This window comes from Castor canadensis, chromosome 6 (genome assembly GCF_047511655.1).
Source record: "Castor canadensis chromosome 6, mCasCan1.hap1v2, whole genome shotgun sequence".
Taxonomy (NCBI): Eukaryota; Metazoa; Chordata; class Mammalia; order Rodentia; family Castoridae; genus Castor; species Castor canadensis.
In genome coordinates this window covers 121,146,992-121,291,170 of record NC_133391.1, presented here as the reverse complement: position 1 = coordinate 121,291,170, position 144,179 = coordinate 121,146,992, and the positions used below count along the sequence as shown (strand labels likewise).

General features: G+C 39.7%; 1 long non-coding RNA gene across 2 annotated transcripts; it reads left to right on the top strand.

Moving 5' to 3' along the window:
- Nucleotides 1–68,142: 68,142 nt before the first annotated feature.
- On the top strand, nucleotides 68,143–117,028 carry LOC141423921 (uncharacterized). Of its 2 annotated transcripts, XR_012448683.1 has the most exons (5): nucleotides 68,143–69,493; nucleotides 86,249–86,350; nucleotides 87,434–87,535; nucleotides 109,597–109,682; nucleotides 115,634–117,028. It is a non-coding gene; the product is annotated as an uncharacterized lncRNA (long non-coding RNA). The 2 variants fall into 2 exon arrangements; XR_012448684.1 differs by lacking the exon at nucleotides 86,249–86,350.
- The last annotated feature ends 27,151 nt before the right edge of the window (nucleotides 117,029–144,179 follow it).

Here is a 144,179-nt window from a genome sequence, read left to right as displayed (position 1 = left end):
ATCCTGAAAACCATAGACATAAGAATGCACTCACAGAAAAGACCACTGATGTCTTGGGAAATCATCCCTGTGGTGGGGTGCAGCCTAGAAGGGGAGAGCAGCCACTGCAAGAAAGGCTTATGACTTTACCCAGATTCTTCCCTTATAGAATAAAAGCTTTAAAGTGCTGTGGGAGAGGAGGCCACAAACACTGATAGCCCATTGTAACTGGAGTAAGGAAAAAGCCCTCCTACTTCTGGGATAAAGAGAATCATAGCCTACCTGCTTAGCAAGCACAAGGCCCTGAGTTCAAACTCCAGTATCCGAAACAAAAAAAAGAAGATCATCATCACATAATGATAAAAGCGTTGGTATCCAAAAAGACAGCAATCTGAAATTTGAATGCACCCAACAGCAGAGCATCAAAATACTTGAATCAGAAACACACAGAAATAAAAAGAGAAATTGACCATTTAACCTGGAAACTTCAACACTTCTTAGTAATTAATACACAAGTAGGCAGAAAACTTGTAAGAATAAAGACTTGAAAAATACTATTCACCTACTTTACCTACTTGACACAGACTTCTGTACTTAATAAACTTAATAACAACAGAATACACATTATTTTCAAGCACACATGGACTTTTCGCCAAGACAAGCCATATTCTGGACCACAAAATAAACTATAACAAATTTAAAAGACAAGAAAGTCACACAAGGTACATTCTCTACCCATGACAGAATTGAACCAGAAATCAATTATAGAAAGATATCTTGGAAAATTCACAACTATTTGAAAATTAAGCAATGCACTTTTAAATTAACTAGTGCTCATAGAGAAATGCTCAAGAGAAATTAAAAGTATTTATAACAGTGAATTAAAGACAAATATATCAACATTTATGGAATACAACTGAATCAAAACTTAGAGGGAAATGTTTAGTACTAAGATGCTTATAGTAGGAAAAAAAAATTTCTAAAATCAGCACTCAAAGCTTCCACTTTAGGAAATTAGAACTGGAAGAACAAATTAAACCCAAAGCAAGAAGACAGCAAGAAATAATAGAGCAGAAGTCAATGAAGAGAAATAGAAGATTGTTTCCCCTCTTAATGTTTCATGTGATATATTGATTCTTTCATTCTAAAATACTTTAAAGAATTCAAAATTAATATGTCCTTAGAATGACCAGTAGATTCCAATGAAACCAAATCTTCTCCAGAAGTTGGCCAAGAAAGAACAGTCTAGTGTTGTTGTGCCCTCTGTGATGGCACCCAGGAGGGAAGAAGCTAACAGTGCAGGTCTCAACCAGGCAGCTGTAAGACCATGTCTGCAATAATTTCAACCCAAATGCCCTGGGTCCACAGGAAGCTACCACCCTGTCATGGGAGATAGGCAGACAATGTCATGATTAAGCTACAAGGTGCCATGTTTTAGCAGAGGGGCTGTGGGAATCAAGGGGAGGAGCCTCACAGGTGACCAGCAGACAAGGTACCCTTGGCCAGGGACAGTGTCTATTAAAACCTGAAGGTTAAGCAAGCATTAACATGGAAAGAAGAAAAAGGGCGCACCAAAAACAGGCATAATTACTTTCATGCTTAACACAGTAAGGGGAATTGACTGTCATAAAGGATTTTCAACTGAAAAATCTTTTGCTTTATATCAAATGCCCATTCCAAGTTCTTAAGTAGGATTTTTGTGTTATTGCTAGAGTTCTATACCTTAGAATTTTGTGAACGATGACTGTTTAGCTAGCAATTGCTACAAATCTATTGAATTTTTCTATTTTTTAATAATTGTATAAGAAAATAACAAGTATAAATAACTAACAAGAATTAGCCCTCTCTAAAGAAAGGGGCTGTTAAGGACATAAGGACTCAGAAGCCAAGTTAAGGTAGCAATTCATCTTGTTTCAGTACAATGATGAATGGATACCTGCATAATGGCATGCACACATTAATAAACAAAGAAGTTAAGCATCCTTACTAAAACTCAGTGCAAAGATGCCTAAAAACCTTAAAGAGTATCTTCTAGGCAGAACATACAAATATATATTCAGAGGCACACTTACACATACATGCCCTAAACCAATTTCTAGACACACTAAATGAATTAAAGTTCCAGAATATCCAAGATTCTTAATGTGAAATGCAGTTATATTTAGACTTAGCACCTGGATTCAAAGCCTTGTACAGAAATTGATGGTCAACTTTCCTAAAATCCAATGAAGGTCAACATTCTGTGTGTGTGTGTGTGTGTGTGTGTGTGTGTGTGTGTGTGTGTGTGTGTGTTTACATGGCCTATAAAGGATTCTCCAGGCAGATAATTTGCTCTCAATTAAAATGAAGGACAGTGATGAGAGGCAAGAACCAAGGGAACAAAAAACTTACCTCAGACTAATAAGAAAAGCCAAGAACCAAATGTGAAAAAGTCATCTGGAACATTCCTGAGGGAAGAATGTGTGAGGTGTAGTAGCTTATGGGAGAAAGAAGGAGGTCAGAACAGAGACTATGGTTCAAAAAGAAAGTTAAGCACCTTCTGGAAACTAGAGAACTGCCTACTCCATCTCTACCATATGTGCACGTTCAAGAAAGTTTTGTTTTTGCTTCAATTGAGCTGAATTCTTGTCTGTTGAAAAGAAAAGTTTGTTGCCCTTTGGTGAGCACCTAGCTTTCAGGCAAGGTAGCTTTTCTCCTGAGGTCTTTTAGGGTACAATCTAGCTCAGAGTTGCTGGCCTCTGTAGACAAAATAACAAACTCAAGAAAGGAAGTTAATCAAAGAATGGTGTGTGCATATTTCCTGAAGAGTCAGGGCACAGTCTCAATCCCAAGATTTATCTATTGGAAACTATCTCCCCATCTTTCACATTATTTCCAGAGCTTGGGGCCAGACACACATATTCTCAAGCACGTCCTCCCATGAGTCTGCTCTGTGGTACCATGAAAGCCATTGTATTACATGGGAAGTTCTCAGTGGGCAAATACTACATTGTTCTTCTCTATTCAACTAATACTTAGTGCGTATCTACCATGGGCCAAGAACCACTGGAGCTGGCTGAAGAGTAGTAACTAAGAGAAGCATTGCTCTGGTCCTCATGGAACTTTGGTAGGGAGAGTCAGATGCTGAACATCTATAATTAAACTATAATTAAATATTGACAATTGATTACAAAAAAAACACAAGAAAGTCTTCTGTACCCTAAGCATTTGGCCCAGCACAGCACAGAGGCAAATAAATATTTGTCATATGCACGTCTGCTGCTGAGTGGATTATTTGCCCAGGCAGTGATGTCCAAATTACTCTAGGGAGCTTCTAACCATGCAGGTTTGGGAAACCCTGGTTTTAAGCCTTTAATGCAGGTTTCTCTGGACTTTAACATGCTGATTTGGACTAGGACTGTAAGATAGCTCCATGGTGTACAGATCACAAACACTCCTCCCCAGCAGCACCAAAGGAAGGTCAATCATCATGGGCTGTTTGCAATCACATTCTAGATGTCTCTGGTGAAACTTCCACTCTTCCACCTGCAGAAGGGAAGGACCATGCTCTTATTCACAGCTGGTGACTGGGCCCTGGGAAGTCTGGCACTGACCTATGTTTTCTCTGGTAACACAATTCTGCTCCTTTTCCAGGTCATGTGCTCCCTGTGCCACCAGACATGAAGAACAAGAAGCAGTACACAGTTGTTTAAGGAAGATACTGTCATTGTAAAAATCACCTACTCAGGAAAGATAAAGGGGACTTGATGCATTCAGCGTCTAAAGGTACAGAAATGAGCATTGCAATCTGAGTGCCTGGTATCTTTGTTTGGCACAGCTGGCATTCAAGGTGAGGGCAAGGTCACAGACACCATGTCTGATGACTTACTGTCAGAGCTTTTGGCCACCAGCATACATGCTGGTAGGAATAGGAAATATTTGCTAGACTGTGTGAACTGCCATAAAATCTGGCAACAAAAGCTGGTTCCAGGAATTATCTACATTGAAAATGTAAACACATTGCTCCCACTTATACTGAAAAGTTATTTGTTGTTTATCTTTAATTCTAACTTAACTGTCTGACTTATATTTTTATTTGCTAAATCTGGCAACTCTACTTTGCTACCAGCTTGTTCCAGCTACTGTGAGTTCTGTCCATGGGGTGCTAGACTTAGAGTACAGGTGTTCAGAAGGCTTCACTGCAGGTGCCAGCCCAGCCAGGCTTGTAGCAGCTCAGTCCAGGCGCTGTGTGAATATGTAGTACAAACTTTGTTGGGAAGCATTCCTGTCTCATTTGCTAGGGGTTACTGCTGATAAATAGGTGGATTCCACACTTCTCACTTCAAAACCAGGAAAACATAGGCGTTCCATCAGTTTTCTTTAGAGCTGCAGAGTGGACTAAAGCAATGATTCTAACTGGGAGCAATTTAGAAATCTGGAGACCACTTTGGTTTTTGGTTACTACAACTCTGGGGGATGGGCAGTGTTCCTGGCAGCTTGTTGGCAGGTCAGCTCAGCCCCTACAGTGAAGATCACCTAGTCCAAAATGTCATTAATGCTGAGGATTAGAAACATGGACTAGAGGAAGCTTAGCCACATCCTAGAAGGCCCACACCCTAAGCAAATTTGCGAGGAGAAAGTTGTAGCCCTCTATTTCTACCTTATTTCCTTCTCTACAAGAGTCCAGCGTGTCTATGCTGTCTTTAGTTGAGGGAAACAGTACCTGCCTGGTGAATTCTTGCTTATATTACAGTAATAATGATATATGTGCTAACTTCCCAAAGCATGGTCCTGTTCAGGACATGACGTAGCAGACTATTTCCCTACTTCTGAGCCACTCTCTCCTCTTTGCTTGATAACAGAAGCCCCAGCTTTGCGCCAGGAAGCAATGTACCCAATGAAAACCAGTGGCCCTCTCAAACTGTCTCTCAGCTAGAAATGGATACAAGATGAAGCAGAAGGTTTGGGGAAGAAAATTGCTTGCCTAATAAAAACAGATAACCTTGGCTGGCACTGGGTTCTGTTGCTTTTGTTCTTTCTCCTCTTCATACCTGGAATGCAGATGTGACCGGTGAGGGGAACAGCTGCATGTTATAAGCCAAAACCCACCTACAAAAGGGTCCTGGATGAGACCTGGAAGGGTGTGGCTGAAGTTGGTACACCATTCTGCACTATAACCAGGTTTTTTGTTTGGAGTAAATAAATAAATAACTTGACTAAACCATTAAAATTGGATTTTCTGGTTGCACACAACCAAGCTCAGTGTTAACTAATGAAAGGACTGGGAAGAAAACTATTTAATCCAAACACTGGATCTTGTGAAACTCTAGGAGGATTAGATGTCCTCAGGAGTGATGAAATATTTAGGAACAGCTGATTTTCCCATTTTCCTTAGTTCACACAGCATGGGTTCTTTCTGTCCACATAAAAATGTCCACGTAATATGGTCCAAGGAACAGCATTAGATAAGTACCTGGCTGACTAGTAATTGTGTCAGTCATTGCTACAAATAAAAATTAAATAAAAGAAGATAAGTGATTATGGAAAGGGTACTTGGGAATCCCCCAGGAGACTCTGCACAAATAATGGTTGACCAAACTTCATTAGGACCATATCTCATCCCCATGAAGGACTGAGGAAGGTGCTTTTGACACTGACTTTTGAGACAACAGAGCCAGTATGGCTCTAAAAACACAGGATCTTGGGTTTATTTTGAAATTGACACAGGTATCTTTACTATCTATACATATAAGCACGAGGGAGGATTATGAAAAAGAAAGGCCATACTCAAAATTAATAGCCTGTTTGTAAAATGAAGAGAACTTGCCAAGCAGTCCAGCCTCATGGGAATGGAGCCCGTAAGGTGGAACCACTTCACCTTTATATTATGGACTTAATCAGAGAAATAGCTCCCCAGCTTTAATTCATAACCTCCTCCTCTCTCACCTCCCATTCCAAATAGGATTAATTAGGCTAACGAGAAGAGTGGGGTATGGTGACACCAAGGACAGCTTTGATGAGGCCAGCCCCACCTCTCCTATCTCTACATCCTCCCATTAGCACCCACCTTGAAGTTGCCCCTTAAAATGCTATGACCTTGGACTTGTGCTTTAAGCTTCTTCCTCAACATAAACTATGTCAATCACAGAACCTACCTCTTCAGGATCTTATGAGGATTAATGGGGAAAAATCCCCATAAAGAGCCTGGCCCTGGGCCAGACGCATGAGTGAGAAGTTCCTTTCAGTTAGTATTAGCTCTATTCCAGTTTCCTTGTGCAGCAAAGCAAGGAGGGGACTTCCCCTTTCCTCCATGTTTAAGAAGGCAGCTTGCTGTGTCTTCCCAAGGGAGGCAGGCAGAATCAGACAGTGTGTGATTACCTGACTATTACATTGGGCAGTCTGTAGAGAACATAACACAATCCTTCCCAACTCTCAAAGAGCTAGAGAGTCACACAGAGTGACCATGAAAGCAGCTACTTCCTTGGGGGAGGGAGGTGCTGCTCTGTATTGTCTGGTTTATGCTGCCCAGAGCTCCACCTCTCAGGCCTTGTGATGTGCTATGCTTGGTTAGCGCTGAGCCCTGAGGCTTGGAGTCACTTGAGAGTTCAGCCTGTGGCTCCAGAAGGAGGGCACAAAAAGTGGTTGGGAGGAGGAGAGGCAAGTCTCTGCACTCAAGTTTTAAGGCCTCTTGAAATTTGGCTGCTGCAGAGGATTGGGAGAAATACTCAGGTGTTCCATCAAATGGGATGTATAGTTTTAAATTGGAGGCCACAGTGCATGTAAACCATTAACAGGACTCCTGACAAGTTGACAATGATACAATATGTCCTTGTTCAGGAACCCTACCTGAATTATGCCTTTGTGTAATAGAACCTGTCCAAACTGCCTCTGGGCAAGAAGCCACTGTAGGCAGACTGGGTCTCACCCCAGGTTTTATCTTAAAAGCCTCACCTGAGAAACACAATAGCCCAGTTACCTGATGGTGCTATCTCTAAAAGGGGCGTGTGGGGTTAAGGGGAAAGGTAAAGGTAAAGGTAAAAGAAGCAAACTGTACCTTCCTACAATGTAAAATTCTCAGCAGCAAAGTTTGTAAAGGAATAAAGAAATGAGCAAAAAACCAGCCCTTAAAATCCCATGTGGATTGTGATTTAATCAAATACTGCTTTTCATGAGACAGTGTTCCTCACAGTTACAAATTGGGTGGTGATAGAGTAGGACATTTATCATTCCAGCAAGCATTACGTGCAACAGGAAAAGGTTCTGGGACATTTGCCCTTCCCAGAGAGAATAGGGTGCTCTTAAACACAGGCATACCTGTCTGCCAGCTCACCTTTCTCCAAGGATCCCCAAGAAATCCATATACATTACCTCATGTTTAACCGAGCTCATGCCCAGGGAAGTGGTTAAAGAACGATGGGAAAGAGCCAGCGAGGGATTCATCCTATCTGTGATCAGAGAATGGCCTTACACTCCTCACAAGCCTGAGCAGAATCCTACTGAAATATTTTTGGACATAGACTGCCTTCCCTTAGACATCTTAAGTCACAGTCAGCAACAGACACACTGAAGAACCTCCCTCAGGTGCCTTTGTGCATCTCCACCCATATGCTGGACTAAATATACCCTTCCCCCTTCTCTTAAAGTTTATTCCTTCATGACATTTTGTAGGTTATTGCAGAATAGTCTGACAACCAAGCCAAAAGAAAAGGCATGTATAGAACAAACTAATTGTCCATTAGTAGGATGCTTATTTAAGTAGAATATATTCTTACTTTAAAATACTATGCAACCATTTAAAAGAATAAGGCTATTCCATTAGGGAATGAACTCTGGAGTGGGTTTGGATAGAAGCCTTCAAAAAGATATGTCCATCTCCTAACAGTAGAACCTATGAATGTGACCTTATCTGAAAAAATAATTTTGGCAGATGTAATTAAGACCCTTGAGATGAGATTAAGTCTAAATTGGAGGACGGGATGCATGTAAACCATCAACAGGATTCTCAACAGCTTCTCTGAGGGGGTGATAAATTCAATGACAAATACCCTTATAAGAGACAGGAGAGAAGGCACTGAGGACACAGGGGAGGCCATGTGACTCAGAGACTGAGATGGGATGATGCAGCCAAAGCCCAGGAATACTTGGAGCAACCAGACCCTGGAAGAGGCAAGGAACAGACTAGTTACTGGGGCCTCTGGAGGAAGGGTGGCCCTGATGACACCTTGATTTTGTTCTTCTGCCTTCCAGAACCACAAGGGAATAAATTTCTGTAGTTTTAAGCACCCAGTTTGTAGTAATCTGTTATAGCAGCCTAGGGCACTAATATAATCTCCAAGATGGATTTAAGAATTTAAAAAAGGTACAAGACAATATATACAGTATATAGCACTATGTATGTATATATATATGCTACACAGAGACTATCTGTGTGTATATACACATTTGCATGTGCATAAGATATAAAGATATAAAAGACACAGGTGACAGTGTTGTCTCTTGGGAGAGGGTACTTGTATTCTGCCATGCATTACACTCAACTGGTTCTATTATGGGAATAATGCCTTCCTCCACAAGATGACCTAATCCCAGTCCCCAGAATATGTGAATATGGTAGGTTATATGGAAAAAAGGAATTACAGATGTACTTAAGCTTCTCATCAGCTAACCTAAGGCAGGGAGATTATCCTAGACTGTCTGGGTGGTTCCAATGGAATCACAGGGTCTTTAAAAGTAGAAGAGGGATTGATAGAACATTATTTGACAACTAAAAGAAATGGAGTACTAGTACAAGAGACAACATGGATGAATTTCAAAAACATGCCAAGTGGAAGAAGCTAGTCACAATGGACCATCCACTGCACTGTTCCATTTATATGGAACGTTCAGAAAAGGCGAATGTAGAGAGACAGATGGTAGATTAGTGACTGCTCAAGGTTGGGAAGATGCAGGACTTAGGGAGGGGGGCTGTGAGTATGGGGCTTCTTAGGAAAGTGATAAAAATGTCCTAAAATTATGATGAAGGAATAATTCTATGAATACAGAGTCCCCACCTTATCATTTTTTTAACTGATGACTTTTTTTTTTTGCAGTACTGAAGTTTGAACTCAGGGCTTCATAATTGTCAGACAGGCACTTTACTGCTTGACCCATACCTCCATCCCTTTTTGCTCTAGTTATTTTAGAGATAGGGTCTTGCTTTTTGCCCAGGCTGAATTAGACCTCCATCCTCTTATTTTACACTTCTCTCCATAGCTGAGATGACAAGTGTGCACTGCAACACCCTAATTTTTTCCCATTAGGATAGGGTCTCACTGGCCTGGAACTGTGATTCTTCTGATCTCAGCCCCCTGTGTAGCAGCTTGGACTGACAGGCATATACCACCTATTGGTTGAGATGGAGCCTGGCAAACTATTTGCTCTGGCTAGCCTTAAGTCTCAATCCTCCCAATCTCAGCCTCCCAAGTAGCTCAGATTATAAGTGTGAGCTTCAGGTGCCTGATTTAACTTACGAGTTTTGACTGTAGGATGATGTGAAAGTGATATGTAACCAGTAAAAACTCTACTTTGATTTTTGAATTGTGGCCTTTTCCCAGGCTAGTGATACATGGTGTGATATTCTCTGGTGATGCTGAGTATCAGCAGCCGCCTGCAGCTCCTAGTCAGCCCCACACTCATGAGAGCAAACAACTACAGTTACTCTATGGTGTGCAGTGTCGCTAAGCTATGGTGTTTGGTAAGTCAGCTGTATTAAATATATTTTTTGGCTTATAGTATTTTCAACCTATGATGGTTTTATTGAGACATAATCACACTGTAAATGAAGTAACAGCTGTACAGTGTACTGAAAGCCATTGGCTTGTTCACTGAATAGGTGAATTGTATGATAGGTGAACTATATCTCAATAAAGCTGTTTAAAGAATAAGCAAGAGAGAGCTAGAAGAGGATTCAGAATTAGCAAAAGAGAGGCGACAGAGGCCAGAGTAAATCGACCTATCACTGATGGCCTTAAAGATGGAAATGGATCACAAAGCAAGGAAAGTCAACCACCTCTAGAATGCAGGAAACAGCAAGGGAAATGAATTCCCTCCTAGAGCCTCCAGAAGAAGCACAGCCCTGCTGACACCTTAATTTTTGCCTCACATAGACTACTTTGGACTTCTAAACTCTAGAACTAGAAGAGAAGAAATCTGTATTGTTTTGAGCACTACACTTGTGATAACCAGTTACACCAACTATGGAAAATAGTTCCTTTTGAATTCTGTTCTGTGCCCATGTGTTACTTACTCAATTAAAAGAAAACCAACAGATATATGTTGTACATATATCGTGTATTTTTATGTACACATAGTATTGTGTATGTATTCACATGTAATATATATATATAGTTACAAAGAATAAGTTGCAAGTCAACACTTTAGGAATCACCACAGAGGTCACATCATTGTCAAGGCATCAGCAGCCATATCAAAGACCCTCTTTCAATATTAATCTTATATAGGACTTGGCTCCCTTTTATCAGGCACTTTTTTTTCCAAATTAGAGGGACTATATCACTATATGTTCTGTAAAACAAAGTTTTTCACTTCCCCAAGTTCACATCCTAATTTTACCCAATATCCAGGTAATAAAGAATTGTTAAAAGGCTTGAATATGTAGGAAAAAACATCAGTGAGGTAATATAAATTAAATACTAAATAGAAAGCAAGAGACTCATGAATGGATTTAAAAGAGAAATCCCAAAAGCTTGCAATGTTTCAGACTCTGGAGTCATCGTCACACTTGGCATTGGTCAGTATTATTACCTGCTGCTCCTCATCAGCAGACTGGGTTAAGTTCATTTGGAACTGCATAGCCCCATAGTCCTCAAAGGCCAAGAAAGGAGACTCTTCTAACTTGGGTCATTTACGCCTGCACTCCCAGCACAGTGGCTGTGTCAGGTGCACCATCCACTAGCTGTCTGCAGAGCTTGTCACTCAAAACAGCTCAATTCAGGAAGCCCATGTAAATGTGTTCCTTGGACTGGGCTGTGTGACTGAGGCCATCAGAGTATTCCCACCAAGCAAGGGTGATGACTTGGCAGAGAGTTTGGCCTGAGTCCCCAAAGGCTGTCATAATGTTTACACTTTATGTCCTCTTTTTCCTATAGCAGGTAACATTCAAAAGATTAGTGTGACATTCTTTTGCACTCTTCTTCTTTCTGCATTTTAACCCCCGCCCCCCACAATGTGTGGGAGGGGTATGTGGTGTATTGGGGAAATCCTTTGAAGCGAGCACTCAAGAGCAGGTTCTGGCTCTCATTCACACTTGCCCTGGTCCTATGTTTTAATTTCAAAATGACAGAGAAAATTGAAGAGATAGGAAATGTATTCACTGACAAATAGTATCCAGGGCCTCGAATGCCTCAGATGCCAGGGATACAAAGATGACAATGCTAGTTGAGGTGTATATTTGGTCATTTGGAATATTTTAAATCATTCAACTATCGAACATAGTGAAGAATAAGAAGTAAACTAATAAAGTAATTATAAGAAATAAACTGAAACTCAGAATATTTAAGAAATGCTTTCAATATTTTTAAAATAATGCCTTTGAAAATGTAACGTGTATATTGAAATATAAAGTGAACATTTACATAGAGTATGGATATCAACTGTTTACTAATACTGAATTTACTAATTTTAAAACACATCTGTGTTTCAAATACATATTACATAAGTTTATTAATTTAAAACAGTTTTTGCCTTACATTTTATTCAGACTTTATATATATATATATATATATTTTTTTTTTTGTTTGTCTGCTCTTTGAAGCAAGGTCTTCTTACATAGCCCAGGGTAGCCTCAAATTCTCCATCCTCCTGTTTCAGTCTCTGGAGAACTGGGATTACAGGCATATACCACCGTGCCCAGATTTATATTTGCTTTTATTTTTGGGGGACTGAGTCTTGATCTCGGGGTTTCATGCTTGCAAAGCAGGTATTCTGTCACTTGAATCACAACTCCATTTTGCTTTGGCTGTTTTGGAGATGGAGTCTTGTGAACTATTTGCCTGAACTGGCCTCAAACCAATATCCTCTTGATCTCAGCCTCCCAAGTAGCTGGATTACAGGCGTGAGCCACCGGCACACAGCAACATTTGCTTTTGATATCACTGATTTTGTTAGCATTTAGGTCCATTTGAATAATCTTGTATAGTTTCTGAAGTATGCCATACTCAATTCTGCTCAAACCATTTGAGGTAAGTGTATGACAGTGGCACTGGAAATTTTATCTCAAGTGGCAGGTACCCATCTATAATAGAGGAGTATCCTCCCCCTTTTAATCTGTGGACCTACCTACTACTTACTGTTTGACTTTTTAACATGATCTTTCAAATATTTACTTACAATGGCTATGGAGTCACATCCCAAGGACAACTAAAACTTTTAACTTTTTCATTACTTCTTTTTTTCACTGCCTTTATAGGGTAAATGACCTGTCAAAGCATCCTCAAACAAGCAAATATTGAATTTGTTTCAGACTTTTATGTCTTAGACAAATAGTAATAGAGTACTCCATTATAAAAAAGACTCAAATGTAGAGCCACTCCCTTTCTTCTGAAGTATAATTTTAGGGGAAAATAAATTCTTTTTATGTTCAAGCTTATATGCTACAGAGCAAGTCAAGATTGTATTTGGTAAACAGGACACATAATAGAGTCACATTGTTCTTGAAGCTGAAACACCTTCAAGTGACACATGAAGATTGAATGTTCTAAAGATGACTGCACCAATATTATCTATTCCTCCTGCTTTTCTTAGGCTGTGGTGGTACCACTCCCCCATTAAGAAGATAGGGGTTGCTCTTGTTTGGGTATGATTTAAGTGTGTCTTCAAGATTTCATGCATTGAAGTTTAATCCCCATTGTGAAGTGTTAAGAGGGTGGAAACTGAGTCTAACTATGATGTTTAGAGATAGGATATCAGGAGGTAAGTAAGTTTAGATAAAATTCTTAGGGTGGAGCCTCTACTACTGAATTGAATCCTTGTGAATTAATGAAAAGGGAGAGAGACTAGAATATATGCACATGATCCCCGTCCCTTAGCAGGTGACACCCTGTGTCACCTTGAGACTCTACCAATGAGAAGGCCATCACCATATGCAGCCCCTGGACCTTTGACTAGAACTGTGAGCACCATAAACCTCTTTTCCTTATAACTCACCTAGCTTGTGGCATTTTATTAATAACAGAAAACAGACTAATGCAGAGGTTTCTGGTTCCTTACCTGTGATCATGGCAGAAGGGGTACTACATGAGTGTTAAGGCTAAGTCATAAAGGTGAGAGATTTCCCAGCTGGGACACTTGTCCTTCCAACTCAACTATTGTTCTGGGAGGTCAGCAGAAAACCACATAGAGAGGTTACACGTAGTTGTTCTGACAACCCCAGCTAAACCCCTCCAACAGCCTACACCAACCCCGAGACATGTGACATGTAAGCCTGTAGGTGACTCTAGCCCCCAGATTTCAAGGTGATCCATGAGCTGAGTAAGGATGAGCTCTCTCCACCAACGCCTGCCCAAATTGCTGATTCATGAGCAGAATAAGTGTGAGTTTAGACCTCGAAATTTTCACCCAAAACATAGGGGTATTTTGTAATCTGCATATACCAAAATTATTTTTGCAAACTTAAAAGAAAGACTTTCACTTGGACATGCTTCTTAATTTACAATGGGGTTCTAACTAACAAACACATTGTAAGTTGAAAACATGATAAATAAAAAATGCACTGAACATACCTAACCTACAAAGCACCTTAGCTTAGCAACACAGTCTGCTATGGAGTGCGGGATTTCCCTGGTGATTGCTGACTGAGAACCCTGGCTCCTGGCCAGCATCACAAGAGAGTACCACACTGCATATTGCTGGCCTGAGAAAATATCCCACTTCACAAGTCCAAGTGTGGATTCCACCAACTGCATATCACTTTTGCATCATTGCAAGATTGCAAAATTGTAAGCCAGACCGTGGTAAGTCAAGAACTGCCTTAGATTTCTGTTAATGCTCTTCCTAGGAGTTTCAAGGTAGAATGTGAGATTTGGCAAATGTTTTGCTCTGCCACATATCTTTTCTTAGTTTGTGTTTTCGGTATATGTTAGTTACACATTTAGAAAGCTAGATAGGACTCAGACCCTACTAGCATAAGTACAAATTTGGGCACTCATCCTGGAAAACAAATTCCTACCCCCCCCAAAAAAAAGGGGGTAAAATGCATTTAAAATGTGCATTTCTTACGTCCAAGAAATTCTACTTCAGGAATTTACCTTAAGTAAATAATATGGTTATATGGAGGCTTATATTGTTTATATATTTAAAATATTGAAAACAATTTAAATATTAACAATATAGAATTGGTCAATAAATTAAGCAGTTTTATTTAACAAAAAAGATACAGACGATTAAGATTTACTGATACAGAAACAGGTTGAAAATATATTAAATGGAAAAAAAGATTGTTCAAGTATAAATCATAACCCATTTTCACAATACTAAAACACATATAAATATATTCACAGTACAAAGAAAACACCCAGAAGAATATGTACCAAGGTTCTTACAGGGGTTAACTTTAGTTGGTAGGATTATGGGTTTTGCTGTTTTGTTCCTGCCATCATTCCTTCCTTCTTCTCTCCCTTTCTGTTTTATTTATCCTTATTTTCCAAACATTTCAATACACATTGCTTTAATAATAAAAAGAAAATGGAAATAACTTCAGTTAAAAGGTTTTTTTGGGTTTTTTTTTGCAATCGTGTATTAGTAATGTTCTCCAGAAAAGCAGAACCAGTAGCATGTGTATTTGTGCATTCTAAGAGTCAGTGAGAGAAAGCACAAGGAAGTGGTTCACAGGAGTTCGGAAGCTGACAGTCCCACAGACGGCACAGTGAGTCCGCAAGCTGACCACCCAGCCATAGTGTTGTTCCAATACAAAGTCACAGCCTCGTGACCCAGGAAAAGCCGACCTCTCAGCCAGAAGACAGTCAAGCAGGAGGAATTCTCCATTACTGGTGTATGGGGGGAGGTGCAGGTTTTTTTGTTCTATTCAGGCCTTCAGCTAATTGCATACCACCCACTCACTTGAGGGAGGGTAATCTGCTTTGCTCAGTCTACAGATTTAAACATTAATCTCATCCAAAAACACTCATATAGAAATAGCCAAAATAACGTTTGACCAAATATCTGGGCACCTGTGGTTCAGTCAAGTTGTCCCAAAAGATTAGCTATCACAAGCAGGAAAAACAAATGGCTATAAACTGCGGTTTAAAAAAAAAAAATGAAGGAATCAAGAAACAAAGGGAGTTTCTTTTTTAGGCTGTCTTTTCTGAGCCTCTGAAGTCATTTGTCAAGTCACACTATTGTCAGGATGGGTACTGTTGTCTAGATGTGTTGGGGATGAGCAGAAGCTGGTGGAGTCTTCCCCTCCCCATTCTGACTATAATTCATTTTGAGGGTAGGGCCCTCAAAGTTCCAAGACACTGACTGGTCTTCAGTGCCAGGAGTGTACACCTTCAGGGACATTCCTGTAGCCCTGGGTGCTGACCTCAGTCACAGCCCTTGAGTTCATCAATCTGATTGATACTCAGCACAGAAGTTGAGCTCAATTAACATGTTGAATGGGAATAACACATGTTTTCATCCAAGACACTGATGAAAATGTTCAACCAGGCAAGGATGAGTACGGAGCCCTGTGGTGCCTCAGAAACACTTCCCTCAGATTTTACAGCTACTCTTTTCATCAGCTGCCTTTGAGAAGATTGTCCAGTTAGATAATGGACTCTTTCAAAGTTTTAAAGTATAAAATTGCTGACTATTATCATCATCGAGCTATCGACTTGCACTGAACTGCAGGGTCACAACTGATTAATAGGTTGTGAAATCAGTTGAGTGGGTTGTTAGCAACCTTAAAAAAATTGAATTGAAAATATCAGAGGGCCCCTCTGATTACATGTTAATTATAAGCAATATTTCAGGAAATTTATTTCAGAGATGTATAAGTACGTGTGAATTGAGTCACAATGTACAATTGTACTAATGTACTTCTTACGGCCAATGTTATAAAAACGTTTGAATATCATTGATCTAGCTTATATTTTTCATAGTAGACAGATGTCTTTCTCAAGTTAAGAAAAACCAGGGTCAGACCTGTTCAGTCAGTCCATTGCTGCAATTATACAGGCACTGCACTTGGAAGGGTTCATGAGTGATTTGATGGTCTGCTGTCACCACTGCAGAATTCTGAGTAAATCTATCTTTGACTATTTACAGGAGCAGGGAAGAGCTAATAAGCTGGAATTGAGCCCACACAATTGTGATCCAGCAGCAACAGTGCTGGGCAGAGTAAACTGCTTCCCCAGCAGCTGCCCTGGTCACCTAGTTCATATGAGTCTCCAGGCAGTCCAGGGTACCATCACCCTGAAGTTTGGCCAGGGCACAACCTGGGCCCACATGCATCTTGGCAACAGCAGAAGTGACTGTCCATGGTCACAGCCCCAGGAAAAAGGAGGGGCTCCATCTGGGGGCAGGGTCAAGACCCAAGGAGGGAGGCCAACTTGCCTGTCAGGCCAACTAGCCTGACCCTACACCACCTACACAAATATGAACTCTTTCACCTGATCTCTGAAACAGGAAGTGCCGGCACTGAGGCAGCAAACTTGAACAGTAAATTATTATGAAACAAGAGTGATCACAGGAACATCAGAAGAAAGCATATCTGAGAGTTATTAGAATTTGTCAGTATTTAGAATCTGCAGTTTTTGTTTTTTCTTACAGTTCTGAGGACCAAACCCAGGGCCTTGCACATATACTAGGCAAGTGCTCTACCACTGAGCTAAATCCCTAGCCTTTGGATTTTTGAGAGAGCGTTTCACTAAGTAGCCCAGGCTGCATAATGATCTAGAACTTGCAAGCCCCCTGCCTTTGCCTCCTGAGTCCTGGGATTACAGGCCTGCGCCACCAAACCCAGCAGAATCTCTAGTTTTGAAAATTGCTATCATATTGCAAATATCTGTCAGCTTAGAAATAGGAGTAGAAATATTGTAGTGTTGAATGGGAAAAAAACATTATTTTAAATGAACCAATTATTAATGAGGAAAACAATTTTAAATTAAAAATCCTCTTGTAATTGAAGACATGTCAGTAGAATGCATAAATATGTGCTTCAATGGTTCATATACAAATTATGAAGTCACTTATGGTTTCTTGTACGACCTGCACAAGGGTATAAGGAATGCAAAGGAAACATTAAAAGCCAGTGTGCAAATTTATATATCTAATTAAATTCAGACTTAACACAAAACTGAATTGAATGAAAAGTTAAATCTTTTTCAAAAGATTGTGCCACAAAATCATTAGTTCTAAATGTGCACCAAAAATTTATACTTTGAAATTATCAGAAATTTATCCTAATGTAATCATAAGCTATAAAATACTCTTAACTTCAGTAACAGTAAATCAACAGACTCTTTTCAAAATTAAAAATTATCAAAATTGCTAGGCACAGGTGCTCACACCTGTAATCCTAATAACTTGAGAGGTGGAGATCCAGAGGATCTCAGTTCAAGGCCAAACCTGGGCAAATTGTTTGCGAGACCCCCATCTCCAAAATAACTAGAGTAAAATGGACTAGGGGTGTGGTTCAGGCAGTACAGTGCCTGCACTGCAAGTGCAAAGCTCTGAGTCTCACCCAAAAAAAATTGTCAAAATTATTTAGAATTTTGTCAAGATAACTGACATTAATTTTAACATGCTTATGAAGTCACTTAATACATAAATAGATGACTTAATGAATTTTTAAGAAAATGAAGCAAAACTATCTTGTGAGCAATCAAGATATATTAATTTGAATTTGTTTTTGTATCAACTGTATAAACTTATGGCACCAATATAATTTTTTTGCAGTTTGTAAGTTTTTATTGTTACTTAGACATCACTTTTATTTCTAATATGTTTTATAAGTAATAAAATTTTTTAGGAAAAAAGTTTTACATTTTATACCTCTAATGGCTTGCTTTTCCTGGTTTTTTGAGCATGGGTCTCACGTTTTCATTTTTTAGTTAACCCTACAAATTGTAGAGCTGGCCTGTATACACAATTATAGTCAAGTCAACAAACGTACATTGACTTGTACATTTTACCAAGCAATATGAGGACTGACAAAGATGAGAAAGGCTGGAGATTTATTTTCAGTGGTCTTATGCTCTAGGATTCCATGTTAAAAAACATGGATAACATACAGCAGAATCTAAGTATCATATAAGGAATCACAAAAAATGTTATGGGAATATGCATAGGTATTATTGTAAAAATATTCCAATTTTGGATTACTAAAAAATCTAATTACAAAAATGATTCTTATTTATGGCTTTACAGGAGTATCAAGTAGCTCCAGGGGATAACACAAATGTTTACAACCTAAATTCAGCCTTTATCAGGAGTCTAAGGCCTGGGCCCCAGGGTTTAGCTTTGCAGTATTCCCAGTTTTCAGTCGTATGGTTTGTTGGGTCAGAAGGGACAATTTCCTCACTGAGCCCTTCTCCACGATTAGTAGAATAAGGAGAATTTATGGAGCAAGTCAAGATCTGGCTTATTCCATGCAGCTACACGTGAGTGAACAACACACTTACTCAGTGCCCTCCCATTTAATACCCTCCCCCGTCTAGTTCAGCATCACCCAGCTCTGTTTACTTGCTTTGGTTTCCAAATTGGATGGAGCTCTGTCCTTTGCTCATGGAGCCATGTCTCTGCCACCTCTGCCCCACTATAGACAAAACAGCCTCAGATTAGAGACTGCTCAGACCCTCAGACTGCTGAAAGGCACCACCCAGCTGCCCTTTACCGCAGTCCACACTCTTGGGCCTCTTGCTTGATGTCCCAAGACTTCTTTGTTGCTGCTGAAACATGGGATGCCTTGGGAACTGTGTGTCACCCATGTAAAAAAAAATCTTAAAAAATGCAGGTAAGCTAACACCCTTGGAGACAAACTTTGACCAATGGGGCCAGGGATTTGGCAGGTAAATTTTTCTTCCTTCCTTCCTTTGAATTGGCTGTTCAGAGACACAGGAGCTTTGAGTGGTTGCACTGAAGATGGGCTCCAGGACTAAGCAGTAGCTCTCTGGGGAGCCATGGGCAGCTTAGTAATGAGTTCCCTTAATTTTGCTTTTCTTCCTCTCCTTTCCTCTTTTCCCCCTGTCATTGCTGTATCCTTAGGATTTCACTCAGAAATAAAATGTTAACATACAGGCTTTTGATTCTGGATTAGTTTTCTAGGAAATGTAGGCTAAGCTATTAATAGGCTGTAGTTATATTTTTGACATGGATACTTCAGAAACAGCATAGATACTGGTTGAGACCCAGACTCCAGGCAGATTGCTGGAGGTTAAACCCCAGACTTTCTCTTAGCACCTGTGTGAGGGACTTGGGTCTCATTCAGTCACTGTGTTTTCATACCCTCTTGCAAAACTGGATAGTAAAAGTAGCTACTTGATACATTTTTTTGGGGGGGGGAGAAGGGGAATTCATTAATATTTATAATTACACAAGAAAAGGATTAAAAGTATTAAATAATTAAAGAGGAAAAAGCCCTAAAGACTATCATGGAATTTCTTTGCTAGAGAAACTTCCTAATCAACAAACAGACTCCAATGGCAAATTTTGCCTTCTGTCCAAATTGAAGTTTGGGACCAAACTTAGAGGCACATTGAAGGATGACACTTGTTACATGTTCAGAAAGTTTTAAAGGTGGCTGTGGGTAGTAGAGTGGCTAAATACAGTCAAAGTGCACATATGAAAATATCATAATGAAACCTACTATTGTGCACGATTAATATACACAAACAAGAATTAAGAGGAAAATCATTTTAAAAAGAGGAAAAAAAATTACCCTGGAAATTGGTAAATGCTGTAAAAGAGAGTTTTCTCTTTTTTTAAAAAAATCTGATTTTCAGTTACTACATGAAGAATAAGTAGAAAGATTTGTCAAGCTATAAACATTAGTATTAATATTTACTACCCAAAGTGCTTGATAACACCTTTGATCTCTGGACTATTTGGCTGCACCTAAATTGTGAACTCCTAATGCTTCTCTGGCTGCTTACAAAAAAAAAAAAACTTGTGATAGCAGGGGCTCACTAAGGAGTACATTATTCATGATCTCAGCTTCAAGCAACTGTGTGCTTTGGTTTGTGTCATAAGCTTTTCATCCTCAAATATGTATTAATTTTATTTCAATTCTTGTATTTGAGAATTAAGTATATAATTCTGAGGAATGTGAAGGAGACAATGAAGAGGTAATTAAAATCAAACAATAAAAAGATGCTGTGTTAGTTTATTTTCTGTTGCTAAAACAAAATATCTGAAGCTAGGTGATATACAAAGAAAAGAGGTTCACTTAGCCATAGTTTTAGAGCTGGAATTCTAAGATAGAGCAGCCCCACCTGTTTGACCTCTAGGTCATGGGAGGCAGCATCACGGTGGGAGCAGTATGAGAGGGGAGATCACATGGCAAGACAGAAAGCCAGAGCAAGATTCAGGGTGAGGTTCACTTTTTTATAACAACATATTTTTCACAGTAATTAACTCCTGTCCAGAGACCAAGCATTGATCCCTTCTGAGGGCAGCACTCGCAATGAACTAATTATTTTGCACTAAGCCCCACCTTTTAACATCCCCACACAGAGGACCAAGCTTGCAACACGTGAACCTTTTGGGGGAGACACTCAAGCCACAGCCAAACCACAACATATGTTGAATTCCAATGTGGCTGGAAACTTCAGCACTAAGACATTAGTGTTAAGTCAACTTCCTTCCTACCAGAACTCTATTGGGTTCCTTGCTATCTATCCCCATTCTAACTCCCATCACCAACTTTGTCCCTGCCTCTGTTCTACCTTGAGAACTATCTCCTCCAATATATGTGCTTCCTTGTTCCCTTACCAGACCCATTGCCAGACACCTTTTAATCCAAAGGTCTTTGTCCTTATATACCTTGGCAACGTTTTCGTAATTTCCAGAATCAGGAGGCAGCTCTCTTCTACATATTCTTATTGTAACCTCTACTCACTTTATCAGAGTTATTTCTCTATGAGAAAAGTCAGCTCACTTTTGGATCTCCCTTCTTAGGCTATATATTTCCTATTTATTTTTGAATCCCCACATTAATGTAGTTCTTGGTCCACAGTATCCACTAATTAAAACAGATTTGATTTTTAAGATAAAATATTTTTGAGAGAGCTTTTAGTTTCATAGAAACATTGAGTGCAAGATACAGAAATTTCCTACATACCTTTTGCTTTTACATACCCATAGCCTCCCTCTCTATGGAAATCCTATAGCCAGAGTGGTACCTCTGTTACAATAAATTAAATTATATTGACACATCAGTGTCACACAAAGTCCATAGTGTGCATCATAATCTACTCTTGGTATTGCATTTTTCTTTGGGTTTAGAGAAATGTATACTGATATACATGTACAATTATGTACATTATACATGAACGATAATGTTTTACTACTCAGTAAAACAAAGTAGTTTTACTGTCTGAAAAGTCCTCCATGACCCACCTCTTTGTCCTTCATTCCCACCCAACCTTGACAACCACTGATCCTTTCACTGTCTCCATAGTTTTGCTTTGTCATAAAGTTGGACTCATACAATATATGTCCTTTTCAGATTACCTTATTTCACTTAGTAATACACTTTTAAGATCCCTCCATGTTTTCTTTTCATGGCTTGATAACTCATTACTTTTCAGTCCTGAAAAATATCCCATTGCTTGGATATTATTTGCCTCTTCACCTTTGAAGAATACTTTGGTGTCTTCCAAAGTTTGGCAGTTATAAACAAAACAGCTATAAACATCCCTGGGTAGGTTTTTGTGTTGACCTAAGTTGCCACGGAGCACAATTTCTGGATCATATGGAAAGAGTCTTTTAAGAGACTGCCAAACTGTCTTCCAAAGTGGCTTGCAAAGTACCATTTTGGTTCCGGCCTGCAGTGGTGGAAGTTCGTGTTTCTCCACGTCCCTGACAGCACTTGGTGTTATTAATGTTTGGAGTTTGGTCATTCTAGTAAGTATGTGATTATTACAGCTTTCAGCTTTTTCTTGTCCCATAATTCCTAAAAGATAGTTTTGTTTTCATAGAAAACCTATTTTTCTACAGAACAGCTTACTAGTGTAAGTAGAAAATTTGCAAATGTATCATGAATACTTAGGAAATCTATAAGCCAATGTCTAACAAATGACATAGATATATGTACACACTATCACCAACATTAATCACTCGGGATTCTTCAACTAAAAGTCTTCATTTCTTAATAAAAAATGGAAGAGAGGGCCAAGGGATTGGTCCCATACAAGTACAGATGGATCTTCAGATATCAACATAAGGCTGGATTCACTCCATAGCAGAGTGGCCTCTAGAATCACTTATGCACTGTGGTGTTCTTTTCCCACCTATTTCAAGGGATAGTTCGTTCAAAATGTTTCTATATATGAAATAGCTATGCTTAGTGGAAATTTAATTCAAGCAAACAAAGCCTGGTGTAGCTCTGTGGCTTTGAAATGAGGAGTTAGTTATCAAAACAAGCTATATCAAAAAAGCAATCTTCAAATCTAAATTTTTGAAATTCAGAACTAAATGTATATATTTGCCCTAAGATTTTCTCTTCCTTGCTGGGTTTTTGTCTTTGGGTTTTATAACTTCCTGCTTCTCTCAATTCATACCCCTTCCTAGAATCTTCTCTACAACAGAAAGCTTCATCTTTCTCTGATGTCATAAAAAATCATCATCATTGTGCCCCCTTGGAATCTTGTCATCACAATTTTCGGCTGGATTTGGGATATGTTTGTCCTCATTATCTGTTTCTCATCAGAACATAAAAAAAAACCACAGCTTCCTTGATAGAGAAGAGCATTCAATATGGTCTAAGAAGGTAACTTTTTCAAAATTACAGTCATCAGTGTAATCCAGTTTATTTTATTTCCCTGCTTAAAATCCTCCAATTTTTAAGATAAAAATTACCAAAAGAATCCTACCTATGAATCTATATGGACTTAAGTAGATCCATAAACTGTCCCACTCTGTCAGTCACACTTTCTTTGCAATTTCTTAAACACACCAAGTTTGTCATTGCCTCAGGATGTTTGCAGTCACTGTCCTGTCTGGGAAGAGTGACCCAGTTGGCGCCTTCTGCTTATTTAGATCTCAGTTCAAATAAATCCTCTTTAATAAAGAGCTCTTCCATGGTGCCCAATAGAAATAGTGGCCACCTTTTTCCTTCGATAGCTCAGTTGCTGGAGCGGAAGACTGTAGGTGTTTCTAGAAATAGTGACCACCCATCCTCCTCACACTGCACTCTATCACAACACCCTGCTGCTTAAAAATAATACCACTTATCATTACCTGAATGCATCTTGTGCATTTACTTCTTTATTAGCTGTTTTCCCCCTTGCACAGATGGATTCTAAAAATCCATGCATAGTTTCCATCACAGCAGGATCTTGGTCTTTCTTGTTCCACATTCCCAGATGCAAGAACACACATAGGAGCAGAGAAAAAACAAATGAATGGCTCTATCCAGGTGGATCTAACCCCATAGTCCCCTATGTTTTCATAGCAACAGATGTAAAGGTAGCTTCACCAGGCCACAGGTTTGGTTTAGCAAAGGGCACACACACACAGAGACATTTCCAAGGGAACTTCTGTGTTCCAAAATGGGTCCTAGAAACATCTAACAATCTGAGATGATAAAGGCTCAAAGGAACAGAAAGCTTCCTTCCAAATACAGGGTAGCACCCTTGATTTGGGTTTGGAAAGTGTTCTTGGAAATCATATGTGAGGCAAAGATTCAGAATGTTCACCAATTCTCTTCATTTTCATGAATATTCTGTGCCGTTGACTGTTTTGCATATGAGCCCAAGAAATGTATGTAAGAATCAATCATCTCTCTTTAAAAGGGAGTTGTTCCCCACATTTCTTGGAAGGCAAGTTCAATTAAGATAAAGAGTAAGGAGGAGAAGGAGTAGGACATTTTTGACACCAAAAACACCTTTATCATATGACCATCTAATAAGCATAAGTAGCTCCATTTTGAAAATATTGAGAAGAAGGGCTATACAGAACTAGGCTTAAATTCCAGTTTCTCAACTGGATGGCCTTCAAGAGCTCCAGAACCTATTATTTTTTGCATGACAAAAGCCTCAGATGCATTGTAAATAGCAAAAATAAGGGCTCAAGAGAGGCACTTAGACATTCCACACACAATTAATCCCTTAGCTCTTTACCCAGTCCCAACAGATGCCATGTAGGTAATGTTTTAATAACTCCATTGCTATGACTTTATGGCACCATTTTATTTAATGAGCTTTGGGACCAAGTCTGGCACCTTGAAGTTTTGAAAGCTCTGTGAAGACTTGACTATTCATATCAACACAATCTTTATATAAGAATCCTTGTTTGGGCCTTCTTCTCTAATTTATGCTACTCCTAGTTGCATTTTAAAGTTTATGTGTACATATTCTCATATCACTATTCCTGTGTTTCTATAAGTTACCTCAGAGTTATTGTGAAAAAAGATCAAATATAAAGAAATAAATTATATAAGTAATATATATTTATTGTGGTAAGTTACAAAAACAGTGACAAACTTTCATGCCTTCTTATATTCATGGACTTTGCCATAGGACTTCCCAACTCCTCCCAGAAAGAGAGGAAAAATCTGGACTGGCTTGTCATGGTAAGTAGAACACTGAAGAAAAAACAGTATACAAGTTCTGAGTCTAGGTCTCAAGACCATGCCTGTTTTTCTTCCTTTTGGGCCCTTGAAACCACCATTTGGTTAAACCCAGACTGCCTTGTTTGGAGACTAGGAGTCCTAAAGACATTGATTCCAATGTTCCATGCAATAACCAACCAACCCTGGAAACAGAGATCATAAGTAATCTGTCACCAAGTGAAGATTCAGGAAAGAGCCCAACCAAAACCAGAAGAACCACTCAGCTGAGCCCAGCTTCAATTAGCTAAATAAATAGCTGTTTTCTTAAATAACTAAGTAAGCAATAGGTACCTGATGCACATCTTCATAATAGCTATGCATGTGCTAATACTGCAATAAGTGATTGACTTACATAATCGAAGCCTTTTTGAGTTTGACACTGCCTTTATTTTGTAGCTGACCCTTACAGAAGTTTAGTGACTGACCTTTCCTCTACATTTACAGTAAAGAAGACCACTCTACCAGCTTGGCTAGCATTCCTTAGCCATGAGTTTTACATTTTTATCACTAATGTACAATTAAACAGACTAAAAATATAAAAGCTTGAAAAGGTCTTTCTAAATTATTCTTCTTAGTTTGTTTAAAAGGGAAAAGAGAATGATAGAGCATCAGTAATATCACATAACCTAAGATGTGAAGGTAGAGGAAATAATGATGTGTATTGAAAGCTGTTGAAAAATGGGGGAGGGAGGTAAAGGAGTAAGGGAGAGTAATGGAAGGGGTTGAATGGACCAAAGTAAAGTGCACCCACAGTGGGCATACATTGAGACACTCCTTTGAACATCAATGTAAATATTAATAACAAAAACCAGGACTGTGAAATAGGTACAGTATACCTGGTGGGGAGGTAAAGGAAGGAGATCAAGGTGATGGTATGTGGACTTTATATACCTATATGAAACAAAACTAAGAAACCTCTTGCAATTGCTTTAAGTGGGGGTGGTGATGGGAATGAGGGGGAGAAATACTGGAGGCAGTGTAAATAATGTACAATATAAGTCTAGTCAGAATTGTCACTATGAATCCCCCATATAATGAACAAAGACAGACACTAGAAATTAGGCTACTGGTTCTAAGTTTTGCAAACTTGTTTTATGGTCCCTTTTAAAAATTTATTTATTTTATTATTTTTATGATTACTCACATGTGCATACATTGTTTGAGCCTCCTCCCTCCCCCATGGTCCCTTTTTAAAGAAAGAAAATATTGCCAGGATTTTCAGTATGAAGAAATGTTTTATCATTTACTTAATTACAAATTCTGAACAGGTACATATATATATATATTTGTAACACAGCTATAAATTTCAAATAAATGTATAAATTATAAAACTTTCTAAAATATGTAAATTTTCATTGATAAAAATAATTTGTTGAAAAGGAATAGTTTGTTTTACCTAAAACACAGTCATCTACATTGAATTTACTGATAGAAAGGTGTATCTGGAGGCTTTCAGTCTCTTTTGTGGACTCAGTTCTTTTGCTTTTGAGATAGTATTGTTTCAGTAATTGTTTTTATATTTTTTAAATAATTCATTTTCAATCATAAACTTATGGGGGTCGATGGGCCATTTAAAACTATCTACAAAAATGTCATCTCGTGGAACTAAACCATTAAATTCCATTTAATAAAAAGTTTTCCAAAGCAAGATGTTTTAGAAACCCTTACCTTGCATTGTTTCGAACTGCCCCATGTACTTAAGGGCAGACCTGGGAGCCCACCAACATGACTGCTAGCAAGTGGGTCATGGTGCCACTGCTGGGACTTAGTCCTTTGAGCCAGGCACACCTCAGCTGCCATTTGCTGAGGGTACTACATCTTGTCACTACTTTTCCCTATTTAAATTGTGAGTGATTCTTCCACAGAACATACAAGGATGCATTGTGGTCCTCAGTAGTGCTAAAGGATGGAAATACAAATGCGAAAGCAGACAAGGAAATGAATTGCTACTCAATTACAAGGTAGTCAGTGTTCAGAATTGCTTAAGGACATGTGAAAGCATGAAGCTTAAACTAACACAGAAATCCTGCACCTCAAAGAACGTAGCTGTGTTTGCCAAGCATCTTCCTAATTTCTTTATGCCTGGGACTATCTGGCCTAGATTTTATGTCTAAGAATTGTTATTAAAATAACTTTTAAGGACTTAGAAATGCAGTGCAGAAAACTCACTTTTCCAATGGGACTGGGGAGGAATGAGACTGGTAAAAGCATCATGGGATCATTGCAGATAATGCAATGTTTGCTGAGAAGTGCTTCTAATTGATATGCAGTTTTATGCCTTAGCTATTACATTTAATTTTTAGATTGTATCGATGAGATATGTTAACATTATTTATATATGTATATATAACACTTCATATATCTGTAAACCAGCATTCATAGACTACTTTCCTTCTAAGTTTACATGTTTCTATCATAAGACCAGAGCTTATTCCTTGTGATAGTTCAGTACTTCTGGGCAAAATAGATAAAAACTTTAAAAAGTTTTTAACTGTTTTATACAGAAAAAAGAATAAAATTGTGTGAAAATATTTTAAGTCTCTTTTGAAAAGTTAGCCTAAAAACCCCAAAGATGATTTTGATTTCTCTTGGGTGGAGATCATCATTCATGTTTTCCCATGAAGGAACCCAAAATTCTTTAGTAAGTATCTTATTTCATCCGGTGCTTCATTTACTTGTATGGGCAGATTTCCAGACTGTGCCTGCAATGTCCCACAGCCCCTCCAACACATATACACACTTTCCCCACACTTGCTATAAATTAAGTGTCAGTCTACATAGCCGACTTCTCTGTAAAAGGACATGCAGAGTTGGTAGCCCATGGGGCACTATGTCCTAGCACTGGTTGAAATAATTCTGGCAACTGGGACTCCAGCAATTTCACCACCCAAGTTTCTGGCTGATCAGCTGAAGGTCACCATCAACTCAATAGCTCAGAGGATTGCTGCAATCTTGGGTGAAACATTCCAGAACAAGTCATTACTATTTACAGAAAGAGCTTAAAAATGTTCCCAATACATTCCTTACTCTGTCAACTTGACTTAACATGCAATTATATTATGAAGATATCAGCAAATACAAATTTGCATGTTTGTGAACGTATCTGCGCAGTGTTTTGCACTTTTGGAGCAAACTTTTGGTTTGCATTTTTGGAACATAAACTCTTCATTCTACCAGGAAACCCCCTCAACACCCAACATCTATTTCTGGAATAGATCTTTGCGGCAGAGGCTGTCAGTGGTCCCCTGTTGTTTATTTTTACGTTTTCTAGTGAAACAACTTTCAGCAAGCTCATATGGCAGCTCTAAATGAAGGCCGTGTTACTATTATCCAGATTCCCTTGCAACTTAGTGTGATCAGATGACTAAGTTCTGTCCAATAAGAAGCAAACAAGATTTTATTGGCAGTACTGGGGCTTGCACTCAGGGCCTCATACTTGCTAGACAGGCATTGTACAACTTGAGCCACTCCTCCAGCAGAAGCAAGCAAGATTTTACAGCAGCTTATAAGAAAGAAATCTACTTTTGTAAAGCTATTTTGTTTAGGATCCTTTAAGTTTTGATTTTTCAGTTACTTGCACACAAACCTATGCAATTTGGTATGATGCAAATTGCTAAACTCCAGTCTTACAGCACTGATAAACATCATCACAGGAAGATATGCAAGTAAACAAAAAGAGGCATTATGTCTACCTATGCAGTCAAATGTTCTCCCCCTGAGCTACACCCCCATTGTGTCTACCTACAAATAAAGAATTTATGGCAGAGCACAGTGGTGCACACTAATAATTCCAGTTACTTAGAGGTAGAGGCAGGAGAATCTAAAGTTCAAGGCCAGCCCAGGCAAATGAAAGGGCTAGAGGCATAGCTCAAAAGTACTTGATGAATACGTGTGAAGTCCTGAGTTCAATCCCCAGCTCTGAAGGAAAAAATAGAATTTATGACATAAGTATATGACATATGTATATTAATTTAGAGAGAGAGAGAGAGAGAAAGCAGAGAATGGAAATATGGTCCAGACCTATATAAGGTAAGGTAAGGGAAGGTCATCAGCTCAAATGCATCCTTGAAGGTCAGTTTTTTAACATCTTGGTAGTTGAAAATGAGGCTATTCAGCCCCACAGCCTCTTGGGAATGAGCTTAGAGATTGACAGGGAAGAGTTTGGGAAGGTATGTGGATCAGACTCACAGCAACGCAGCTCACTTTCCATGAAGCCAACTCTGCCTGCCTTCTCCCCCAGCCTCTGACCTCTGTACAATCCCACATGGAGGAAAGCCCTGGCAACTGCACTGGTTGCTCCTTTAATACCCCTACTTCAAAAATAACCCCCAGCTGCTCCAGCAGTTTAGAGGCCATGGGGATGAGCCTGACCCCACTCAGAGTGCTGAGGGGAAAAGGCAACCCACTCAAGCAAGCATCTGAGGCTGAAGATTCCTCTTCGTTCTCTGAGTGTGGCAGCTGCAGAGAGAAAGAAACAGACCAAGATAATACTTGGTAAGCACTTAGGAATTGCAGCAGAGGAGGTAGCCATTCCTGGGCACCCAGGTTTCATGGGGGAGGGTGTGAAACAACAGGGTCACTAAGCTAAAAGAGTCAGGGAAAGCCCCCTTATGGACAAGCCGGGGTAAAGCTAGCTCCTGTCTCTCCCAGCATCAGCACCAGGAAGGGACAGCTGGTGTGACCTGGGCACGATAATAAACAAAACTGAAATAAGTGAAATAGGAAATGGAGCCCAAAAATGTCAATTAAGTGTGGAAAAGCTACATGATCCCAAGGGACACTAGGGTGGTGTGCAGATGGTACCAAGCCATGGTCCGGATAATCCAGGTGCTTAAAGTTCAGAGCTGTCAAGGTAAAAGGGGTTTACTTATAGTAGCTGATGTAGTCTCTTCCTTATCTTCCTAGGGGCTCAGACATACTCCTCTCTGGATGGATGACACATGTGCTCCAGTCTTCTTACTATGGAGACTGGAGACCCCCTGCTTCACTTTTGAAAACCATTATGCGATGAAGATAATGCTGTTTACATGGACATTTCTCCACTCATTAACCTGTTAACTGCTGTGAAAGTGACCAGAGCTTCTCATTCTGGCAGGCAGAGGACAAATCAAAAACAAATGGAGAGAGATGCAAGCTACCCTGCAAAGTGTTGGCAGAGTTCCTGATTCAGAGCACCTGTGTTGGCTTGATAAGACCTCTGAAGTGCCACACTATCACTGAAGAGTAGGGCTGGGTGAAGAGGTGGGGATGGCGCTGATGATGCAAAATGCTGTTAGCCTTGACTCATTCAGTGTTTAGATTAATTAGTTTGACTACCTAGAGGCTTGCTTTTCTTCTTGCTTCTTTTTGGTCAGATCATAGCTTTTAGTATTTTAGATTCTCTGTCTTGAAGAGAGCCTTCATTCCATACTATATAATATCAGGTCATTTCTGATCATTACAGTAATGTCTGCCCACTCCCTGTCCAAATTAAACTTTCAAATTTTCTGAAATTAAATCAACAAATATTTACTGAAGAAATTCCACAGGAATCACAAGTGTCTTAATATATCAACATGACCTCAGCTGTCCTCAAGTCTCAGATTCTATTTGGGAAGGACACACGAGTATGAGTTCACACAGGTGTGCACATGTGCACACACACACACAAGATCCTTGTTCAAAGCAGTAACTGAGGAAATACAATCAAGTTTCAGTTTGTTATTATTTTTCCAAGTGAATGGCCAAGTATGGCTGTTCTGTTTAAATTAAGGAGGAACCCTCAACATACAGTGCAGAAGAAGCTAAATGCTTTGAAAACCAAATAGGATTGTGATAGCCTAGTGTTATTTGTTGACTTATAAAGATTCATATGTTGACGTTCTAAGCCTCAGTACTCCAGAATGTGACCTTATTTGGTGAAGGGGTCTTTTTCAGAGGTAATCAAGTTAAAAATGAGGTCTTTAGGATGGCCCCTATTCCAATATGACTGGAAGAAGATGGGGAAATTTGCTGACATACACATTTGGAAGGAAAATGATATTAAAAGCTACAGAGAAAAGGAGGCCTTGAAAGATAAGCCTTGGACAGATCCTTCCCTTACAGGCCTTAAAAGATCAACCATTATTGATCTTAGACTTTCAGCCTCCAGAACTCTGAGACAATCAGCTTCTTTTGTTCAAGTTACCTGTCTGTGGCACTGTGTCACAGTAGCCTGAGGAAAGCAACACAGTCTGCTCAAGGGCAAAATGTGAGTGAGCACAGGAGGCAAGGAAAGCCTCACATGTCAGAGAAACAGAACCAAAAAATAAGCCAATCAGTACGGAACATATTCTGAGAAAAATCAATGCACCTGAAGCAAAGTGGTCCCTGGGAGACCAGGAGAGCATTCCTACTCAGATTAGGAGTCTTGGTGTCTGTGTGTACTGGGCCCATTCCAGGCTAAGGTATTTATAATGTGTTCTGAAGGTAGAAGGGGATTTTGGTGACATTTCATCAGGGCCCTATCATAACTGTGACAGTGTATTAGGAAAATATGGAGCAAGATGGATTGGGGAAAGGAGACCAGAAGAAGGTCTCTTGGTAATAAGAGAGGTTCTCAAAGTTGGCTACCTATTAGAGTAACCTGGTATGATAGGTTAGCAGTGGTCCTCAAGGATGGCTATCCATAGCTTAATCCTGGGAACCTGTGCATGTTTGAGTGACCAAAGAGGCTTTTTTTTTTTTTTCTGGTGTTCTTTAGGATCCTGAGATGGAGAGATTACCCTGTATTATCCAGATAAACCCTGAATGCAATCCAAAGTGCGAGGTGAGCAAGATTTAACTCAAAGAGAGTGGAGGCAATGTAACTAGGGAAGCAGGGAGAAAAAAGACCATGTGAGGTGGTCATTAACGAAGACAGGAATGGGACAGCTTCTGAATTATGGACAAGATACGGAGACGGCTTCTCTACCACAGCCTCCAGAAGGAGCAACATCTAAATTTCACCCCAGGGAAACCCATTTCAGACTTCTGGCCAATAGAACTGAAAGAGAGTAACTTTGTTGTTTTAGTCACCAAGTTAGTGGTAATTGTTAGAGCCACCAAAGGAAAGTAGTACACCTGTAGAACACTTACAAACATCTGGTGCCTGGGTCCCATTCCAGAGCAATTGATCCTGTTCTAAGCTCAAATCCAGGCATCTGTAGTATCTCCCAGGTGTGTTGCCAGGCTGAGGACCTCTGACAATAGGAGTAGAACAATAGAGGGGAAGAAAGGAACACAAAAGATATCGTGAAGAACAGAATACAGGAATCAATGACTGCTTGGCTACTTCATATAGGGAAGGAAGCAAGAGTCAAAAATGGTTCAGATTCTAATCCAGTGTCGGGGGAGCACCATCCTCTAGACACCAAGGAAGCAGGGGGTATGTCTGGTTATAGGTGTCTGCCTGGGATTGACCAGCACACAGTTGTAGACAAGATTGGGAGATATAAAAGGGGGGAGAAAATGTAGGGTTGAAGATTATATCTGGGAATCCTCAGCAGAGATGAAGTTGAAGCTGTGGTCATAAGTGAGATTTCTAAGGGAGTTTGGAACTGAAGAAATGAGAGTAAGGAAGAATAAAACCGGACTGATTGCTAAGAAATGAGAAGAACAAGGTTGGTGAGGCAGCTCAGTTGTAGACTACTTGACTAGCATCTTGCAAAGCCCTGGGTTCAATTCCCAGCACCACAAAAAACTGAGGAGAGTAAAGAGAAAAGGAGACAGATAATCAACAACAGGAAAGGGAGGAGCAGGATTACAATGTAAAAGCTCTGTGTGTGGTGGTGACAAGGAAGACACCTAGTCTTCCCATGCTGCAGAGAGGATAAAGGATGACTAAGAAAAGAAGACAGCTCAGAGGCCCTCACTGACCTTTCAGAAAGCAGTTTCAATGGCATTGAAGAGGTGGGGGACTGACATCAGATGACTGATCTGCGGGAGAGAGTAGGTGGGGAAGGTAGAGACACTAAAGGCTACCCTTTGGGGTTCCAGCAATGAAAGCAAGCCAAGAAAGGAAGAGACAGCCTAGCACACTAGACAGAGATAACAGCGAAATGGCATTTGGAGTCCCACCCACAGTTCCTGTACTACAGACACTGAACGAATTGTTTGACCTTGAATAGACTCATTTATAAAATAGGCATAATAATACTTTCACCAAAAAAAGTTGTGAGGATTCAGTGAAATGAAATAGGGAAATTGCCTATTTTAGTGCCTGGCACATCGTAAGTTCCCAAAATTCATATAGGAATGGATGGATAGATGGGCATAGATAACTGCAGAAGATATCTGGAATTCTACTTTTCTATAAAGTGGGTTGCTAGGTGAAATACAGGAGCCAGTTAAATTTTGACTTCAAAATAGAGGTAATTTTTAGTATATTTACATTCCAAACATTATATAAGCTAAACTTACACCAAAAATTCTGTTGTTTGTACTCTGTTGTTGACCTATTATACTTCTAGCCAATTAATACAAACTTAGTGACTTAACAAAAGTTAACTTATGGTCCTGTAGTTCAGAAGTCTGACATGGATCTCACTGAGCTAAAACCAAAGTGTCAACTGGGTTGCGGTTCTTTCTGGATGCTCTAGGAGAGAATTTGGTTTTTACCTTTTCCAGCCTCTGAGGCCACTTATGAGTAGCCCTTGATTCAGGGTCTCTCCCTCCATCTTCAAAGCCAGCAATGTTACATCTCTCTTGCTCTTCTTCCTCAGCCACCTCTTTCTCTCTGCGTACAGTTGGCAAAAGTTCTGCACTTGTAAGGACTCATTTAATTAGACTAGGCCTATTTACAAACTCCAGGCCACTGTCCCCTTAGTCCCTGCCCTTAATCACATCTGAAAGTCCCTTTTTCCAGGTAAGGTGGTACAGTTACGAGTTTCAGGGATTAGTTCATGAACATCTCTTGTGGGATATTATTTAGCCTACAGTATTACTTATTCAAAACTCAAATTTAGCTAGGCATTCTCTGATTGTTTGCTTACTAAATCTGGTGAGCCTACCTATAAGATTTCCTTTGGCTAATTGGAAGAAAAATGCTAATTTCCCCTGCCCCCAGAACCTCAACTGCACTTTCTATTACTTTTTTCCATTCTATGATTTCTCCATATGCATTGCCATCCATGCTGTGTTATGTATGTTCGTGTTTCAAATTTTAGAGAGTCGACTCATAGCTATTTGTAAAAAAGAAAATTGCTTGTGTGTGTGTGTGTGTAAGGAGAAATTCTACTTCATCTTGGCTTTCATTTTTTGTCTAAATCTCATTTAGACTTCATTAACATTAAGAAGGAGAAACAGAAACTATTCTAGGCGTTTCAAGCAGGAGAGGAATTTAATATAAGGAACTGGATAAATGCAAAAGTTCTAGAAGGGTTATGAGGAGTCAGGGAAAGAAGGAAGATCAGGAAAAGTTTGCTGCTCACTTTCAGATACTGGAAGTCTCAGGGACAGAAAAACTGCTGGCGTTGATCACATCTGCTTCTTGCCTTCCTGTGGATGATCCACAGAGACATGTCTAGGGTCAATACAAAATCTGGAATCTGCTGAAACCCACAGATCTTCCCTGTTCTGCAGAGAAGCAGTGATATGATTTCCACCTGTCTGGTCCCTTCTAAATTGCACATAAGCCCATCTGCAAAAGTACGTGTCAGCCCATGACTGGACCCCTGCTGGCAAGAATGCTGGGAGATATATTCCAGGCATCTAGCTCCCAACAGAAAGAGGGATGAGCACTCTAGACAAGCTGCATATATAGCTAAAGGAGGAAGCAACCCCAAAGGCTTGAAGGAAGAAAATTTTTGCCAAAAGGAAGAGGCATAATAATCAATAGTGCTGAGATTCCTGGTTATTCTAAATTACCCAAATTCCTAAATGTTCTGTACCCATTTGTAATTTTTCTTCAAAAACAATTCATTATTGGTTGGCTGTTTCTGGGTTTCGTCTGGCCCTAGGAGCATGTCACTGATTGTATACACACTTCTGACCATCAGAATTTTGTGTTTCCTGTTAAGGTAGCAGTGTGAAGAAAAGAGACAATTGATAAACATTTCCAGAGCTAATTCCTGAACCATAAGGTCCAACTGTTTTATTATCTATTGCTGTGAACCAAACTATACGCTAGAACTTAGTGGCATAAAATATTAATTCACTATTTGTCATGATCTGTGGGGTAGGTTGTAGGCAGGGCTCAGCTGGCTCTTGTGCTTCCCAGGAGTTGTGAGTGGCTGGTCAGAAGATCCAAGGAGGCTTCCTGCATGTGCATGGGGCCTTGGTGCTCCACTATTCATGTGACTAATGGAGGCTTCCATACGGTCTCATGTAGTTAGGCTCTTTGCCCTGTGTTACATGCATACATACATATACGATTCTCATGTGTTCCACTGTCAGTCAGTTATACATCAGGAAAGTCTAATGTCCTGTTTTTTAATAAGCATAAATCCAAACAGATTGTCTTAATTGCTTGTGCACACTCCATTGTGGTAATCAGTGATCTATTTGCTTGGTCTTGTCATTGCTTTCCTGGGTTTCTCATTTACCCTATACTCAAGTCCCTTCTACCTCTCCACAAGTTAACATCAAGGTCTTGCTCCCCTTTTTCATCCTCTTCCTGTTTCCTGGATATATTAAATATCTCATAGCTCTTGGTTTGTTCTACATTTCCCAGAAAGTACCTATGAAATATTTGTATAATATACTCAAGCCTGAGTATTGGGGAGTTTGGAGCTTGCAGTTTTACATTTAACTGCCCAAGTACATATAGCTTTTTTGAGTTTTTGAGCTGAAAGGTACAATTTGATTTCCAAGTACTTGTTAAGAAATTCTGAAACAAGCCATAGTTGTTTCTTTTTAATACAAAAGTAAAACTCAAATCATCACAGAAAATAATGGATAGAAGGTAAAACAGAAAAAATAGATTGGATATTGCAATTATAAGTGTTCTATTATTTTCACTGTGCATATACATTAAATTCCTTCTAATCTTTTTGAAAAAAATGTGTGTGGAAGTGTTGAAAATAGAAGGAGCCTTTTGAGGCACACTAAGGGCAGGAAGTTTTTTTTGTTTTGTTTTGTTTTGATGGGCCTAGGCTTTGAACCCAGGGCTTTGTGCTTGTGCTTTACCACTTGAGCTGTATTTCCAGTCCACATTTTGCTCTGATTATTTTGGAGATGGATCTTGCAAACTATTCCCCAGCGGGCTTCGGACCATAATTCTCTTGATCTCAGCTAGGATGACAGGCGTGAACCTCTAGCACCCAGCTAAAGGTAGAAAGATGTGAAGTGATCTGTAATCTCTGCCATGCACCCTGTCATCAGGATGGTCCCCACACAGGTCCCCGCAGAAAAGAAGGTAGAGAACCCAGCCACCTTTTTAATCCCATGCGTAGCTGCTGTCTAGACTGCCTGGAGGCTCTCATAGCTCAGGCTGAAGCAAGGGAGATGCTGCTAATGGGACAGGAACCTTGGGAAGTGTGTGAACTGTCCAGGGCCTCCCTTCTTTGCCATCCCTCAGGGGCTTGAGCAAAATCCTAGGAGGGCCTCTCCCTTTCCCTATCTTGTCAAATTTGACAGCTTCTGCCTGACTCCCGTCAGCTTCAAAAGGGAGACCGAAGACTTATCTCATCCTATGGGAAAGGGCAAGAGTCCTGTTGGAATTTTTCTGTCAGGGTTTTGAAATGATGAGGCAAATGCTGGGAAGTCTGGGGGGCCAGAAGGAACCTGTGCCCTGACTGGATGTTCCTTTCATCCCAGGCTCTTACTGTTTTTACCAAGCTTTGCCCCAAAACAACAGCTAGCACTGAATGGGTTCCATCACACAAATCAATCCAGGGCTGCAACATGGCAGAGGCCTTTCCCCTACTGAGCAGCCCCCAAATCACCTTACGGCTTCCTCTGGCCAGCAGGCTGCTGCTCTGCTGAAGGATTCTGCACAAGGTACTTGCTAGTGATCCTTATTGACACTTGAGGGAAAAATGGGGCCCTGCTAGGCAGCTTCAAGCCTTCCCGGCAGTCCTTTGCAGAGGAGACGTTTCTTTGAGATTTCCTGAAGCTCACTAAGCCAGGCCATCCTTCCAAGGTTCTGTACCTCAGGCCCTCCTCTGCGAGTGAAAACCCTGGCCTAAAGGGTCTCTCATATCCCCTGCAGCTCTCACTTTCTGTGATCCTGTGACCTCCTAATGACCAGGGGTCAAGCCCAGCAAAAGCCTGGAAACCCAACAGAATGAAAAAAAACCCAGATTCATTCTTTTTTCACCTGGGAAGATCTTTCCTTGAATTGGAATGTATGAGAACTGAGTCAAGAGATTTTCCCATGCCTCCACGCTGTTCCTGAAATCCAGAAAGTACATCTGCTCACCTTTCTAAAAAACACAATGGCAGCTTCCACATTGGCTGCTTCCCCCAAACCCCATGTCTATGTTGTTTTTCCACTAGTTAGCACTTTCTCTGGCTGGAAGAGTGTGGCTTGGTTTGAGAAACCTCTGTGCAGGGAAGTTCTGTAGTTCATCCTCAGCAGAAATTTCAAAGTGAACAGAAAGAGTGATAGCATCAACCAGGCTTTAAAAAACCAAGGGGATACATAAAAGACCACCATGCCATCTCTCATTTTGTACCTCTTTCAGACCAGTACAGGTAAGCTAGTTGTTATTGTGGCCATTTTATAGATGCAAATACTGAGTCTGGGAGATAACTGAGCTGCCCAAACTTTCAAGGGAACTTAAAGGAAGAATGGGCACAAGAAACCAAGTGCCCCATTCACACTGCTGTTTAATATATAGGTCATCTTTCTGGAGGAAATGACTGTTCCTTCACTGCTCATCAGATGGAGAGAGTGAAAGAGAAGATGAAGGGAAGGAAGTCAACTACAGAATTAAAACTCTTTTCAAATCATTTTGACTCATGCCTTGCTATGCCCCAAAGTGGCTTCTGTTTCCAGGTTTTGCCCAGAAACCCATAATCTCAAAACCAGCAGCAACTTTTGTCATGTGTAACTACTCAAAATATGTGAACAAGGTGGTTATCCAACCCAACAGTCAACTCTCCACTGTCAGAGACAAAGCAGCATCCCGGGTCATCCTGTGGGTGAGACCCCCGCTTGGAGGAGCATCATCCAATTGGCCATTTGCCTGCTGTGACCTTGGCCTTCAGTACATGCAGATATGTGTAAGCACTTGCTACTGACTAATGGGACTGGTTCATGTTTAATATGAAACAGAGAAACTAAGAAACTTAAACTAATTCAAATACGAGTTTGGAAAATGTTTAGATGTTTTCATTTATTCAGATTCAATACTGTAGACATAGGTTCAGTTCTGATTTTGCACAATTTACTGGTGGTTTTATGGGGGAGAGATCCATCTTGATTTGTTTCAAAATTCAGTTAAAAATATTGCTGACCAGTTTTATTTGGAGTTCATGTCAAGGTTTTTCTCCACAGTTTTGTTTTGTTGAGGCCCTGGGAAAAGCCCACGAGTATGCAGCAGTGTGAAGAGATCTGTTAGGGGAAAAGAAAGAAAAGAGAAAAAGTTCAGGAATGCTGCAATTTTCTGAAAAATACCAAACAATAGGCTTCTGATGATCATTACTGAACCAAGACAAACTGAAAGAATGGTTGCCAGTCCAAGTTGGATTGAAAAGTTCCAGATCCTTCTTTTTTAAGTTTTCTGAGTCATCTCCTTTACGATGTCTTTTAATACCCAAAGCATACCATTCTGTCCTCTGAAAACTTCTGAACTGACAAGAACTCTGAACTAACGTGGCCACAGCAGTGCCCGGTTCTGCTTGTGGAGGTTTTAATGTCACATTAAATAGTCTAAAACACCCATGGTATCTGAGTGACTGGGAGACACAGAGGCTGAAAAGCAATGTGCCAAGGGGAGTTCTGTGCTCACCCTTCACCAAACGATCATTTTAGCACACTTACCAGGTTGTATTACTTTGCCAAAAGCAGAGTGGTGGTTTTGAGTTGCTTTGTGTTACTAGTGGTTTTAGGCACCCTTCCTTCACTCAATTAAGCAGTTCTAACCCAGTGTTCCAAACCACAAGAGTTCAACCAAATATCTTAGTAAATGAACACGCCTCTTCCGTTCTCTCCTTTTTTCTTCACATTCACACACACACATTCACATACACTCACACACATCCACACACACTCATTAACACACATTCACACACACTGACGCACACATTCACACACATACACACACATTCACACACACTGATGCACACATTCACACACATACACACACTCACACACATCCACACACATACACACACATTCACACACACTCACACACCCTCACACACATTCACACACATACATTCACACACTCAGGCACACTCACACTCATTCACACACATACACACATCCACACACATTCACACACGTACACATTCACTCACACACGCACACATATTCACACACTCTCACACACATACACATTCACACACATAAACACACATTCACACGCACTCACACACATTCACACACATATTCACACACACCCTCACACACATTCACACACATTCACACACATTCACATACTCACATACATACACACACATACATTCACACACACATTCACGCACACACACTCACACACACACGCATTCCCATAATGGGAACTTTCCCTTTCTTTTTTTTTAGTTGATTTTTTTGTTACATAAAATAAATTATTTTATATTTCATTGTTATGACAAAGACATAAATAAAAACAGTCCTTCATCTAGAAGAACTCTTACAAATGGTAACTGCAGAGTATTCTGAGATTTACAAAATTAAGGAAACTTGTTATACATGAATCCATTTATATACTATAGAGCCTAGGTTCATATATATTTTTCTTTCTTATAGATCTGCAAATGATGTACAGTCTTCAAAGTGTTAGCAACAAATTATGCAATTAAAATTTTGTTCATTCATAATTAAATATCAAGAAATAAACAATTGGTGAAGCTCTGAGTTCAAGTACCAGGACCTCCAAAAAAAGAAGAAGAAATAAACAACTAGTTCTGGATAGAATGGCACCAATTAATTCACATAAAATTCTTCTAGAATTAAGAAAAGTAACTGTGTATCATCACATATGCATCATGACAGACATGTTAAGATAGGCTCAGTATGGAGTACATTTTCTAAATCCTATAACCAAATGTCATACAAGTTTGTTCTGAGCTATACGGGAGGTACATGCCTGTAATCCCAGCACTCATGAGGCTGAAGCACGAAGATGGGGAGTTCTAAGCCAGCCTGGGGTCCACATAGAGACCCTGTCTTTAAAACAAAACAAGAAAAAAAAAAGTTTGTTCTGTGTGCCAGCCAAAGACTATTAATCACTATCACTAAGAAACAACTACCTAGTCATCATGGCTTACCATGCCTGAGATCAAGGATAGATGTAAAGGACCTGCACTGGCACAGAGATGCTCCTGCTTGAGAGGAGAAAATCGTTCACAATTCTTTTTTTGTTGTTGTTAATAAGCTCATTCTTTTTTTTTGTTGTTGTTCATTTATTCACATGTGCATACATTGTTTGGGTCATTTTTCAACCCTGCCCCCCTCTCCACCCTTCCCCCCTTCCCCCGCTCAGGCAGGTCCTGTTTCTTTTTAGTCTTTATCCCAGTACAACAGTTATTTGGATATTACAAACTGAATTGTTAAATTTTTTGATGTGAATACTGAAGAAGTCTATTTATTAGGAGCCTATCAAAGTAACAAGTTTTAAATCAGATGATTTTCAGAAGCTTTTCTGCCTCAGTTTCTTTATCTTTTAAAAAAAATAGGTGCTGTAGGCCAGGCTTAGAGGTCCACACCTGTAATCAAACCCCAAGCTAATCAAGAGGCAGACATCAGAAGAATCACAGTTCAAGGCCAGCCCAGGTAAACCTGGTGAGATCCCACCCCCATCACAGCAAACAAGCCAGGCATACTAGTATACACTTTAATTCCAGCTACTTGGGGAGCATAGGTAAGAAGATCATGGTCTAAGGCTGGCCCAGGCAAAAATCAGGAAACCCTATCTGAAAAATAACTAAAGCAAAAAGGGCTGGAAGTGGGGGTCAAGTGGTAGAGTGTCTGCTTAACAAGTACAAAGCCCTGAGTTCAAACACCAGTACTGCCACACACACACACACACACACACACACACACACACACACACAATGGCACTGTAACAGAACCTCCCTGAAAGGAGGCTGAGAGAACTGCAACTGGAAGACACAGGCGAAGGCCTTAGCAAGTTTCGCACACACGGGACCATCCTGAATGCAGACATATCAGAGGGGACTCAAATGCATCCTTGGACAACTTGAGGAGGTGGGGAAACCTCAGCAGCCAGGTCTATGGTGAGTCCCAAAAGCTCTTGGGGAGACCGCACAGGCATGTTTTCTCTTTCAAATCAAGGAATGAAGAGGTGTCCCCAGCCCCCACTTCTCTGCCTGGCTCCCTAGCTCCCCAATCTTTGAGGCAAAATCTTTGAGGAGAAAACTTAAACTTCCTCCTTCACATCAATTTAAATTATTTGCATTCAAGTAGCAGACAAAAAGCAGGCTTTTCTCTTCACTTCTTAAATTAAAAATTTTTTGATAAAGTACCCATGACATAAAATGTTATCACTTTAACCATTTTTGAGTGTGTAGTCCATTAAATGTAGTAATACTGTTGTGCAAGGAAACTCCAGAAGTTTCTCATCTTGAAAAACTAAAACTCTGTACCCACTAAACAGTCATGTATTCTGCCTGCCTCCAGTCCCTGGCAACCGCCATTCTACTTTCTGTCTCTATGAGTTTGACTGTTCTTGACATCTTACATAAGTGGAACCATACAGTATTTGTCTTTTGGGGACTGTTTTATTTCACTTAGCGTAATATCCTCAAGGTTCATCCATGTTGTGTCATATATCAGAATTCCTTCCTTTTTAAAGGCTGGATAATATTCCATTGGGTATATACAGGACATTTTGCTTAACCATGAGTTTGTCAATGAATACTTTGGTTTGCATCCCCTTCTGTCTAGCGTGAATAATGCTGCAATGAATGTGGGTATACAAATATCTGCTCGAGTCCGTGCTTTCAATTCTTGTAGATATCTACCCAGAAGGGGAACCGCTGGCTCCTGTGGTAATTCTCTTAATTGTTGAGGAAGTGCCATTCTGTTTCCGAACAACAGAATGTTCCCTTTTATGTGGTGGCCACTCTTGGGCAAGGAGCGAGACGCACGGTAGGATTTGCACCTAGAATAGAATTTTATTAGCCTTGATTCATGGAGGTGCCCCGGACCAGCACCATTTTGCCAGGTGATGGGAGTCAGAAGCTCTGCCCTTTCCATTGTCATTGGAGAAGGAGGTGACAGAGGTGGCTCCCAGGTGTCCTGGAATGCCGTGTGTGCTTGATCCTGAGGAGTGATTTCTTATCTCTCCTTGTTCTTTCCTCACACCTAAGCTAAGGCTTCTCTGGCACACACCACCAGCAACCTCCTCCAGGATCTGCCTCCATACATGCCTTCAGAGCTGCTTTCTGGTTTTATTTCTTAGATCTGAAAGTGGTCTAGCCAAAGGTTCTTGGTTCTGTGTGCTCATGGCCTCACAACCACGCCAAATAAGACGAGAAAGTTCATTGCTGCCTCTCTCAGGAACTCAGAGGTGCCAGACCAACTTGAAATTGGGCCTCCTGAGATTAGGGCCACGCTTTCTCCACAGGCTTATCCAACCCACAACAAGTACCAGAACCTTCCTGAGATCCCAGCAAGGTAGGCCTAAACCAAGATCTACCACACAAGAGCTGTGATGTGCATCTGGATTTCACAGACGAATAAAGGAACTAAGCTTATCCCCCACCCTGTCACATTTCACCTGGAAAAAAAGTTCTCTTCTTACCCTAAGCCACAATGCTTGATGCTAGACAGGCAGTGCCTGGGTGTATTTTTTATCACCTGCTGGCTGCATGACTGTTAGCTCAGAACATCACCTCTCTGGCTTCAGTTTCCTCATCTACAAAAGGAGAGAGGAATTGTACAACCTTGAGGAGTTCCTGGCATCTTTACTGACAGGCAACAGGTAAACACTCAGACCAAAGAGACTTAATCATCTTAGCATACAGAGGAAGGAGCTTCCAAATTCAAAACTAGCTCAGTATTTAAGTTTATGGAAACTACTCCTTCTCTACTCTGCATATTTTTTCAGGCTGCTGGCCTTTGGTGGGTCTCTCCCATGGTTATCTCAGTCTCCTGCCTCTTTCTCACATGGAACTCCCCCTCTTCTACTGCGTGTCTGTTTGCAATGCTCGGCCTTACTTTTCATTTTTACTGCCTTCTCCTCTAAACTCAATCCAGAACGTTTTCTGTTGTCCTACCCACAAAGGCGAGCACATGCAGAGACAGGTGGCTGATGCCAGTTGAAGGATACAGAATGTCTAGACTAAGCCAACCTGCTCCCTTAGAAGCATTCACCCTTCCCAGCAAACTACCCAGCCTGAGTTTCAGCTAAGGCCCAGCTGTGTGGTTAGCAGATCCCTGGGCACAGGCCTGTGAAATCCAGGAAGCAGGCGTGCGCTGCGTGCAGAGGCATTCCAATAATAGTTTCAGATGGTGGGGGAGAATGGGTGAGTGCTGTGACTCACGTCCCCAGGGCATGTGCCTCTGTGTCTAGAGGCAGAGGGACGTGGGTGGAGACACTCACTCCTCTGCTGAGGGGGATTACCTGGAAAGACCAGGAAACAGGGCCTCAACACAAACTGGAGCTAGGCATGCACAAGGGCAGTCACCCTGACTCACACAGGAAGGCAAGAGGACGATGACCAAATATGAAAGCATCAAGTCGTCTAAGTCAGGGAAGCCCTAGAGAAACACGAAGCGTGATTAGCTGGTAGCAAGCTCAGAAAAGGAAAATTCATCTTGTCCCCTTGCCTTTGTTCTCTCTGAAGTTCATCAAGATGAGCGTCTGCTGAGCACAGCACTGTGGTTTTGAGTCACCCACCCACCTCCATGGGAGATGGAGGGTCACAGTCAGAGGGAGCAGCTCAGCTAGGGCCAGTAGAGGGCAAGAATCCTGAGGGAAGAGGGGAGGTCCCACCTTGCATGTAATTACTGTAGCTAACATCTATTGACTGAGAGCTTCAGCCTTTGGTTTTGTGGGTTGTACCTAGTGGAGGGATGGCCAAACTGAGGGGGGTACTCTGCTCCCCAGGATAGGAGACCAGGTACCAGCCTGAATCAGTCCAGGGGAATAGGGCATCTTTTTCTAGTGTGTGTACCTGTAAGAGGACATCTTTTTTAACTAGCACAAAGGCATCCTGTATGCTAGCTGCACCCCTGTTTACTGAACACTTACTATATTCCAGGCTCTGTATTAAGAATTTGGTACACATTGTCTCATTTAATTCTCACAACAATCCTGAGACAGGTTCTTTTATTATCCCTGTTTTACAGAAGAGGAAGTGGCAGCACATATGGGTAGTCTGCTACTTCTACACTATGTGTATCAGATTTGGAATTTGTGCATTGACCATACTACCTCCCAGTAAGATGGTTTTAAACCTAATTGATGATGATGATTTAAATCTTAGGTAGCTGAGGATACACTATATTCTTAGAGGTAGCTCAGACAGCCTAATGTGCCTCCAGGGTGACAAAGAACAGTAGAGTATTAGGGAATTCTTGGAGAGGTCGGCTCCAGCCTCATAGGGCCAGGCTGCCTAGAACCTGCATTCAGTCAAGGTGAGGTTTAAGTGTGTTCCCTGTCTGAGTGGTCTGGGTGAACAGGTCTGGGTGGGAGGTCCTCAAGCACCACAGGGCAAGGGGCCCTCTAGAGTGAATACGGATTTGCCACTACCCTCTTCCCTGTGTGTTAGCAGGCCACCCCTTCTCACTTATATGGGACCCTCTAAGTAATGAAAGGCAGGATCACTGGCCACTCAAATGGGCAGCAAGCTTTAGTCTAGAACTTCTCCAGTGTGCCTTTAAAGTCACATTGCTAGTGCAGGCATGCTAACAGGTTCCCCAGGTGATTCTGGTAGCAGGAGTTCTGAGAACCATTCTTCCTGAAATATCACTGTGGGCCTTTCATGCATGGGATGTAGGTCATTGTTCCCGCTGAATAAAATAAGGAAGGCTGACCCTGAAAGTCCTCTTGTCAAATGAAAGCTAACAATCCTGGTGTCTTGACTGACCACCACGTCTTTTAAAAATAGTTTTCTTTTGGAAAAAGAACTGAAAAGAGTTTGTTTGCAGCAGCCCAGATGGAGGTTCTGGGGTGGGGGAAGGAGCACCTGTGATGGAATGAATTGCCCTGAGGAAAAGCACAGAAAGAGGACATGTAAGTCTGATCCATATTTGTGGACCCAATGTTTCTGTAAAATCAAAGATTTACATATATATAAAAATTAAGATTGCAAAATGAGAGCAGTTTAGGATCTGTGTTTCATAAGGACAGCTTACATCTCCAAACTCAGCATGGAAGATTCCTGAGGGCAGGCTGTGAGGTGCTTCCTCTAATTTCTCATTCAGCTCCCTCCTTTTTACAAAAGCTGAAGGCATGAAGCCAGTTGCAGTGGCTCAAGCCTATAATCCTAGATACTTGGGAGGCAGAGCTCAGGGAGATCATAATTTGAGGCCAGGCAGGGAAAAATTTGGAATCTTAATCAACGCCTAGGCACAGTGGCACTCCTGTTATCCTGTCTATGCAGGAAGCACAAATAGGGAGATGGAGATCCAGGCTTGCCCAGTCATAAAACAAGACTCTATCTCAAAGAGTTGGTGGAGTGGCTCAAGTGGTACACTGCCTGCCTAGCAAGCATGAGGCCCTGAGTTCAACTCCCAGTACCACAAAAAAAAAAAAATGCAGACATGAGTTATCATTTGAAAAACATCACAAAGGTGTTTGACCCAGCAAAGTCTCTCTTCAATCTGGCTGACATTTCACCCTTCTATGACTTTCCTTTGGCTCTAGCAACATTGGGAACTGTGAGATTGTCCACCCGAAGCACTAAGGGAATACCTTCATCCCCTTGTCATGTCATCTGTCATCTTGGTAGAGATTGCTTACAAACCCTGGAAGCTAGCTAGGAGAACCAAGACAGTTGAGGAGGAATCTGAGGGCATAAGAGGTCAGACAGGACACTTAATTGGGGGCGGGCATGGTTTTCTTTCGCATTCCAAAGGCCAGCTCTGTCCACCCCCTTCATTCTTACAACTAGAGCTGGAACCCTTCCTGTCCTCCCCACCAAAATCCATGAACACCTTTGTCCCAACTTGCCCTGTTTTTTAGATTCTGATTAAGAGTCCAAAGAGCTGACCACATAACATGTTCTGACTTCTTCCTGTTTCAGAGGAATGGAGGGCTATATGTCTAGGAGAGATGTCGTGCTCTATGGCTACAGATTTCCTTCCCTTCATGAACCTGCTTGGGCTCCTGCTCAGCTTCCACCACTTTGGACAATCCCTGGAACTGCACAGAGAAAAGGCAGGGGGCTGGGAATCTCTTCCTCAAGGTGAGACATCTCTAAGGTGGTGGAAGTCACAGTCAATCATCCCCAGAAAGAGCTGCTTCCAGACAAGATGTTAAACCCAAACCTTGACTATGTTGAAGTTCCTTTCACTTCATTTATGGGACCACAATGGGCAAAAGTAAGAAGGGTGGGCTGGGTTTCTTCCCCTTTGCTCCTCTCTGTGACAGATACTGAGGCTCACAGAGCACTTTGGAAACAAAAATAGACAGTGAAGTTGGGCAAGGGGCAGCTTGTTTGGGCCTCAGTTTCCTCGAATGTAAAACAAATCACTTGGTCACAGAAGTTCCATCTGACTCTAAAGTTGTACAGTTCTATCAGATGTTCCCACTGTGAGTCTGGCACACATTTAGATGTGTATATGTGGAGGGACATCATATAGTTGTTTAACTTACATGAATTAGACTCTGTAAGTTCTGTCTCTTTTACATACTTAACAATAAAATAGTGTAAAGTTATATTTACTTGCACATACATGTTATAAATTTATGCAAACATAATACCAGACAGGGTCATAGGCCTCGAGCCTTGCATGACTGTACGTTGTAAGTGATTGTAGGGTTTTTCAAACTTAACCCTTGATTGCACCTGCCTTGAAACCTAAACCCACATAAGGTGACATTCCACCATAATTGGTGTTTCTAAAGAGGCAGTGGAATACAAGGAAAAGAATGTGGGTTTCAAAGAAAGATTTCCTGGATTTGAATCTCAGCTGTGTCAATCATTAATTGTGTGATCTTTAACAAGTTACTTAAACTCTTCAGTTTCTTCATCATTATATAAAAAGAATAATGCCCAGTTCACAGTAATTGTGAGGACTACTTGAGGTACTACATGGGCTCTTATGACAAGACCTGGGATAGTGTATTGCTCTGTGTCCGGTGTCCATTGATTAGCACGTACATGATATAGCCTGCAAACATGTATGTATCTGCCATTATTTATACAGTCAAATTAAACATCCAGTAGTCATTTAGGTAAAGCAGAAAATTTTTCTGATACATCTCTGAAGACACACAGCTTACACCTTCTTAAAATATGCTTCAAATTTATCAAGGGACAGTAGCCATATAAACTTAGAACATAGTACATGTTATATATTTCATAATATATTAACATGCTAAAGGGTCTAAGAAGCCCCTTGGCAGGGTGGGGGATGGGGAACACTTGCTAAACATGGTTTAACTCAGTTTTCTGATGCTTATTACTATCCCTAGGACCAGATCTTCGGGGCCCCAAGTTCACTTGGGGAAATCTTTTTAAAGATGCATAATTTAAGAGGTGAGGTTCCCCTGGCTGGTCAGATGGGATTGTGTGTAGATGTCAGGTATCAGCACAAGGAAGGTGAGTCACTTTGGGTGACACTAGCATCAGAATCACTTACGGCATTTTATAAAAATGCAGATCCCTTGGCTGTAGCCCAAAACTGTTGAATTAGAGAAGGGGGTCAGAACTGTGTGTTTTAAATAGGTATCAGAAGTATCAAACTAAAATTTTAGATGCATTGGGTAGAGGTTAGGAGTTAAATTCAAGCAAGTATAGAAAGAAGCTCTCACCTACTTATCCCTCCCAACGTTCAGGTCTCTCAAGCTGAGTTGAGAAGTGATTCGGGGAATAAGGAAACTATCCCTACTTCTGCCCTGGGATCCTCTAGTGGACGGCCATCAGTCGTTGCTAATGTGAATGCTCAGATTGGTTTTTTCTTACCAACTTGCTGAGGCCCTGGCTGTCCTGGATTGGGCGTCTTGATCTCTAAAGGAGCTACCAAAGGGTATCACTTGGGAAAACTACACTCTGAGCCCTGATTCCCACCACTGACACTATTACACAGAAATGCTCAGTAAAGGGTGGCACTGAAGGCAAAAAGCCATGCTGGACCATAGGTACCCTCAGGCCTGGAGGTGTGAAAAGAATCAGGATGGTCTTTTGTTATGGGAAGGACACACTGGAGATTGATTCTATGCTTAAGAGCTTCTGAAGTAGGAGTCTCTTTGAAAGCATAATGGACTTAAGTCCTCCCTGTAGCCTTTGGGAATGTGACTGGTCTCTCCAATAGCTGGATAAGTCCAGTTTTGCAATGCAGAGAATGCTCCAAGGTCATGGGCCTCATAATTCCTCAAAATGCTAACACGTGCCTCTGAGGTTAACCTGAAACCCTATCTCAAGATGTAGCTGTTTGTCTCCTGAGGAGATCAAAAATGTTTTCTTGTTATTTCTAAAGCATTTCTATGTAAACAATGGGAAATTTCATCCTGACTTTGTAGTCTCTTACTGGCTCCCTATTTGTGGGTGTTCTGTGTGTATGCTTAATAATAAATCCGATGTCTTTCCATGTTGATATAGAATGGTCTTCGCTTGTGGACTAGTTTAAATTCTCTGGCCATCAAAATGGCAGGTTGAACATCTACTGTCCCATTCCAGGCAATAATGTTAAGGGTGCTTCTATTATGAAGACAAGGTGAATTCCATCAATTTGCTGCAGCCAATGACAGCTTTCTAGAGGGTGTTGGGGAAGAAGGAGCATTTGAGCCTGAAGCACATTGAGCAAAAACGTTAAGAGCCATGGGGGGTGGGAAGAGCGAAGACCTTCCTGATGTTGTTTCACCTCCTCCCCACATTAAGGTGCTTCACCCAACTTCAATGAGTCTCTTTTCCATTAAGGCCCATGTCCATCTGTTCTTCAACCATTATCTCCTTTTTCTTCTTTCTGGAGAGAGGGTTGGGACAATGCAGGAAGTCCATACTAGTGAAGACCATAAGGGCCAGGATGGCACTCAGGGATAGCTTCCCTGAGAGAACACAGTGTATGTGGCCTGTCTTACTTCCTAGGATTAAACATCATCAAATTCAATGGTTCTGCCAACTGCCCTGAGGCTCCACTCTGTCCCCTTCTTCTGAATATTGCCCATTATGGTTCAGTATAGAAAAAAACTGTATGTTTAACAAATTCAGAAAGGTTATTGGTGATCCCCAGGATCTGATTCTTCTCAAGGGATTATCTGCTTTGTAAGATGCAGAGAGAAAGAGGCAGTATTGGTGGGTGTGGAGCCCTCAGACCACTCTCCTGCTCCTCACCTCTGGCCTCTTCCAATGCTTATCCAACAGAATGTCTGATTGGATCATATGGTTTTCATTGAAAACAGGAGGTTGATTAGTAGGAGAAATGGCAAGACAATTTTAAGATGCACAATTACATCAATCAAATATATTAAGAAGCCTTCCCTTTAAGAGTAATCATGGGAGCACCCTCCTCTCTATCCTAGCTCCACACATGCACACCAGCTAGTGTTCCTCCACTTGGCAGAACAAGGACAACTGGCCAGCTTTCCATATAAAGGATGGCCTTTTTTTCTTTTAGCTAACATTTCCCTTTAAGGAGCAGAAAGAGTCATTGGTGTCCCATGTCCCCCTGATCACTTTCCATTGGACACCCTGTGCACAGGCTAAGCAGAGCTCAAAGGAAACTTTCTGATCACCCTGGAGTTCCAGCTGTCCCCATCTAGATAGGTCTGTCTGGAGTTTCTTTCTGTTCCAAAGGCTTTCTTTGACATAGTGACCCATTTTACCTCTTTCTGTCCAGAAGTGGCTGTTCCTCAGGGGGAATGAATCACTTTGTATCCATAACAATACGGGCAATCCCCAAACATCAGACACTTTGCACTTGTTCAAAGTCCTTGAACTGGCTTTGAAGAAAACTTAACAAAGCAGTTACCCCTGGGTTAACACCTGGTGTGAGGCTGCACAGCCTGAAATATCACTTTACAAACCACTTCAAAGTTACTGGAGATACAGGTTTAGAACAGAAAGACCATTTCCTTCTAACTACTATGGCGTATTTCCTTCCAGCTGAGCAATAAGCTTCAGTGTACCAGCAGAATTCCAGTCTTCCTGAGTTAGCACAAAAGTCACATCTTGTCATGGCTCAATCCATCTCATTAGTTGCTGAATGTTCCCGTAGCTAATAAATCAGATATAGGCTGCTAGCCTCCTTAAAGAAAGAATTTGCCTTGATTTTCTACCACACACAAGCAAGCAGCAATTTATACACTGCCTGGAAACCAGCAGCACAAACACTGATAAGTAAATGTTTCACTGAAGCCAAACTCCCTCTACTATTCATAAAGAACTTGGAAGCCCGCTTGCAAGTGTCAATCATCTTGAATCATGCTGCTGTAGAATTTAGCTAATGTTTCTTTCTTTCCCCCAAAGTAGCATCTCCCATTAAGCTAAATGATGCCTTTGGGATCGTTATTCCTTAAGAATGTTGTACTGTATTTGAATAGAAAGTAACTTAAATGTGAAAAAAAATGTAAGTCTAGTTGTATAGCCAGGGTTAAGTAACTTATATCTCAAGTTACTATTTTTACTCAAAATGTATCCATTAATACAGCCTAAGGGAAACCACAATAAAAATCTTAAGCCAGAAATTTACTCACTGTAGTAGATAATTATCAAAATATAAATAAATAGTGTTTAGGAACAGGAAAGAAAGAAGTGACATGGCTAAAAGCTGTCAACTTTGCAGAGCAGAACTTTTTTCCCACAGCTCTTCTCTTCCACCTCCATCCCCGCTTCTTCCTCCCCACCTCAACTAGGAGCTTAATTGACTTCTGCAGGGCACTCCAGTTTTCTTTTCAGAAACTTGCCCATGGAAAAGGTCTGAAATTCATTTCCACTATGATGTAAATGATAACTTAAGGGTTACGTGTTTTCCGATTACTCATTTCTTTTAACATACTGGATAATGCATTCTTCTAAAGAAGGAAGCTCTGACAGGAATCTTAGCAGCCAGGCCATGAGTGAGGGATGGATTTTGTTAGTGAGCACGGGGCTCCTCAGGAGACATCCTACCAGCCCAAATGATGACATAGTAGCATAGAATTTTTGAAGCTATTAATGAAAATGTGTCATTCAACAGGAGATAAAGCTAAATGTTTGGCAAGTATCTTGATTTTTTTTTAAAAAAATTATTGTGTGCTAGGAATTTCAGTGGTGTCATTAAATGTCACTAATGCCATTTGGGAAGTGAGCAAGAATAAACACTGAGAAGATAGATACACATGCATTTTTAGAGCTTGTTATAGTTTTGCATTAAACAGTAACAAGAAAGAGCTCTGAGGTTCTTGAGGGGACCTGGAAACTAAAGGACCAGCAGACCCAAGGGCATTGCTCCCAGACATTTGGTAAGGAAAGGAAAAGGCTGAAATATTAGATAACTAGAAGACCATGGGTGACCTTTTGTGAAGATAATTCCAGAAGCTTTTGTTCTCCTGATAAAGACTCAAGGTTTTGGATAACTGGCTCATTCTAGCTCTCATCTCTCTCCACTACCTCCCACTCCCACCCTAGTTCTTCATGCTCCAGCTCAGGGTCTTTGCCCTTGGACCTTCCAATCTGCAAGATTCTTATACTCCCCTCCTCTCACCTTCTGTAGCTAACATGCTAATCCTTCAGACAGCAGGGAAATGGTAGCAGCTTTGAGATACCATCCTGACTCCTCTGACTACAAAAGGTTACCTGTTCCCATGGACCCTAAACTCTGCCCCAGAACTCACTGAGCCTAGTTTGTAATTACGTGTTCATAGGGCATTTGATATCTGTCTCCCCCACTGCTCTGCACGCACTGTACAGACAGGACTGCAGCTGACTCATGTATCTTTGTGTCCCACTGCCAAACACAATGTTTGGTACATAATATGTGGTCAATAAATATTGATTACGTGAATGAATGAATCATAACTCTCCTCATCAAGGAAGCTCAGGCTATAATAAATAAGTAGCACCAACAAGCTATTTATTTACCTTGAACCTAATTTGCATATGCAGAGTGGCCAAGTTATCTGCATATATCTAATATGGCATTAATAATAGCACCTATTTCTTAGGCTGTTTTAAGGATTAAATGAAATAATGCATGCATATCACCAAATACATATCTAGTATATAATGTGCTCAGTAAATGTTTTCTGTTATTACCGTGACTACTTACCTTTTCACACTAACTTTCTCATCTATAAATTGATGGTTTGGAAGGTTCCTTGTGGCTTTATACACGCTATCACTCCCACCTAATCCTAGAAGAAAAATTCTTTGTTCTCTGAATTTATCAACCTGACAATTTTAACAGTCAATATATTAACCTTTTTTCCAGTTAAAAAAAATTCTACAGGAACTAGCAATGATTCAGCAACTTGTAATAATATGCATGAATTTAAGCATGCCATAATTACTTTATGACTTGAATTTAGTGTACCAATGTCTTCATTTTTCTCAGAACATTATGGGAAATAGGAAAGAGGGCAATTTAGAATAATAAGCACTTTTTCATATGCAATCCTAAAGAAGGATGTAGTTTTCCCTTTTTATTTATTTTGTAATTTGTTTTATTAATTACTTTATTAATTTATTTATTTGAGATAGTGCTTTTTTATGTAGCCCAGGCTGGCTTGAATTCACTGTCCTCCTGCCTCAGCCTCCCGAGTATTGTGATTACAGGCATGTGCTACTATGCAGGGCGTGCATTGTTCTTTTGATGATCTCACAGGGTATATAGATGCATGCCCTCACTTGAAAGAGAAAAAAAACAGAAAGTCCAAAGTATGCTGTTCATATTATACAAACCAAAATATTAAACACAGACCAATTTTCTATGCTGTTCTCTGTAAACTCCATTATGTACTGTTCTGGATTTGAACACATGTGAAAGAAGTAATATTCATGACATAATAATTGTGAATAAACTATAAGAGACACTTCTCTTGGAATAAAAACTGTCATCTTCTGTGATCTTACAACATGTAATGGATATGTTTTATGTCCATTTTATACACAAGAAAGTTGAGACTTCATGCAGGAAGATAATTACCTAAAAGTCACCCAACTAGCCAGGCTCCCAAACTAATGCCAAGTAAGCCCAAAGGTTTGGGCCTCATAATCAAACCCCACTTTGCTTTGCCTACCTGCCAAATCCTGTAAGTGTGAACTATGCTTTGCATTTGTTTCCCATAAATACATCCTTATTGATAATGTCAATAAAAGTAAATTTCATCACCCACTTGGAATGACTCCGTCTTCATCCTGGCAGTGTTTTGCCTTCCAGAAGAACAGAACAATGCACCATAGTTTCCAAGTGCCTTTCACTTGTCACTGGGACCTTTGCTATTTGGATCACACTTCCTCATTCTCAGACCATAGCAAATAAAACATCTGAGTCCAAATAATTGTCTCTGTAAAAGAGGCAATTGCCATGGTAAGTAGCTTCTACCCAAATTCTTGTGGGTTTTTTTTTTTCAGTGTTTAATTTTAGGTTGACCCATATTGTCAAAAATATTTCCATGACATCTGGAGTTCGGGGTGTCAAAAAAAAGTGTGTTAAAACCAACAGCCAATATCTGTATAAAGCACTATAGCTTCAACTTTCCATCCTAGAAAGTTGTTGGACTTTCAGCAATGTGGAGAGAGGTAGCTAGTAGATCAGGTTTACTAGATTATTCCCAGAAAGGAAGCCCACCCAGATTTTTTTTTAATTGAAATCCTACACTAGAGTTAAAATACCACTTGGTTCCAGAGAACTTCTATTATGTTATTCTTAACCATGGAACACCAGAGGGGCATTCGCCTGAACGCTCATTCATCTGAGCAATCAGAGAAATCAGAATTAGAATTATCTGCCAAAACTCGCTTCAAATAAATTTACTTATTATTTTCTAGACATGATTCTGACAAGCTATTTTAAACACAATTGTACATCAGTAAAACTCCACAGAAACAATGAACACCCTATAGGCTTCTAACTGAGAAAACGAATTCAGAACAGACCTTGTTATGGTGTCAAAAATGAAACAATGCCTGGGCAAGTTCCATTACTGTTCCACAAACAAAATGACGGAAATGGGAGAAGAAAGAAGAAAAGTAAAGTCTATTTATGTGCTCAGGACTAGAGCTCAGGCAGGAAATTCTAAGTGAGAGCTCCCACCAGTGCCCTAGCACTTGACCTTGAGGTCATGAAGTCTTTGCATGACTATCACCAACCAGGTACATGGTTGCTATGTCTGTCCAGGGACTCCAAAGACAGAAAAGGCCTGTGCCTCACTCAGCTTTCCCATGTTCCCCAAACCTGGCCGCTTCCTCTATAGGGCAGGCTTCCTTCTTGTTCCCCTAAGCCTTGTGCACTGCCGGTTTAAAGCAGCCCTCACCTTTCACAACCTCACCCCAAACAAACCATTCACAGACCAAGCACTGCTTTAAGTAAGTGGTGCCTATTGACTGAAAATGAACAACTTGAAGAGACACACTGTGTGCCTGACACCCAACAGATGTTCCCAAACTTCTTTACATAAGAATTACTTGAGATGTTTGTGGACAAAGCAGATTTCCAGATCCTACCTCTCCAGGTTCTGATGTAGCAGGTTTGAGGTGGGGATCAAGATCTTAGATTTTAATCAAACACCCCAAGTGATTTTGATACAGAGGATATGGGCTCATATTTTGGAGAACACTATGGCGATTGCTAAATAATGAAAAGAATGGATGACCCATAGTATCAGGAAGGGTATCATTTGTTGAATACTGTTTCCCAAATTTGCCTTACCATGAGAATCATTGAGACACTGATTTAAATTGCCCAATTCCTAGGCCTATCCCAGACCTCATACTGGTAGTCTCCAAGGAAGGTACCCAGGAATCTAAATTATTCATCAAGTGTATCAAATGAGGCTTCTGATAAGGCTCTTTGGGGAACATTACCCTAGGCTGTAGTCTCTGTTCTTAGAAGCAGTAACTTGGGGTGACCACATCCAAGGAACTGCTCCTTTGATGTGGTCCTATTTTAGAGAAAATTTGAGCCATACTGAAGATGATACTTCTGATAAATAACCTGTAACTATGGATCCCAACTGTTTTTGATATAATCAGGTAAGCTTTCAAAATATTTAATAATCGATATTGCTTAAGCATCAACCAAAGAAAGCAGAAAAAACAGTATGGTGTAAATAACCGATATTGATTAACTAAAACTCAGACCCTCATATATTTTAAGTGATAGCTTTTCAATTGTATAAGCTAATGGGGCTTGGGAATATTCACATATTTCTTTGATTCCCATCCATTTTCTCTTTCCCACACTCACTATAAAAGCTTGAGATTGGTAAATATCTTCAAGGTAATATTTAGTAATTTTGCTGGAGTTTGGTTAATGTATCTTTCTTTCTTTAATTTGTTGCATGCTCCATGCCCTGACATCTTATTTCTTACCAGACCAGAAGTTTTTAAATGTGCAAGCCTATTGTGCCTGGGGAAAAATGTTGAACTTTTGCCTTTGTAATAAGATATGCTCCAATTACCAACTTTAGCAATTTAATATAGTTGAATAATAACTGAATGGGACACTTTGTCACTCAGTCATTATTCAGGCTCCTGCTGGGGGTAGAATGAGGAGCTGCTGGAGGTCAACCTATTCCTAGGGGAGCTCAGCCTCCCAAACCAACACTCTGAGAATCTTCTGAAAAACAATGTTACAAAAAAATTCAAAATTCCAGAAAATGCAGATCAGACTATAGATTTGTAAAATGCTACATGAGCTCAATTTCAGTTGTTTTTAAAGTGGTATAGTGTTGCGTGTTGTTTTTTTTTATCTGGAAGGTGTGGTTGACGGATAAAGCAATCATCTGGATAATTCAACCTAAGAAGTGTTTTGTGGATGGAGATGATCCAGACAGATGGGCTCATTTTCACATGGGCCAGAGGTATGTGAACATTTCCTCACCTTTTATTGCCTGTAGCCTCACTTTAAGAAATGCAGAAATGCTCCAGTATCCATTACAAGGTTTAAGCACCTATACCTTGCTTTGTTGTGTACAAGACACTTCTGCTAAGAGCTGCAAGGTCTCTTGTTTATATGCACGGCTAGAGGAAGCCAAGAGTTTTTGTTTTTCCTAGCCTCCAGTTTGTTTTTTGTTTGCTTTTCAGATATACTATAGGCCAACTATTTCCTGTATCTAGGACCGAGGTTCATTTGCCAATTAAGAGACTATCAAATGCAGACTTTCGATCTGTACACTTAGTATATGTACAAAATATATCCTAGAATCTTGTGAAAGTTAATCAAGGAAAACATTCATGTGGCCTGGTAACCTTAGGGAACTATTGTGTGGTCATTCAGGAAGGCTACCTGTCCCTCTAGAATGACAGTGTGGCTGAGCCACAGGATTTCAATCCAGTGATGCCCAACTCAGTGTCAGCATAATAGGTTGTTCTCAGGGAAGACGTGACTCAGGGTCACCTCGATCCTTGCAAACCCATGTTCTCATTTTATTTTCTGTGTGGCCATTATACCAATCAGCTGTAGAACTTCCTCACCTTATATTTCTACAACAAGGGAAAGACCATGTCTGCTGCCTAGACCAGGAGGGTTCTTCCTAGGGATACTTAGAAGACTCAAAAGAATTGAAGAAGTTCTGGAAGGAACAGGAGGCCCTCAGAGACAGGTACTCCATCAACAGAGACTTGAAGATCATTGTCATTCACCACCTCATCTTTCCCAGTCTACTTCATGCCATTCCCTAGGGTTTTATTTCTAAACCACAGACCAGATTAAGGGACCAACCATACATCAAGATAAACTTCGGGTATGGGAAGTTTATCTGGTCTTAAATTAACTTCAAGGGTTTTTATGGTTGTAGATATACTCTGACAGTGAGACCTGCTCCTGTTCATAGAAATTTTTATCCCTTGTAGGGTATGGTAGATACAAATGCTTGTAAACAAGGTACATGTTCAGTAAAGTAGATGTATTTCTTAGATACTAGTGTGCACCCAAAGAAATGCTCCCTAAAATTCACCATAGTACAGCTCTCTCCCATGGATTCAGATGTATATTAAAGAACACTTTATGTAAAGCATAGTTCTCTCATATCAGGACTCAGGTTAGATGCTAAATGGTAGGAACCTTCTTCCATGCCCTGGACAGAGATCTAGATTTGCCTCAGATTTCAGCTCAGAAGACAGCACTGCTTACTCAGACTTAGTGGTCCTGACCCAAAGAATATTCAGCTTTTGTTCCAGCAGAACCAATCTCCTTCTTCCATTGCCCCGGATATTGGAGAAAGCAGATAGAACACCCATAGTGGAGCTGCCAAGAGAAACACTATGGCAAATAGAAGGCTCTATCAGCACTATATGTCCCTTGGAATGCTTCTGAAATGAGCTTGTTTTCTTCATCTTCATCCAACCTATAACCTTACATGACTCCTTAACTTCATTCTGAGACCATCCCAAAGGTCACACTCTGCCTCAACAATCAGCAACAACCCAGGTTCCCTAATCTGACACATTCTATCTTGCCATTCCTAGGGCCTTTGTTTCTGATTTTACATACCCTAATTTTATGGTCTAGCCCACCATAGCAGATTATTCAGGCTGAACACATGTCTGCTAGTGCAACCCAGTCCCATGCCCATCAGGAAGGCCTAACCCTATCCTAGGCCCTTGTTCTGGCTCAGGGCCTCCAGCATCTGTTGCACAATTGGGCACCATGGGAAACACATGACTGCCATCCACAAAGACAAAGATGGAAAATATGAGCCATCCATTTGGCAACAATGTTGGCATCTTCCTCACTTCATACTGCCAAGCTCTGACCAGAAAGATCTTGGCCTGCTTAGTGCCCAATGCGGTCAGTCCAGACTCAGGGTGGCTCAGGTCATGGCCAGTAGAGCCAGTTATAATGAGATTTATCCATGCAAGTAAAGACAAAGAAGGGGCTCCACACTCCATATCAACTTGCGCCCCCAAGACTCAAGCTAGAAGGAAATCTAGAAAAACCTCATGAAATTAAACAATTTTTTTAAAATTTAGAAACCGTCTAAAAATAACTTTACATTCTGGTTTTCTTTTTAGTTGGTTTCAGAGGAAAAACTGACTTCTTTCTGTCCATACAAAGCACGTACCTTCATTTTCAATAAGGGAAACAGGAAAATAGGTAAAGAATTAAGTAAATGGAGAAATATTTATGTTATAACGTGGAGAAAGCTGTGTCATTGCTGCCTACACAACATTAATTTTGGGCTCAAATGAATTTGAAAGGCCCTTAAAGAAGTCAGGAAAAAATTTCAGCACTTGCATATGCATTTATCTCATTTTATCCTCCCCCACCCCAAAATCTTACAAGTTATATCTTTTCCCCACCTCGCAAATGAGGAAACTGAGGCAGCCTCAGAAAGGCTAAAGGACTGCTCAAGGTCACAAAACTGACAAGTGATTGAGTTAAGAGCTGATCAGAGTTCACCAGACACCAAAGCTCACGACTGTTAAAAGATTGCCATTGATTGAGGCAACTGTCTTCTCCCCAAAGTGTGTACCAAAAGAAGTTTAACAGCATTCCAAGACGATGTCATCAGGGAAAACATGGTCAAGTTACCATTGAAAGAATCCTTCCAGTCCATTTCCCAAAACTAAGAGTTGAAAGGTAAGTTTTGTAACTCGTTCACTTTTAATAGATGATTTATTTTAAGCTGCCCAGCCTGATGATGCAACAGGCAGGGGAGTGAACTTGGTTTGAAGACAGATATCTGATCTTCTGGGAAGTGTTTCTACTTTAATAAACTTTGATTCTCCAAGGAAATTCCTAAAGACAGTCAGTCATGACCCACTAAGATGCCAGCTATCTGCAAATACACACAAGGGTGTGTGCACACACATGTACAGGAACAGATAATTTTGTAGTTACTGCACTCAATGCTGCTTTGACAGTCAGCAGTTGGGGAGGGACTCTTAAGAGGAAAATTTCTTTTTCCAACTTGTAGCTGGTGACTGGGGGGTCCACAAATTAATTGACAATGGACAAATAAACAAGAGAAAGGTAAAGTTTACTTATGCACCCAGAATACTCAATGATCAGTAACTCATTCCCTAGCCAGAAATAAAAAGGTTTATATACCAAAATTAATGAGAAAGAGGAGGAGTTAGGGAAGTATGCAAGATGCTGTTGGGCTTTTCATGCTGATGAGAATGGGGAGTCTGTCTGCCTGGCACTCAGGAAACCCTTGAAGAAGAGCTAATGGCAGCCATATTTTCTGGGGGCTCTAGTTAGACAAAATATTTCACATGAGACTTCTTCATGAATATTCTTTAAGTTCAAATGTCCTAATTTAAAATTATTGTCATATCAAGTCTGGGAGTCCAAACTTCAAATAGAAACAATTCTACACACAAAGGCTAGGTTTATTGCTATGGAGGAAGATTGGTCTGAGTTAAGATATCTGCAAAGAGAAGGAAAAAGGAAAATTAAATTTGGTCAAAATGAACCCAATTTGTGAGTGCAAGGAGCACCCAATCAAGGAGATTTCTAGATGTTGGATTTGAAGCCCTCTGAGTAAAGATGGTAGTGAAAACATTGCAGAAGCAAAGATGAAAGATACGGGTGTTCTTAAATTTTCTGAGCATCGCACACTATTGTGGTGATCAATCCTTTGAAACTGTATTGAGTCATTCAGCTTCAACTTATGAAGCTTCCAGAAAAGGTCAGTTTTAGTTCACAGTGATGCCAACTCGGGAGAGTAGGAGAAAATTTGAAAATATTGATTACTGACAAAATGTGCTAGATGCCAGGATCCAGTTTATAATGAAGGGGAAAATATTTCAAGCACAATGAACAGGTGTAGAATCTGATAACAATAGTTTTCTATTGAAACATAAAATTTCTGTCTATAATCATCTCAATTTTCATCAAAGATAATCAAAGTAAGATTATTTTTATTTATAAAATTAGTCAGGTTGCATTAAAATTGACCTGACCTGATCATTTACATAAGTGCAGCAAGAATGGTAATTGACCACATAGGCCCTTTAAAGTTTGTTTTGGTGAAACTTTTATAGGAAATCTCATATATGACTCTTTAAAGGATTTTACAGCTAGGAAGCTAGGACACCAAGCCAAGAACTTGTCATCAGACTTCATCTGAAGTACCTTCGGATTTGGGTGAATTTACTTCTCTTGAGGACCCCAAGATATTCTAAGTTTCCTGAGCCTGTCATAGAGTGATCTTTATTATTCATCTATAAGGTTGGCTGGGAGCCTTGCAAGCCAGTTACTGAACTACTTTTTCCAAGAGGTCTTTGTAAGCCTTGGCTCCATAAAGACAATCTCGGTTCCTGCATGTCTGGTCATATCTATTTCGATGCATATCATTCTCAAATATGAAATTCCAGTCAAGATCTTGTTGATGTAACTAATTTCTGTAATTATGCTCTGTTACAAGGAGAACAGATTCTTATTGAACTTATGCAAGAAAAAAACAAATTGCCATGAAAATAAGACTATTCAATCTGGAGAGATCAAATAGGGAAAAAGATAAATGTTTCAGTTTTGTTTATAAAGTATAATCTACTAAATTATTGTGAGTTACAGATATCTTAAGAGAAAAGAGCTACTAGCTAAAAATTATAATTATTCTTTGTCAGTTCACTTAGAGCTGAGTAACTAATTCTTGTACTTGATTCTAGGTTAGCAGTTTTATAAACATCAGCTTCTCCATTATAATTCTAGAATTTCTCATTCAGTGCAGTAGTATAATCTCAAAGTTATTTATGTGATGTCATCAGAAGCCTGTACCCAGAGTCCATAAGTGTCCTCCCTATAGGTCTCTGCGATGTCCCTTTGGTTGAAGATGAGGCATACTGGCTTATAGCTGATTGTAAAACTTTTAGAAAGAATCAGAATCAAGCAATAACAAAATGCATGACAAAAGATTTCAAATATCCATGGTTAAAAATCAGTGTTTGTTATAAAAATAATGCAACTGACAACAAAATGTATTTCTGTGACACACATTTTTAGGATAATGACTAGAATTATGACTGATAATATTATATCAGGACTTATAGACAGTGAGGGTATTGACAAATTTCTAGACACTTCACACATTTCCTGAAGTACTTATATTAGTACCATGACCCAGGCAGATATAACATAGGAAAGGTTAACTTTGATTACACATCCCTTCTCCAAGATTCTGACTTTTTAAAGAACCTGTAAGCATCTTAAGATGAATAGAGGAAGCCTTGGGATTGGTGAGAAAGACAGTAGGCTTTGGGTTCTATTAGCACCACAGTTCTGGTTTTGTACAATACTTGATTAATAAAGCAAGGAGAATTATTTTTGATTTTTTAAAGAATTGTGTACAGCCTCACTAATAATAGCAAGAGGCTAGCTTGCTTATTCAACTATTTTATTTTGCTTTTGCCTTTTTATAGTAGAAAGATTTCCAACTAAAGTGGAAACCAAAAGATTTCTATGTACTGGGGCTTCTGGACTTAGAATTGTGTGCCTCTGGAATGTTCTTATAAATCTTTCCACAGAGGCTTTAGGATGTAGTCCTTCCCTGTGAGCATATTGTTCCACTCTGTCCCAAGTAAACGAAGATCCTTACAATAGCTCCTACCTATCAGGTCCTGAATGCCAGTCCCCAACTGGCCCATTGCAGAAGGTCAGTGGTAGAGGAGAGTTTACAGCAGATGTAGATTTAATTTTTTTTCTAAATCTGATTTTTGTTCTTATTTTTGTGAAGGGAGTCTTTTAGGCTAGCTATGATACTTTTTTTTTAATGTCCTTCTTCCACTTTGATCCTCCCATACTACTAATAAGATATTTATTTGAGGTGAGGGCTCTGTCAAAATCCTCTTAAAAATAAAAAGCTTTTTCACATCAAAGGACCTGTTGTTGTCTTACCATTGACAATTTAGGGTCTCTAAAGGTATAGCTTTTCCAAAATGTGACTCAAAACCAACAAGCCTTTTTATGGCTTAACCGTGAACACAAGAGACATCCCAAAAAGGTGCAGAAGATGGAACCCCCATGATTTAAGGTCATTCTCAAAGATAGCAAAGAGAAAGAAAGCAAAGACTGTCACTGCCACAGGGAGAAAAATGATACTTGTGAAAACTCCCATTTTCAGGCTCCCACAAAAATGATATGCTCATGACACTGGGCAAACATTGCTGAGACGGGACTTTCTACCTCTAGTAAGGCAACAAAGGAAGATACCATCAAGGTTATTACTGGCTAAGACCCATTATTTAGACTTAGATGAACTACCTCTCCCTGCCCCCAAGAGCAGGAAGCTGCTAATAGGATGCCCAGGATACCACATTTCCATCCAGCTGACGACAAACTCTTGAGCTCCAACCTGAGAGCTGACTGCTTCTGAGCAAACAGACCTGACAATCTGTGTCTTGAGCATGTGGAAAGCCAGAGAGTGAACACTCACTGGCTCCAAGACAAGATCTCAGGGCATCACATGAGACAGACAGGACACTATGGCTGTCCTTAGGAGGGAAGGGACCTATAATAGAATAGTGCAATCAAGTCACAGCACACCAAGAACGAACTCCAATATTTTCTCCTGCTAGTTCAAATTTTGGAAGAAAGAGAGAAAGACAGGTTCCCAGTACCCTCAGTGAGCTGGATCCTGAGCAGAGATTCAGGAATCTGGCCGGTAAGACATTTATCTTTGTTGGCTTGCTCAGAGATTCTGAGATCTCAGATGCAGAGTTTAAAGGAGCAGGGATCCCAGCCATCCTAGTCTCATTACCAAAAACAGGGAGCAAATATTCTCATTTTCCAACTTTAGTCCAGTTGCTAGGGGCCCAAGAATTGACTGACAACAGACAGATGAACAGGAGAAGCGATAAGTTTACTTACTTGCACATGCATGCAGGAGTACTCAGCGATGAGTACCTCGCTCAGTACCATGAAATAGAAAAGTTCATACACCAAACTTGACAAAGGGTAGGAGAGGTCAGGGCCTCAATGAGAAGGAATTGAAGGTTCTACTGGAGTTTTTTTGTTTGTTTGTTTGCTTTTTTATGCTAGTGGCAATGGGCATTTGGCCACACTGGCAACTAATTCCAGGAAACTGCTGGAATGGAGGTTGATGGTGATGTGTTTCCTAGAGGCTCTGTCAGGTAAGTGAAGCTCAGATAAGTTTTGGTATCTTCTTTAGCTGACAAAGTTTTACTTTAAAATAATCTTTATGGCTACTCTTGGGGATTTGCTCAAATCCCCACAAGACCCAAGATGTATCATCAGAAGAACTTTCATAAGGGAAAACCACCTGACTGCTTCCTGGGGTGACTTTTGAGATAGGCAGCATTTCTGCGACATGCATAAGAGCTTCAGGAAGGTTCACTGATGCTCCTGGTGACAGAGACATTGCTGCCTAATATAACTGCACAGCAGGGTTATTGATAAGGTCTCTGCACAGGCTGACATCATCCTGGGCCTCATTCCAACAATGTGAGCTGTGACCTCTGTGCTCACAGTGAGGGCTAGTGTTTAAGTTTATTAAATCCCTCAGATCCAAAGCCTGTTACTTGTTTTCAGAAAAAAATTGTGCAATATTTCTAGAATTAAGTAATATTATATTTCTTCTTTCTTTCTTTCTTTCTTCCTTTCTTTCTTTCTTTCTTTCTTTCTTTCTTTCTTTCTCACCCTCCCCTGTTTTTTTTGTTTTGTTTTGTTTTGTTTTGCATTTTGCTTATCATAAAAGGAAAAATTGATTCTTTAGATTTCTGGGTCAAAATATAATCTTTCTGGCTTTCCAGAATTTTAGTATCAGTGGAAATATTTAGAGGAAAAGGTGAAATTCAAAGTATTAATTTCAAGAGATAGCATTCCATAGTCTCTATTTCTCTATGAATAATATGAAGTGATGCTATTTGTCTACAAAGAAAAATATATTTCTTCCTCACAATTTCAGGAACTCTGGCATTATTAACCTAGTCAAGAACACCTACTGAAACAAAACAAAACAAAAATCCAACTGCAGACTCAAGTCCATCCTTCAAACAGTTGTTCATAATACCAAATGAAAGTCCAGATCACTGAGTCACCAGGCGGTTTTTCTTAGAAGATGGAAAAACAAAAGACAGGATGAAATTTCTTCAAGACAGGTAACCATGGATTTGGGGCTCAATAGCCTGCAGGAATACTTGTGCTCAAGAGCAACAGAGAACAAGAATGCAGACAATGGGAAACACCCTCGTTCTCTAATTGAGACTTAGCTAGGCCGTGGTTCAGGTGCTGGCTTCCACCATATTGTCAAAATCACCCACTGATCCTGGATGGCTCTTGGAGAGGGGACCGTCCTATGCATTGTAGATGCTTAGCAGCCTTCCAGACTTCATGGTAATCAAAACTGTCTCCAGACGTTGCCAAATGTTCTCTGGGAGTCAAAATTGTCCCCAGGTGAGAACCAATGGAGAACACTACTTTGACGGAGTCTTAATAGCACCTCAGAAGAAGGAAGGAAAAGTAGGGAATATGTTTAAGATTTCGAAGGCTGGTTTTTTTCAATGTGTATCTTTTAGTGCAGGATGGGGGGGGTGACTAGTTAGGGTGGGGTGAGGATTGTAATAATATAATAGTTTAGGACTGGTGGACACAACAAGGTAAAGATTTTGAGATGAGAAGCTTGAAAATGCTCAGACTGATGTAAGATTTTCCTTTGATGCTTTCTGTTGAGTTGATGGTTCTCTGGTGAAGTTCATAGAATGAACAATAAAGTTATTTATAGCTGATATCTTCCTAAGCAAGGATTTTCTGGAAAAGTAAAATTATACTGATGAAGACCCTAGAATGGGAAGACCATATTAATGAACTCTGTATGGACATTAATATTTGGGATCTCAATGGATTCCTTAAGTTCCTGGCTTTTATTTTTTTTTGCTCCTGCCTTTTTGCCTGTTATTACTATATTTAGAAAAGTAAGTAAGGTGCACGATCAATAGAGGAAGCAGCCTCAGAAAAGGTGGGTTTGGAAGTTCCTGTCACAGGGCTCAATCCTACTGTCTACGTGTTCTGTCATACTAACTGGCTCTGTCATACTAATTGGCTACGTGACCTGGGAAAGCATATACTTTCTCCCAACTCCAATAATAGTGTGTTCCTTATCAGATTAATGGAATTTGAATGAACAATACATGTCTAGTGCCCTCAACATAATATGCACGCCAGACTGGGTATAAATACACTTTGCAAAACTGAATAAACATGCTGGGAAGACACTACCTGTGCTTGGACCATCATGCCTTTGGAAACTACTGCCCTCATTCTCTTTCCTATCAATGCTAAGAAAATACTGAGTTTAAAAGAAAGCAAAAATGTTCTCTCTGCACACTAGAAATAGTGTGGAGGGAGAAGTGACTCCCTCTCATAAACTCCTTCATACATGTTGGTAACTGAGCCTGCTCTTGGGTTTCCATTAAAATATGGGGTGATGTAGGCAGGAGCTTAATGCCAGTGCTTGTGAGAGTAGAGGAACCATAAGGGCACCATGACACTACCTTAGAGGTTAAAAACTACTTTTCTGAAGTTGATCCACTAGAATGCTCTTTCAATCTATTTTCCATGGAATATCTTAAGACAATACCTTGTTTTAATAGTGATGACCTCACATTCATTAAATTGTGTGATTCTGCTTACAATCTCCTTACTCTGAAAACAGGCCATATTCTTCAAGAGAGAGATTCACTCTCTTCCCAACTGTGCCAGGCACTTATCTAAGCACTTCACATAAATTTTCTCAATTAATGCTCACTCTTTAAGGTAAATACTGTGAGGAAAAATCTGATACTTTTAGAGAATCAACAGAATATGCTTAATAGCCTATTCATGAGTGGAGGCAGAATTGAAGATTTAAGGCTATGTCTATGTGAAGACAATAAATGAAGTAGACCCAATCTGTTGGTTGACATTGAACTGCTATTAACATTAGGGGACACCATCCTGTAAAGCTATGTAAATTTGGTAAAGAAATGTTAAGACAGCAAAGGTTATCAACAAAATGGTAATAGGTCAGTAGAATTTTGTTGGATGACAATGTGGATGACATTGGAATTAAATATCTTCTAGAAAAGAGTTTTGAGAAGTAGGTTTCTGGGATCATCTCCTTTTTATAGTGATGATGTTATTGTTTTCAGGGTAGGTGATTCATAAATGGACAACTAAATGCAATTAGATTTGTAGACCTTTGTTTTGTAACATGAATCAGAATTCTTTAGTTGTCTCTTCTCTGTCCAGGGCTAACTGTGTGCCTCTGAGCAAGTCACCTGGTCTCTTTGGGCCTCAATTTCCTCCTCTATATGAAAGAGATGTTGGCTATATGATCCTCGAAGTCCCTTCCTGCTCTTGAATCAAACCAATTCAGAGATGTTATTAACTGGCTAGTGCCCTCTACAGGCGACTTTCTCTGCAATGTGGAGAATATATGAAGCATATGTTAGCAAAATTCTCTTGGTGTATTTAATGTTGTGACCTAGTGTCCAGCATAATATTTTGTTATTTAGTGAACCACAGTTGTAAAGCAACTAAAATTTTAGATTTTATCTAGGCCTTATCTAAGATAAAGAATATGAGGACCACTTTGGTTGTGAGCTTTTCTGAATCCCATGGGGTAAGTTTGGCTGGGACTTAATACAAGTCTCTTGATATTCAGTTCAGTAGTGTCCAGTAATGACCTTTCTGGTTTTTCACGGTTGTTATGAAAACATTCTTTCCTCCCCTTCTCAGACAGAATTGGAACTCAGCATTTTCTAAGTTTCCTATGTACTTCCTACCCTTAAGAGTTGATGACCTGTGGATTTTTCCATTAGAGTGGGAAGTGGTTGCTTCAGCATTGCCTGATAATTATGTGAGCACTTCACTCCAAGGGTTGCTTTCTTACAGCCTTTCCTGCTAATGCTGGGAGGTCCTTTCCTGACATTGCCAGTAGAAAATGTATGCATGTTCAATATCTGATTGATTGACTTTCAGTTCAAGGACTTCTGAAATGTTTAATCCTTCATGCTGAGGCCTAACCAGAAGTTGGGACACTCTATTCATTCCTAAGGTGGAGGACATAGAAAAAAATGTCCTGGATAGCTTTTAGGACTGTCTGTTTAAACCTACTTTAATATTTTCACAACCGAATTCATGTTTTAATTTTTATTATTACAAAAATAGCACGTATGCTTTGTAGAAAGTTAATGAATTCAGATAAGAAAAAAATTTTTAAATGATGGCATCATATTCCTGACCCCCATAGACTGCCATTGTTAACAACTGTGTGTACATCCCTAAAGCCTTTTCCTCACACATATAAATACACATCTACATATTTTACCAAAGTGAGATCCTGTTGTACATGCTGTTTGTAACCTGCTTTTTTTAGTTAATGATCTCTATCTTTCCTTGCCAATAAATTGTCATCTTTTCTAAAACCCAGTCTATATTCAAATTTCTCCTACTTACTCCCCAAATGTCCTTTACAGTTGGTAAACTCAAACTCAAATGTAGGGCCCTGCATTGAATCTAATTATTGTATCCTTTAAAACTCTTTAATCTGGCATGGTTTCCTCTCTCCCTTTATTATTTTTTCATAAAACTTTCTGTTGAAAAATAAACAGAGAATGTTGAGGGTTGGTGTTTTGGTTTTTTTTTCAGATTTTATCCTTTACATAAACCAGATTTTAAAAAAACCTGCCCAACTTTCTGCTTTATCTTCACCTACAAGAGACACTGCCTTAATGGTGTAACAGATGGTCAATTGCTTAAATGTAAAGCTTTTAGTCTAAAATGAAATCTGTAAACCTGCTCAGAAGCTGGGAAAACGTTTCTACTCTTCTTCAAGTTTCTCCAGACTAGAACAAAGGAAAAGCAGCTGAAGCACGTCAGGATTGTGGCAAGGATAGGCCTGGGCCCTATCCTCACTGAGCTTGTGGTCTCTGGGGCCCTGGGGTGGGGGGTGTTGGTCCTTAAGTTAATCCTTAACATGAAATGCTTAATTAAGTAAAGACAAATGCTGAGAAGAGAAGAGAATATAAAGTATCCTGGCATGAGAGGAGGCCCAGGGAAGAAAGGAACCTGGTGTGGCATGTGAGGTAAGCCTTCTCCAGAAGAATGACACTTACATTAGAGCTACTAAGGAGAGAGGAAGGCAAAGACTGTTTTGAGCAGTGGCAACAGCATTTACCAGTGTGCTGAGGTTCTGGAGCAGCTTCTAGTAGGATTGAGATAAAGAGAACAGGGAGTAAATGGAAGGAGAGAGAGCTAGAACTGAGGCATGGGCCAGTTCCTTCAGAGCCTACAGGCCATGTGAACAATTCTGGACTTGGTCATGTGGGCAAAGGAAAACAGCAGAGAGATTTAGGTAGAGTAGAGACAGAACCACATTTCTAAGATCGTGTTGACCACTGTGTAAAGAGTATATTGAAAGAACAACAGCAGAGACAAGGAACCAGTTAGAATGCCATTGTGCTTATTAGGAAGTGGAACCAAAAGTTCCTGAGGACTAATTCAATGGGAAACTCAGAGAAGGAAGAGATGCTAAAGATAATATATGTTGGGACTGTTTTCCCTTCCTATACAAATGATTGCAATTCAATTAAATCTGGCTTAAGCTGAAAGGAAAATGTATTGACTCTAGTGCTGGAAAAGTCCTGGGATAGATCAGATATTTCAGATATGACTGCATCCAGGAGTTTAGATGATGACTTTAGGAATAGATCTCTTTCTTATTCTTTATCTGATGTGTTGGCTTTTTCCTTTCTGGAAAGCTCTTTCCTCATGATGACAAGATAGCCACTGGCAGCTCCAGGTTTGCATCCTTTTAGGTAGAAACTCAAAGGACCTTCTCAATATTTTCAGGAAATATCCTAAAATGGAACCTCATTGGTTAGTACTGGGCAACATGTTTACCCCTGAAAGGTAGAATCAACTCCAACTGGAGAAAATACACCTAGAATGGAGAAGGAAATTTGAGGAGCTAGTACCAATACAATGGAGAATGGATGTTAGGCAGGCAAGAATGAGAGTACTTATTACAGTAACTCTGATTTTTATTGGCATGACTGAGTGGATGGAAAGGTCATTCCCTTGAGGAAGAGTAGTGTTGAGGCGAAAGATCACAAGTTCAGGTTTGCACATGTTCTTTTTGAGGCCTATTAAACTTTTACCTGGGGTTGTCAAGAAAGCAGACAGATACATGGGTCCAATGCTCAGTAGCAAATTCTTGGCAGCAGTTCAAGGTTTGGGAGTTACCAGTGTACAGGATATGGGTGAGATCGTCTGAAGAGTGTGTCAAATGAATAAAGAAAATGTAATGGCTGGGCAGAGGAAGAGGAAAAAGTTGCAGAGCAGAGTTCAAAAAAAGGTCTGGTCAGATGCTTAGAAGGCAACCAACTGGGACCTTCTTAAAGGTGAGTATGGAATGGCAAAGTGTATCTTACTTTGATAGCAAAGGGGAGCCAAGTCAGGAAATGAATGAGAATTGAAAAGATGACGGAGAAATGTGCTATGAAGGAGTGACAAAACACTGACTAGAGCAGAAGGTGGGGGATGGGTCCTAAGGAAGTTTCTTTTCTTCTTCCTTTCTTCCTTCTTTCATTCTTTCTTTCTTTCAAGAAACTTGAACTTATTAAAAAAAGAACTTGGAAAAATCCAAGCTAAAAGACAGAAGAAGATGAGAGCCAAAGCACAGGTGGATGGAGAGACCCTGGAAGAGAGAAAGACTAACTCCCACACTATAATTGGAAGGGGAATGGATGAATACTGATGCAGGGAAGTGTATAGATCTCATGGCCAGAAGTCAAAGTCGTTCTCATATAGTGGTTTCTGTCATTTCTGTAAAGTAGGAAGTTGATTATCTCCTTAAAGTGAACAAGGAATCAGATTCAGAAAGTAGAGAGATTTAAAACACTGCAAAAAACAAAATGAAAGTAGACAGGAATCTGAGAGGTGCCCATGGCCAAGAGAAGGCTGACTTGACCTAATCTGATCAATTGGTGATTTCCTCCAGCAGAGCCCAATGATCTGGGTACTGAAACTGAGAAGATGGGTGGCCAGTCCTCCAGATGTGATGGAACAGCACAGGAAAAAGGAGTTGATAGTAGAGTAAAACCTTGTACAATATAACACAGTGGAGAGTGTTTTGGCTAGCTTGGTGAAATAAGAATGGGGACTGGTGGAGGATGAGAGCCAACCACAAAAATTAACTACTGAATGTAATTCAGGATGTTCTTACAGGTTTTTATTGAGTTTCCAAGAAAAGTATTGAAAGGATGAACCATGGGCTCTCTGTTGAGGTTGGCAAAGGGAAACAAGTGCAGATAACAAGGAGAATGTAGTTGGTAACAGAAGGTCCCAAAAAGGAGAGAAAACAAGTTGTGGAAAGTGTAGAGGCTGGCCATAAGTGACACACTCAGCTTGGGAGGAAGGGAAGGGCGATGATTGCCAGAGGAGTTACCCCTGAATAGTGCTGGTCTCACAGATGCACTGTGCTTAAGTTGGGGACAGAATACAAACTGTACACGCTGCCTTTAGCTGTTGCTATTTACTAACAAGCTGATACTCAGCAGTGCTATGGTTCTATTTAATTTTGTAATTGTTTTTACTCTACAATTAAACTTTCAATCAAACTTTGATGGATTATTCATGCACATTAAAACATTAGACTAGAGACTCAGCCTGAGTCTTGGAGCGATACTCTGGAGGAGTTTCCTTGTCTGCCTCCAGAATAGGCCCTATATTTTTAATATTTTATTCCTATACTTTTCTCTTTGTTCTCTTTTCTCCTTTTTCTATTAGTCTCCACTCTGAAAAAAAATCTTTTTCTTCCCATGGTTATCCTTGTTTTAGTAAATGGCACCGTCATTCACTTAGATGGTCAAGCCAAACACGAATCATTCTTTTTTTTTTTTTGGGTTGGGGGGGACTGGGGTTTGCTATGCTTTCAAAGCAGGCATTCTACTGCTCGAGCCACACTGTCAGTCCATTTTGCTCTGGTTATTTTGGAGAAGGAGTCATGAGAAAAATTTGCCCAGGCTGGCCTCAAACTGCAATTCTCCCACTCTCAGCCTCCTAAATAGCTAGGATTACAGGTGTGAACCACCAGCACCTAACAACTTGAGTCATTCTTGATGCCTTTCTTGTATAGCTAATCCATTGGCAGATCCAGTTGATTTACTTTCAGTAGAAATCCACTTGGTACAATGTTTGCAGCTATCACCACAGTTCAGCACAGACAATGGAAATAACCTTGAACCTGGACTCCTTACCTCTGTATTTGCCTGCCTACAGTCCATCCTCAGAGCCAATTCTTTAGAATGAGATCTTCTTAAAGCATATGTCAACTGTCACTGAAAATAAGATCTGCTCTTCCCCTTCCACTTCAGCCAGGCCCCCTTAGTCCTCCTTTGGGTCCTGGAACTTGGCAAGCTTGATTTTACCTTAGGTCTTTGGCCACAGCTGTCCTCTTGCCTTAAAATGTTGTTCTGTTTGATCTGGGTTCTTTCTTATTATTAAAATCTCAGTGTTAATGCTACCTCCCCAGAGATCCTTCCCCGACCATCCACAAAAAGTAGGATGGACAATTCCCAATTCCCATCTGTCTCACAGAAACATACATGTCCCTTACCATATCCTTTCTTATTTCAATCTCTTTTTTTTCTACCCTTAAAAAAGTTCTCTTTAACCCATTTCTTAAGTTAGCCTGTGGTATATATAGACATCACTTAGAATTCCCTGAGCATCACTTGTGGGGCTAAATTCATGAAGCCAGCACTGGCTCCTTTTATTCCCCTCTCTCTCCTGCTTTTCCTTCTTACCTTTTCTTTCCCACTCTCCTCTCCTCCTCTCTTCCTTTCTTTTACATAATTAACTCATAGGCTCCAATGTTATATTAGAGACATATTCTAAACATAATGGCATTTATATGGTCTGAAAAAGGGAGTTAACCTCTCTTAATTCTGATATTGTAAAAAGAAAAAAAAAAGTATTCAGTTTGAAGTCCAAAGACTCAGGAGACTCAAGTAAAATTCTGTTCTCCTCTTATTTATTTCTCTCTGAGCCTCAGTTTTCTTATATTTGACGTGTCAATCAAAACTGTTTCAGGGGTTATTATTGAGTGAGACAGTGGCTGTATCAGTTATCTATACCCCCAATAATACTGTGTAACTAACCTCCCCAAAACTTAGTCATTTGATATTAAAACTGTCATTTCATATTTCTCTTTCTTCTATGGGTCAGCTGGGACATTTTGTTGATCTGAACTGGGCTCACTCATATATCAGCCTTTGGCTGACCACTCAGCTGGGGATAACTGGCCTAGGATGGCCTTTGCCTGAGGTGACTTGCCTCTGTTCCATATGATCTCTTGCCTCCCAGCAGGCCCGTCTGGGCTTGTGCTTCTGGGTGGCAGGGATCCAAGACAGAAATCAGAAACTCGTGAGCACGTTTTTGAGTTTCTGCTTGCATTGAGTTTGCTACTATTCCATGGTCCAAACAAGTCACATGGCCAAGCTCACTGCCAAGGGGCATGAATGTAGGGAAGCAAACAAAACCCATGGCTAGTAGCACAATCAATGCAACACAATGGGATTGAATAACAGTGGCATGGGGTCTCTTTTCCTGGGAAGCCTTCTCTGATCTTCCTCAGCAGACTTGAGCATTCTTTGTGATACATTTCCATCTACAAGTTATTAATATTTGTTGAGTTTCAAACATTCCCTAAACTCTAGGTATTAGAGATGCCACAAATACAGCAGTGAAAATAAAAGGGGGTCGTTATATTTTAGTGGTGACGGACAGTGGGTGAATAAGTGAACCCATGAACCTATACACAATTCCATATACTTATATGTTCTCTAAAATATTGTCTTTAAGCTCTTTGTGAGCATATCAAAACAGGAACTCCTTCAGATCAGAGAGCAAGTCTTTTCATTCTTGCATCTCCAGTTCCTAGCAGGGTGCCTGGCTCTGTAAATAAGGAATCTGCAAGTGGGCAGAGAGCAATAAGAGGGGTGGACTGAGGACTTTGCCATTCTCAGGTTTTTCTTTCTCAGTTACTCATTCTTGTGGAGTCTTACATCTTTCTAGGGGAAAACACAGGCATTTCCCTTCTCACCTGACACTTCTTACATAAGTCCACTGGGACCCTTCAAACCCCATGCCTATCGGTCACCAATCACTCTGACCAATTCCTCAGCATAGCTTCTCTCCTACTGGGAAGAAGCTTTTGCTTTCCCTTCCCAGAAACTTCTGTCTCATCATAGCTGGTCATGATGGTAAAGTCAGAGAGGACAAGGGAATATATAGATCAGAGTGTTTACCTCACTTCCATTTGGGACTACAGCAGTGGGTTTAGTCATTTTGAATAGAAAGACTACACTTTACCCCATCTCTTTCAATGTAAATGAAAGATAGGCTTGGAGTTTTCCGTTAACTATTGGAGTTCTTCCACCACGTGGTGGGGTTCTAGAACCTCTCATAAATGTTACTCAAAGCCTCTTTCGGTAAAGTACTATGCCTATTTGAATATACTGGTTGATTTAAACAGTATGGAAGAGTCATTCCACATTGTATGCCTATACCAAATTATCCCACTAAGCATAATTAGAAAATATTTTTAAAATTTGTAAAAAGTACTGACAGCTCCTTGTCAACATTTTAAACTGCTTAGCCACTGCACAGCCACATGGGATATTCCTACTGCATAAGTCTTGGAAGATGGCTGAACCTACCACCTACTCTAGAAATAGAGCAAGCCAGATTCTAGTTTTCTTTCTCTTGGCTGGCAGAGTAGTACATGCCTGTTGCTAAGCCCAGTCGATCAGATGCTCCCACCTGGGGCAGAGAGGCATTCTTTTCCCAGTATATAAGATAACAAGGGTAATAGTACCAGCAGGAAACAATGTTCTGTAATTAGTTCTCTTCTGGGTTGGTTTTATTCCCCTCCCCCTAAACTCATATGCTGAATACCTACCCCTAAGTATCTCAGAATATGACCAGATTTGGAGATAGAAGTCCATATTTGGAATATGGAATGAGACCATACTTGCAGAGGTAAACAACTTGAGTGAGATCTTTGGTGTGGACCCAATCTAGTGTGCATGATGTCCTTATAAAAAAGGGAAATTTGAACACAGAGACATGTGTAGAAGGAAGCCAGTGTGAAAAGACAAGGAGAGAATGTCAGTACACATAAAGATAACCATCCAGAAGTCAAGGAGAGAGGACTGAAACACATCCTTCCTTCCCTTATAACTCCTAGAAGGAACCAACTCTTCGACACCTTGGGCTTGAACTTCCAGAGCTGTGAGACAATAAATCTCTGTGGTTAAACTCAGTCTGCCTGTGACACTTTGTTACACTAGCTCAAGCAAAATGTACCATCTTCCCCAGAAAGTTAGCATGGTATGGTTTGGGCTTTCGTCTTAGCCTTCTTAAGTATTGGCTTTCCATCTTCCAGGCATTAATCATTGTCTAAGAAATGACCTAAGTAAAATTTAACAAAGTTTGTTGTTTCCAATAAGAAACCCAACTAATAGAAAACTCTTCAGAGTTTTGTATTTAACTGTAGGGAACTCTAGGTTGTTTCTTCTTCTAAAACAGCTCGTGCTTCTGAGCTTGTTGGTGGAGCCAACCCCCTCAAAGTTGGTTGATGTGTTGATTTTCTTCATTTCAAGCACCAGGATCAGATATTATTCAAGCCATACCACCAAGGGTGAGATGTGCATCCTGAAATGTGATGAACTCTTGCAAGTATCAATACACTATACCTGATCCCAGCACCTTAGATATGTGGATTTTAACTAGATGCTTTCATTTTATTCCTTATCTAGAGAGTGTTTTTTGAGTAAGCGATTCTGTTGTCTTCTTTGGATTTGGTCACTTTGATACCAATTCTTAGGTTTCTTTTTTTTTTCCTTTTATCCTTTTAAAATATATTTTATTATCATATTATTGCTGTACTGGGGTTATATTGTGACATGTACAAAAGTTCTTACAATATATCATAGTTGAATTCACCCCCTCCATTATTCTTCTTTATCCTCCCTCCCCCTATTCCTGGAATACTTTCAACATGTCTCATTTTTCCATTTTCATACATGAGTTATAATATTTCCACTACATTCACCCTCCTGCACCCAATTCTTTGTTTTCTAAAACATTTTTATACACTGTTTGAACCTAATCCTGGTGTTAAATTCTTAAAAGTATATGACACTGAGTTTATCTAACCACTAGCTAGGTGAATTGAATTCTCTCATGATAAGGTTGCATAGGCTCAAAAGCCTAAAATTTATTTTGTAAGTTGTGATGTATTGCAATTCAAGAGCTTAAAAAGAAAAGAAGAAAAGAACTACAACCCCTGGTAGAAATGATTAAGCCCAGGCCCACTGCATCAAGTTCAAAACAGAGAGGAGGAAAAGGCAATCAAAGAAATGGTACCCATTTCTATTTCCCACAAAGAAAGTGGAAAAATAACTTTTGTTAGGAAAGAACCATGTGCCATGTGTCATGATGCTGACTGCTTCACAAGTACAACCCACTTAATTCTTTCAATAGCCTCCAACATAGCTAATAGAATGATCTTCCATTTTAGAGAAGAGCGAACATGCTTCCACACTAATAAAAGGCCAAGTAAGTACCCTGTATTACACCAAAGTTTGTTCTTTCTGCTACACAGGGAAAAGGGGAACATGTTTCAGCACCACTCAAGAGACCCCAGAAGTAATAGCATTCCTCTTGCTTACAGGAGCTGTAGATTAAACAGGATGGAAAAGACAGGTAGCTCCTCAGAGAAGTCAAGAGTGTTGGATGATGACATGAATCCTCAGGACCCTCTCACATCACTTATCCCTACAACTCAGGCATCTTCTGGTGTCCTGCCTGTTCAAATTCTAGACTTTGATTTCTTTTGTCCATCCTGAGTGTCCAAGCATTTTTCTCTATTCCCACTCTTCCTTTCTCTGGCTACCTATTTTACAGTGTATGGTAGGAGTAGTCAGTATATATTCCATAGCCCTTGATGACTGTGACCCTTGTTTTCTCTGAGGAAAAAGAGCATAGATTAGAAGTTTTAGACAAGCCACTTATCCTCTGTAATCCATGATAGTTTTACTTCTAGTTTAAAGATGCTGGTACTATTTATGGCTGACACAGGTGCCAATCCAGACTCCCTCTTGAATTTCTATACTTTCTACACCAAGAGCTATGAGTCAAAACAGTCTCTCCTATGACATGAATAACTATTTACTATTCTAAATAACTACCTTAAGGAAAGCCTTCTTATCGTGGGAATTCTTCCCAAGGGCATTTATGACTTTTATGACTGAGTAACAGTACCACCTTGGAGAGGAGAAGAGGGATCAGATCTCACTGTCTGGAGTCTCACTCTATACACATCACCAGACACTTGAGATTTTTAAAATTAGTTTTGCAAATCCTTTTATTTCTATATTACATAAGAAACTGTTCTGCTGATAGAACTCCTAGTAGCAAAACATGAAGTACACTTTGATCTAGAAAGGCATGGCAGTGTAATTTGGTGAGATCTGACTCACTCTCATTCAGTTTTTAATCAAATCCCTCCATTTTGGAAGTTTCTAAAACATGATGGGGTATTCTCTAGGAAATGCTCATGATTTAGATATTTGGATTTACTGTTAAGTAAATGAACAAGAAATTATATTTGGCCTCTCTCCTTCCAGAGCACAGTAATAACCTTTCCACTGGGAGTATTCATTTGGATCATAGATTTAAATGCTCAATAAATACTTCCCTAGGTTGCGAGGGGAGTAAACTACTGTTATGGCTGAAATGTTCTTTCTATGAGACATTTCCCCTGGAGACTGTGGAGTGCTAGGACTTGCCTGGAGATGACAATCAGAATTTTATGTCTCCAACAATGCCAGGTTTCCTAGTGAGAAGTTATTGGCATTTTTTAAAAGAAAGACAGTGGTACTGGTAGTACAGTGGTATTACCAATAACCGCAGCAACAGGAAGACTACTTAACATTAACTAGGCATTGCTTATGGTCCAGGAATCATTAAATGCCTCATACATATTAATGCACATAATTCTCACAATAACCACATGGGTTAGATGTGACTTTTATCTACATTAGCACATGAGAAAACTGAAATACAAACAGAAAGTGTCTTCTCCAAGGTCACACAATGGGTAGAGTTGGAATTTGAAAAGTCTGTCCTGAAATTGATACCGGTTAACCGCTACACAAAAGACCAGTGGTCTCTACTTCCTCTGGAATCTCTCCAGCTCCATCTCTGACCTGTAGATCTCTGATCCAAGACTTTGTGAGGATGATTCCTGCTAGGCTCACCGAAGTCACTCCTAGTAGTTCTTCCCCTTTGACATAGTCCCATTCTAGGATATCACTCAGCAGGTGCTTCATTGTGGGTAGTTTCTCCCATTGGAAGTGGCTTCCATCACCACCTCTTGACATGGCTGCTGTCAGTGAATGGTGGCTTCAAGCATCCACTTCTGTTAACATCAATTTTAAGGCCCTCTTACCTTCTCTTGGTCTTTAAATAATATCCAGATGTCTCAGTCCTTCCTAGTATAGCTTAAATATACTGGGACAAATCCTCCACAAATATTGAAGGACAATTATATATTTTTAAACTATTAGATGCTCTATAAAAATGGTACACTCTTTTGAACATCACCTTAAATATTAATAATGAAAATCAGGACTAAAAAGTAGGCACAGTGTGTGCAGAAGACGGGTACTAGTGGGAAGGGGGAGGGTGAAGGAAGGAGATTAAGGTGAGGGTATATGGTTGATGGACTTCATATACCTATATGAAACAACTAAATAACCTCTTGCGATTGCTTTAAGTGGGGCAGGGAGGGGGCTGAGGGGAAGAGATGATGGAAGCAATGTAAATAATGCACAACACTAATTGGAATTGTCACTATGAATCCCCCTATATAATGAATATTTCCTAATAAAAATTTATTTAAAAAAAGAAGTAAATATGCAAAAAAGAACAAAAAAAAATGGTATGTGAGATTTGAAATGTGCCTTAAAATAATAAGGGAGGGAGAAGTGGGTACAAAAATAGATAACACGAGATTGACCAAGATGGAAGCTAGGTGAAGAATATATAGGGAAAATTAGAGTATTCTATTTTGTATATGTTTAAAGGTTTCTATACTAAATTTTTTTCAAAGTTATCATGCTGCAAGCAGTAAGAGCACCTGCCTAGCAAGTGTGAAGTCCTGAGTTCAAACTCCAGTGCAGCAAAAAAAAAAAAAAGTTATGCTGTATATAATAGTTGAGGACTTTGGGAGGAATTTTACTGGATATTGTTAGATTCATCCATGTTTTTACTTCTGTATAATATTCCTTATTGCAAATAGATCCACATTTATTTGAAAAAATTTTAATATAAGAATCAAAGCAAAGGGAAATTTTTGATTAACCTAAAATCCAATGCAACAATACTAAATTTTTCTCACTCACTGCAGTCACCAATTATAGTTACCGTGTTTTTTTTCATGCTTCTCCCCAATTCTACCCTTTCATGAATAGATACATCTTCTCCCTCCTCTCAAGAGAATAAAGCAAGCAGAGCCAGCTCCAGCTAAGCTCTGGCCAGAGCTTTGGCATTTTGATTTTTCTTCAATTGGATCTGCTTCTTAGTTACCACATTGACCTTGGATTCTATGAGCTGTTGAGCTCCCTCGGGGTGCTTTTCTCCCTTTCCTCCCCACTATATTCTATGACCTTGGCAGTGGAGGACGCAGAAGCATGCTAATAGAAGGTTGACTGCTTATTTCTGTTTTCGATTTTCCACAGTTGCATTCTTGCTTTCTGGTCCTTTGGCTCCAGGTGGCCTCACTCTTGCAGGACCAATCACTGAGGGCCCCCTTGTCAGTGGCAGGGCTCTCACTGGACTTGAACTTTCAGTCTTTCATGCAAAGTCTGTTTTAAAGTCAAACCCAAAGAAAATGGAACATGTATTTTTCTTTTGACCTGCTTTAGGACTTTTTCATCCATGTAATGTAGAATGTAGAATGACACATTCAAATGTGCAGAGATTGGCTTGAAGTTTTAAAAGCCCTCTTTCCAAGGTTTGTTGGGTGTGACCCAAAATGCGAATCATTTTCTTCATTTATCAAATATTTATTTGGTGCCTCTGGTATGCCAGGCTCTGTGCTTACAAATAAGATGAAATCTCTGCCATCAAAGAGCTCCCCCACTCAGTTGGGAACACAGAAAAGTTCATGAGTAAGTACAATAAAGGCAGTTGCCCATGTATGACTTCCGTGGGCATTTTGTCTGTGTTGACCTCCTTCCTCCAAAAAATATTAACAATTTTATTTCAATGTGTATATATATACACTTTGCCTAAAGACAAATGTATTAATGTTATATATTAAAAATACTTTCTTCAACCTAAAAGTGAATTTTTATTCTAATTTTAAAGGAAATTAAAACGTTTTCATGCACTTCTAAAAGTATTATGGGCCCTGGATTGTCTGCCTACTGAGCCTATGGAGAAGTTAGCCTTACTTGACAGATAAATTTTTTCCTCCCTATTTTAGGATAGCTGTTCACCTCTTTATTCGTTTTGCCCTTTTCTGAGAACAAGGATCCACTACATGATGGTAATTCTGTGTTTGGTTTTCATCAATTGAGACTGCATATATTGACAGAGTAGCAATGAATTCACAGTTAAATGAATATATTTTCAACTACCATGATTGTAGCTGCGAATATGTCTGTTGAACAATAATAAACGCTGAAATATATTGAGTCCTAACTACATGAGCGGTGCTGTTGTATATATTAACTCACTAAGGACAACACCCTTGAGGTGGTATTATTACCATGATCCCCATTTTACAGATCATGAAACTGCATATTCCGAAGCTAAACAACATCTAGTAAGAGGCACAGTTAGGATTTGAAACTAAAGGGTCAGGTTCTAGGGCCTTATTTGCTGTGATAGATGACCCAGGACACAATTGTGTTCTCAACCGCATTGTGAATTTTCAGCTCCTTACAAAATGTAGCCTGTCAGGAGCCCACGATCCATAGGCTGAGAACCAGGGTTTGAGTAAGGGATCTAACTCTTAGTATTCAGCTGTCATGGGGTCTCATTTAGTACCTGAAATGCTCCTATTTTGGGGATCTTAATATGAGAACGCTATAGCCAGGATTTTCCTACATGCCCTAAAGCTCCCTCTGGTACTGCACATGGACCAAGTAGAGGAGGTATTTTTAAGTTTTCAACCACTCCCTTCTACCCCCAGAAGGATTTAAGAGATCGGGCTTCCCTAGACTCTTGCATTCTCTGTAGACTTGAGGATTGGAATTTCAGCCACTGTCTCCCTGGGTTGTGTGATCACTGGCAATGCAGATACATGGAAAGAGAATTTAGGTAAAAAAGATGATGTCTTAAGTTCTAGGTCCACAATACTAGCACAATCCTCATTTGCCAAGTAGAAATTTACATAACCACATAATTAAAGACATTTTAAACTTCCATAGTGCTATCACAACCAGCGTAATAATCCCCCTGAAGTAACTGCCAGAATACTTGCATCCTCCTAAGTGCTTTGAGTTGATAGAAAAATATCCTCTTGAAATTATGCCATTGCTCTAGAGTTGTACTATGCCACATGAGAAAGGGAGATAGAGGAAGGACACATTTAAACCAAGGAAAGGGTAACATCTGATCCATTATGAAGACTTCTAGCCCAGAAATATCATTTGCTCAACAAGGAATTTAGTGGAGAATTGAAAGTAAGGTTAGAAAACTGTGGTGTCTTTCTATATCTGAGAGGAAAAGCTTGAAAGTTAGTCAGTGTGTATGTGCTTTTTTTAAATTCATATGCTTGGAATCAACCAAATACTATGACTAAATAACATACATAATTAATGGAGGAAAATATATGAATGCTAATCCTCAATAGTCCCATAGGCTATGACATTTGTGCAATCAGTAATGAGCTGATAGATAAAAGACCATGCGACCGCCTAATACAACATTGCCTCTTGTCTTAGAACAGCCAAAAACTGTTTTTAAAAATAAGTTTAAATGCCACAGAGTCTATCCCTAAGTCACTGGATTCTGTGTAAAGAAGTGTCTGATCACTTAGCAGGAGTTTCTGGAATGGGATTCCAGTTAGAGGCAAATGCTTCCGTCAGGGCATGTGGAGAGGTGACAGATGGTGGATTTTCGCCTTTCAACACGTAACCATAACCTCATGCACTGTCTGAGTTTATTTTCAATCCCATACACAAGGGCTTATTGTTTATAATAAGCTGTCCTTCAAACCCGTTTCCAGGAAAAGATTCTTCCTGTGTGTGTCACCCTGCATCATTTCCCGGGCTACACAGTGAACATGGACTCCAGGACCCAGGGCCAAGTGTCAAGAACCAATATGGGGAGAGGTGTATGACATTCTCCAGTCTTGGTTGCTATTTATATTAATACCTACTCTGGTATCAGATGCCTCTTAGATGTACTACTTAGAATTTGCAGCCTTACTTCAGCTTTCTCACCTGGAATGAAAAGCAATACACATTTCACCAAGGCATTTCTACTTGTTATAAAATGAGGGAAGAAAAGAAAATGTTGTCTCACAGGTCAGGTTTCTGTCTCAAGGTGGGAAAACTCTGTAATTTATACTCAAAAAATAAACAAGCTACACCAATTTCCAGCTTATGGAGTGTATAAACATTCAATGAGCAATTCTAATTTTATTCTTGGTGACTTGTTCATTTTTTCAGTCAACTCTTGCTTTGTCTCGCTTCTCTCTTCTCTTTCCTCTCTCCTCTTTCTTTCCCAAAGTATCGAGGCCATGATCCCCTATGAGACTCTGTGATTACACTGGACTTTCAGAGATTTTTGAGGCTGACATAAGGATGGGAATTTGAGCACAAATTCTAGCTATATGGCTTCACCTGAAATGCAAGGCAAAGAACAGTTCTCAGATTCATGAACTACTATTTATTTTGGGGGGAAGTTGGAGCTCAAAATAGCCGGAACAATTTTAGTTTCCTCACAGCATTTGGTTGTAAGCCTGTTAAAGAACACCATCTTGAAGTTTCCCACTGTGTGTTGCAAGCAGCACATCCTCTGGGCACTCCAGAGCTTCCACAATATCAGTCACCAAGAATGTGACACGGGGGCCAGGAAAGAAAGAGGGAGAGAGCTTTAGATGGACCCCCAAACCTTGTGATGTCTACATTTTTGCCAATTTAATTAGTTAACAACCCACCTCATCACAAACAGAGAAGTACTGGAGTACAGAAGCATAGATTCTGGAGATAGAAGGATTAGAATCTCAGCTCTGCCATGTACTGGTTGTGTGACCAGGAACATGTTCCTTACCTTCTCAGAGCCTTAGATTTCTAATGCGACAAAGTATGGCAGGACCCAGTACTGTACCTGCACATTTGGGGGTCAGAGAGCCCCCCTCCCACCTTTTCCTTTTCATTGAGTTTTAAGCAGGATGATATGTATGGTACTCAGTGTGGAATTGATTCTTATTAATTGTTAGCTTGCTTTTGTCACCAGGGCCTCGATGATCTAAACTTAAAATATTATTTGCATTACTTCTAAATGTCAAAGGGCATTTAGAGTACTGTTTTTGATTGTAGATATTAAATTACTTTGATATAGGCAATCTTGGCATGGGGAACCTATCTGAGAGACTCGGTAGATATAAATCTGGTGCTCACCACAGCTCCTAAGGCAGAGCTGTAACAAGGTATTCCCTGACTTGACAAAGCCTAGGTGCTTAGCTCCTGTTGGTAATGGTGTTAGTGTCACTCTTGCATAGACATGTGCCTAAGGGAATCAGGGGATTCAATGGGAGTTGATGAGCAATGGAAGTCAGACTACTTACTTTAGATATCCAGGTTATTAGAATAATTTCTGAAATATTGAAATCCTTTTTTATTGAACTACTTCAGCAGGAAAAGTCACTGGGGCAGGAACCAAGCAGAAACTCAACCATCAGGCATAGCTGAGTATTTTAAGTTCAACAACAGTGTCAAGCTTGTCCAAGGGGAGCTAGTCTAGTACTGACTGTCCTCTCCTGATTCAGTCTTCCTTATACCATGGCCATGCCCAGTGGAAAATGACTGAGAAAGAAAAATTGTCTTACTAGAACCCACATGCCATGGCATAGAGCCCTAAGTCTGAGTGGAACGAGCCACTTCACAGTAAGCACCTGGCCTTCCAACTCCCCCAGGTCCCTAGTTATTGGTGGCAACAGCCTTTCTGCTAGCACTTGATTAATGGAATTTCTGTTTTCCATAGAAACACAGCAAGACCCATCATCTTCTTTTGTGAGTAATCTTGTTGGCTGATCTGGACTAAGTTTCTCAGACTTCTCATGGGCAATAGCCAGGAACAAAAGTACAAACTTCTCAGTGAGAACAAAGGACAGAAGTTACTATAAACTGAACATTCAAAGACCTGTGAGGTTATTTCATATTCCAAACTGATGAAGCAGGGAACATTAGCTATGCTTACATGCACCTGAGTTGGCAGTCTTCACAACATCTGTTTCTGAGTCCTTCTGCAACTCCTTAAAGAACTTGTGAAGAATGGAAATAGCCAAGAGCTCACATCTTACAAGAAGTACTGTACCTCATTACCTGACTGCCTTTCAGTCCAGATATCCAAATAAAGGATATGTTAAAATGGAGATTAGAACCACAAGCTAGTTAGTTTATCTTTCCAGCTGGCGAGGGTGTTTATTTGTTTGTTTTTGTATTCTTATTTTGGCAGCTTCTTTCCAAATCCTTCCTCCCACCAGTTAGACCTTCGGCCAATTTCAATTACTTCCAAAAACTTGCATTCAGTTTGAAGTTTCTGTTCTTAGGAGGCATACATGAACTTGCATTGGAATGATACTGCATCTTAGCATTCTTAAAGAAAGATTAATTAGACAATGAATCAATAAAGAAAAACAGAACTTTTTCTAAGGAAGAAATCCAAACCGCCAAAACACATAAAAAAATGCTCACCATCCCTGGTCATAAAAGAAATGCAAAACCACACTAAGATTCCACCTCACCCCTGTTAGAATGGCTATCATCAAGAACCCAACAACAACAAATGCTGATGAGGATGCAGGAAAAAGGAACCCTCATACACTGTTGGTGAAAATGTAAGCTAGTACAACCACTTTGGAAAACAATATGGAGGCTCCTTACAAAACTAAACATAGATCTGCCATATGAGCCAGCAGTCCCCCTCCTAGGGATATACCCAAAGGAATGTGATTCAGGTTATTCCAAAGGCACCTGCACACCCATGTTTATTGCAGCACTACTCACAATAGCCAAGCTATGGAAACAGCCAAGATGCTCCACACTGATGAATGAATCAAGAAAATGTGGTATTTATACACAATAGAATTTTACTCAGTCACAAAAAAGAGTGAAATTTTGTTATTCACAAGTAAATGGATGGAACTAGAGAATATCAACTTAAGCAAAGTTAGCCAGGCTTAGAAAGTCAAAAATCATATGTTCTCCATCTTATGCAGATTATAGACCTAAAATAAATGCAGTAATATTATTGGATATGGGTCACACACTAAGGGAGGAACAGGCACAGGAGAAATAGGGAAAGGAAAGGAAACCTAAAAACTTGAATGTAGTTGATGTGCTCCCTGTTGAGGAGCAAATAAAGTACTCTTAAATTGGCAGAGGCCACTATGGGAAGGGGCCTAGGAAGTAGTGAAGAGATCTGGTAGAGATGAATCGATGTGGGTTGCAACACACAAGTGCATGAAATAAACACTAAGAATCTCTCTGTATAGCTATGTTTATCTCAAACTAGCAAAAACACTATGTCTTTCTCATTATCTCTTATGTTTTCTCTTCAACATAATTGAAGAAAAAGAGGGCAGAACAGGTTCTGCTGGGAAGCAGGGTTGGGGGTGGGAGGTGGCCCAAATAATGCATACATATGTAAATAAGTGTAAAAATGATAAAATAAAAGAAGAAAAGAAAAAATAAAGATTTATTAGAAAAAAATGTAGCAGATATTCTTGGAATGATATCTGGAACAGACCAAGAATAGAGACCTTCATTCAAGCTTTTATTAATATAGGCTCAAAGGTACATCTAAAATGACTGGTTGTACTGAAGATTTGTCTTGTTTGTCATAATTTTAAAACGGCTTGAAGCAGGGGAAACCTTTCCCCTTAAATAGACATGTTAATGGAAATAGACTTGGTAATGTATCATCTGATCCACATTGCATTTTTGCCTGATAATATCAAAGAAATCCTTAGCATCACACTGACTTTATTATGTTCTCATTGTGGGTAGGGGTTGCTAAAACATTTGCTTCTCAGTTTTGCAACTTACTGTCCAGTGTCAGGTATAGGAATTAAACAAAAGGGAAGCTGCAGAGCCTGAACACAGGTTCCTATCCCCCAATCTCTCATTTTTGTCATTATCCTTGCTAGGAAGATGGATGAATGGGGTTTGGGGAAATGTGAGAATTCATGTGAATTGCTTGGCTGGTTCATAGACTCTGGCCTGGGGTGGGGTTTCAATTCTAGGAGCCAACTTTCCTGTGTGAGCCTGAGAATGCACCTCATGACTAAGACTAGAGACTGCTGGACTTCAATGAGCTCACTGGAAAGGAATGCTCAGTGTGACGAAAGTGCCATTAAGACTTCAAACACTCATTCATCTATGACACAGATCAAGTCTTGAGTCCGAAACCTACTGGGTACCCCTTCACTCACTACCCTTTTTTGGAGATTTATGTTAGACACAATGGTCTTAGCCACTCACCAAACCAATACCTTGGCTTTACAGATGCCTGAACAAGATGAGTGGCAGGTCCATGACCAAAATCATGGCTTCGTTGTTCTTAATGCTCTTTCTAACACTCTTCCCTTCCTAGCAAAGAACAATAAGAAGATGTGTTGTCCTGGCAGAGCTCACAAGAATGGAGGGAAATGAGACTGTGAGGGTGAACAATGGTTTTTTCCTGGAATGAGAGTATGATAGGGAAAGTAGGGAGAATAAATATATGTGCACAGGGTTTTCTTTCCCATTTTCTCATTTATGCTCACAGCAGATTTATGAGGTATATATAATCATCCCATTTTATTGATAAAGATATTGAGGCTCATAAATTCTTCACTTATTTACTAGCCCTGCAGTGTAGTCACAGTCCATCCACAAATCCTTGGCTCTGAAGACACAAAGTCAGTGGACTCCTGGGGGTGGTTTGGGTGGAGAAGTCTGCTTGGAAAGGTGAGTCTGGAACTAATGCATTGCACTTGATTAGATACAGAGCAGTCTTAACAGATGGAGGAAACACAGATGGCCACCCCATGATTGCGTCACCACCCAGAGAAGGTTGGAAGCAGTTACACACCCACTGCTTTGCAATCTCAAATGTAAATTGCCTCAAAAACTGTGCTTGCTGAAGAGTAATCTCGTGTCTTCAACCTGCAGCAGCCCCCATTGACAGATGGTCTCTGCTGGGCCAGGAGTGACACAATGTACAGGAGGGAGTTCTAGAGTGAGGAAGACCCTGGAGCCCCTTTTGTGAGTTCACCAAAACAGGCATCAGGAAGATAGGCAATAGAATAATACGCAGGTACCGAGGGAGAGTCAGACAGAACAGAGTGAGGACAGGTGGGGCAGCGCAGTGTGTGGCAAGTTTAAGAAGGAAGAATGGCCTGAGCAATGGTTAGAAGAACCTGGCTTGGCAGAGAGCAGGAAGAAGCACCCAAAGGAAGGTTGCAAGAGGAGAGAAAGAAAACCCCATGCTTGGTTACTGAAACAGAGAAAACAACCCAGAGTATGGTAGTTGGAGAGGAGGCAGTTTGGTAAGAAGTATCTTCTGGGACCTTAAAAAGCTCAAAAATCCAACCATGTTATCCTTGTCACCTGGACACAACCTCCATGCCTCCCCAAAGACCTCCACTGAGTTTGAATATGCTTGAATGTAAGTATGATATGGTCATATTCTCTTTATAAATTCAGGTCCTATGTCAGAAGTAGGAGAGAAACACTTTACCAGAACTGAGATCTCATCATCCCCTTTTTCTAACCAAAGTAGAGATTCAAAGCAACAGATTAACCAAAGTCAAGTAAACACTGAATTTGGATTTTATAAGGTACTGCAGAATGCTCACAGACTTGCAATTGAAATGTGTAGGAAAATTAGGTCACTAACCTTCAAAGAGTGTTAATTGCTCCTTCAGGAATGAATCTCAGTTAGACCTCAGTTTGATGGGATACTCCAACACCAGTGCCCAAATTTTCTGAACACTTTGTGGCTACTAGGGTGAAGACCAGAATTTGTATTAAACAAAGTCTCTCATGCAGGAAGAAGATAAAAGTGTTCTTGAGAAAGCCCTGCACCAATGGAGTGACCTCAAGGCAGAGACGATAAATATTCTGCTTTACAATATAAACAACTTTGTATAGGTAAGTGATTTATGTCTCCAATAAACAAACAAATAAGATACAAGGCTAGCTCCTTGCTCCCTGGAGACTGATCAGAATCATCATAAACAGGGATGCTGATGGTGCCTTGCACAAAAGTGCACAGCTAAGAAAATAATTGGGGACTGAAATCCAAATTTCTCCCTTACAGTGTAAGATGAGGGCCTTAAGACCTTGATTCCTTCCCAATGTCTAAACAGTCCTTGATACATAGAAGTTGTTCAAACATATTTGTTAGTTGAGTGAATAAGGAAAAATGTGGTCAGAGCAATAAGGAGTTGGGCTGTAGGATCAGGAAGAAGATACCCAGGAGACCCCCACCACGAAGAGGCAAGATCAAAATTGAGGTGTTCATATCCACAACCTTGAGAGATGGACACTGCCAGGTGCTTAGCAACCAGGCTCCCCTTTTTCTTAACCAACCATATTTGTATTTTATTCCAGAAAGTACTGCTGTAATCTTATGTTCCTAGGCTTTAGGAATGGCCCGTATACTCATTTCAGGACATGCAGGTATAATTAAAAGTCTGCTGTGTCTAGCATGTGTAAGGCCCTGGATTGAATCTCCAGCACTAGGGGAGATGTCCGCTAGGGATTTCTGTAATATTTTTGCTTTCCTGCTTCAGCCATTGCTCCTTAGTCCTTTGAAGCTTCTTCTTTCTACTGAGAGCAAGGAATGAGCCTGGAGAGGGGCAGTCATTTTGTTACCATGAGGCAACAAACATTAGGCAAAGCCACATGTTGAAGACAGAGGAAAGACATATAGTAGGCTCCTAGAACACTGGAGATGAAACAGCCCTTGGACTACTCACTTCTAGGCTTTGAATGTATAAGGAAAACACTCCTCTTCCTGTTGGGTTCAACCACAGAATTTGGGTTTCTCTTTTATGTGGCTGGATCCAATATCTATCTGATAGAGTGAACAAGCACCAGAAATGTAAACCACCCAAGGATGCTTAGAACTATTCAAATAGGGAATAGTACTTCTAACATCCAAGAGGGAGACTTGGGCTAAGTTGACGGTCATCCAAGAACACAGAGTCCCCATGAGGCTGGAGGGCTTGCATTACAAAACAAAGAATTTTCCATCAGTGAAACATTTGGAGTTACTGAAACGCACTATGAAAAAAGCCTATGGACTCTAAAGTATGTGTTTTGGGGATTTCCATTCTGATAACAGCAGAAATGACCCCCAAGTTGAGCCATGTCGGAAGAACCCATCTGTCCAGAACAGCCTTAAACTTAAACTGCAAAGATGTAGTATGAATCAATTTGAGAATTTTGCATTCCTTATATTTCCTAATTCCACTTAGTTAAAATGAACCAATTTATTTTGAATGGTTGTTGTAAATTTGATCTCCAAATTACTCATTGGTAATTTCAGTGTCCATGATTGTAAAGGGAACAGTTGATATGATCACTATCATTGAAATAACAACCTTATTTCACATGCTAACACCTTGAGTTTGTTGACATTCTTGGTACCTGTGCTACACATCTATCCTGCTTTACACAATACTGGTGTGAATTAGCATCCCAAAGAACTGTAGGCTCTTTGAAATCTATTTGGCAATGTTTCTCTGCCCTCAGCATCCATGCAGCTAGAAACAACAGGGAGGTGTTGATTGCTCAGTGTGTTTTTAGTCAGATGACTTCAGCCCTAAACAGGGAGTGCTTCAGGCAGTAAATAGTGAGGTACATCTGATTAGGACTTACAAACTTTGTTTAGGACTTCTATAGCTACCTGGCTGGCTTGCCGTGGTGTGGCTATAGGTACATGTATTGGTGTATACCTTAGGTGACCCACTATCATATAAAAAATACTCTATTGTGGGAGATTATCACCTTTAACCTATGGAATTTCAACTTTTGGTTTTAAAACTTAGCTTTCTTTGTCCACCACAGCTCTGTGAGGTAGTTAGATGTCCTATGCAAAATACACCACTACCTTACAAATAAACAAATTGAATGCAAGCTTGTTATGAGACCAGTTCTCATTTACCTCTGTATAATGGGCAAAATGTATATATCAAATTCAGATGTGCAAATGAAAACTTAGATTCTTTATTTTTTCTCAGATCTTACCTCATTCTAGAGTCCTTCATTTCCAAATCTATCAAAGTAAAGCTTTCCACTTCAGGGTGACTCCATTTCTTCTGTTCCTTGGGTCATTCTCAGCCTCTTTGGACCACGAGAAATGTGACGCAGCTCGATGCAGCTTGTCTCATTGACACTTCATTCTTGGGGTAGAAGTTAAAGGTTTCTCCCATAGTCTCCTGTCATGAGACTGCAGCGTTATAAATGACCTTCTGCACAGCTCATCTCTCAGACATTTCTCTGCCTCTCTCTAGTCCAGCATCCTACAGCATTTTTTTTTTTTATTTCTCTTCATTCTTTATTGAAAATTGAAGTAAAGCTACAGGCAAACAGAGATAATCAACAAGGAATCAACAGTGAATTTAAATTGAAGCAGGAAGATTGAGAGTTGGAAACTAGCCAGGGCTACCTAGTGAGACCTTAATTAAAAGGAAAAAAAGACTTCTTCCTTCTAGGATTTTGATCCAGATGATGGTTTATTGCTTTCCCATCTAATCAGATAATGTTTTTTCTTATACCCCTCACTTCCTCTTTTTACAAAGACATTTTTAAAGTCCCTATGTAAATGAGATCATCCAGTATTTGTTTATGTGCCTCACTTATTTCACTTAGCACAGTCACCTCCAGATTCATCCATGTTGTCACTAGCATCAGGATCTCTTTTTTAAGGCCGGATAGCATTCTATACAGTAGATTCTTGGTTCTTGTGGGTATATGTTTCCAAGGCAACCACAATTGAGGAAAAGCCACAAATGCTTAGGATGCAGAGTTCAGAACTAGACTGCAGATGCTTTACTCACTTTTCCCATACCACCACCCAACTCTGCTAAGACATACCGCCTTTCAACACATCTCAAATTTTTACTTTATCATCTCTATTAAGCACTTTATCTTTTACTGAGCTTTTGAACACCATTTGCTTTTTGGGAAGCATATTATCACAAAATTAAGGTCAGGGAAACACTCAGAAGATCACACAGCAATTTAAACACAACTGATGATGACATGGGACTGACAAGAACTTCTCATCAACTGAGCTGCGTGATGGGTGCAGGAATTTAAATTTTTTTGTTTTTTGAAATTTCTTTTGATTTTTTTGTTTATTAAATTTTTTGACTGTGTTTGGTCAAAACCATGTGTGATAAATCCAGGAATAAGGCAGGCTTATTGAACCCCATTTTTTTAATCCATTTATTTATTGATGGCCACTTAAGCTTGACTCCACATCTTGCCTATTGTAATTGTGCTGCAATAACCTTTTGAGAGGTGACAGCTGTTAGGCGTCCTGATTTCATTTCCTTTGACTATATATCCAGAAGCAATATTGTGGGAACATATGGTAGTTCTAGTTGTACTTTTTTGAGGAACCTCCATACTCTTTTCCCATAATGCCAATAGTAGTTTGCATTCCCACCAAAAGTGTTCCCTTTTCTCCACATCCTCACCAACAATTGCTATCTTTTGACCTTTTTGATAATAGCCAGCCTAACAGGTGTGAGATAAAATCAATTTGTGATTTTAATTTGCATTTCCCTGATTATTAATGATGTTGAGTACCTTTCTTGTACTCAGCTATTTTTATGTCTTATTTTAAGAAAAATGCATTGAAGTCCTTTGCTGGTTTTAGATAGTGTTATTTAATATTTTTGCTATTGAGTTGTAAGAGTTTCTTATATGTTTTGGCTACTAGCCCTTTATCAGATACATGGCTTGAAAATGTTTTTTCCCATTCCATAGGTCACCTTTTCATTTCATTATTTCTTTTGCTGTGCAGAACTGTCTTAAGTTTTATAATAGTTTCGCTTGTTTGATTTTGTGTTCATTGTATGATTTTGATGTCAAAAATCCAAGAAATCATTGCCAAAACCAATTAGGTAAAAACACAGGGTGAAAATCAAGTAAGTTTCCCCTATGTTTTCTTCCTGGAGTCTTATCATTTCACGTCTTATACTTAAGTAGTTAAGTCCATTTTTTGCATTTTTGTGTATAGCATAAGATAGGTACCCAATTTCATTCTTTTTTGTTGTTGGTTTGGTTTGGTTTTTGAGACAAGTTCTCACTGTGTAGCTCAGGTGGGCTTTGAACTTAAAAGCCTTCTTTCTTAGACTCCCAGGTGCTGGGATGACAGGACCACTACACCTGGCCAATGTTCTTCTTTCACATGTGGATATCCAGTTTTCTCAAAAACCGTTTGTTGAAAAGGCTATCTTTCCCCTATTATGCAGTCTTGGCACTGCTTGGATTGTATATGTGTGGGTGTATTTCTGGGCTCTTTGTTCCCTTCCATTGCTCTATATGTTTGTCTTTATATCAGTACTATATACATATTGGTGATACTTGGGTTTGAACTTAGGGCTTCATGCTTTCAAAACAAACACTTTACCTCTTGAGTCATAACTCCAGTTCATTTTGCTCTGGTTATTTTGGAGATGAGGCTCACAAACTATTTGCCCCAACTGGCCTCAAACAGTAATCCTCCTGATCTCAACCTCCCAAGTAGCTAAGATTACAGATGTGAACCACCAATGCCCATTTTTTATTTATCATTATTACCATAGTATTTGTTCTATATTTTGAAATCAAGAAGTACCATGTCTTTGACTTTATTCTTTCTCAAGTCACTTTGGCCATTGTGGCATTATGGATTGTTTATACTTAAATATAAATTTTAGAATTTTTTCTCTTTCTATAAAAAAAAAATTCATGGGATTTTGGTGGGGGTAGCATTGAATCTTAGATTGCATTGTGTAGTAAAATTTTCTGCTTTTAACTAGATCAACTTTTCCAACCCACCAACATGCAATGTCTTTCCGTTTATTTGTTTCCTCTTTGATTTGTTTCATCAATGTTTTATAGTTTTCATGTATAAATCTTTAACCACTTTAGTTAAATATTTTATTCTTTTTGATGTTGAAAATAGAATTGTTTTCTTTTTTGGATTGTTCATTTTTTTGGTTAGTGCATAGGAACACAAATATTTTTATGCTAATTTTATATAGTGTAATTTTACTGCATTGTTGTAGCACAGTTTGTGGAATATTTAGGGTTTCCTACATATATGATGAAGTCATCTGCAATGTTACCTCTTCCTTTCTTTCCAATTTTGATTCCTTTTGTTTCAATTTCTTACCTAATTGCTGTGGCTAGCACTTCCAAAACTACATTGATTAGACATGATGAGGGTGAGCATCCTTGTTTTGTTCCTGATTATAGAGGAAAAATTTTCAGTTTCTCACCCCTGAATATGATGCTAGCTGAGTTCAATATGGTATGTGGCCTTTATTGCGTTGAGATACATTCATCCAGTTTGTTGTGTTTTTTATCATGAAAAGGCATTGACATTTGCATGTGTTAAAACAATCACTTTTTTATCCTTCATTCGGTTTATGTGGCACACCAGCTTTACAATGTAGAAAGTTCTGGTCTCTTTTAAAAGCTTCATTTCAAGGTTATTGTTACACTTTGACCTAAAAAAGTCAGCTTTTTTTCATTCAGCGGTAAATGAAAACCTCTGCGTTTTATTGAGTGCCCACCCTCTCTTTCCTTGTGGCAATCAACTATAAAAGCCAAAGAAACCTAGGAAAACAGGATTTTCCAGAAAAGACTTTTTGAAGGAAGGAAGGATGGTGACTAACTTAATATGATAAAAATATCCCCATTGAGCTTCTGGGAGAGCAAATGGTTGTGAATGGCAGTCACTATATTAAGTGCCTCTTATGCTTTTCCTCATTTAATCCTCAGTCCCCAAAGAGGTCTTCATTTACAAGGACACAAAGGCTCAAAGATGTGATAGCTCTTGCTGAAAATCACACAGCTAATCAGGGGAGAGCCAGGATTTCGGCTGACAGGTTTTTTTTCTGGACAACTTGCAACAGTTCAATATTGTAACAAGGTATCTTGGAGAGGGTACAGGGGTGTGGACAGGGAAACCCATATCATGTCCAAGACCATGTACTACAAATATGATGACACCCTGCCTTTCCATGTTTTTCATTAAAATTTTTATGCTCCTTGAAACATAGGAGGCAAAACTAAGTATTGCTCACTGGAAGAGTATTCGGTAAAGAACTGGCTGAAAGTTTGGTAGGAGGAAGGAAGGCATGGAATGTTTCCAAAAACACCAATTCCTAGGAAACATAGCTGTGGTAAGTTCATTAGTTTTTCACCATACTACTTCAAAGATGATTTTAATGGCCCATTTATTGGAAGTTTCTTAGAAGCCTACATTTTGAGTGCTACATTTTTATTGGCTTCCTTTTTATAAAAAGACAAAACCAAAGTACACAGTGTTCAGATGACTTGCTTAAAATGGGAGAGATCTGAGTCACAGAAGTGACTTCTGGTCCCATAATATCTTTCTTTAAATACACTTTGTCCTGCAGCTCTGCTTTTTCAAGATCACAGAATGATTCTGTAGGAAGAAGAAAATCCATCTGACCTGCCTACACTGCAGTCAGACAACCACCTCAGAACTTGCTGTTTTTCATACTACAAAGAAATCATGTCTAAAACAACAGAGATGGTAGGACTTCAGGGGAAAAAAGAGAGAGAGAGAAAGTCTTAAGCTCTTTTGAAAATCCATAAAACAGTGTTTCTTAAAGCACAGCTCAATAGTTAAGGCCATATTTTAATATTGTCATGTTTCCCCATTCATGCTATCTATACATCAGAGTGTGCTACCAGGAGGGAGTAAAGCAAAGACTCAGACTTGTCTACAGATAAATGTCAAAAGATTCTAGAATAGCAATAAAAATAAGTAACATTAGCAGCCAATACAGATGAAAACATCTTAGATTACTGAAGAGGGTTCTGTCATATATTCAAAGGTAGCAAGTAGAGGTAGAATTGGAGAATTCTACCATGCAGAATCAAATAAGGGAAGTGCAAAGGAAATGGAACAAGAATATTATACAAGCAAAAACAATTGTCTTAAATACATAAAGAGGAGGAAGACAAAGTAGCCAACATGCCTGTTGAGAGAGAACTCAAATAGTTTTTCAAAAAAACTGGGGAAAATGGCTTGAGAAACAAAATGACTCTTTTGTCTCAGTGTGTGAAGCAGGATAAGTGGGGACAGATGCCAGAAACCAGCATATTTCCCAAGGGAGGAAGAAATACAGTAGAAAATTGGTTTCCTGTCAGAACAGGTGGTGTGTTGACATGTGCACATCTGACAGGCAGGATTCAGGAGCTTTCCAAGGGTCTGACCAGGCCAGCTTGAGGTTGTCTTTAAGACTTCAGGAAAAGGCAACTCTGGGAACCTCAGTGATAGGGTTTCTAATGTCTTTATACACATGAGACATAGAAAAGTGGGTAAGGAAAGTCATGTTCCATCTTGCACAAGGTTGAAGTTGAGCTAAACTCAGTCATAGCTCATGACTTAATATTTGTAACCATCGATCCATGATAGGAAAAGAGCCAAATGTCTGGTTAATTCCAGGTGAAGGCAGATATTAACTCACTAAACTCCCTGTGACCTTCCCAAGTGTTGTCAGCACTTTGTTACAATTCTTCTTTTTGCTTTCGTATTCTTACTTTTGGGATGGGACATATTAGTGGTAGTAGTGGTAGTTAGTAATGAGAAGGTAGGTCTGAGATTGGGAAAGAATATGGGAGGTAGGAATGGAGGATTAATGTGCAATGTTTCTACAGAATGTAGAATCTTGTTTTCTTTGAATAACTGACTTTTCTTTTTCTTTCTTTTTTAGGGGGCTGGGTACTGGGAATTGAACACAGGGCCTGTGCTTGCTTGAATAACTGACTTTCCATGTGCTTTGTGATTGGGGCTCTGTATATAGCATACTTACCCAACTAAAAATATAAAAATAATAGTCTAGGCCAGATCTGGGGTGAAACAGTGATGAATTAAGCATAATATTTCTGAACCTGTATCATAATTGAGGGGCAGTGGAGAGTAGTGGTTACAACCAGGAGCATGGGACTAAGACTGCTTGTGTTTTAATTCCCATCACACTTACTGGTTTTGTGATATCAGGTATCAAATTGTGTGATTTTGAGTACTCAACTATAAAGTTGAGTACCTCAACTACAAAGCAGGGATAATAACAGTACCTATCTATGGCAGAAGCACTGTTACATGCCTACCATCTTGTCTCTTTTTCCTCCTGGAAGCAAAGGAAAACCACATCTTTCTATTCTCTCTTTGCATCTGTGTGGTACCCTGTGACCAGTTTTGCACAATGGAATGTACACAGAAGTGGTTATACCACTAGGTTGACCTGTAAAACCTTTCATGTCTGCCAATCTCAAATGGACTATGATATAAATAAGAAATAAATTTTTTATTGTATGAAGGTACTAAGATTAGGGGGCCTTTTGTTACAGAGGTTAGGCAACTCTAAAACTTACTTCAAAATAGTAGTCACCTCACTAAAAACTGTATCTTAGTGCTATTGTAAAGATTAAATACTATAGTATATAGAAAGTATTAGAACAGTCTCTAGTATACTATAAGCCCTCAATAAGTATTATCTTGCATATGAGAAGTGCAGAATTGACTAGTTGGGTAGATTCATGAACCCCACTTGTCTATTAACTTGAAGAAGCACTACAGCATCTTCTTATCAAGACTGAGCATAGACTGGACCACCTAGCCCTCACAATTACCTCACGGTCCTATGATAGGCTTCAAAGAATCACTTCAGGTCAGGTTGTGCAAAACACTATGTCTGAATGGTTGGAAACCTGCAAGGACTGCTAAGTCTCAAGCATCTCAGCTGTCACACGTCCTTGTCCATAGGGGCCTGAGGTGCAGATGACCAACACCATGTTTTCTACATTCTGGTTAGAATTTTATAGGAGTCATTGTACAAACTAAATTCTTATACTGAAAGGCTGTGAGGTTGATAAACAATATATGCAAAGGGTTTAGCATAAAACCTAGCCCAATTTTAAGAATATGTTATGTATCTAATAAGTGGCAACAATAGTAACACCAATAGTAAATACTCAAGTCATCATCATTATTACTTGAATACCTCTTTATTTCTGAGAACTTGAAAACAGGGTCTACATCATATTTCTTACTTTGAATGCCTTGGAATGCCATTGTACATCCAATACAATTGTAGTCTTGTCTCTTATATAATGCCATCTTCCTTGACTTTTATCTACTGTAGTCAACAGCCATTACTTATTGTTATATTTGCTTGCCCTAATGAGGTTAATTGGTCCTAATCCTCTTTTTTGGCATCCTTTACTTATTTACAAATTTAACCCTGGTGCATTGTTGGATGTCATGCACTAGATATTCAATATCATGTATAGGATCTCAGCAACAATTAGGCAGTAGGAGGTCATTTTTTTGAAAGAAACATTAATTTCAATTCTGAAGTTCTCTTTTTATAGTAGGTTAAGGTCAATAGATAAAGACCTTAATGTTCCTTTAATGTGAAGATGAACAGACCTGGCCATGTTCAGGTTTGGCAAACTGTATCTGGCTTTGTCAAGCATTATATGGCTGGCAATTCCTCAGATGTAGTCTGCCAAATGCTTTCTCCCCTTCACTTTTAAGTGCGTATGTATTTCAAAGGGAATTTAAACGGTAATTTTATAATTTATTCATACTTAGGTGATCAAAGTTGTGGAATTTGCCTTAGTCAACACTTACAGGTTCTAAATTCTGTTTCTTTGACCCAGGAAACCTGGAGAGGTTGGCACAGCCACCTCCTAAAGAAGAAACTAAACTGGTTGTCTATGTTTGAAAAGAAGTTAGTTCACATCTCTCCTTTAGACAGGATTTTAAATGATCATTTCCCCCTTTGAATTACCAACAGTGAAGGAAAAGACTGTGTTCTGTTCATATCAAGGGAAGAGCAGTGGTCATGGAGAGTGGGTTTGGGAGAGAGGTGGGACATGGGGGGAATAAGAAATCTTTCCAGCCTCTCCTTACCATTTCTGACCTAACACCACCACATTTGGACTAATGTCTTGGGAGCTAAACTATCCAGAAGCAACCAGAAGTAAATACTGGCTGGGCAAAGAGTGACAATTAAAGGCAAATCTTTGTTGAAAGCCTATGGACATCAAGCCTGCCAGACACACAGGCTGGTTAAATGCCCAGATTATTTTGCTGTGATCCATTTTTTCCTGGCAATTTTTTATTATATTGGCTTTCTTCCCAAAGATAGAAGAGCATCTTGTGAGTGTGGATAGAGGACATTCACTCTGCAAATATTCCAAAGAAAGCTTGCCTCCTAGACAGCCAGGTTGATAAATCTAGGAGATTTATTTGGAACGTATATCACAAGACAGAGCAATCTTACCTCAAAAAGATAGGAGGTAGCCTTGGGCTGTCATAACAATCAATAACTGTGTAGTCCTTTGTGAGTTTAAAAACCACTTTTAAACTGATGGTTTAAAAAATGAACCTCCCTGTCTACTCCCAGAAGACATCCATAGAGAACAAAGTTTGTATTTATGAAAGAAAAATGTTTAAGACATCTGTTTTTATCAGTAACCACTGAATTTTATCACATTAGTAGGCTATAAATTTCAAAGACAAAGATTAGTTTTTAAATAAAATCAAGTGTGGTAGATGGATTCTAGGGTCCTCCCTTGATTCTTACCTCCTGGTGTTCACATCCTTGTGTAACCACCTGCCCTTCAGTGTGGCGGGACTTATGACTTGCTTCTAACCCAACAGGATATGGCAAAGACGGTGAGATGTCACTTCCATGATTATATTGTGATAGAGAAGCCCTGTCTGCTAGTTAACTGGCTCACACAGCAAGGGAATGAGGGCAGCCTTTAGCACCTGAGGGTAGGTTGCCTTTAGCTGCTAGCTAATATGTAGCTAGGGCCCCCGATCCTACAACTGCAAGGAAACAAATTTTGCCAATAACCTGAGTGACCCTACAGGTCACTATTAGAATTTCCTTAAGGCCTCCATCCAAAGGTGTGAAATAATTAGGGCAGCCCACATAGATTTGATCTGCATAAGAACTGACTAAGATTTACAATTAGGTTGCATGCAATTTTCAGTGTCATTAATGCTCACAATAAAACCCATGCTGTGACTTTCAATGCCTCCAGAAACTGGCACAGTCTTTGTCTCTGGCATCCTCACTGGCCTCCTTGTTCAGTGTGTTTGCCCCCACTGGCCTTCTCTATATTTCTTGAGCTCATAGACTTGCCTACCTCTAGAGCTTCTGTCTGAAGCTAAACCCCATGGCTGAGTCAACCTCAAAGTTCCCTCCCTCAGCAAAGCCTTCTCCAGAATTCCCAAAAGCCCTCTTTCCCCCAGTGCCTCTCTCCACTTGAACTTCTTTTCTTTCTTTTGAGATGTTTCTCTCAAGTGGCTTGTTGGAGCATTTATTTATGTGACGGCTTTATGCCTCTCCCTAGACTGTAAGCCGCATGAGAGTAAGGCCATCTGTCTAGTCTGCAGCAAACTGAACAAGATCGCCACTTGGAATGGCTCCATAAGTTTCTTGAATATATAAGTGAAATAAACTGTGATGGCTATAGCAACAGTAATGCCATGACTTGATTTATTTTTCTTCTTTGCCCCATGCACACCCTCCTCTCACAGGTTCAAAATCCCAGAGCAGTTTTGCCATGAATTTAGCCAGCATTTTCCCTACATCTGCACATGCACCACTATGCAGGGTCTTTTAGAGAAAATAGAAGTCACAGAAGACATAGTTCTGCCCTTAAGGACTATATAAATTAACTGGGTAGGAAGATGTGGTTGCATAAATTGATCAAAATCTAACTACAAGGTATACACCACAAAAATCTGCACCAAACTAATATGAAATTGCTGAGGGAGTGCAAGGGAAAGGAATGATTAGAAAACTTACAGGAGTTGATTCTTGATGGGTGTGCCAACGGGAAACGTGACATGGGCTTCAAAGCAAGATGAAAGAACAAAGGGAAGCCATTAAACTCCCAGAGTTTGTATATCTACTCCCAAACCAGTGTATTTCTTGCCTATGTCTTAGAATCACTTATTTAAAAGACCAACTCTGGCCTCTACTGAATTGAACACATCAGTGTTAACCTCAACTCCTATTAAATTAGAAATCTCTGGGAACTGAACTTGAGATTGGTATATTTTAAAAGCTACCCAGGTAGTCCAGTATGCATCCAGGGTTGAGATCCCCTGCTGACCTGAGATACCTGAATTAAATGAGTAAGAAATTCCTCCCAACAACAAAGGGAAGCAGTAACATGCCCTGGTTAAGGCTCTGGAGTTGAATAGCTGATGTTCAAATCTAGCCCCTCCCCCACACAGGTAACCTGTTGAATGACCTTGGACTTAGCCTCTTTGAGCCACTGTTTATACATCAGTAGACTGGGGATAATAAATATAGTTACTTCATAAGGCCAATGGGGAATGAAATGAGATAAGGCATATAAAGCAACTGGTGCAATTTTTGTTTTGAGACAACTGCTTATCAGCTAAAATTTTTTTCATTGTCATTATCTTTCTGTCTATCCAAAATTCTCAATTCTCCATTAAGTTACTGCAATGTTCAACGTACATTTCTGAAATATTTGCACCCATCAACTGAACAAATTGTCAAAAACACTGACCCATATCCTTACCCTAGAACACTGATGAATTCAAGCAAGTTTAAGCAGAGCCCCAAAGAAATAAGAATGAGGCAGGGACAAGTCAACCTGGGAGCAAATGAGCATTTTCATAGAAGTGGAAACCATGGATAATGGGATCAACAGCCTAGCCTGATGAGACCAGGTTGTTCACAATGCCAGAACAACCCTTGCTATAAAATATCACAGAGCGTATAAATTACACCAAGTGTAGGTTTTTCCACAACAGTTGGGTTAGCAGTACTGTTTTTCTTCTCATTAGTATAGACCTGGCCCTAGAATAAAAACACAACTTGAACCACTCTATCTCAGGCAGATTACTCACCACAAAGTTCTCTAATACTTTTAGGACAAGTTATGAGAAAGTTTCCCAAACTCTTCAAAAACTAGCAATGTGTCAAGAATGAAACCATTTAGATCATTTATATTTATGAGAAAAGCAGTTTACTCCTTTGGTTAAGTGTGGAAAATTCACATTTTAATGTTTCTTTACTATGATGTTTAAAATACTTGCCTTGTGGATTGACAAATACATATACAATGAGTTTGGAAGAATATCTTCCCAATATTTGACAGGGGTCATTTCTGGTGAAAATTAAGGCTGATTTTAGATGTCTATATTATTCTCTTTTGTACCATTTAAAATCTGTATAAATGAGCATTTATTATTTCTGTGCTATGAAAAGATAAACTTGTAGATGAAAAGAAAATGCATGTTTTACTTTAAAAAAAGTTCTTTTGGAATAAGAAGTGGATTGAGAAAATGCTAAAAATCTTCAACTTTTAAAGGAAGAATTATCACTGAATATGAGTTTTGAATATTTAGTATATAGAAAAAGCCTTCTTCACTGGAAAGAGAAGATGAGAAAGACTGTTGATTCAAAAAGGACTATCTTTCTGGTTTCCACGTGTTGGCTTTGGGCATTTTGGATCTTCTTTCAAAGGCTGACCGATGAGGTGACAGTGAATATGCCACTGCATATGTTTATGGAGAACAGACTCCAGACCTCCAGGGCCAGCCTAGAAACACTCTCTTTAGTAAAGACTTCAGTCTCCATTGCACAAATTGAATCAGTGCTTTTCATGATTCCTAAGGACAGCCCTTCAACTTTTTTCCCCTTCCATCATTCAACTCGGGAACATTCCTTTCTGCGGATGTTCATGAACTGCTGCCCAACACCAGGTGCAAATTGAAAAAATCCCACTGGCCATTTCGGCATAGGGACGCCTACTGTTCTTTCAACAGAGCTTCCCTTTCAGGCCAGGAGCTCTGGTCATAGCCCCTGGGCACACAAGTCAGAGGGTTCACTTTCATCCACAAGCATCACTCATGAAAAACTCCTTCTCTGTGGTGACTGTCCCTCTAGACCTCAGCTTAAGGACTCAGATATACCAGCCTGTGTGAATCTTGTCAAAAAGAAAACCAGAGGGATTTCTTACAAATCTTAACTTTTAAATGTATAGCAGTCCCCAACACAGTCATATAATTTTCTCCCCACCAAAATCAATTTGAGGTCACTCTGATCATTCTGCAAGTACTTTGCAGCAAGATGCTCCCTTTAGTTTGCAATAGACTTTTGGGTAACCTTTCCCATTCAGGGCACTTCACAGATAGATCCTGATGTCATCTGTGCCACCAATATTCAAAGAGAGACCTGGGTACCTTAGAAGAGCTGACTGTTTCAAACCAGAATTCAATTCTCATTTCAGGTCTATGCTACACAGTGCTTGTGGCTTGAGCATTCATCCACTGAAATTCCATTTTGTAATTTGGATTTCCATAGATAATTAATCCAAACACATGTTATTTGATGAAATTGCTGTCTCCTTATCCTGTGATGGGATTGGAAAATCAGGACTGGTTTTCTACATTTCCCTCCAACCTCATCTTCTGCTAATGAGGTTGGGGTATATCCAGCTATTCAACATCTAATGTCAGAGTTTTCTTGATCCAAGTTGATTAGACTTGTCACTGTGGACTCAGTGAACAGACATGGCATCTGAACTCCACTTCTGAAGGACAATAATAAGGATCTTGGAAAAATGTCAGTTTATAAATGTTATATAAAGTTCTTGATCTACTTTGCAAATTAAGTGTATCAGTCAAAGCCTTGTAAGATAGAGATGATCCATTCATACTGTTGGTAATTCATGAAACAAATTAAAAGCCATTCACAAAGATATGGCCAGAGTTTCAGGAAACAAACAAGGACAGTTATAACTGATAACTGCTGCTACCACCTCTGACCCCAAGAAGCAAAAAAGGGGACAGGATACCAGAACAGGAGAGGGTAACTATAGGGACAAGATTGCCCCAACAGAGCTAAAGTTTTTGGTAGAAAGACCCAGACAAACCAAAGCAATCAGGCAGGGAGAGACCCAGGAAATAAATACCTCAACTCTCCTCCTACTTTCTGATCTCCAGCTGGTGTCTCCCACTAACTGAATCCCACTGTCAGCTAGAGGACAGGAAGTCAGAAGTGCTGCAGCACAGAGAACATAGAAGGGTGAGCTGGGGAGGCCAAAACAAAGAGATGTAGAATAGTGAGATTTTGCAAGCACAGTGAGGAAACAATGAAGACTTGGGTAAATGCATTCTTTCTTGGATACTAAATGCGAACATATAATTAGAGAGTTGATGCTTGAGCTAATTTTAGTTCAGGTAAAAGTCTGATCTAGATGGAAGCAGAAGGCTTTGTAGGCCGAAGAGGTTTCAGGGAAGGAGCTTCAGAAAACAGCCATGTGGCCAGAGCTGGATATAAACAGCTACAGCAAGAAAGGAGCCTAGAAAGGCAGAGAGGGCAAGTCTGAAGAATTCTTGTATGCTAAACTAATAAGCTGGAATTTTTAAAAAATAAACTTTAAGTAGGGAAATGTTATTACCAGACCTACATTTTAGAAAGTCTGTCAGCTATAAAGCCTTAATGGTGCTGTGAGCTTCAAACCCTTTTCTGGAGACAGGTAGGACAAAGAGACAAAGTAATTAAAATAAATAAAAGAATTCTTTCTGTCCATGATGGTCCCAGATAATGTAGTTTTGGTAAGAGCTAAGGAGTCAGTATAGTCATCTTCCCTCATAACCCAAACAATGATTATGCTTAATTATCTTCTCCACAAGATAGTTGTCTTAGTTCATATTCTGCTGCTGTAACAGAATACCTGAGACTGGATAAAGAAAAGATGCTTATTTAGTCCATGATTCTGAAAACTGGAAAGTTCAAGATCAGACAGCTGCATCTATGGAGAAGATGAGTGGTGTCACATGACTGGAGCATGTGTGACAGTGATGAGCAGGCAGGTGCAGGGGCTGGGGTAAAGAAGCTGACCTGCTTTGCATCAACCTGCTCTCAGGAGAACTAATCTAGCCTCTCAAGAAGGATATGAATCCCTCCTGAAGGCTCACTTCCCAACACTGCTGCACTAAGGAACGAAGCCTCAACGTGAGTTTTGATGGGATAAACGATATCCCAACCATAGTGAAACTATTCCTCTAGTTTCTATGTGTTCTGTCACAGAATCTATGAATGCTCTGACTGTACCTAGAGCTCAAGAAACATACTGCATGGAAGTCCCAGGTCCTTTTTGGTCCTAAGCTTCTAGGAGCCTGCCTTAGCATGAGCTATCCTCTTATTCTCTTGCTGAACAGCACCACTTTAAATAGCTGCCATGTTACTTCTCATTCAATTATGTACACATTGTAATTTTCTCTGAGTTCGTTGCTAATTTCGATTAATTGGATTGCAGCCTCCTTGAATGCACCATGTGTGATCCTGCTGTGTGTTCCTCACCCTCACCTCCAGTGCTAAGCATGCTGAGAACACAGGCAGTATTTCTCAAAAACATGTGGTCATTCTCTACCTAGGAAGCAAATGATGCTATGGAAGGAAGCCCATGTTCTCTGTATCCAGGACAAGTATTTATTTATTTATTTGATCAGATAAAAAGTATTTTGAGCACCTATAGGACACAGGGACTACCTCAGGTCATTAAAGAAATATATTAATTTGGAACATGAAAATTTGGTCTAATGAGCTAGTGACTATGGTATCCTTTCCAAATAATAGTTACAATTTTGCAGAGAACTTCAAAGCCTGTTCAAAGATTGATTACTGTAGACGTGTTGAACTCGCTAGCAGGGCTGACAGAGAGGTATTTTTGATGAGGCTTTATGGGCCTTTCAAAGAGCCAAATAAACCAATCATGGTTTGTGGCCTAGGAAATAAAGAATTTAAAAGACATAGGAAAAAATATAAAATATAAAAAATATCCAAAAGTTTTTCTAGTTCCTGTGGTCCTATATAGCTCACTGCTCAAGTGACTTGGTTTTAGGGTTTTTAGACTTCATTTAAATCCCACCGTGGCCTCCAATAGTTTCCTTCCCTAGAAGGCAACTTGGCATTTCAATAGTGAATGGAATGATTAGAACTCTTTATCAGTCCCAGGGCAAGGTCAGAGACTGGAGATGGAAAAGTGTGAGAAAGTCCTGGGAAAGTAGTTCAATAATCTTCCACTGCAGGAATTCTTAGCTTTCCTTGTTAGGGTTTGCAAGTCTAGATCTCCTTCTCTTTGCCACCCCACCCCTCATATTGGTAACTCTGATCTGTCATGTACTTAAGTAAGACATCTTGTTCTTTTCCTCACTCATTTGATTCTATGCCCAGAGTGCAGGCCTAGCAAATACATGTGAATTCAACCCAGCTGGTCAGCTATTAGGTAGTCAAAAGTGAAGACTTTACTTGGTCAACACAAAACTGAAATAAGTAGTCCTTATGAAGCTAGGTTAAAATGCCACTTTAACTAAAAGCCCTTTTGTTGAGCTTAAAAATTCTTGGCTAAGGGGTGGGAGTCATAAAGTACTTTATGAGTCAAGGGGAGGTCAAAGATCACCTTTCAACTTTTCAAACTGGCTACTTCTGGTAGCTTTTCTTTCTTTCCCTTCCTCCGCTCCTCCCCACCAGCCTCATCATCTCTGTCCACTTCACAGTATATCTGTAATGAATTTGGATTCAGTTCAAGGAATACACAGGAGGACTTCAGCTCCCAAAGCAAGCTGCTCTGTAGGAGGGACAGAGAAAAGAAAACACCCTGGGGCATTTCTGATTTCTAAAAGATTAAAAATAATTAAACAATAAGATATTCAACTTGGATTACTGCAGACAGTGATTAATGGCTCTTCTCTTTCTAATGATGCCCTCCCCTGAGCTAATCCATCCCAACTTCATTTCAAAGAAACTGTTGGTTAACACTTTGTTTCATTCTAAACACTCAAGTGAATCAGGATTACTATGGTCCTGACATTCATACGACCCAGCTGCCTCCCTTTCTTCCCTCTTGGAATAATTGAGTAAAAGAAAGGAGACATTTTTAAAGGTATCAGCGCTTAACATAGAGTTGATAGAGATGGATAGAGTAATCATCTACCCACCCAAGTCAACAAAGCATGCTGCCATTGGAAGCTACAAGTTAGAGGATGAGTGTCTCTCTGCCAGGTTGCACAACACTTTGTCCAACAAAAAATGGGTACTCAATGAGTATGAGTTGAATAAATACATGCTGAAAGTAATTCCTTTCCTTTTTTGAGGTGGGAAAGTGGCTTCTTTTCATAGGGACACAGACTGAGGTAAAGTTGAAGCTATGTTGCTACTATAGCTCCCATAGGAAAATTGCCATTATTAAGCACCTACTATGGGCAAGGCTCCCAATTACCTGCATTAAAAGTGGGTTTCCTCTATCAGCAATAGTAGCAAATCATAAATAGTGACTCCAACAGACAGTAGATAGCAGTTTTCCCCCAACTTAATGCTTAGAACGTCAAGGTACTCAGGAAGTGCTAGTTGAATGGATAATAATACAGAAAAATAACAGCCATGCATTATTTCAAGCATGATACCGCCAAAGCTTATGTCTTTGAACTTTAATGCAGCAGTGTCTTGGCAATGCATTTTGAAGGAATGTGAGTATATTTTATCATTTAATTTAAAATGTAGAAATGTAACAAGTCATGAATTCTAGCTCTGATATCTCCCCTTATGCTCATGTGGTCAGATAGAGACTTTGGCACTGAGAAAGTCAGCAGGTTCATTTGTAAAATAGCAGTTTACCAAAACTGTATGGAGATTGCTAAGATCACTTAGAAGTATGGTAAATCCATTTTCCAAAGTTCATAAATTTAATTTGAAATAAACTTAACCTTTGAGCTAATGATGAACTTAGCATTAAATTTAGCAAATTTCACTGCATTTTTCAAGCTATTTCTCCCAAGGGAATTTATCAGCTTCTAATTTGGATTTTCCAGAATAAAAAAACAAGTTTTATTCTATAACCCCATCAGTGCAAAAATATAAGGATTTACTCTTAATCAAATCTACTTGGTTACAACTTCCTTTATTCTTCCAAGTTAGTTTTCTAGTTGGGCAATGGTAATTCTCCTTTGTAACTGATTTGAACAGAGAAAGACCTTACAATGATAGGCTCAAAAACACTAACTGGCCACAATGTATGTAACTTAAATACACACACACACTTCTATCCCTTTCAGCCTCTGTCAAAAAGCAACTAAAAGCAGCCTTTATGTAAGTTAGAACTGAGTCCCTGAGCATACCACCTTGAAATGTACCTCCCTTACTCTCTGAATGAAGTCCCTATCCCTACATAAGTGAGACACTGACCCCACAACCCAAGGAATGCTCCATGGAGCCACAGAAATATCTAAATATCACAGAAGTATCTATATATTTATATATGTATAAATACAGACACATACATACATATTTACAGTACTGGGTATTGAACTCAGAGCCTTGAACTTGCTAGTAAAGTGCTTTGCCACTTCAGGAGCACTCCTAGTCCTTTAAGAGTACACTCAGTACTTTCTTTTATTAACAACACAAAATGGATTTCTATTTTAAAAGGACCAAACTGCTATTTTAAAAAATAATCTTTGTATGTATACCCAAGTGTCTCATTTGTTGGCTGCTACCAGTGCTTACCCAATTTTTGGAACCCAGTAGATGGATCAATAAGGGAAAATTGGTAGCTTCTGTAACAAGCAACCTGAAATTGCAATGGCTTACATAATCAATGTCTTTTTCCCACCTAGTCTGTGAGGGCTGGATGACTTTTCTGAGTACTTCTCCATGCTATGACTCAGGGATTCAGGTTCCTTAAAGCTTGTGCCACTATCATTAATAGCAGATGGTCTCCTTTTCTGTGTGGATGGAGAAGAAAGAGCCAAGACAATTGCCTAGAGAACTTTATGCTGGGCCTGGAGACAGCATATGTCACATCTTTGCCCTCACTACATTGGCCAGTACCCAGCACATGTCTTCAATTTAACTGCAAGGATGGGTAAGAAAGCTAGAGTTCTTCTTGTGTGCCTAACAAGAAGAATAGGATTGGTAAACATCTCTGTCATCTCGACTAAGAGGTTTATGCCTTATGATGCTAGCCCATGGAATGGAGGAACAAAGAGATCATCCCATATTATACTCCCTATGCTGAACAAACAAGAAAGAGAGGCTAGCCACATGGTTAGGAGCATGTAATCAGGAGTCACCCTATCTCAATTCATAAGTGGCTCTATTATAATCTACTGTTAGATATGTAGTATTGGATAAAGTCATGAATTTCTTTGAACATTACACTTTTCTATAAAACATGAATAAAAGTATCTGCTTCATAAGAAGTTATTGTAAGGTTTACATAAGAAAATATTTGAAGCACCTGAGCACTTCAGATGCTGAAAGAGAGGGGAGTGAGAGAGTTTGGAATCAAATCTCAGAGATGATATGAGATGGAAGGTACATGTAATGCATATGGCAGAAGGAAGAGGGGTTAGGAAAGTACCCCAAACTTGGCCCTGGAATTCTATGGATTTCCAATGTTAACAGGCTTGAGCATTACCAAGTGAATTTATTAAAAATGAATTGTTTTCCACAGAAGCAAGTAAAAGTGGATAAAGAAATGGCTTAGGGACTTCAAGGAGGAAAGAAAACTGAATCTCAGAACTACTGAAACTAGGAACTAGAATCCATTACAGAGAAAGAGTCCTTTCTCTCCTCTGATCTCTGCTTTTCTCTTCAAAGTTGCATCATTCTTTTTACTCACTGAAACTGACTTCCTTTGCTTGTTCATGGTAGAAAATGGCCACTACCAATGTTTACATCTTTTATATAAGGAGGTCAGCCAAACTAAACTAGGATCTTACACCCAACTGCAGATTCCCAGAGGAGGATCTAATTAGCTCAGCTCGTTCAGGTGCTATTCTTGGTCCATTTGGCCCTGTTCAAAGACATCCTTTTTGACATCTTTTTTATATTGTTGTCTGCATTATTGTTCACCTTGATTTTACATATGCTTATTTTATAGGTAAGGACTGTGCTACAATGTTTTCTCCATTGCACAAGGCTAGTAAAGTGACCTATAACGGGTGGATAAATTTTATTAAATGAATTAATAAATGATTAATCCCAAGGTAATGACTCTTGCCAACTCAATGACCTCAAAGGTCAAAGGTAAGTAGGGTACCTGTGGATGTCTAACTTCCGTAAAAAAAGTGGTTGAGTCATAAAGAGATGACGCATAAGAGAATCTGATGTTTCCAGAGAATTTATTTTTAGCCCTCTTTGCAAATGACTGATTTGAGGCTCCAAAAATTAACCTGCCACTGACCTTTTTTTGTGTGCATATCAGTCCTTTATTTTGTAGCTTTCCTGAATACTTTGATCCCTACTTCTCCCATCATCACACCTCATTGTAGACCTCATTGTAAATAGTAAAAAGTATTTTTCACCTGAATGTTACCATTTTGAATGCACATAATAGTTAAATTTAATGCTTAGCACATTTGTTATTATAGTACTCAATTCTTAAATCTTCAATCCTCCTTGTAGACAAGTCAGCATGTAGTTTCTGGAGAAGCTAATAGCCACCATTTTCCATATTTGTGGTTCTGAAAACAGTTGGCAAATGAAGAAACTTATAAAAATCTTCCCTTCCATAGCATCTCAGAAAAGAGAATCATTTGGAAGGCTACAAATATGTCACAGCAAAAATGTGTACCTAATTTAACAGATGCAATTTCATGCATTCTCTATTCATGGATTCATGGTAACCAGTCTATGTTTCTTTCCATCTGTCTTCAAGTTGAAATCTGACCATTGCTAAAGTGAAGACCCACTTCTTTTTTCTTTTTTTTTCTGGACTTTTCCCTCATTTGATTTAGTTTGTTTGACCCAGAGTTCAATTTCCAAAGGTATGGTATTGTGAAAGAGCTCTTCGTGGGCCCAAGTAGTGGAGTGTATAGAGCAGTTTAGAGAGGTCAGCAAAAGAGTGATAGGCATTGAATTTCCCTTCCTCTTTCATTACAGTGAACATCTGGACACCTTCATTGTCTACACAATGGGTAATTTCAGAGTCCCACCTGTGGAGGGGAGCAGCTGGCCCGTTCCCTCAGGTATTTCACAATTATTCCTATGGCTCTATTAGGTAAGAAAACAGTCTATTGCTCCTATTTGACACCCAAATAACTGACAGGACATCTCTTTGGAAACTAGATTCCAAATAGCTATATTCAGGTGAAAGATGGAAGTAGGTTTCACCTTTTTCCTACAAATCTATGCAAATATTTCATTCTCCCACCTCTTCCTCCAAATGTAACAGTGAAGATACAGCAACCAACCAAAAAACATCAGAACACCCTAAATGCAAATGAAACAAAAGAGTCCTGGTGTGAGTTAGATAAGAGACCCACAAGCTTCTTGCTGGAGTTCTAGATGTCCTGGTACATATAAGTTTAAGATTTGGTTTTGTGGTAACTTGTGGATCTCAGAAGACTGCAGAATAAGCAGACCTTGTGTGAGAATGTTGTTCCATTGTTTATTCAGAGTAAATAGCCACACAGAAGCTCACAAGAGCTATCAAAGCCAGCATTAGATTGGGCCTGCAGGCAGAACTGTTCTCTCTTGTGTCCTCTTCAGGGGCCCGTTCTAAAGAAAGCATCACCACATATTTAAAACATGATGGGCTTCATCTGACTTCATTTTGGGTGGTGCAGAACTTTGTCCGTTTTTTCCAGCTTGGGAAAATGTAAGCACTGGTGTTGTGGTTAACCCTAGGATGCTCACTTCCTCCTCCCCTCCCACGTGTATCGATTATTCCATTCTTACTTAGTTTTCTCTTCCAAAGAAATGTGGGTTCATTGTTCTACCATTACACTATTCAGTTTCTGCCAGTTATGTGCTAACAAATTTCAACTGTTTAGGGATAGCTTCTTTCTTTTTTAGTTTCTAAGGCGATATGTCACAATTCTGAGTTTGGTCATCGTTAGGTTATAAATGAGATCTGTGATTTAGACTAAGGTGCCAATATATCTTGACAGTAGCCAAGGGACTTCATAAGACTTTTTATTTACATTGTAGTCCTGTTAGAAATAATCTACAAGCAGATCTCAGAAGGACATTTCTGACATTTAAAACAATGGCATTTATTCTGTTTAAGACAAACACACACATAGTTTCTTTCCCCCAGAATCCAGCATTAAAAAATGGCTGCCATAGATGACAAGGTAAACTTGTATCCTGCAGGCAGCAAGGCTGAAGACCACATCAGTTGACAGGAAAGAAGTCAGGCTGTGTTTAAATGCTTTGAAAAGTTGTTCTTTTCACACTCACACCCTAAGTTGTTAAATTATGAAAGTTAAATGTTTAAAAGATGTTCACAGCTTTTATATCTGAATTGTAAGAGCAAAAGGGCATGCACTTTTTTCATTGTTATGTTTAAACAATCATCTTCTTAAAACAGTGAGTGCAAAGAGTATACTTGACATACGCCAGTAAGGTCGATTCCATCAATGGCTGGGAACACAAAACGAGAGATGTTGAAAAGTCCTCCGCTTTTCTCTGAGACTCTGTTTCTAGTATTGTCCTAGTCTCCCCTGGTTGCCCCATCTCACAATCATTGGGAGCCAGTCATATAATTCAGGAATCAGCTTTGTGACTAGAAAGTACCTAAATCTGTTCTAGATACTATTCAGACCTCAGTTGGACAGCATTGGGGAACAGCTATTGAAAACAAGGCTGTGTTGCCTTCTGTGTTCCAACCAAAAGACTGTGGGACCCTTTCAGCAGAGGCTGGGTCTCCCTGCAGGAATGATAGGACCTCAGGGGTATTTTCTCTTTCATGTTATGCAGATCCCCTGCCTAGGTATAGATGGGGATACATCATGCTCACTGTGCAAGCTCACTTTTGAGTTGTTCCTCACACATTTTGCATGACTGATACTAGACAGACATGCGTACTAATTGAAATTCTGTCATTTCCCAGTTGAATAACTTTAGGCAGGTCACCTCCTCTGAGTCTCTGTCCCTTCATCTGTAAATGAGGATAATAATAGCACCTAACTATTTGTTGTGAGGATTAATGAAATCCATACAATGTACCTATTAGACTCCCCAACCACCATTAGCAGTTACAATAACAATCATATGCATCTGGGAAAGAGTACAGTCACTTTGAGGGAGAACTGATTAAAATCATAGATTCCCTCATTTTGACACAAAACACCTATTGATGTGAGCAGCAGAGTATTTATCAGGACCAAAATTCACCTCCTTAGTTATTCCTGAACTTAGAGTCAAATTCTAGGACTAGGTTTGGAATATTGCAGTTTCTTGATTCAAAGCAAAACTCCCCCATAACCAAGGCAACTTGGACATCTAATATTCCTCACTGTTCTTCTGAAATAGCTCCTGAATCTCTTCCTTCTCCCCTCTTCAGTTTTTCCAGAGGTGTGAATGACTCCATGGCATCTACCTCCATGCAGCTGAGCTGACAATACTATATGAACTAAAGAACACAGTCATTGGAAAACTCACATTCTAGAATTTTCCATTGCTGTGATTTTTTTTGTCAAAATATTTACTGTACTCAGTATTTCAAATAATTATAAGCAAGTGAATCAGATGTTTTGTGTTTATTGAAAGGTGGGAGAGTGGGTTAAGAAAAGTCTGGAAGCTCTCCTCTGTAAAACACACAGGGCTGCTCCTAAAATTCCTTGCCAGGCTCCCCTGTTGTAACTTTCTGCATGCAATCTATCATCAGCCTCACTAAATTATAAATTGCATGGCTTCCCATCCCAAAGATTCTGAGCTGTATCTCTCCTGACTTTGCAAACTTAGTTATACCTATCTCTGAAATGGTCTTTTTTTTTTTTTTCATTTTTCTTTTATTATTCATATGTGCATACAAGGCTTGGTTCATTTCTCCCCCCTGCCCCCACCCCCTCCCTTACCACCCACTCCACCCCCTCCCGCTCCCCCCCTCAATACCCCGCAGAAACTACTTTGCCCTTATTTCTAATTTTGTTGTAGAGAGAGTATAAGCAATAATAGGAAGGAACAAGGGGTTTTGCTGGTTGAGATAAGGATAGCTATACAGGGCATTGACTCACATTGATTTCCTGTGCGTGGGTGTTACCTTCTAGGTTAATTCTTTTTGATCTAACCTTTTCTCTAGTTAGCCTTCTTTCCCCTTATAAAGCCTCCACTCAAACAAACCTTACAGGAGGAAAAAATTTATAGTCAAAAGAATATGGATATGAATCATGGATCTGCTTTTTCCTGGTTCTAAGACACTGAGTAGTAACTTTAAGTTTTCTCATCTGTACATAGCCCAAGCAGCTCAAATTCCACCATGCTAGGTAATTAAAACGTAGGCACTTAACACAAATCCCCAACTCTCACTGGCTTAACCCCCTGTCCTTCCTCCAGTCAGTTCAGACAATTCCATTTCCTTTTTTAAAATAAATTCTCCCTCCTCAAGTATGTTTGAGAATTTCTAAGGAAGAAGGTTTTCTTTGTTTGTTTTGGGTTTTTGCTTACTAGGCAGATACTCTACCACTTGAACTACTCTGCCAGCTCCCTGCCGCCATCTTGATCCTCCTTGCTCAGTCCTTGAGCATCAGCACCACTGGTCCTTAACAGTTCCTTTTGAAAAAAGTTCTCATCTCACATGTTTTAGCCAACCAAGGATTTCTCCAAATGCTGCTGATTGAACCCCAAAGTTTTAGAGCTCTTCTTCTTCTCCAGATTGTTTTGAATGTGTTTTGACACAGGGGAAAGTGGGGGTTCTCGTATGTTTCCCTGGCTGTTCCTCCTGCCTCAGCCTCCCAAATGGCTGGGATTACAGGTACACCACCACACTCAGCTTAGCGGATCTTAAATACAGGGTATGCCTGTATCCAGAAACCCTTTGTGCCCTAAACCTCAGTTAAACCTTCAACTGCATCAATGTGGTGGGTCAGATGCCTCCTCTTTTTTGGCAAGTTTTTTCCTGAGAGGAATTTAAGTCCTTTTTATGCCTGAGTACTCTGGAGTCTTCTCTTCAAATGGTTGCTTAGGGTCTGTGGGAGAGGGTTTTATCTCCTCTTCAGGAAGCATTATTTGCCAGGAAGGGTAATCTTTGAACACATAAAACAAAGATAAATGCATGTACCTAATGATGACTCAGGAATAATAAATTATACTAAATAAGAAAAATAAAGCAACTGGTGTTGTCCCTGGTACATAGTTCATTCCTAGGTAATGCAAGCAACTTATTCCATGAAATTCACAGGAAAAGAGTTCCCGTCTCTGCCCCCGCAAAGATTAGTATGTACTCTGTTTAGACTTGATCTTGTTGTTTAGAAGCTGTAGCTCTTCTCCTACAGTGGGAATATCTCTTTTTATCTTTGTATTTTTCCCACAATTCCCTACTCTTGGGTCAGCACAGTGCCTGGCATATCACAATCCTTTATTAACTCTTGTAGTAAATGATTTCAGAGAAAACTAAGCCTGAAACAAGTAAATTCCAATTTTCCTTGAAAAAAATAACCTTCAGCACGTCTTCTGAAGCCTGTATGTTCTTTTTTGGCTACCTTGCAAGTGACTCTAGGTGAAGGTGTTTATTTTTTTTTCCGTGTCTATTACCAAGCATCAGTATTGTATACAAGATAGACACTCAATGGATGTTTTCTGATGGTGATGATAATTGAGTTAATGCTTCCTTAATTATTCAACATGTGACACAATTCTAGGACCTATCATTAACCTAAACCTCTAAACACCTTCCCGTCAAATAAACAAACAACAATGTTGGCAGTGCCTCATTGCTGACTCCATCAAATGGCTGATGATTCACCTACAGGTGAATCTAGGTCCCACCCTCAAATCTCCAAGGGCACTATTTTTGCTTCAGTTTCCAACTTAACCACCATCACAACAGTAATTTCACCATGGGAATCCAGTCAACAGAAATCAGATGGCTATGAAAACTTGAGAGGCTAACGCAGAGAAACTAAAGCAGATACCTTAAAGCAACTGAGGCCAGTAGGAAAAGGGGAACAGGTACTAGAGAAAAGGTTAGATCAAAAAGAATTAACCTAGAAGGTAACACCCACGCACAGGAAATCAATGTGAATCAATGCCCTGTATAGCTATCCTTATCTCAACCAGCAAAACCCCTTGTTCCTTCCTATTATTGCTGATACTCTCTCTACAACAAAATTAGAAATAAGGGCAAAATAGTTTCTGCTGGGTATTGAGGGGGGAGAGAGGGAGGGGGCGGAGTGGGTGGTAAGGGAGGGGGTGGGGGCAGTGGGGAGAAATGAACCAAGCCTTGTATGCACATATGAATAATAAAAGAAAAATGAAAAAAAAATAAAAAATAAAAATAAATAAAAAAAAAAAAAAGAAAACTTGAGAGGCACCAAACCAGTGCTTCCCACATCAGCATAATAAATTGGGTAGTATATTAAAAATATAGAGAGAGTTCCTCTCCAGGCTTTAATTCAGTAGTCAGGACCTGGGTTTAGGAATCTACGTTTTTCAAAAACTACTTAGGTAGTGTGACTTAGCCATCAGACTCCAAGAAGTATACTGGCCTTTAGAAATGTTAACCCAAGTCATCACCAGGGCTCAAGACTTTTCTAAATTGATTGTTCCACTGTGTTACAAGGGATGTGTGACCAAGGGAAAGGGAAAGACATCCAAGGGAGTGGTGTGGCAGCATCTTAGCCAACGGGACCTGTTGGGTGGAGAATTAAGATCAGCAGAGATGAGTATGTTGAGTGACATAGGAAGTGATAAGAGCATATACCTTACCTGTTGAATTCAGGAGATTTGGGGGAAATGTGGGGCAAAACATAAATAATATTGAAAAGATAATTCCAGAAACAGAAATTTGGAGGAGCAAGGATAAGGAAGTGGTCAGAAAAAGTGTGAAGAAACCACTTAACAACTTAAGAAAGGCTATTCCAGAGGTCTGCCTTGGGGACTCCAACATGTCAGATGGGGGCTATCTTGGAGATATTCTTCCAGTCTGAATACACAGAGATAAGATCATGGCTGTTCTTCTTTCTTGTCTCATTAGGAATAATTGTGGACTATCATCAGGATACACAGAAGCAGTAAGGTGGCACAGGGCAGCAATGGTTACCGTGGCTGTCTCAGAGCTTAGAAATTGTGCAGGTGAATTTGAAAATGAAAAAGTGACTCAGGGCAATGATCTACTTAAGAGGAAAGCATTTGATACAGATGAATGTTTTCCATAATTCCACTAGATGTTTTTACAGAAGTGGGGCAAAAGATGCTAAACTCAAATTGTTCCTAGGCCTTTGATTTTGTACAGAGCACTGGGGATGAATCCCTGAAGACCAGACCAAGTCAGAAGAATGTTCTACAAATGCAGCAAGAATCAAGAGCACAGGTGTGAGCAACAGCAGTCCCCCAACAGAATGGAATGGTCAAGGGGATGGGAAAGATAATCACCAGCATAGTAGCATGAGACACAGAAGAGCTGGGACTATTCCTAGAGAGAGGAAAACTTTTACATGTAAAAAATGACATTCTACTCTGAACTCTGTGCTGTGCTGCTGGCTCTCTCAGCACCTCTTTGGCCTCTTGCAGGGCATGTGTGAACCTCTGGATGCCCATGTGTTCTGCCCAGGCCATGGATCATTGGGAGCACTATGACTATCAGCATGAATCCACCAAGGTTGACAGATCCATGATGCGCTGGCTGGGGCACTGAACTGAATATTGGGCTTCCCTAGAGACTTGGAGCCACCCATGGTCATGCTTGAATAAGTAAGCTACTAACCCTGATACTCTCTGCTTTGCTTTCACTAAACTGGATGTTTTAACAGCAGCCCCATCCCAATCTCCCTTCAAGATTTGGTGTTTTCATAGCCAAGTTATGGAATCAGCCAAGATGCCCCACCACTGATGAGTGGATTAAGAAAATGTGGTATCTATACACAATGGAATTTTATGCAGCCATGAAGAAGAATGAAATGTTATCATTCGCTGCTAAATGGATGGAATTGGAGAACATCATTCTGAGTGAGGTTAGCCTGGCCCAAAAGACCAAAAATCGTATGTTCTCCCTCATATGTGGACATTAGATCAAGGGCAAACACAACAAGGGGATTGGACGTTGAGCACATGATAAAAGCGAGAGCACACAAGGGAGGGGTGAGGATAGGTAAGACACCTAAAAAACTAGCTAGCATTTGTTGCCCTTAATGCAGAGAAACTAAAGCAGATACCTTAAAAGCAACTGAGGCCAATAGGAGAAGGGGACCAGGAACTAGAGAAAAGGTTAGATCAAAAAGAATTAACCTAGAAGGTAACACACACGCACAGGAAATCAATGTGAGTCAATGCCCTGTATAGCTATCCTTATCTCAACCAGCAAAAACCCTTGTTCCTTCCTATTATAGCTTATACTCTCTGTACAACAAAATTAGAAATAAGGGCAAAATAGTTTCTGCTGGGTATTGAGGGGGTTGGGAGGAGAGGAAGGGGACGGAGTGGGTGGTAAGGGAGGGGGTGGGGGCAGGGGGGAGAAATGACCCAAGCCTGGTATGCACATATGAATAATAAAAGAAAAAAAAAGATTTGGTGTTTTCAATCAGAGATAAGGGCAAAATAGCTTCTGCCGGGTATCGAGGGGGTGGGGGGGAGAGGGAGGGTACAGAGTGGGTGGTAAGGGAGGGGGTGGGGGCAGGGGGGAGAAATGACCCAAGCATTGTATGCACACATGAATAATAAAAAAATAGAAATTAAAAAAAAAAAGATTTGGTGTTTTAGTAGACACAATAGATGCCTCTTTTCCTCCTAATAGAACCCCAATTTTGTTCTTATATTCCCTGCTCCCTTAACAAAGTCCATGTAAAAGCTGACCTCGTCCCTAGCCTCAGGAGTGGGCCTGATTAGTATAAGGAAAATCTCACTTTTCTTTGTCATATTAGTACAATGGTCATGTGACCTAATTACAGCCAAAGACTCATGAAGGAGACTTCTGAAGAAACTCTTCTTTCTTTTAAGAAAGAGCAACAGAAAGTCTTCCCCTTCCTCTGCAGTTTTCCATGTTAGGATACATTACTGCTGAAGCCATCTTGCTACCAGCATGAAGATGTAGCCAACATTGAAGATGGGAGATAGAAAAGATAGTAGGAATATGGATTATTTAAAACATCACTGAGCAATTAAATCAACTTACTCTGAAGTCCCCTCCACCCCCGGGTTTCCAATGGCATGAAATAATACACTTCTTTATTATTTAAACCAATCTCTGTCAGGGCTCCTCTTCCTCATAGCTGAATACATTCTAATTGTTAAAGATCCCAAGAGGAAAGGGAAGCATATGAAAACCTTATTCATTCTCTTCTCCATGCCCCCAAAAGAATGGAGGGTAGTTTCTTCATGCTACTCCAGTCTTATCCTTCTTCCTGAACTGGCATTTATTCCTCTTTATTAGTCTTCAATATTCACATTATAGTTAGGACTTCTGTTTAATTGATGTGACTCCGAAAAGAAGAAGTGTTTTTGATGCAGTGTAATATAGGAAAAGGAAGCAGGAGGAAGTAAAGATTATGAATGAAAATTATGAGCATTGAATGAAATGTTTCATGTTTAGAAGGGTCATGGCACATACGCCCACAGTGCAGATCTAGATCACTTTTCAACCCCAGTGTCTCAATGTCCTTTAGGATCCTTTTTATAGAGTTGTGTTTTCCTATATAGTAGCCACTAGCAATTAGCAAGTAGCTATACATGGCTGTTTAAATCTTTAATTAAAATTAAAGTAAATTAAAATTAAAAGGTTCAGTTCCTCCATCACACTAGCTACATTTCAATATACACATTTCAATACACACACTAGCTACATTTCAATACACACACAAAGGTAGAACATTTCTATCACTGCATAAAGACCTAGTGGCCAGTACTATTACAGAAGCATCTCTCTCTCTCTCTCTGCGCGTGTGTGTGTGTGTGTGTGTGTGTGTGTGTGTGTGTGTGTCTTTCTCTCTTAAGCCAAGACTCCAGCCCTAGAGGCATATCTTTATTCAAACTGAAGTGATAACCAAGAGAACCAATCACAGGCTTTTAGGAAGCATCAAGGATGGACAGCATAGCAGCAAGGACCCAATTTTATAGTGAGCCTGGGTTTGAGTTCCAGATCTGCCCTTTACTTAACCTTAGTTTATTCAGTTAATGTGGGATATTTTTCTTGGCAGAGTATTCCTAAAAAACTTAGGAAGGGGCTGGTCAAATTGTGGCTCCTCAGTGGCAGGAAGTGCTATTCCTGGGTTCCTCCTGTTTTGTCCTTGCAGTCTACAGTCTTGATCCTCTACAGTCTTGATACTCAAAGTGTGGTTCACAGACCAGCAACTTCAGCATCACCTGGGATTTGTTAGAAAAGGAAGATTCCAGCCCCCAACCCACAGTCATATCAGACCTTACATTTTAAGAAGATCCCCAGGTGATTTGTATGCACATTAAAGTTTGAGAAGTGCTAATGTATACATAGCCAGAAAAAACAATACAAAATAAATAAACTATGTGACATCCTGGAAAGGATGATAATGGACTATGGAACTCTAAATATAACAGAGATGCCTCTGGTTGAGGAGCCTGTGAGAACCTAGTGATTGACCCAGCAAGGGATGGACTTGGGATAAGACCAGGATCAGGATTCCTTGCACAATCCTAGCAAGAGAAGTCTACACAAAGCAGCATTTCCCACCTTCCTGTATAGGTGATCTAGTGTCATCCTAGAATTCTCCCAAGAGTTAAGTTAAACATGTTACATATTTCATAACAAATTACCCACAAAAGTTAATGACTTAAAACAGTGATAATAAGTTCCTACGGGTAAGAAATGCAGACAGAATACTGATTTGGGGACTTCAGAAGACTTGCAGACTGGGGGCTGGAATCACTGAAGGCTCATTCAATCATAGTCTAGCCACTGTCATTGGCTGTCATTTGCAGGCCTGGCTACAATTATCAGCTAGAATACCTACAATGGCATCTCTATGTGGCTTTATTGGTGGTTGGACTTGAAGGACAAGCACTGATAGAGAGAAAGGAAAGAGAGGTAGGGAGAAAGAGACTGAGAGACAGAAGAAAGGGAAGAAGAGAGGAGAGAGAGAGAGAGAGAGAGAGAGAGAGAGAGAGAGAGAGAGAGAGAGAGAGAGAGAGAGAGAAGAGTAGTGATAGAGATAGAGATAGAGAAAGAAAAGAAACCAAATAGCAGCTCTATTGCAGTTTATGACTAAGTTTTGGAAATAGCACAGCATCACTCCTGCTACACTCTACTGGTCAGGGTAGTTACAAATTCTGCTCAGGTTGAGGAGGAAACAGATTCAATCTCTTAATAGCAGTCATATAATTCTGGCCATCTTTGGAAAATCAAATGTGAGATACAAGTATTCTTTTTGGTTCAAGTTATTCCAGGTCTCAAACACTACTCACCATGAAAAAAGTTTCAGGTAGTGTCTTCCATATGCAGGGCACCATATTCTGATTCATAAACAAAAAGCTATAGGATATTCATCTCCCTTTGGTGTACCGTGTTCTTGGGAATTCTCACTTTTTTTTCAGGAAAAGTGGCTGCAAACTAGTTTGGTTTTCCATTCTATCTTGTTCTTTCACACTATTCCATTATACTCAGACTCTTTAAATGTGACATCAAATGACTTTGAAACTAACATGAGAATAAGTGGAATAGGTAAAGATAAGGGCTTATTCACTGACACAAAGTCTCTACAGCTTATTATTCATTGCTAATGACAAATAATTACCACAAAATGTGTCTCTGCTTTACAATTTTGATTTCTACTCTTTTGTAGCTGGCTAACTACCTTACATTTTCAGACTAAAACTTCCCTGTGTGCATTTTCATCTTCATAGTAAAACTTTCTTGGCAAGATTGATCTCAATCTGTTTGGTGGTTCTTATATTAGAGCAGAATCAAGGAAGGGGGAGGAGGGGATAGAGTCTTCTACACGTAGCAAAATAAAAAAAATACTACTGCTTGTTTCTCATTAAAAAAAAAAAAGTCAGAGACAAAAGCTACAATTGAATCTGGCCTATAGCCATTCATCCTAAATAATAGAGGAAGAGAAACATAAGGAAACCCAATATAGACTTGGCAGAGATGTTTAGGTTTCTAATTCTGTATAATCTCCTATGTTCCCTTTCACAAGAAAGTCACATTCTAACTCTGTATAGTTATATGGCTGTTCCTATGCTGTCCTGTCTTCCTACCCACTCCTAACCACTGTTAACATCTCAGTGTTCCCATTATTTTAATTCCCCCAGAAATGCACAACAATCATTCATCACCTATGTACACATTGCACACATGCACAAACAAACCCACAGTCATTCACATGTCACATACAATTACTTAAAGACATAGTAACTCCTAAACTCTCACATACTCACACACTAGCCTAGCACAATCCTCATCCTCACTTTACCACCTACACAGATGCTTGGCCATATCTTCCTTCCCTTCTCCACCCCAGCTTCTCCCCAAAGCTGGAAGAAAATCTTTCATTTGGGGGGAATCTATGTAACAATAGTGATTTCATATTCAAACACTCTCAAAGCTCACCCAGGGTCCTGAATTTCTCCAGTTCTGTTCTGCTAATCAAGATTATCAGAAAGCAATTATAAGTGAATGAAATTTATCTAGGGTTTACTTTGCATTTGTTTGAATTTATTTTTAACTTCATAAAATTCTATAACATAAATGTTATGGGTTGAATTGTGTCTCCAACAAAGATGTAGAAATCTTAACTTCTAGTACTTGTGAATACATTCTTACTTGAAAATAGAGTCTTTGAGGATGCAATCAAGTTAAAATAAGGCCATTAGGGTGAGACCTAATCCAGTATGACTGATGTCATCATAAGAGGAAAAGAGACACAGAGATGTACAGGGAGATCTTGTGACAACAGAGGCAAACTCCAAAGAAAAGCAACTACAAGCTAAGGGACACCAGAAGAAAGGCAGTCAGGGAAAATTCTACTCAGTCTCAAAAGGAGCAGGCCATGTGCTGGCACCTTGATTTCAGACTTCTGGACTCCAAAATAGTGAGAAAACCAATTTCTATTGTGTAAGACACCCAATTTGTGGCACTTTGTTATGACAGCTCTAAGAAATGCCTGTGTTAAGTATTAAAATAAATTACTCCTAGTGAACCTCATAATTGATGAAACAAAACAGGATGTTGTTAGCAAGGACAAGCATGGGGAGAGAACAGGGGTTCAGCCCTGTGGGAGCCTGATATCTGAATGTGGTCCTCTGTCCGTCTAGACCCCTTTAGTCTGCACCATGCAACTACTTGAGACCATATTTGCTCAGCTCTTCCAGGAAACTGAAGGTTCAGTCATGATGATCTATTGCTCATAAAAATATGGCTCATTTGCCTTTATATTCATTGACATTTTAGGTATGGTTGTATGTGCCTTGTGTGTTTCTAGCTGAGCAGTGGTCCATAGGATGCTCTCCTAGTTATAGTAGATGTGCTGCTTTCCATGACACGATGGCCTACTGAGAGCTGAGGTTTAATAAATTGTGATGGCAACTTTTTCTCCTTCTTCCATAGTAGTAGATCCTTGATTTTTTTTAAGCTGGGCTCATAGCCATGTTTTCTTGTTTCATTTGCAGCTAAGCATGGCCATATCACTAATTTCTGATCAATGGGAAATATACAGAAGTGTTCTGCAATTTTAACCTTCCTTAAGGAGAGCTGAAGCAAACATTTTACCCCCTTCTTTCATTGCTTCTTCTCTTATGGTGATGGGAACTTTGGATATGATGACTTGAGCTATAAGCATTATCTTACACCATGAAAACAAATGATTCACTGTAGACACAGCATAGCAAGGACTAGAAGAACCCAAGTCTCTGAGGACTTTGTGTCTTCAATCCTGGATTTCCAGCTCCTACTTGTATAAAAGACAGAAGTACATATCCAACTTCTATAATTGAGGTCTTCATTACTTCTCTGTGTTCCCTACTATGTCTTTGCAGACTCCACTCTCCCCTTCCAAAAAAATGTGTAAAGCCATTAAGTCAAATATGGCTCAATAATACTTGTTTATGTTTTATACTTTTCTTTATTTTCTTTCTCTTTTATTTGTACATGCTGTACAAGTTGGTTTGTCACATTCTCTGTGTATGCTTGCAAAACTCTGATGATGTTTTGTAGGTTGAGAGATCATACAATGCAATGAATACTTACTTTTAGCTGCTGTTGGATATTTTTGGGTTTTCCATGTAGATAATCATATCATCTGCAAACCAAGACAATTTTTATACCTTCCTTCTCAATCTATATACTTTTTATTTGCTTTTCTTATCTTATTACATTAGCTAAGACTTCCAGACAGATGCTGAAAGGGAGCAATGAGATAGTTGTCCCGTCTTTTTCCTTATCTTAGTGGGAGAAACTGCTATATACTTTACATCCACATGCTGGGGAAGCCTTATCAAGACCCTGTGAAAGAATGAAAATAATTCTTATTTTTCCCATGAAGGTACTAAAACTAAGAGAGAATATGCTTAAGGTTATGTGGCTTGTAAATGAGAGAGATGAGATTTGGACTCACATATTTTTGCCTCCAGTGACTGGTTTCTCATCCATTATTCCAGGCACCCTGTGAACAACTGTCAAGATTTGGACATGTGGTCAGGCACTGGTGGCTCACACCTGTAATCCTAGATACTCAGGAGGCAGAGATCAGGCGGGTCATGCTTTGAAGCCAGCCCATGCAAAACAAAAAGAGAGAGACCCTATATTGTCATTACCCAACACAAAAAAAGTGCTGATGGAATGGCTCAAGTGATAGAGCACCTACCTAGCAAGCATGAGGCCCTGAGTTCAAATCGCAGTACCACTAAAACCAAAAAAGTCTGGACATGTTAATACTTTGAGCAAGCACACAGGTATGAAGAGTGAGTGCATATTGCAAAATTCTGAATGACACCATAATGGACAAAGCTCAGCAGAATCAGTCTAGTGAACTAAGCATATTCCTCTTCACCATTAATATAATTCAACCATATACATACTAAGGCTTAACACTATTAACCATCACACAACACAAATTAATGTGAACCTCTGAACCTCTGAGGGGCCTCATCTAAAATTTGATGGACATTTTGGAAATCCAAAAACAGATAGTTGTATTCTCTGAAAGCATTTAAAAAGAGCAAGTTTGCTGAGGCTACATATATTCTCATCACATACAACATACTGGCTTCTGTGTCCAGAAATGGCTTAGCTATTGCACAGGGTGGGAAAAGAAGAAACAAACCACTCTTCTTTCATATGCCAAGAAACAATCTATAAATGAAAAGTGATTTTAGCAGTGCCTTTAAGGAGGAAAAGTGGCAGCACTTCTTTCTGTGTAAACTTTCCACTAAATGAGGTAATTTTGACTTTGAGCAAAGAGTTAGGAAGTTAAGTTGTTGCTGGTTTTCAAGATACAAGGTAGACTCTTAAAAATAATTGCTTGGGACGCAGAGATCAGGAGGATTATGGTATGAAGCCAGCCCAGGTAAAAAAATTCACAAGACGTCATCTTAACCAATGACTGGGCAAAGTGAAACCTCTGTTATCTCAGCTATAATGGGAAGCACAAACAGGAGGATCACGATCCAGGCCAGCCTGGGCATACAAATCCTATCTCAAAAATAAGAAATGTAAAAAAGGCCGACAGAGTGGCTCAAATGGTAAAGTGTCAGACTAGTAAGCACAAGCCCTGAGTTCAACCCTCAGTACTGCCAAAATAATAATTGCTTAAAAGCTGAATGAACATATAAGTGAAAGAAACATGAAGTGGATTTTTTAAATGGTTTATATTCTCTGTATCTTAAACATGGTGATTTGTGTTTATAAGAAATCCAGAATGAGAGTCTGAGATATGTGTTTCCTGTACACTCAGCCATTCTTCTGGGCATAAATAGAGAACTGGTAAGGGGTGGTTTGTCTGAAGGAGTATCCCAGTTATCTCATGGGAGAATCAGGGCCTGAATGCAGTGACACTCAGGGACATTTCAGCTCTTGGAATTCAGTCAGCCCTACAACTCAGTTCTCTAATCCCTTAGGGAGAGAATATGGTACGTATTCATTTCCTAAGGCTCCTGTAACAAATTAACATAGACCAAGCAGATTAAAATATCACAATTTATTCCTTTACACCTCCAGAGGCCAGAGGTCTACAATCAATGGGTCAGCAAGAGGCATACACGCTTATAGGAAGGATCTGGGAAAAAGCCTGTTTCTTGCCCCTTCTGACTTCTGATGACTGCAGGATTTTTTGCCTTGTGGACACATTACTCCAGTTTTCAAGGCCAGTATCTTCAAATCTCTGTGCTCTGACTTCACCTGGCCTCTGTGTTTGGCAAATTTTCCTGTGCCTCCTGCTCATAAGGACACATGTGATCAAATTTAGGTCCCACCCTGCAATCCAGGATAATGTACCCATCTCCATATCCATGCTTTTTTCACATCTGTGAAGACTTTGCCATATAGTGACATTCACAGTTTCCAAGGATTGGGACCTAATATCTTTGGAGGCTATTATTCAGCCTGATCAAAGAGTCTATAGGGGAATAGTCTCCTGGCTGAGTCCCCAGAAACTGTGCCATTATTCTAGAGAGAGGAAGTGCTGCTAAACAATGACTCAAACTAAAAAGTTATGTGTCAAACGACTATTCAAATTTATTAAGGCTTATTAAGGTTGTTAATGTGTCTAAGGAAATATAGATTTGTTCACCATTCAGCAACTTTGCATCAGAGAGATAACCCTAAAATGATTTGTTTTTTTTGTTGTTGTTGTTGCTGTTTTTTGAGGGGTTTTTTGCCTGGAGCATAATTTTCAGTTAACTAATGCTGTAAAAAATGAATATGAGCATATTTATGAGGAATTAAGTTGCAAAAAGTTAAATTTAGTATACATTTCTGAGGCGTGGTTCAATCGTGACTTCTATTCCTCTTGTCTTATGTTTGCACAGCTGGCGACTGTAAATTCAACAAGGAAACAGTGTTTGCAAATCAACTGAGCTTGGGGTGAATTTTTCACTGCTGAATTCTGTGATGATCTATACTCTTAGTCTGTTGAGTATGGGGGACTAAGTAATGGTTACAGTATCACTTTCACAGGGTCCAGTATTGGCTCAGCTCATCACAGCATCAGATGCCCAGAATTATTCCTGGTCTAACCACAGAGAGGAATACCAAGTTCTCCCACTTGCTTAAGGAATGGGTATAACCCTGATATTGGGGAGATACCCTCTGGGGGTTTGCAGTTCAGAGAGAGCTCTGGTTAACCTTAAGCACAGAGGCCCGTGGGACAGGGAGGCAAAAGCCATTGCAAAAGCCATCAGAACTAGTTGTCTTTCTAGCAACCATCTTAGTGTCAACAAAGACTCTAGTTCCCTTCTCTCTTGCCCTGCACCAACACTTGGTGTCTGGCACATGGTTTTCTGATGGCCTGGGCAGAAGATCATAGCTGTCTGAGTGACCATGTATATAGTTGAACAAGCCTTATGATGAAAAAGCCTGAGTACCTGCTTTTCAGTTTCTGAAAGGCTGAGAATGATTTTCAATGGAAAATGGATCTTCAGAGCTACCCACAAGGTTACTGAACACAGCAACCCCCTCTCTGCCTCAGCCAATCCCACAGAAAGTACACATTCTTCTTCACAAGGATCCACAAGGCTGCCATTCAATGGCTGACAGAAATGGAAAATCGATTCCAGATTCCTCTCCACTGGGAATTAAGTATATTTTTTAGAAATAATGAGTTATGAGGTCATTGAGGGCTTATTCTTTTCCTGCTCCTGGGACACTTTAATTTAAGAAGAAAAAGTGACTAATGAAAAGGACATTGTGATTCCAGTGATGTGCTTTTTCCCATTTTAATGTCAACTGAACCACAAAAATGTTCATTTTTGTCTCTTCATTCCTCTTCAAGGTTCAGGAAGAACATAGTCACAAAAGGGGAAAAAACTGGGTAACTCCTGCTCCTTCCACCCATCTTCCAAAAAACAAAATGAGATGCAGCTCTGGTCTCAGCTGGCTTATGTTTTCACAGTTCTTGGTGGAACCATTCCACTAACCAGTAGAGTACCCACAAAGCAACATTTTCCACACTTCTTAGTTATGGGAGACGAAAAAAACCATGTCCTTCAGAACCCAGGACATCCAACAAGCCAGAGAGAGGCTTAATACACAAAAACAAAAAATTCCCTTAGTAAGCCTTCTCCGCCAGCAAATTCATACCTCCTCCCATCCCCAAGTTCCCAGGTATCATCTATGGAGTACCAGATCCAGTTTTAATGCTGTCAATATCTTGTTTATAGGTATTTGCTCTTAATCTTTGCAATGGCCCTATGATGTCACACAGTCACTAAACTGCATAACCTAGTTTAGAACCCAGGAAATTTGATTCTTAAACCTTGTTACCTTAGGATAATAGTTCTTAAACTTTACCATGTGCCTGGAGGGACTGTCAAACAAATTACTAAGCCCCATCCTACAACTTCTGATTCCATGGGTTAAGGGTTCCCACTTTGAGAACCACTGCCCTAATACCTCACTGTAATCATCCCCAGTCATATTCTCAAAATGCTATTCAGGGAAGGCCTTCAATCAAGTACAGAATGCCATTTTATGACTTCTTCTCCTTTCTGTATTTCCTCAAGAGATTCTGAAAAGAGAATCTAGAAATAATAGCTGGCATATCCTGGCAAAGAAATAGGAGAAAGTAGGGAACTAGGAGGCATAATTCCTCAATTCAAACAAAAATCTCCATGATGGCATCCATAACACACCTGCTTAGGATTGTGACTACCCCCTTTGACATGAAGGCGTCCCTCATGTGAGCAGGAGTTGATCCCACCATAATTAGCCCTCCCTTCGTCATCACAATTATCTCAGTTAGTTCCCTTAATTTAGAAGACTGCATTTCTGTGTCTGTTAGACAACAGTGGCCCCACCATTTTGACTCACAGTGTATTTAGCCATTGGTGCACTAATATAGTCACAGCCCTCACTACCACTTTCTCCATGGGGATGACTTTTTCTCTCTCCCTTCTCTCCTCTTATCATTACTCACAATTTTCTTATGGATTAGCTAACTGTTGATTGATTCAATAGTGAATCTCATATAGTGCAATAAAATGAAAGACACAGCTGAGCACTTTTATTACACTGGACAAGGATCTAACATGACTTCCCTACTTTTCTTCTTCCAGCAGCATCCATGGCTGGACCTTACCTACCCTCTCTTCTCTGTCATTCACTTGGGATAGTGAGGATTCTCAGAATAAACTACAAGTATCCAATTCCACCCAATGATGGAGCATCTCTATAAAACAAGGGCTACACGCCATCATGGTTCTCACAGAGGTGTTGTGAGGAGCTGTGATCCTCAAAAAGGAAGCTTAGCATGGTAAGCTTACTTTACTTACAGACCAAAGTTTTTGGTGTTTAATACCCAAAAGCCAGAAAGCAATAATGGGAAGTAGAGCTTCAAGTTCTACCTGTCTGTGTTGAAGAACTTAGGATAAGTTTTTTTCCTGAATAAGAATTTGTAAAATGAATAAGATTTACCTAAAATGGAAAAAAGAAAGCTAACATTTGTGGACATCTAAAATTTATCATGCACCAAGTTAGGGATTCCAGCTATGCTATTCAAATTAATAATCATAAAAGCTCTGAGAGCTTGACTTTGTTATTTTCATTTAATGATCAAATAAGTTGACACTAAGAAGTTATGCAATTTCCAAAGATCAAGTTAAATTAGGGTTATAACCCAGATTTGTCTGTCTTCTACATTATGTGGCCCAATTGGAAAGTGGCATGGAGAATAAAGACGGCAAAAATAAGCAACCTAGAAAGAAAAATCAAGGGTGTATGAGGGAAAAGCCAGAGGCATTTGCATAGATTACACAAGCAGGATATTAAATGAGGATAGATTTGATGAGTGACACTAACAAAGTTTCCCAAGGTAGACTAGAGTACAACCTAAGAGAAGGTTAGCAAAGGAGAATGTGTAACAAATGTTGTCTATGAACACACGAAAACAAAGATGCCAGGGACATGTGGCCACAATTATAGAGAATAGGGATGTGGACAAATAAAACTAAAATAAGATATGTATTTCATCTTGTTAAGGAGGAACTGGGAAAGAAAGTATAAATAAGCACGAGATCATATGAATAATAAAAACTTTAGAAATGTATAAAAGTTAGAAAACTAAATTGTCAAAAGGAAAGAAAAAGAGACTGAGAAGAGAAGAAGAAAAAGGAGGAGGGGGAAGAGGAAGAGGAGGAGGAGAAAAGACAAGGGGAAGGAAGGGCAGAGAAAGAGGAAAGAACAAGACAAGAAAAATTTTTTAATGTTTCCATGGAACAGGTAGGCAATTATTCTACTGTCTGCAGAAACATTGATTTTATCCTAATAATAAGAGATACAAATACAAAATACCCTTAAAAATTTCAAAGTAAACTACAGAGATGGGTTAAAGTGATAATATCTGTGAGGGGTTTTTCAGAGAAAGATGCTACATTAATTCAAAAGCTGGGCTCTACCTTTTTCTTCCAGGTAGCTGCAAGCATCCAGGTGAATTCATTTGCCTTCCCTGCCCTGTTTTTCTCTGGCTCATTGCTGAGATGCAGCCAGCAAGATGCTGTCACAGTACCCAGGCAATAAAATGTTGGTTGCAAGGGTACACCTGCTACTCTTTCTTTTATTTTTGGCCACAAACAATGCCAACTAGGATTTGTACCAGTCTGAAAATGCAAAGACACAGTCTGCCTCTATTGCATAACTGGTGTGGGGAGCCCAAACCCGGCGTCTTTTGTGGCTCCAACCCAATGCAGCTGTTTGGTGGACTATAGGGTAGTAATTGAGGTTAACTGTCATTGAAAGACACACACCATCTGATCTTTTTACATCCGTTTAGGTAGATGGTTCCAGCACAGAGAGATGTTCCCAGGGGTACCACAGTGATTTGCTCTCACCATTTATGTGCTTTTTGCATTTATGGGTTATGCACAAACTAATGGGGCTAATTGTTATTGCTCCAGTGGAAGCCCCTTGAACATTCCCCCATGTCCTGCCAAATGTCAAATCCATTGTCTTCTTGTCTTTAGTTTGTCCACATTTTGCAGTTCACATTTAAAAGGGAAAAAAAAATTTTTTTAAGTTAGCACAAGTGGAGGCTGGCAGCCCTAACTGTTGCTCTCTGCTCAAGAGGGATTTTGTTTTTTGAGTCATAGAACAAAATGATTTAAGAAAAGGAATCCTCAGCATTTAGGCTTTGCCTTCTAGCTTCAAAGCCTTTTACAAGCTGCAATTCATTAAATGCAATAATCATTTGAGGCCAGTGGACCAACCTCTGTAGGGAGAGAGGCCAAGCCCTCCCACCCCACCCTCTTTCTCTTTGTGTTCCCAACCACAGAAAGCAGGAGTGGGGGCGGAATAATGGTGCTCCCACCAGGCAGCCACACATGGCCCTCAGCCCAGTCCTGCTTCTCTGTTTCCTCCTTGCCAGGGCTCCACGCTCCACTTATCCATTGGGAACAGGCTCTTCTCTCCTCAGGGCTGCGATTGTCTGCCTTTCACAAATAGACAAGCTGCCCAAATTTTATTTCCTTCAGATAAATGAAGAATTTCCTAGCCATGGGGCCCAACCAAGCCTGACATATGCCCCATGGGACAGACTGCTCCCTGCCTGACCACTCCAAGGCAGAGAGCCAAAAGGTACTTCTGCTTCTTTTCTACTAAGAGCCAGAGTCCCCCCACAGTATGCAGCATCAGCTCAACATGTGCCCTGGATATCCCAGCCAGTCCAATTTCCCCTTGGCAATTCCCATTCATCACCACCAACTGGTTTTCTCTCCAGAGATGGTGTAGGTGTGTCTGACTGTGTTATTGGGGCCACTGAGATGAGTACATGGTTGAATGAGCTCCCTTATGTCACTTCACAGTTTGAAGGGCCCATTTCTTTTACCTTCTGTTATTCCACATGGACTTTACTCAGATCTTTTCTTAGAGAGAGGCAAAAATAAAATGAAATAATAAAATAAAGCACCCACAAGGCACAACCATGGCATATTAAATTTCATAAGGCAATGCTGAATTAATTTTTATAGTTCTTTCTTTCCAGTTTCCTTTGCTCTTAGAGGACTGCCCACTGGTTAAAGAAAACAAGTGTAGCACCCCCTAAGACACTAATTAATAGGTCTACTGTAAGAAGCAATTTTAATCTACCCTTAACAGCCCATCATACCTAATGGTACTGAGAACATTTAGGAGTTTTATACACAGTATAACCCTAAAAGCAAAAATTTGTGTCACAGTTCATGTGCATGAAAGCCTTGCTTGCTCCCTCTGCCTTCATGCTCTCTACCTTTTCATGGGTAGAGACCCAACTCTGCCTTTCTTCAAGATCCACCCTCAAGGCTCCTACTTCTTCCAGGGCTCTCTCCTCTTCTCTGAGAACTTACATCATGCCCTTCATTCAAGACCCAACACAACTTCAAGCTCTTTGTAGGCTCCAGCCTAAGTGGATTCTTTGGATTCTTAAAACGTTCATACTAGTGATGGTCAAAATTTTAATTCTAGACTCAGAAACCGAAACAAGAATCTCTTTATTTACAGAAAAATAAATCAAGTCAATGTGAGCTTAAGTGATTTCCTCTGTCACAAATGAGTTTGTAGAAAGGACAAGACAAGAATCCAAGTCTCCTTGCAATGACTTGTCTTATTACTCTGCCCCATTAATGAGTGCCAGAGACAGGAAGGCCTATAGCTCACCAAAGGGCATTATTCATTGCACCATTTATTCCCCCCCCCCAAAAAAAATCAGGCAAAAGGACCACTGCTTTTATCAGAATTCATTTTTTTCCCACTGTGGAACCAGACTACTGTGCCCAACTACAGTCTTATGACTTCAATACTTCCTTGTTCTGAGTGTCTCCAAAGAATGTTGTCATATTCCCTCACAATCCTATTTTCCCTGATTTACCCCATTCTGTACTTCACTACTGTCTGGACACAGAGCACTCAGATATGTTAACACATTCAGAGTTAAACGTTACCACATTATAGTAATGCTAATTGGAACCAACATGAGCTTAAAGACAAACTATATGGGAAGATTTGGTTATCAGGAAGACATCCAGATGACTCAGAATATATTTATGTTATATTCCTATTCTTCTTTTTAAATAATTTCAAATTTATAGGAAAGCTACAAAAAGACAAATTTTTTCCTGAATATTTTGATGATAGATTGCTAGTACAATGTGCCATGACTGCAAACACTTTAGTTTGTAATTCCTACCAAAAAACGGTATTTCCCTCTATGACCACATCACAATACAACAACATTCAGACATTCATGTTAATAGATTATTACCATCTAATCCATAGACCCCCATTCAAGTTTTGCTAATTGTCCCAGTAGTGTTTTTTAATGACAAAAATACCCAATGTATCATATTTTAGATTTAGTTGCCATTTCTTTTAATCTCCATCAATCTAACACAGATTCTTTAGTCTCTCCTTAGCTTCCATGATGAAGACTTTTGTATCACGACTACAGGCCAATTGTTATGTAGACTATCCTTCAAATTGGGTTGATGTGGGATTTTCTTATGATTAGACCAGATTTGCATTTTGGCAGAAATATTATATATCTGATGCCTTTCCTTGTATCCAACAATGTGGGACATCAATTTGTCCCATACAGATGATCGTTTTTATAAATACTGGAATATCACCTCAACAGAATAATACCATGATACATAGAGCACAAACCTGGAATAGATGGAAGAATTTATAAAAATAACACTAATAGGAAAAACTTAAATCTGTTTTTGACAGATGAGGGGCAAGAAAAATAAGGAGAAAGAAAGTTTAGCAAATATAGTTGATATAGCTCAGTTTATATATATGAACTTCTGGATTCCAGGTAACCGACATGCTTTAAGTAACAGAAAAAATAGCAATACACTTCCCAAACAAGATATTTTTAAATTTTAATAATAAAAGTATTAAAAAGGGATTGTTCAATATTATTCCTGGAACAAAGAAAAAGTTGAAACTATGATTAAAGAATACTTAAGAGATAGTAACAATGGAAACATCATCTTTTAAATCTGTAGAATGAAAGCAACATTGTAATCATAACATTTATAGGCATTAAATGCATTTTTAAATAAAGGGGGGGAACAGTGCACCAAGAATTTACTGAAGATGCCATAAGAAAGTCAAAATATCAAACTGAAGAGAAAAAGGATTCATTACAAGATAAGCAAAACTAATAAACTGAAATTGGAAGAGAAGAGAAAAAGTGTACAAATAAATATGATGGCAGGATCAATTTATCTTCATTAAGGTAGTGTGGTATTGTTTCTGAAATGTACAGATAGATCAATGAAAGCATATATAAAGTACCCAGAAGCAGTTTGTATGTATAACTATACCATATATCAACAAAGCAGCATTTTGTGTTAATGAAGGATGACTTTATCATTCTATTAGTGGTACTAGGAAAACAGGTTACCTCTGGGGAGTTAGGGAAGAAAGTTAGAATTCCTGCTTTATCCTATTTACCCCCGAAGAACAAATGGATTAAAGAATTACTTACATAATAAAAATATTAGCAAAAAAATAAATATTATGCCCTGTGGTGGAAATAATCTTGACAGCATCAAATACAGACACTCCAAAGTAAAAAGCTCAACACACTTGAATCTATTACATTTAAAAATTACAAACCATATTGGAAAGGAAATGGAAAATCAGTATTTGCATTATATAAAATAGAAGAGATCCCAAAATATAAATAGCTCAAATGGAGTAATTAAAACTATGAGGACCCTCTTTATTGGTGATATTTATGTATGTATTTAACCATTAAATAAATTAAAAAATACCAAATCATGGTAATAAGCAAAAATGTTGAAATTAAAATAATGAGACAGAACTTTGTGATTCTCACCATAACAAAGATTAACAAAGACACAGTTTACCCAGTGTTAGACTACAAGTAGAATGACACATTTCATATACAGCTGCTAGAAATATGATTTAGAACAATCTTTATTCAGGGAAATATGAAATTATGTATAAAAATGCAATATTCCACTCTAGCAATGTATTTTAAGGATATAATTATGAAGGTGAGCAGAGACTTGCATGTAAAATGTATAATTAAGAAAACTTAAATACATCCTAACTGTCTAACAATAGGGGTTTGATTGAGTAAATTACAGGACATGAAAAAGATGAAATAATATTCAGCTATTAAAATCATTTTGTAGAAAAATATACAATGCTGAGTGGAAAAGGCAAGATATAATATGATTCCATTCTTAGTTTAAAAAAATGTATACATACTCATATAATATATAACTTCTGCATATATAAGAAGAGACCAAAAGAATTTACAGCAACATGTAACACAGTGTAAACAGTTATACCTATTTGGATAGATTTGTTTTTCCCTTGGAGATTTTTCCGTTTTCCAAGTTTTCTATAGTGCACATGGATGTTTTTATATTCAGGTGGAAGGTCTACTATTTAACCAAGTGACTTGAGCCCTTTATGACAGTAAAGTTTTTTTCTCAAAATTTTCTCATCATGAACTTGGCTCACAAGCCAAAGCCACTTCTACTAGGCTTCCTTGTCCTTACCCTGCCCATGCCCATCCACCCACCAGGCTCTGCACACCCAGAGTACTCCTCTAGACACTTTGTACACAAACAGAGCTTCCTTTGAGCCTTTTCCTAAAAGAATGTTTCCTGGAATAAGGAAAGGCTGGGAAGTCCCATCAGTCCTGGTGGTTAGGTCCTTCTCCCTAGCGCCTACAGGCAGCCTTCCCTCCAGCCCTCTCAACTTTGCACAGCTCCCCTGAGTCCCAACCAGCCCCAAAACAATGGGAACTTCACAGTGTCCATGGAAAGAAAGTCAAGCTGATCACCCAGCATGGTCAGAACAAAGTGTCTGGGACACAGTGCAGAGGGCAGCCCACAGCAATTGTCACTGTGTACAGGACTGACAACAGTGACCAACCAGAGCATCTAAGGCCAACCTGGGATGAAGTTTTCACAACCAGACAAGAGTGTCACTGCAACAAACAAGAATTGTGCAAAAAAGCTAAGACTTCATCACCACTCCCCCTGCATAAGGCCTAGATCAGTCTGGCTTCTCTAAGTTTCTTGCTTTTTAAAAATGTATATGAGCTGTACATAGTAAGGGGTTTCATTATGACATTTCCATACATGCATCTAATGTACTTTGACCATATTCACCCCTCACTATTGCTCTTTCTTATCCTCCCTTTCCCCCTCTATATCTCTGACAGTCCTGCTTTTACTTCCATGTCATTTTACCCCTCAGATTCTACAAATGACAAAATGTGATGCTTCTGCAAGGAAAGAGGGGGAATAAGGAAAGTCAGAGGAGTGAGTTTCAAACCACAAAGTAGTGTGATTTTAAAGCTCCTGTTAGCTTTTAAGTCCCTTTTCAACTAGTGATAGTCAACTTAAATCATGTTTTAGAAGCCATACGCAGTCCCCATAGCTGTACCTGTGAGTGGTTGCTGCCTTGTCCCTGGAGAGCACATTAGAAACAGGACACTGGGCAGGTGCATTGTGAGAATAAGGTGATGATGACGGTGTTTCTGGTGTCTTCTAAGAGGAGTCACAAATGGAGAAGGGGCAGCTACAGAACTCCTATGGCAGCAGGGAGGAGGGAAAACAGTAAGAGGGAGCTTTTATAGCAAGTGAATAGGTTCCTCACTTTTTGTCCCATGTCAGCCCTGAGCTGGAGGCTTCTGCCTGTCTTCAGTGCTCATCAGGGCAGAGTGGTATGGTAGAGTGGGGTTCCTGTTTGACAGTCATGTGAGCCAGGATGAGGACGCTAATACTCAGCAGAGATCCACCAAATTCCTGTTGTATACTCAGGGTGACAGTTGGTATAGGCTTGGTTATTTGGAAGGAAATTTGATATAAAATCCACATGGGTTTAACATTCTGAAGGGTGAATTCTTTTTCACATGCTTAGATCCAAAGTTTTTACTTGAGTGGCACACACTCTGCTGTGCCTTGTGTCTTCTTTACCATTCTTGCAGACCTTACCTGTCAATGTGCCAGCTCCACTGGAAGCCTCCCCTTCTTCAGGGAGTGAAAGATGGAGAACAGTTGGCAGGATCACAATTGTTGAACATTATTGGGTGCTATTGTGGTGGCATAGAGTCACTGTGATGTGTCATTTCTTTTTTCTTTTTTTAGAGGGGGCAGTGCTAGAGTTTGAACTCAGGACCTCACACATGCTAGGCAGATGCTCTACCACTTGAGCCACTCTACCAGCCCTGTTTTGTGTTGGTTATATTTGAGATAAGGTCTTGGTTTTTGCCCAAGCTGGCCTCAAACTGTGATCCTCCCAATTTCTTCCTCCTGAATGGCTAAGATTATAGGCATGAGGCCAGCCACTGTTATGTTTCTGATTCTAGAGTTCATACTATTTTTACTGAACTAGTGAGTTGAGGATGTGACTTGATTTGGTGATGTGGTACTCCACTTATAGATAAGGAAGATCCTAATATTAACTATACCTTATCTCTACCCTCCAAGAAGTTATAGGGAGCCTAGGCTACACTGGGAGGTGGACACGAGGCGCTATGGCTACATCCTCTCAATAGGACTCTAGGAAAAGCCTTTTCATCTGGTACAACTGCTTTCTGTTGCTTCCGTGAGCCCCACGTCTTGTTGGCTGATGAGATACTTTGAAAACAGTGGCCTTTGTGAGGAAGCAGTCTGAACATTCATGCTTTACACTATATAATTTAGTAAAAAGGACTTCTCAGGGAAGCTCTTGTACCAGTGGGTTTTGGCAATGGCCAAATGTTTCCCTTGTCCCTTGCATGTAGCTTAAAATTATAAGTCATGAACCAGAGTTACCATAATGTCACCATTTTAAATAGTTACTATGCTGCTCTGTTGCCTTTAAAAGGACCAAAGAGGCTGGTTCTGTGTGAGTCTAGCACAGTGATGGGCTTGGACATGATATAAATTGGAGAAAGAATGGAGAGTGGAAAGAAAGGGAAGCTACAAGCTAAAAGATTCCAGTATTAAGGTGGATTTGTTTTTGTCTTTTTTTTTCTAGGAAGATAAGGAGTAGGTTTTTTTCCCCATAAATTATAGTCTTTTACAAACTTTTCCATTAAAAATAGAGGTTCTTGTTAAATTAATTCCAAGTTTACATCCTTTGATGAATTTGGGCAGACAAAAGAGATTTTCCCTAACTGACCCTCATCTCAGTTCTCTTGCCCCCTGCACCCCTCACATGAGAAATCCCTTATTTAATTCAATTTTTCTGTTATCTTGGGGCTTTCACTGCATACAGTAGAGTTTCTCTGCATGAAATCCATTTTGGTCTCACAGGTAGCCCTGGTTCTGGGTGTTTTTTCATGCAAATAATTTCTTATGAACCCATACGATTATGTCAATTAATTTTTTGACAATGGTGTCAAGGAAAGGCTAATGACGGAAAGAATAGTCTTTAACAAACAATGTTGAAAAAATCATACATCCACATGAAAAAAGGTAAACTCAGATCTCACACCACACATAAAAACTAACTTAAAATGCTTAAGAGACCTAAAATATAGAAGCTAAACGATAATACTTTTAGGTTAAAATATGAGAAAACCTTCATGACCTTAATTTAGGAGATTTCTTAAATTTAATACTAAAAGTATGATTCATAAAGACAAAAACAACTGATAAAATGGATTTAATCAAAATGTAAACTTTAGAGTTTCAAAAGACTTCATTAAGAAAATGAAAAGACAAGGCACAGACTGGCAGAAAATATCTTTAAATTATGGATCAAATAAATGACTTCGATCCTGAATACAGAAAAAGCTCTCACAATTCAATAATCAGACAACATGATTTAAAAATCAGCCAAAGATACAAAAAAAACCATTTTACAAAGGAAGATGAGTAGCTGATAAGTACACAGAAAGATGGCCCACATCAGTAGTGTTTAGGGAAATAAAAATCAAAACCATAAGGAGATATTATATCTTATCCACTAAAACAGCTGTCATAAAAAAGATAAGTAATAGCAAATGCTATTCAAGATGTGAAGAAATCAGAATCTCACACACTGATGATAAGAATGCAAAATGATGTAGATGCTTTGGGGGGGAGTTTGACAGTTTCTTAAACATTAAATATAAATTTCCCATATGACCTAGCAATTCCAGTCCAACATATCAAACCAAGAGATATCAGCATATGCCCAAAGATTTGCACATGCATGTACATAGCAGTGTTATGCATTAGCTTGAAAGAGGGTATACTCCCTGTGCTCATAAATTGGTAAACAGATAAATATATATATAATATTTATGAATAAACAAAATGTGGTACATATATATACACAATGGAATACTCTCAGCAATAAAAAGGAATGAGTTATTGAAATATTGAGATATAACACATTAATGAACTTCAAAAACATTATTATAAGTGAAAGAAACAAGACACAAAAGATTTCAAATATTGAAAGATTCCACTTATATGAAATATCCAAAAAAAAAAAAAGGCAACTGTATAGAAGTAGAAAGTGAATTAGAGGTTGCCTGGGGCTGGAGATAGGAACAGGTTAACTGTAAATGGACATAGGGGTCTTACTGGAGTGACGAAATGTTTTGAAAATGGATTACTGTGATATTGCACACCTCACAGTAATCTACAAAAAATCATTGAATTGTTAAAATGAGTGAATTTTGTTAGCTATAAATTATGCTTCATTAAATTTGTTAACAAGTGAGTTGCTACCAAAGGAAATTCAATAATAGAGAATTATAAAACCAAACTCTCAATTTTAGTGTCAAAGTATTGTCTATTCTTTATTAACCCTAAGAGGAAAACATGAGAATCGTCTGTCACTAGAGAAAATAATGGAAGTAATCAGATGGTCCATTACACGAATACAGGTTCAAACCCACCCAACTACACCCAGAGAGAAAGCTGGATTTTTTTTTACTCACTTCTTCATAAAGGGTCTTCCACTGAACAAAACTGTAACCCATCTCAAAATGAATTGGTCCTGAAGCAGATATTTCAGAGTCCACAATATTTTCCAAAAAGATCTTTTCTAAATGAAAAAAGAAAGAGTAGGGAAAGAAAGGAGGAAGGGGTAGGAAGATGAGAAGAAAGAGAAGCAAAACATGCACAAGACAAAAAGCACATGACATTTGAAGACCCTCAAGCCAATCTCTAAGATTGAAAACATCCCCACAGAGTTAGTAAACCAAATCCCCTTGCACCCCACTCCAAGGGCCCACGGCTGGAGAGTAGAACCTACTGCTGTTCCTCTCCATTAACACACCTGCTCCTTTCCACTCTTCCTAAATAAATACAAAACACCCAAGTTTTACTACAGGACTCCAATCCAAATCCAGCTGCTCCTGAGGTTGGTTAACTGGAGGAGCTACTGAAGTGACCAAGGACTGGGCTAATCTCTACCTACTTATGGAGCTCCCTGAACCTGAGCAGAAGATAGCTTATCTTTGCCTTCAGCGTCTGGGTCATGTGATCTCTGTTACACTTCCTATTTCTTTTTTTCTTTTCATCTGAGAAGCTGCTAATCATTAGACAAAGTTCATATATATATATATATATATATATATATATATATATATATATATATATAAAAGAAAGGCAAATTGTGAGATTTCAGAACATGTTGAAAACCTCAAACTGGTGCCTGCTTCTCTCCAGGGTTACTGAGACAAGGAAAGTATGTCTGGGGCGGAGGGTCAATGCTGTTTTCTATTGCAGGTTCCTGATCAATGCTGTTTTCTATTGCAGTCAGCTACAAGAAGAATTCAGGTTAGACAGGACTTGTAAGGGAACTTATTGGGAAGATGACATGGGTCTAGTTCTCTTTTAGAATCTGGAATCTTTTCTTTGGCAGGCAGTAAAAGGTTTGTGAGAAATGAACCTCCTGCTGACATAAGGGACGGGTTCTGGTAACTTCATTTTACCAGTAAAAGCTCTGAATGTCTATCAAACAAAAGGTGGCTTGTTTCTTTGCAGAATCAGTGATACTATGGAATTGGCTAAGGTGGTTCCAAAGGTGTTCATCCAGTGCAAATGCATGAGTTTGGAGAAGGGCTTGCCAAATCCTGTTAAGGTTTATAGAAGTCAAGAAGCCATGGAATTCCAGCTCTGGTCCTATTTCTCAAGTTCGGCTTAAGTTTTTGTACTTGCAGTTGACTGGCTTTTTTGTATTTGGATTTTCATTAACACAGAAGGTTTACTGTTGGCAATACAGCCCTGGAACGTCCTTTCTGGAGCTTAACATTTCAGCACATTCTGCATTGCCTAATGATGGAGTCGTGGTTTGCCAGGAAGGGACTTTTAACACTTTCCTCCTAGAACCGGGTAGAACTATCCCCATGTAAACCTCAGCTAGTTCAAACAAAGCTTCAGTAATGGCAAAGGGAGAGAAAGGCTGCTATAAATACTTTTATAGGCTACAGAGGTGATTTACAACCAGCTTTATTAATCCTATAAAAAGGCACAGCTGAACGCCTTTAAGTTACATGCATACAGATGACTAATTAAAGACACAGTTAAAAGTCTTGACCCAGCACAATTCTGACCATTAAAGAAATAAGTCTTGAATTCCCCTCTAGGCAAAAGTTTTTGGATGAATTTGTGGGTGGAAAGGGGTGGGAAACAGGTGGAGGGAGAAAGTTGACTTTGTTGACCATGAAAGGTGGAGAGTAGAGGGGGAAATTTGGTTTCTGCTGGCTCATGTTTACCCATTCTTCATTACACATACTCATGACAATACAACAGCCATATGACTGCCCCAGGCTGCCAAAGGCCACTTCCTCTGACCTCTGACAATGACAAGACCATGGTTAGGTTGAGTGGGGATGAATCAAAATGCCTTGGATGTAGAAAGAAAAAGAGAATCCTGACATTGAGTTGGAGGGAGCTTAGCAGTCTAACTCACCAGCCCATCCCACTCTGACCTCTACCCGTGGTTTGCATCTCAGAAACTGAAGCTCTGGGTTGAGGATAAATTTTTTCAGTCACATGAATAGTTGAGGGCAAAGGCAGGACAAGGACCCAGAAGCGACCTCTAGAACATTAACTTTTCTGAGACACCATTCATTCTTTAGGCCGTGTTGCCAGGAGACACAACATGATTCAATGGCAGGGAGAGGGGATTAGTGGAAGGCAAGTAAGGTAGGATGTGATTCCAAAACTCAAAATGTTTGCCAAACCATTTATCAGAAACATAAAAGCCCTTTCAGTTTTCAGGTTCTTGGAAGGGATTGGAAGAAAAGAGAGTGGCCTTTCCCATCAGGAGGCAAGCCCCAACAATTCTTGCATCAGCTCAGTGGGGTTTTCTTTGTTAGTTGGCCCCCTCACACAGTCTGGCTCTATAAACATATTTTTATACACTCCCATGTTTGGCTGTGAATGTGTGGAGTGAGAATGTTGGACAGATGGACCAGAAGGATTGGTAACATACTGGAAGGGCTGTCTAAAGCAACCAAAGTATTCTGTATTTAGCTCCTAAGGTGAGCAACAATACCAAAGTCACCTCCACACCTCCACACTACTCAAATAGGGACGGCTGCTGAGATGTTTTTCCCCATATGAACATCTCTACCTGCTTTGCTTTGTGACTCTGGAGGGCATTTCCTTAGCTCCAAAATTAAAGACAGGTTTTCTTCCCTCTTTACAGGTGAGGTGCACAGCTTGGCTGTTGCCTCTGCTTAAAAGCATTGCCCTCATTCTCTTCCATTGATCTTGCATCCCTTTCACCAGCCAAATTCAATTCATTGTTTGAATTTCAGCTCAGATGTCACTTCCAATAGAGAAATGTTTCCAGATCCCAAAAACAGGTTCAGTGCTCCCTCATCTACATCACACTCTGGTAACTGTTCAGGATGGTTTTGGTTTTTGTCAGGTGTGGGCTCTATGAAGGCAGGAACCATGTTATCTTACTATATCTCTGGCTTACATCATGGTGCCTGATATAGAGGGATGCTTATAAAGACAAACACTTGTTTAACACCCAGACATTCCTCTTCCTTCCTCCTCATCATCTCTCCGTTTGTTTTCTACATCTGAAGACAGTTGAATAGGATATATGTGTTTTTCTTTTCATTTAGGATAAAATAATTATTTCACTCCAGACACAGGGGTGTAAAAGGAAATTACAAATCTAAGGACCACAAACTAGATGGCTTTAAACAACCACTGACTGGGTGACTTAATCAAAACAGAGAATGTGGTCTCCAGTCCTGGAAGATACAAGACCAAAATCAAGGTATCAGCAGTGTTGGTTCCTTTTGAGGACTGTGAGGAAGGGATCTATTCTAAGCCTCTCTCTCTGGCTTATAGATGACTTCGTGTTCATATGGCATTGTCTTTACATGTCTGCTTCTCTCCAGATTTCCCCCTTTTTGTGAGGACACCAGTTGCATTGGAGTGAGTCCACCCCAATAACCTCATTTTAACTTTATTAGCTCTACAAAGACCCTATCTCCAAATAATGTCACATGGTGAGGTATACTGGGAGATGGGACTTCAACTTATGAATTTTGAAGGACAAAATGCAGCCCATTAAAAGGTACAGCAGAAGTCACTGCAACTCTCGCAGGCCACTTAAACCACCAGCACTCCACAACAAATCTCAGCTTTCCTAGGTCTGGTCACTTCTAATAGGATTTGGAAAGCCAGACTGGGTAACATCTTCTACGGATATCACTTTCTCTAAATTGGAAGGTTTCTTTCAAAACAAAAAGTGTTCTAGAAAACATGCTGTATCTATCATAGTCAAAGAATTACACCCCTTGTCCTTGCCAATCATTCTTGTGACCATGACAAGAAGTAAAGGGAACTAGTTTTCCAAGGGAGTTATGGGAATTTTTATTCCTTGCTCTGAACACCTTACTATGATTTCCAGAATGACTGTGAAATTGGAATTCTAGCCGTAATTCTGGTGAGTAATCAGCTAAGGCCACTTAGAGCTGAACTGTGCCGCTGCCTGCTGACTCAGTGTTTCTTCCCTGGGTCTCTTTTCCCTCTAACAAGGCTAGAAACAGGCAGATCTCTAAAGCAGCCTCTTTCCTGCTTCCTTGCATGTGTTTAATTCTAAATGTTTTTGAAGATCTTTCTATACACTTTTAAGGCAGTCGTATTTCCTCTTTTTGTAAGTGTTCTTTATATGTGAAAGGAGGCAGCTCCAATTGTCACCCACTTTTTTCTCCAAGTTTCTGGGTTTCAGTTTTTCTTATGCATATTTTCCTGCTAAAAATTTTAATCCCTATATAACCAGGTAATAAGCTGTCTACTTTTTACCTTTTACTTTCTCCCATGTTTTCTTTCTGGATCCTCACTGATTCTCTAGTTACATCTTTTGCCCCTGCCTCCTAGCCTCCTATAACAGGAGTTGTTCATGTCTGAATTATTTGAGAAACTGCCCAGGCTCTTTGAGTGAAAGTTTTGGTTTTTTTCTACCTCAAGAGTAGCTTTGAGATATCCTGAATAAGATACACTTTATAGCAACAAATAACACTTCTATCACAAAGTTTATCACATTTTATATACCTGCTTGAGTATGTAACTGTGTCTGCCACCAGACTGACTTCCACTGAAGGGAAGAATTGGCTCATTCACTGTTATGGCTCTGGACCCTAGCACAGTAATTGGCAGACAAAAAGGTGTTCAATAAATGTTCTCTTTAATGCTATCCATAAGGACTCTCCTCTCCCTTGGGTGCTTCTTATCCTGTAAGTAATCATGCCCTGTGTTATGGTTTGAATATGAAGAGTTCCCCAAAAAGCATGGTCCCTGGCCAGTGGCGCTATTGCAAGGTGATTGGATGGGTCATGAGGACCCTAACATCATTGATGAATTCATACTGAATGGGCTATTAAGAGGGGGATGGAGGAAGTCGGTCACTAGGGGTATGCCTATGAAAGGTACATCTTGTCCCTGGACCTTTCTCTCCTCTCTCCTTTCTCCTTTCCCCTTCCCCTTCTCCTTTTCCTTCTTCTCCTTCTTCCTCTCCTTCTCTCTCTCTCTCTCTCTCTCTCTCTCTCTCTCTCTCTCTCTCTCTCTCTCTCTCTTTCTATCCCTCTCTCTCCCTCCTCCCATCTCTCTTTCCCTCCTTCCTGGCTACCATGAAGTAAGCAACTTTGTTCTGTCATTCCCTTCTGCTATGATATTCTGACTCACCACCACCAAGAAACGATGGAACTAACTGACCATGGACTGAAACCTCTGAAACTCTGAGCTTAGATAAACCCTTCCTCCTTAAAGTTGTTTTCTCAGATATTTTGACCCAGTGATGAAACTCTGCATGCTAAGTTCTCTCACCTTATTCAGAGTTCAGCATCTGATATAATCAGCCTACCGGTCCTAAGGCATTAAGATGATTCAGTGCAGCCTCACTCCAAAAACGTTTTTATCATCAAAAAGGAGCTAAGGTCCAAATTTTAGCTCCTTTCTTTCTCTCTGGGCCTATTCCATCTACTGATGAG